Source organism: Leuciscus leuciscus (assembly GCF_965113295.1).
Source record: "Leuciscus leuciscus genome assembly, chromosome: 10".
NCBI lineage: Eukaryota > Metazoa > Chordata > Actinopteri > Cypriniformes > Leuciscidae > Leuciscus > Leuciscus leuciscus.
The window spans coordinates 26,820,745-26,936,691 of NC_138734.1; the positions used below are offsets into that span (position 1 = coordinate 26,820,745).

General features: G+C 37.7%; 8 protein-coding genes across 11 annotated transcripts; 4 read left to right on the forward strand and 4 right to left on the reverse strand.

Annotated features, from left to right (window-relative positions):
- The first annotated feature begins 23,717 nt into the window (after nt 1-23,717).
- On the forward strand, nt 23,718-37,246 carry zdhhc7 (zDHHC palmitoyltransferase 7). Its single transcript, XM_082182757.1, has 8 exons — nt 23,718-23,899; nt 25,819-25,895; nt 29,225-29,521; nt 29,609-29,733; nt 30,927-31,023; nt 32,458-32,539; nt 32,730-32,860; nt 33,820-37,246. Exons 3-8 carry the CDS (start codon nt 29,231-29,233, stop codon nt 33,997-33,999), a joined length of 906 nt encoding a protein of 301 aa, XP_082038883.1. The 5' UTR covers nt 23,718-23,899; nt 25,819-25,895; nt 29,225-29,230; the 3' UTR covers nt 34,000-37,246.
- Nucleotides 37,247-37,660: 414 nt separating this feature from the next.
- On the reverse strand, nt 37,661-41,041 carry nip7 (NIP7 nucleolar pre-rRNA processing protein). Its single transcript, XM_082182759.1, has 5 exons — nt 40,880-41,041; nt 40,364-40,450; nt 39,728-39,866; nt 38,278-38,418; nt 37,661-38,168 (listed from the first exon to the last, which is right to left on the reverse strand). The coding sequence occupies exons 1-5, from the start codon at nt 40,933-40,935 to the stop codon at nt 38,049-38,051; spliced, it is 543 nt and encodes a 180-aa protein (XP_082038885.1). The 5' UTR covers nt 40,936-41,041; the 3' UTR covers nt 37,661-38,048.
- Nucleotides 41,042-41,071: 30 nt separating this feature from the next.
- On the forward strand, nt 41,072-47,156 carry cog8 (component of oligomeric golgi complex 8). Its single transcript, XM_082182752.1, has 5 exons — nt 41,072-41,427; nt 42,121-42,328; nt 44,243-45,061; nt 45,671-45,839; nt 45,944-47,156. The coding sequence occupies exons 1-5, from the start codon at nt 41,099-41,101 to the stop codon at nt 46,342-46,344; spliced, it is 1,926 nt and encodes a 641-aa protein (XP_082038878.1). The 5' UTR covers nt 41,072-41,098; the 3' UTR covers nt 46,345-47,156.
- Nucleotides 47,157-47,270: 114 nt separating this feature from the next.
- Nucleotides 47,271-55,146, reverse strand: nob1 (NIN1 (RPN12) binding protein 1 homolog). Its single transcript, XM_082182753.1, has 9 exons — nt 55,014-55,146; nt 54,332-54,464; nt 54,078-54,211; nt 53,924-53,995; nt 52,424-52,564; nt 52,031-52,324; nt 49,382-49,479; nt 49,123-49,267; nt 47,271-48,963 (listed from the first exon to the last, which is right to left on the reverse strand). The coding sequence occupies exons 1-9, from the start codon at nt 55,080-55,082 to the stop codon at nt 48,697-48,699; spliced, it is 1,353 nt and encodes a 450-aa protein (XP_082038879.1). The 5' UTR covers nt 55,083-55,146; the 3' UTR covers nt 47,271-48,696.
- wdr59 (WD repeat domain 59) lies at nt 55,133-70,196 on the forward strand (the record flags this gene model as incomplete). 3 transcript variants are annotated; one of them, XM_082182747.1, is made up of 27 exons in its annotated part: nt 55,134-55,255; nt 55,900-55,949; nt 56,729-56,864; nt 57,000-57,085; nt 57,353-57,433; nt 57,512-57,549; nt 57,643-57,731; nt 58,335-58,451; nt 58,555-58,632; nt 60,261-60,417; nt 60,515-60,594; nt 60,673-60,793; nt 61,493-61,617; nt 61,734-61,898; nt 61,986-62,087; nt 62,201-62,345; nt 62,432-62,501; nt 62,634-62,787; nt 63,931-63,987; nt 65,019-65,152; nt 65,286-65,367; nt 66,333-66,445; nt 66,561-66,711; nt 66,946-67,024; nt 67,868-67,991; nt 68,090-68,232; nt 69,696-70,196. In XM_082182747.1, exons 1-27 carry the CDS (start codon nt 55,202-55,204, stop codon nt 69,929-69,931), a joined length of 2,967 nt encoding a protein of 988 aa, XP_082038873.1. In that variant the 5' UTR covers nt 55,134-55,201. The 3 variants fall into 3 exon arrangements, with proteins under 3 accessions (XP_082038875.1, XP_082038873.1, XP_082038874.1); XM_082182748.1 differs by lacking the exon at nt 63,931-63,987 and having other exon boundaries at nt 55,136-55,255; XM_082182749.1 differs by lacking the exons at nt 62,634-62,787; nt 63,931-63,987; nt 65,019-65,152; ... (5 more) ...; nt 68,090-68,232; nt 69,696-70,196 and having other exon boundaries at nt 55,133-55,255; nt 62,432-62,505.
- An 11,580-nt stretch (nt 70,197-81,776) lies between these two features.
- arf5 (ADP-ribosylation factor 5) lies at nt 81,777-86,702 on the reverse strand. The gene is made up of 6 exons (XM_082181527.1): nt 86,474-86,702; nt 86,116-86,196; nt 85,130-85,239; nt 84,819-84,890; nt 82,999-83,124; nt 81,777-82,912 (listed from the first exon to the last, which is right to left on the reverse strand). Exons 1-6 carry the CDS (start codon nt 86,538-86,540, stop codon nt 82,826-82,828), a joined length of 543 nt encoding a protein of 180 aa, XP_082037653.1. The 5' UTR covers nt 86,541-86,702; the 3' UTR covers nt 81,777-82,825.
- A 1,571-nt stretch (nt 86,703-88,273) lies between these two features.
- Nucleotides 88,274-99,272, forward strand: LOC309508238 (transmembrane protein 116). Of its 2 annotated transcripts, XM_082182755.1 has the most exons (12): nt 88,274-88,422; nt 88,673-88,716; nt 89,438-89,501; nt 90,172-90,309; nt 91,707-91,814; nt 92,780-92,826; nt 92,966-93,106; nt 93,191-93,236; nt 93,315-93,386; nt 93,639-93,777; nt 93,907-93,977; nt 98,803-99,272. In XM_082182755.1, exons 1-12 carry the CDS (start codon nt 88,384-88,386, stop codon nt 98,953-98,955), a joined length of 1,062 nt encoding a protein of 353 aa, XP_082038881.1. In that variant the 5' UTR covers nt 88,274-88,383; the 3' UTR covers nt 98,956-99,272. The 2 variants fall into 2 exon arrangements, with proteins under 2 accessions (XP_082038881.1, XP_082038882.1); XM_082182756.1 differs by lacking the exon at nt 88,673-88,716 and having other exon boundaries at nt 88,280-88,422.
- Nucleotides 99,273-101,746: 2,474 nt separating this feature from the next.
- On the reverse strand, nt 101,747-113,358 carry neto2b (neuropilin (NRP) and tolloid (TLL)-like 2b). The gene is made up of 10 exons (XM_082182048.1): nt 113,132-113,358; nt 111,700-111,756; nt 111,356-111,499; nt 110,527-110,775; nt 110,343-110,390; nt 109,624-109,751; nt 106,456-106,684; nt 105,593-105,706; nt 104,798-104,928; nt 101,747-103,439 (listed from the first exon to the last, which is right to left on the reverse strand). The coding sequence occupies exons 1-10, from the start codon at nt 113,139-113,141 to the stop codon at nt 102,924-102,926; spliced, it is 1,626 nt and encodes a 541-aa protein (XP_082038174.1). The 5' UTR covers nt 113,142-113,358; the 3' UTR covers nt 101,747-102,923.
- Nucleotides 113,359-115,947: the final 2,589 nt, after the last annotated feature.

Here is a 115,947-nt window from a genome sequence, read left to right on the forward strand (position 1 = left end):
CACTACTCAAACACTTGAGCAAAAAAGTGATATTAAATCATGTTACTTCTTATTCATGTGTCACATGGAAATGTAAAGGTGATTGCATTGTGAGAAATGGAAATGGAAAGTCAAGCTGCACAACTTCTCAAATGCTGTTCTTGTGGATATTTCATGCAGAAAATGTATATGCACAGTATACTAACTTATAGGAAAAATAGCATGATTCTAAACAGTAATGTTCGTTCCGTGTTTCTTTTTCCAGACATCAACAAAAGCTGCAGTGAATATTTAAAGATCTTTTTTTGGAGTTTTTCAACATGCATTAAAAAGAGATGAGAGTTTTATCAGCAGGATATGAAGAAAAAATAAAACAGCACACCAGCAAGATGAAAAGAGAGGTAAAAGGAGTGCTTGTCTTCTTTATTGAATTATTGATGCCCAAATCCACAGATTCACAGACTGTGTAGTTCCTGGCACAGTACACGCAATATCTGACCTGGCGTAACCGGAAATTCACATCTATCTATTGTCGTTTCTGGGTGTTATAATGACTAGTCTGATACAGTCTAATTTATTGTTAACCTTTCCAGTCTGTTTGCACAAAAAACACTTTATTACACATATGCTCTTTATCTTCATATATAATTCAGTCTACTCTAAACAATTTTTTTAACATAAATCTGCTGATAGCCTCTCACATGCAGATTACCTTGATGTCTGCAGTTGCATTATGAACCATGACTCTCCACTAAAAGGATCATCTGGATGAGAGACGAAGCATCTGCCAGTGCCAGTTTTAGCACTAATCCGATCTCATCTTCACCCGCAAATAGCCGAGAACTTGAGGTGAAAGTGAAAAGCCTCCTCCCTCATTCCATACCATCCATCGCTCCTCTTGCAACAAATGGATATGGTTTTATCCTGTGTCATTCCAAACACATGACAAAAGATTTTGAGAACAACCTATACTTAGAAAACACATCTGAATGATTTTTAAGCTAGAAAAAGTGCTCATCTTAATATTCATTAAATCAGCAAGAAATTAAAATGTACTATATAACATATTCCTGGTCTGATTGTGCATGATTCATCAGTACATGTTTTTCCAAAGGAAAAAGTGTCTGCGTCCGAAAACTTAGGCAGGCAATTACCTTGCAGGCAGCGTTTGTGCACAAACTGATTTTGGACAGACTTCTGAGGCAGAATAACGGTTTAATGATCTATAGTAAAATAGAGAGAGCTTTGGTGATAACTAAGCTAATATTAATGTTCCACTTTATTTTGATAGTCTACTTTAGACATTCTTTGCAACTTTGCAACTACATGTAAACTAACTCTCATTAGAGTATTAGTAGACTGTAGTATACTGTCAGTAGACTGTTAGGTTATGGTTAGGCGTTAGGGTTCGGCTTAGTAGAATAATTTGACTTGTAGTTGCCAAGTTACTTATAGTCAGTAGACTGTCTATTGGGGCAGCATCAAAATAAAGAGTTAGCAGATATTAAGCAGCCAGTCTACTAATACTCCAATGACAGTTGTTGACATGTAGCTGCAAAGTTACTTATAGTTAGTAGAATGTCTAAAGTGGACTACTGAAATAAAGTGTTACTAATATTAATAACTACAATACTTTCTCGCTAGAAATTGCATCAAAAGTGGAAAACGTTGGTCAAAAACATATATTTTTACATACAAACTGACCACCAACTGCAATTTTCAGACGCCATCTTAATTTTTTTAGCTCAACTGTCACAGAATGGAACACACAGTATTGTGGGATATCGAATGCAGCAAAAGCAATCAGATGAAGGTATCTCAGGAGACAGGAAGAGAAGCTAACATTGGATTCGGATGTGCCTTGATACCTTGGAATCCTCCGAAGGCAGCATTTTTAAGCTTTTGGATGCGGCCACTGTGAAATTACTTTTCAGTTGACAACATCAAGCCCTTCTATTTTCCCGCTTGTCATATAGAGAGAACAATGATTTACACATCTAAATGGAATCATTTAGTCATAAAAGATAGCTTACATTTATGCATTTGGCAGACGCTTTTATCCAAAAAGCTTAGACTTTGGAGTTGTTCTGTTCCATAAAATGAAGGTTTATCAAATATGAAATACATATAAGTTAAATACAAATTTCTATTGGTGCCATTTCATGTTGTGTTCGAAGTAAGTTCAAATTAAATTTAAAGGTGCTCTAAGTGATGTCACGCGTTTTTTAGGCCAAAACATTTTTTGTCACATACAGAAAACATCTCCTCACTATCCGCTAGCTGCCTGTCCCCTGAACACACTGTAAAAAAAACGCGGTCTCTCTAGACACCACAGGCTCCACAAACGGCAACAAAAACAAACTGGCCTCACCCGCACCACGAAACACAACAAACAGTGCTCCAGCCAATCACCGACAAGAAGTATTTGAGGGGTGTGGTTTGGGGGTTAGTGCGCGTGGACATGAAGGGGGTGTGGAGGAGAGACGAGAGAGAAGCATGAAGAGGGAAGTTTGAATTATGGCCGACACACGACTAAAGAGACGACGTTCCGATGAACAAATTGCAAAGAAGAGGGACAAGGATAAGGAACGCGCGAAGTCCCGAATTTACATCGGAAAAACCCTCGAAATGTGGCGAGAACTCCGCCGGCAGAAGGACTTCCAATCAGACATTCAGTTGCTCTGTTTTTGCTGAACAGGTAAATCCATTTTTCTTTCTAAATTGACGTTCATGTTCGCCAAACCAACACAAGGATGTAATTAGCTAGAACTATGCAGTCAGCGTTAGCTTTGGTGAATACAACCAGGGCCGGCGCGTCCATATAGGCGAACTAGGCAATTGCCTAGAGCGGCACTTTTGTAAGGGCGGCAAAATGTGTGCCAATCGGGAATCAACAATTCACAAAATAGGCTATATGATTTGCTGAGCTGCCGCTGCGCCGCCCCGCCCCGCCCCGCCCCGCCCCCTGCTCTCACGAGTCATGACTCATGACTGAGTGATGGGAAGTTCGGATAATTTTACTGACTCTCTTGTTCGATCTCGTTCATAAAAATGAACGAATCTTTATTTGAGTCATTTCGTTAATTTAAGTGGCTTTAAATGTTACACAGCCAAAATCCCCGATCACATCCACCTACGCATATAGTATATGTATATATATGCTTCCTCTTGGCCTACTAAAGTGTTCCTGCAACGGGAGTGTTCTCTGGCTAGAGCGCAGAACAGCGGAGTTTGTATGGACAGAAGTGCATGCCGGCGCTTGTGTTTTGGGTTAAGCTGCGTTGCTTTGACATTGTGGAAAATATAACAATAGAAACAAAATATAGGCTATTAGCCTTTTTACCCATTATTATCAATCTAAATTAATCTCGATTTTAATTTAACTTAATTTCGTTTTTCTTTATGTAAATTTCGTTTTTCTTTATTTAAATTTCGTTTGACTTTATTTAAATTTCGTTTGACTTTATTTAAATTTTAAATTTAGTTTTTTCTTTATTTAAATGTTTTGTTTTCTTTATTTAAATTTCGTTTTTTCTTTATTTAAATTTTACATTTAGTTTTTTTCTTTATTGAAATTTTGTTTTTCTTTATTGAAATTTTGTTTTTCTTAATTTAAATCTACCCTTTACTGTGTCAGTAATTTGTTAGTCAGAAAAATATAGACTACCTTAAAGTATTGCTTATTTAACAGACATGTGTGTGTGCATTTTATATTGCTAGTGCAGCGTGCGTCAAGTATATAAGCCCTGCCCGCTTGAGGTGTGCCGCTTCCCGCTCGCGGTGTTCTGTAGTTTACTAAAAGTTTATTAGCCTAATTCTGAACGTGTCGTGTCTCGCGTGTTATATTGCACCACCAAATGCTACACTGCACTCCCTTGTGAAGTCGATTGGATGAACGGTTCTCGAAATAATCAAAATGCAAATGGACATATAGACACATAGAGATTCCTGCCTTTATTAGAGAGAAGAATATGTTCAGCACCCTCTCGAAGTTTTGAATATTCGATGTTCATTACTACCGCAGCTTCGAAGCTCAAAAAATGGTATTCGGACCAGCCCTAGGGGCGGCACAAATGTTTTTCGCCTAGAGCGGCAGAAGTGCACGCGCCGGCCCTGAATACAACATATATGTTTCAGCTAGCGATCAATCTCTATTGTAAATGGTCAAGCAAATTCACAGTAGGGCGACAATTTGTGTGAATGATTGTTTTCACCCACGGTTTGTTATGGATTTGAATGTTCATTTATAGGCTATTGACAACTTTGACTAAATGCTGATCTAAACGCTGATCCAGTTCTACTCAGCCGTCATTGAGTCTGTTTTAAGCACTTCCATCACTGTCTGGTTTGGTTCAGCTACCAAATCGGACATCAGGAGACTACAACGGACAGTCCGGACAGCAGAGAGGATTATTGGTGCCCCCCTGCCAACCCTCCAGGACCTGTACTCTTCCAGAGTGAGGAAGAGAGCAGGTAAAATCATCACAGACTCCACTCACCCTGGACACCCCCTGTTTGAACTGTTACCGTCAGGACGGCGACACAGATCACTGGCCACAAGAACATCCAGGCACAGGAACAGTTTCTTTCCACAGGCCATTTCCCTTCTGAACACTTAACATGCCCCCCAAGGCATATGCCTGTAAGTGCAATACTCCCACTGTCTAGTGCAATATTCTCTTAACTCAGGTGATATTTATATTTATATTATTCATACTACTCAAAATACTGTAAATATGTTCATAATCTGTAACATGCACTAGACTCCCACTGTCTAGTGTAATATTCTTTAACTCAGGTGATATTTATATTTATATTATTCATACTTCTCAAAATACTGTAAATATGTTCATAATCTGTAAATGTTTATTCAGACTAAACCCAACTGTGACCCCTTTTTTTTTTTTTACTTTTTATACTATTTTTACTTTATTTTTTTAAAATATATTTTATTCTTAGAATTTGTATTACTATGTTTCTTGTTGTATTTGTATTTGTATATGTGCACTGGAAGCTTCAGTACCAAGAAAAATTCCTTGTGGGTGCAAGCACACTTGGCAATAAAGCTCTTTCTGATTCTGATTCTGATTCTAAATTTGTTTACAACGTTTATGCTCACTGGGAAACGCGAAGCTAACGTTATCTTGCTATTATTGCGTCCTTGTATGGGAGCTATAGTTATAGTTATAACCTCAGGTGGCGAAACGATTTTAAGACAATGTTTCTCTTTTTCTGCATTCTGTTCTGCAATATATAACATATGACATTACACATTGAATGAAGTATCAGTAAAACTTAACTTTGTTTTTAGTGACTACTTTGACTTTCCTTTATGCCGGAAGGGAGGGGAGGAGGGAGGAGACGGGATGAGGAGGAGGGAGGGTCTTGCTAGCCTCCGTTTTGTTTGACAACAATTCGAATGTCAACACTCCCGGCATCACTTTAGAGCACCTTTAAATTCAGAAATGTAATTCTCAGTTCTATTATAATCTACCACACAGTAAAATGGAATTATATATTTTTAAAGAGATTTATGTCTTTTATGTTAACCTATTGTTCACAGTCTGAGAAAATCAAACGGTAATCAATACTTGACTTGAATCTAAAATGGGTTTTGGTCAATAATCAGTTACATAATATAATATCTGTTAACCCAGCTATCAAAAATATGTTCTAAGAAAATTTTGCTGACTTTCCCATGAGTTATAATTAGTTACTTATTTTGGTTATACGAACATTGAGGGGACATTTGATCATTTTGCAAACATTATGAGAATGGTACTTTTGAATGTTCTCTGAACATTTTGAAACATTTGAAAAACATTAGATCTAATCCTAACCGTCCAACTAAAACCTTTCAGGAAAAAAATAAATAAAGTTCCCTTTCTGTCAGTCAAACTCTTGAGAGCCCCAATCACCTCTGACGTATTCAGAAAAGGCCAATGGAATTGCCAAGTGAAATTTTCGTGTCTGTCCACTTCCCAGACATCTAAAAAGGGCCCGTGTGCGTCACTTTTTCAGCTTTGTAATAATGCTTTATAAGAGCATTACACAGCAAATTGTGTGAATTTCCAATTTCTGGGTGCAGTCTATTCATATCTCCCTCGGACGGCCACGATCTTTGCCTTCAATGCAAAGATCATGCGTCATGCTTACGCGAGACATCGTTCATGGATGGTTAATGTCCTCAATGTGAGAACATGGTCATTAGCAAGCTGCGCTTAGGGCTCTCGTTCTTTTACAAAAGACCCAGAGTCACTCAGTTGCATCCCGCCCGGTCCTTCTACCTCCGGGTACGAAGTCTGTATTTATTCCCTCAAAATGCTACCACTCCCTTTCAGGGCATGTAAGTTCAGCTCGTAGCTCATGGCGAGGGCTTACAACATCGCTGTCCAGGCCATCTCCACCCTGACGGTATGGCAATCCATGCTCTGGGTCGAGCAATATGTCCACATTAGTGGTCCAGGAGCACCACTCGTGTTTTAACCTGACGGGGATGTGAGATACCGAGAAAGTCCCATCTCCCAAGGTGTGATGCTCCCAAGGTGTGAACCAGTGTGATGCTAACTGCCGGTTGGCCTACAAAGTGATATCATACCTGCACCACTCTATTGCTTTAAAATATAGCATTTTGTGTAGAATTCAAATGTGTTCGATACGTTTTGTGGTCTGGCCGACTTGTGCGTATGATCCGCTCTGTGCCATTGTAAAAATTGAGAAATTAGGAGATGCCGGACAGTCTGGTTGAAGAGCGACCAGACCCTGATACATATTATACATATTTAGTATCATTTGAAATGTCTCATTGTGACTGGTACAAATGTCTCATTTCCAAATAAGTAAAACAAAAGGTTTTTAAGAGTTTAGGGATAACTGACACACAAAGGAAGGTGGTTTCTAGACAAATGGTCTCCTACCCCCCAAAAGGTGTAACTTCTGAATGCAAATTTCCATTGTTAAAAGATGTTTGCAAGTGAAAGAGGTCCTGACTGTATCTCAGATTAGCCCGTGAGGCTGAGAGTGAGACCTCGCAGCCTCATGTATTTCTTTATGTTGGGTTGCATCTTTTCTCTTTATTCCAGAGTATTTGATGTTTTGTATCTATTATCTTTGAATTGATTATGAAATTGGCATGATACATTTACCTGACATAATAAATTGTTACATTTGATTATTCTAACTGACTTTAACATTATTTTCATTAAAGAGATAAAAGGAATAGTCGAACATTCGCTCATTTAATGATGCACAGATATCATTAAAACCTTTTCATTTATGGAGTCAGATGAAATAACGAGAGAATACATATTCAAATGTATTGCATTTAATCAAAAAATACTTTGCCTCGAGAAAAGGACAGTAACGCGTAAAGACCTTCCACACTGGTCGGATGCCGGTTTTGGGCCGATCGAGCGCGAGCTTACACCATCATATTTCTGGACCGGAGCAGACTGTGTGCAAACTGTGGTGGTTTACTAATGCAAACTCATTCGCCCCAATGGAAAGCATATTTACACTGTCTGAATCGTTCCCTATTCCCTATATGGGCCATTCATCATATAGAAAATAGTAATTCTGTAAACAAGTGACTGATTTCAGCTGCAGCTTTCGCGTCTATTTATAGTGTAGGAGACGGGACGCTTCAGATTCTAGAGAGCATTTGATTACAGAAAATCTAATAAGAAGCTGAAGTGCAGAATGATCAAAATCATTGATACATATTGACAGAAGTGAAAGACTGTAGGTTTTGAATGCTTATCTCTTCTAAATACGACTTGTGTCATGGTTTTGTTGCACACAAGCTTATAGATAACTTTAAGGCTAACATATTCATACTAAATGCCCAAAAACTTTAATTTAGATTTTCTGGGGACTTTAAGTCCACAAAACCGTAGGGTCTCATTTGTCATTTTAGGTTTTGTAAGGGTGATCATGGTCACCCCGTTTGCGGCTGATATGCGCCCTCGATGTGCACTTTTGCTGAGGTTGAACTGAAATGAACTCCACAGCAGACTTCTTCCTGACAGTCAAAGCGGCGTTAAGTCACTGAAGTGTGAACTCAGAGGAAAATCGCGAGGGCCTTTGAAGCACGCAATCTTTGCTGTTGATTTACAATAAGAAAACTAAACCACATCAGTGTACATAATTGCAGCTTGGCAGTTTGAGAGACCATAACAAAAACTGAAATATTAATTCAGAGGGAAACATGATGTAAGTGTCATATTACTCAAGTACTGCCACTCAAATTATTCGAATCAAAAATGGCAAGAATCTCATGGCATGAAAGAAAATGCAGGAGAAAAGGGCCTGAATCATAATCCTTGTGCACTTTAGTTGCTGCATGAAAGCTCAGTTATGTGCACAGAGAACTAGATTCGTCCACAGAGGCCATATTCGAGAGGTTTATAAAAGCTTTTAAAAAATAATTAGCTCTGAGTCGTTCTTCTAAAACTCTGGTTTTTCATGCGGAGGGGCTTGTGGCATTAGTGGGATGTTTAATAATTCAGGTTTAGTCAAAGATGTTTTGTGCAGACTGTTACTTACCACTGCCACCTGCCACGCCTGGTGTATCTGAGTCATTATGAGCCAAACACTCTGCCTGCTGACTGCTGGTTCAGTTTGGCCTGGTGACAAAATCATTATCACTTCAATGCACTTTGCATACTACAAGCAGCAGAAAACAATGCAGAGAATTATGACATGGTGTTAATTTCACACTTTGTAAGATTTTATCATAGTAAATTAAATCTTTTAAACCTGAATATTATCTTTGACCTATTATTTATTAAAGATATATATTATCTTTATATATTATTTATTTATTTAGTAAAATTGATTTAAAGGGTGTTTTAATTATTTGTATGTTTTTTTTTATTAGTTAGTTAAATTAGTTAGTTTAAAATTTGTTTGAAAGGTGGTACAACATACTACCATCATGTATAAACAGTTTTATTCTGTTTTGGTTTTGTTTGCTCTGTTTCAGTTTGCATGTGATCTGTTTCACCCTGATTACGTTCCTGTTATATAAGCCCTATAGGGGAATTATCACCCTACGTCACACGGCATCACGCAGGTTCTTCTGCGCATGTCGGGACCAAAAGTGGTAAAAAAAATACGCGGAGAACATTCCGAAAACTAAATATAAACTCAAATATATATAAAAAAATGTTTTAAATCGAGCTATTAGTATTATTCTTATCCGTATCTGTGTAATGATCAGCTGTTAAACGGGTCTTTCTGCAACCACGATGCGCGCGCATCCCGGATATTTACAAACCTATAATTGGTCTATATGTTTCCTCAGTTCCTTTGTCCGTTATTGTTGATATATTTGGTCATCTCCTGAGTGTTCTGTTTGACTTAAAGACTCTTTTGCTACTATTCCTTCGTCGTGTGCATAGCCGCAGGAACATATTTTATCAGGAGGGTGCTGGGGGCGGGGCTTAATGGGGCGGGGCTTGCTATTGCGGGGTGGTGCTGGTAGAGTATTTTAAATAAAATCCTAATATTAAACAGCCTAACCAAAAAGATGAACATACAAATTAATAAGGACAGTTATGTGAGAACGCTCAGAACTCATGATCAATTTTAAAAACACAGCACAAAAATCTGCATCTTACCTTATGATACACGCTCAGGAGTTAGTGCCAAATTCTGACCCCCACCAAATTAATACCCTAGTATTGGTAGGTTTAGAATTATTTGTGGGGGAGGGGTTAGGATTAGGGGAGGGGTTAGGATTAGGGGTGGGGTTAGGATTAGGATTAGGCAATCAGGTACTGACTTCAACGAGAGGGGTAATTATTTGGCAGGGAGTCGAAATTCGGCACGACACCTGTTCACACAGAATACATAATCTTACAAAGCGAAAACACAAGACGCCAAACGAGGGCAGTGGAACGGGGGAAAAACGAAAGGTCTCGAGGCGTGTTTTAGTTTAACTTATTTTAACTGGAGTGCTGTGTTTTGAAAACGCTGTGTCATGCGCGAGACTCGCGAGCGCAACAGTTAAACATGTTACACGGCTAGTGCGTTCACACTGAAAAACAATGGAAAAGTAGCAGAGTGGAATGAAAAAACACGTTCTGTATGAACAGCCCCTAATCCCAAAGAATGCTTTAATCAAGACATCTATATTTAATTATAAAACGGATAGTTCCGGTCCTTGATTCTGATAGGTTGAGCCGCGTTCAAAGCCGTTGTAAATTACTCAACAAACATGCACCTGTGACCGCATTACATTAGTTTTACTGCGCAACTGCCGTGATTCTTTGTTGCTGCATGTGTTGCTTGGCAACCTCTTTGGAACTACATTGCTTGGCGGGAAAAAAAACAATTTTGTTGTTGGTGTTTATTTTATGAATGAAATAAATATTAGAATGAATATTTTTATGTAGTAACCGTTTTATAAAAGGCGCTCCGCTCCGCGTCTGTAATGATGTGGAGGACGCAGTAAGATCCAATTGCAGCTTTATTAGAATAATCAACAGGCAGGGTAAATCAGGGGCAGACAGAACAATGGAGATAATCTCAGAGCAGAAACAGAAAACAGGCAAGGGTCGAGGCAGGCGGCAGGAATCACAGTCCAATGAACAATCCGGGTCAAGACAGGCAGCAGAAGAATCAGAAGTCGGTATAAACAATCCAAGGTCAGTAACAGTTCAGCAAACACAGGGAAACCGCTCAGAAATTGTACGCCAAGGCAATGCAATACTTCGCAGAGAAGTGGAGTGTGGAAGTGGCTTTTATGTGTGTGTGTGAATGAGGTGCAGGTGTGTGTAATCAGTGCAGGTGTATGAAGTAATCAGTCCAGGTGATGCAGGATGGGAAATGTAGTCTGTGAGTGAATATGATAGTCCGGTGTGGAGTGCCCTCTGGTGGCTCTCAAGGGCACTCCAGCTGGTGACCGTTACATAGCCCCTCCCCAAAGAGCGGCTTCCAGACGCTCCAAAACTGTCCAGGTGGGAGGTGGCCTGGAGGCGGATCCGGGGGCGGGATGGAGGGCCAGGTCCGTGGAGCGGAAGAGGACCTTGAGACTGCGGTAATACAGAAGGCCAGGGCGGAGCAGGCTGTGCAGGCGACCAGGGCGGGGCAGGCTGTGCAGGCGGCCAGGAAGGAAACGACCCTTCAGGCGGCCAGGGAGGTGACAACCCTTCGGGAGGCCAGGGAGGTGACAACCCTTCGGGAGGCCAGGGAGGTGACAACCCTTCGGGAGGCCAGGGAGGAGACGACCCTTCGGGAGGCCAGGGAGGAGACGACCCTTCGGGAGGCCAGGGAGGAGACCATGGCACAGGAACAGACACTGGCTCAGGAACAGGAACAGACACAGAGACAGAAACAGACACCGGCTCGGGAACAGGAACAGACACCGGCTCAGGAACAGACAGCGTGACAGCGGCCATCTCTGTTGAGGGCTCAGGTTCAGGCGTGTCGGCGACTATCTCTGCTGAGGGCTCAGTCGACGTGGCAGCGGCCATTTTGTCCAGAGACACTGGCTCGGTGGCGGTCATCTTGTCCGGAGACACTGGCTCGGCGGCGGTCATCTTGTCCGGAGACACTGGCTCGGCAGACGTGACTTGAACAGACACTGGGTCGTTGGAGGCCATCTTGTCCTGAGACACTGGCTCGGCAGTGGCCATCTTGTCCGAAGACACAGGCGTGGTTTCGGCCATCTTGTCCGAAGACACAGGCATGGAGTCGGCCATCTTGTCCGAAGACACAGGCATGGAGTCGGCCATCTTGTCCGAACACACAGGCGTGGAAAGAGGAAGAGATTCAGGCTCAGGATCAGTATCAGGAACAGATTCAGTCTCGGCGGGACGAGACTCTGGAAGGGCGGACGTGACGTGAAGCTCTGGCTCTGGCTCGGCAGGACTGACGTGAAGCTCTGGCTCTGGCTCGGCAGGACTGACGTGAAGCTCTGGCTCTGGCTCGGCAGGACTGACGTGAAGCTCTGGCTCTGGCTCGGCAGGACTGACGTGAAGCTCTGGCTCTGGCTCGGCAGGACTGACGTGAAGCTCTGGCTCTGGCTCGGCAGGACTGACGTGAAGCTCTGGCTCTGGCTCGGCAGGACTGACGTGAAGCTCTGGCTCTGGATCAGGATCAGCGCGCTCTGAGCTTGACGGGACCAGCGGCAGCGAGGGCTTTGAGCTGGGTAGGATCAGCGGCGAAGAGGACTCTGAGCTGGGCAGGACCAGCGGCGAAGAGGGCTCTGAGCTGGGCAGGACCAGCGGCGAAGAGGGCTCTGAGCTGGGCAGGACCAGCGGCGAAGAGGGCTCTGAGCTGGGCAGGACCAGCGGCGAAGAGGGCTCTGAGCTGGGCAGGACCAGCGGCGAAGAGGGCTCTGAGCTGGGCAGGACCAGCGGCGAAGAGGGCTCTGAGCTGGGCAGGACCAGCGGCGAAGAGGGCTCTGAGCTGGGCAGGACCAGCGGCGAAGGCGGCTTTGTGCTGGACGGGACCAGCGGTGAACACAGCTCTGGACTGGCGTGAAGTGCAGGCTCGACTGGACTGGCGTGAAGTGCAGGCTCGGCTGGACTGGCGTGAAGTGCAGGCTCGGCAGGAAGATACCCAGGCAGGAAGGTCTCGGTGAAACATGATTTATGCAGGATAGTCTCGGCGGGACGAGACTCCTGCACGATGGCCCCTATGGCAACACGTACTGACCTCAGCGGGGAATCGGCCACACTGGATACCAGTCCTGGACGATAATAGACCGATCCGGTGACTAGCTTGATGGCTGGCGTGACGGGAACAGTCTCTGGAAACGCCCCCTCAGCAGTAGAGGGCTCGAGGAATTCTGCTAAGACGTAACGAGGCTCTGGACGGTCTGCTGAGACGTGACAGGGCTCTGGACGATCTGCTGAGACGTGACGGGGCTCTGGAAGATCTGCTGAGAAGTGACAAGGCTCTGGAAGATCTGCTGAGAAGTGACCGGGCTCTGGAAATTCTGCTAAGATGTAACGAGAGTACGGGGAGGTATAGCAGAATTCTGGTTCAACGGGTGTGGTAAGTTCATGGGAACCCTCATCCACAGGGCCCGCAGAAAAGGATGATCTGCTTAACCTCAGAGCGAATTCAATATATTGACATAGAGTCCATTGAGGGGTGTTGTCAGGCATGAGATAATTTAACATGTCCTCAAGCCCATATCGGAAACTGTCCTTTAAGACTGCCTCGTCCAAGTCTACCCCATGGCAGAGCTCACAAAATTGTTCAACATATTCCTCTATAGATCGGTTACCTTGACTGAGGCGGAAGAGACGGATTAGTGGGTCCATGGTGGGTCTCGGTCTTCTCTCAGCTGCTGGATCTGAAGTGGCGAAGTATTCTGTAATGATGTGGAGGACGCAGTAAGATCCAATTGCAGCTTTATTAGAATAATCAACAGGCAGGGTAAATCAGGGGCAGACAGAACAATGGAGATAATCTCAGAGCAGAAACAGAAAACAGGCAAGGGTCGAGGCAGGCGGCAGGAATCACAGTCCAATGAACAATCCGGGTCAAGACAGGCAGCAGAAGAATCAGAAGTCGGTATAAACAATCCAAGGTCAGTAACAGTTCAGCAAACACAGGGAAACCGCTCAGAAATTGTACACCAAGGCAATGCAATACTTCGCAGAGAAGTGGAGTGTGGAAGTGGCTTTTATGTGTGTGTGTGAATGAGGTGCAGGTGTGTGTAATCAGTGCAGGTGTATGAAGTAATCAGTCCAGGTAGATGCAGGATGGGAAATGTAGTCTGTGAGTGAATATGATAGTCCGGTGTGGAGTGCCCTCTGGTGGCTCTCAAGGGCACTCCAGCTGGTGACCGTTACAGCGTCGTGCCTAACAACGCCCCTTAGCTTTTCTAAATTCACTGTAAATCACGGCTTCGCGGGGCTTATTGCTTTATTTTTTCACCAACCTCTGAGTGAACATGCATTAAATGAGTGTCAAATGAGTTCTGAGATGCTGGTCCTCAACCAGTGTCACGTCACTCACCCCATGTGAGATCGGCTTTTGCCTTTTGATATATTAATTTATTTTAGAGTCATAAAAACATATTCGACAACATAAAAAAAAATAATATTTAGAGTAATTTTATAAAGTTCTTAAAAAACATGTAAAAAAAAAAAAAGTCATGTCATCTTAAATGCCAATGTAGTGAAACAACTGTCGTCAGGGGGTGATGCAGCACCCTCAGCACCCCTAGTTCCCGCCAGGGCCGTAGCTAGAGGATTTGGGGCCCCCAGAAAAAATATTGATGTGTGCCACCACCACCCTCCACCAATATATACTGTAGATGAGCATGGAGGTCAGCATATAACAGAAGATGGTAATGCTGTTGTAAAACGTTCTCGGTTACTAACGTAACCTCGGTTCTCTCTAGAAGAGGGAACGAGTACTGCGTAAGATATCTTACGCTAGGGGAAAATCCTTTTTCCGCGAGATATTGAAGCCAAAAATTATCCTTAATTTTGTAATAATGCAAAACGCGTTGCGGCAGTGTGCAGACATAGGCAAGGCAGCTCGCGCGCCTATTGGCTGCTCTGCGGCAACTGCAGCAGCCTATCGAGCGAGGCCTGGCGTGACGCCAGACCCAATCAGGGCACTTCGCGCCCGCTGCGTCACGTCCCGCCGAAATGGGCGTGGTCTAGGCCTATAAATACCGCTCGCAGGCAGCTATTATCTGGTTTTTCATCATCGAAGCAACCAGAGCGTGTGCATGCACGGCAAGATACGCAGTACCTGTTCCCCCTTTTAGAGAGAACCGAGGTTACGTTAGTAACCGAGTACGTTCTCTTACGAGAGGTCTCTCGTACTGCGTAAGATATCTTACGCTAGGGGACCCAATGCAAAACGCCGTGCATGCTGAGATCTGACACCAAAGACCCAAGGGCGAAAACCCGGGGTACATATAGTGCACAATCACTCAGGGAACTCACAGGGAGTCCGGGAAGAGGGAGGGGCGGAGCCGCACTCTTCCACATATGGCAGCGTCGCTTAGACGCGAATTTCATCATACAGACAGGGCGGGGTACGGCCTGAACTGATGGGGAAATGTGGGTCTTACACAGTTTGCCCAGGCACATCTCGTGCTGCTGCTTTTCACTGTCGATCATCGAGCTGTGCTCAGTAGACGCAGCATTCTGAGCTGATAGCATCAGGTCAGATAATACTGGTTAACTTAGACCGACAGCAGCCTGGCCTGCAGGGCGGGAACCTCTAGGTTGTAGAACCATATAAATGTAGACGGGAAGGCCCAGCCTGCCGCCGTACAAATATCTTGCAAGGCAATCCCACTTGACCAGGCCCACGAAGAGGCCATGCCACTCGTGGAGTACGCTCTGACACCCAACGGGCACTGCATGCCCTTGGAAGCGTATGTCAGCGCTATAGCATCAACTATCCATCTGGATAGGCTCTGTTTCGACGCGGCTAGTCCCTTAGGACGCCCGCTAAACGAAACAAAGAGCTGCTCCGATTGTCTGAAAACAGACGAGCGAGACACATAAGCTCGTAATGCCCTGACTGGGCAAAGGAGGCCCGCGTCTCTTTCCTCATCAGGGACCGGTAGGGCTGACAGGGAGATAACCTGCGCCCTAAACGGTGTGTTGAGGGATTTTGGAACATAACCGTGCTTAGGTTTGAGTATAACTTTCGAGTCATTAGGCCCAAACTCCATGCACGTCGCGCTCACAGAAAGTCCCCTATGCGCTTCACTGAAGCGAGAGCCATCAGAAACACAGTCTTGAAAGACAGATGTTTCAAATCAATTGACTGTAAAGGCTCGAATGGCGCACCTTTCATGGCTTCCAGAACCGTAGAAAGGTCCCATACGGGGACTGCGGGAGGTCTGGGAGGATTCAGTCTCTTAGCCCCTCTAAGGAAGCGGATGACTAAATCGTTCCTTCCTATTGACTGGCCAAGCGTTGTTCCTGAGAACGCTGCTATAGCCGCCACATAAACTTTGAGCGTGGAGGGGGCCCTGCCCTTGTCCAACAGCTCTTGTAGGAAGGAAAACACCTCCGTCACTCCACAGTCTGTGGGTGACACGCCACGGGCTGTGCACCAGCCCGAAAACACTGACCATTTCGAGGAGTAGAGCCGTCTCGTAGACGGAGCTCTGGCCTGCGTGATCGTGTCTAATACTCCTTTAGGGAGTCCAACATGTACCCGTTGATGGCCCAGACATGAAGGGACCATAATTCCGGGTGAGGATGCCAGATCGAGCCGTGGGCCTGTGAGAGGAGGTCTCTCCTCACTGGTACTGGCCACGGGGCAGTACTTGCTAACTGCAACACGACTGGGAACCAAGGTTGGTTTTCCCAGAACGGTGCTACCAGCAATACTGAGCATCCGAACGGGAGGACTGTGTACTGATATGCCTGGCCCTCGAAGGCGAATCTCAAATATCGCCTGTGACGTGACGCTATCTGTATTTGAAAATACGCGTCTTTCAGATCTATTGACACAAACCAATCTCCTTGGCGAATCTGCACGAGGATTTGTCTGGTCGTGAGCATCCTGAACTGTCGCTTCACAAGCACTCTGTTCAGTTGCCTCAGATCTAGTATGGGTCTGAGACCCCCGTCATTTTTCGGTACCAGGAAGTATCTGCTTTATAGCCCTCCTTCGCTCTGAACTTGAGAGAGAGAGAGGCTCTATGGCCCCTTAGTTCAATAGTTTCGCCACCTCGGCTCGAAGTAAATGTGCTACTTCTGCTTTTACCGTGGTCTCGACGCGCGCCGCATAGCGGCGAGGGCGTCGGCGAAACTGTAGCGAATAGCCTCTTTTTATAATGTCCAGCACCCACTTCGAAAACCCCGGGCAGCTTTGCCCATGCGTCTGCATGAATAGCTAGGGGTTGAATACGAAGCGCGCTCCGCTCGCTCAGCGATGGAGAGGCTTCGGCGTGCTGTAACACAAGCGTCGCGCTCGTGACATTTGAGGCATGGGGCGCGCTGATAACAGCGGGCAGATTTCTCGCGCTCGACTCCTCTGCGGTGGTCAACCGCGAGGGGGAGGGCTGGGCGGTTCCCGTAGGAACTGTCATGTCTATGTGTGGATGTGGGCGCGGGACAGCGGGCACATTTATCACACTGAAAACATTGTTCGCTTGAGTGAAGCGAATGCACGTTGGTTTCGTTTTTACAGAAATCGTGAGACATGCATAATGTGGTGTTAGTGGGCACATTCACCATATTTGAAGCGCAATTGATCTGAGTCGATTCATGTGCGCGAGCCCTGTGTGACGGGCTGTGCTTGTGTGTAGAGAAGTGGGCATTCTTTCTACACATAAAGCACCATCGGCCGTGGCCGGGACACCAGAAAATTCACACTTATGGGATTTATCTGGGTAGCCGTAAAAACGGCGTTTGTGTGCAGGCAAGCGTGCTGCGTCGCCGACTTGTTTACTGCAGAATACACTGGAACAGTCACATTTACTGGAACTGAACGAGCGAGAAGTTGCCATAGAAACAGAGAGCGTCAACATGCTGGCGTTTATTGCAGGCCTGCGTGCATTACAACAGGCTCGTTCACTGCAATATTGACATTTCCAGTCGCCTGAATTCCAGAGGGGAATGGGAAATGTATAGGAAAAAGGAGGTTGGTCTGTCCGCAGCGGGACCAGAAAAACTCCCTTTTTTCCTTACGCCAGTGACGCACGGAACACCATAGAAACGGCGGAGGAGCAGTCTCGGAGAAGGATGCCAGGTGAGTCCTCAGAGTCACCATAGGCAGTAACTAGCTCGCAGTGAGGGCAGTCGCCGTCAGCGAGCGCGAGAGCTGCGTGATCAGGAAAAGGGGCGTCTTCAAAAAGACGCCCAGCTCTTTTAGTGCAATGGGAGTGTGTGTCGCGGCGGCGAGCACACACACATACATAAACACAGTAGCAGAGAAAGGATATAACGCCGGATAGCGCAGCAGGAAGGCAAGGAAGGCGGCGCGGCCAGCGACTTCAGTGACTCGTCCCGCTGAAGGTGCTCTCTTTCAGACGGCGCGGCTTCTTCTCCAGCTCCAGCGATGCGTGTGCTTCGCTTGAAGGATGAAAAATCAGATAATAGCTGCCTGCGAGCGGTATTTATAGGCCTAGACCACGCCCATTTCGGCGGGACGTGACGCAGCGGGCGCGAAGTGCCCTGATTGGGTCTGGCGTCACGCCAGGCCTCGCTCGATTTGGCTGCTGCAGTTGCCGCAGAGCAGCCAATAGGCGCGCGAGCTGCCTCGCATATGTCTGCATGCTGCCGCAACGCGTTTTGCATTATTACAAAATTAAGGATAATTTTTGGCTTCAATATCTCGCGGAAAAAGGATTTTCCCCTAGCGTAAGATATCTTACGCAGTACGAGAGACCTCTCGTAAGAGAACCTTTATTTTAAAAGTTAAATGTTTATATATTTATAAATCATAGTTATAATTCATAAATCAAAAAGTAAACATTTAGAAATATAAAACAATGCAGTCAAATAAAAAAAATAGAACATATATTGTCTTATTTTTTAATAAAGGTAATATGGAACTGGTAATATTATTAAATAAAGCTAATAAATGTATTCATCCAAGTGCAGTGTGTTGTATTCGTGTTTTCGTGTACATTTTTTTAACTCTATTTACAATAGTGTAAAAAGACAGTAATTTTGACCACGTAATCATTCGGTCGATTGTGGTGCGAACTGGTAATCAGAAGTGACAGTAGGCTACCCGGCTGGCTGTAGACGGTACTTTTCTTATTCCCAGCGAAATAACAATACAAATTGTCTTTAAGAACATCTTGATCGACTGGGATACAACAACTCTCCAGGCCTCCCTCTCCTTCTTTTCATGGCGTTTCCGGTACCCTGATTTATGTTTTCTTTTCCCCAACTTTTTTCAGTCAGTCAGTCTCCTGTTCTTCCACCAAGTTCATCGTTAACTTCAGGCACTGCCGCCTCAACTCTGATTGGTTCTGTTCATGAGCTGGGATGGGACTTACAATTTTATTGGGTCCATCTGATGTCTGTCACTGACTGAATAATTAATAAATACTTTAGATCGGACTAAACCATTTTTAGGGAGGTAAGAGAAGCAGATATTTGGAAAAAATATTTAACCGAATTGCATGTTTTTGTGTTTTTTTATTTAAATCTCAGGCATACAACTAATATATTAGAATTATTCATACAACAGGGGCCTATATAGTATAACTGCTGGATTTTGTGGGGCCCCCGCTGCCCTATAGGCTAATTGTCACCACCTTTCACCCCACTAGCGACGGCCCTGGTTCCCGCGGCCATGGCCGTGTGCGTTATCTCCAGCCACCTGCACGTTACAGAATAACGGACATTCAAACTAAGTATATTTATAAGAAAAAATTATGGACTCACCAGTGTTGCGTCTCCTACTCCTCGAGAGGAGCAATTTTAGCTGGATGCTCCGGAACGGTGGCCTCTCCATCATGGCCTGCAATCCCCAGGCAGCCACAGTGTTCGTCCCAGAACCAGAGCAGGCTACCATCAGATCCATGGAGTCTATGTGCGCTGCTCAGTCCATCCCAGAGCCAGGAGCGGACCTCTGCCTTATAGATCTGTGGTCCGCGAATCCAGTTTCCTCTCGAGTCTTCGCCTTCCACACCGGTTCCGTTCGGTGATCTGGATCCTCCAGTGTTCCAGCCCAACTGTCTGGTCCAATCCCGCCGCTGGTTATGTCCAGTCCCCTGGATCCGTTGGCACCGCTGGTGTTGTCCAGCTCCTCGGCTCTGTCCCCTCCGCTAGCTCCATGTGTCTCGTCAGCTCCACCTCAGGCTTCCCGGCTGTATCTCAAGCCCCCAGGCCCATGTCTCCACCTCGGCCTGTCAGCCCAACGGCTCCGTCCCGGCTCTGTGCTTCCTTGACTCCACGGTGGTCACTCCCTCCGCCGTCATCCCGGTCTGCCGAGCCCCACGTCTCCGCTTCAATCCCGCAAGCCAGCAGCTCCACCTTGAACTTCCGGGCCGTGGATGTCACCCTGGTCCGTCGGCCTCTCTGCTCCACCGGATAGTCCATGCACCCTGGTTCCGCCTCCGTCAGCTGGTCTCTGGGTTCTGCCTGAGCATTCTGCCAAAGCTCCACCCTGGCTCTTACCACCATGGTGTCTATCTCCACCAACTCCTTCTCTTCCCTGCCCATCACCAGATCCACACTTTCCTCCAGAGCTCCCTTCCTCCTCAGGTGGACTCGTTACGACCTGAGGACGCACCTTCCAGAAGGGAGGAGCCACTGTAACAGTTTCATTCTGTTTTGGTTTTGCTTGATCTGTTTTAGTTTACCTGTGTTCCTGATCATTAGATAATTAGTTCACACCAGTTCTGTTTCACCCTGATTACGTTCCTGTTATATAAGCCCTGTTTTCTCAGTTCCTTTGTCCGTTATTGTCGATGTAATCTCCTGAGTGTTCTGTTTGACTTAAAGGATTAGTTCACTTTCAAAACAAAATTTGCTGATAATTTACTCACCCCGATGTCATCCAAGATATCCATGTCTTTCTTTCTTCAGTCGAAAAGAAATTAAGGTTTTTGAGGAAAACATTCCAGGATTTTTCTACACAGAATGGACTTCAATGGCAACTAATGGTTTGAAGGTTCAAATGTCCGTCTCAATGCAGCTTCAAAGTCTCTACACAATCCCAGTCGAGAAATGAGGGTCTTATCTGGCGAAACGATCGGTCATTTAAAATAAAAATAAAATTATATATCACAAATTCCATCTCATTTTCTCCTCCAACTTCAAAATCGTCCGACATCTTTGTTTTAATTTATTATTATTATTATTTCAATTTTTTCGTGACCTTTCCAACGTGATGACGTAATACGTGGCGCTTCTCAGAGATGGTACAAGACGGGCATTTGTGGTTAAAAAGTATATATATATCGTTTCGCTAGATAAGACCCTTATTTCTCGACTGGAATCGTGTAGAGACTTTGAAGCTGCATTGAGACGGACATTTGAACCTTCTTTGAACATTGGAATAGTTGGTTGCCATTGCAGTCCATTCTGTGTAGAAAAATCCTGGAATGTTTTCCTCAAAAACCTTAATTTATTTTCGACTGAAGAAAGAAAGACATGGATATCTTGGATGACATCGGGGTGAGTAAATTATCAGCAAAATATTTGAAAGTGAACTAATCCTTTAAAGACTCTTTTTCTTTTATTCCTTCGTTGTGTGTGTTCTCTCCAGCCACCTGCTATTTTTTTTCTTATTTTTTATATTACAGTAATAATATATAATATAATATAATATAATAAGTATTAAATAATAATACTTATGTATTATGTAATTATGTATTATGACCTGAACATGTTCTGGTCAGGTTTCATAAGATTCATTTTATATCTATATAAATATGTGAGTGATATTGCTAATATATCATCATCATATCATGGTGTGTTTTAGTTGGAGCATGTCTGTTTACGCATGTCTGTTTACACATGTCTATGAGCTGGATGAGCTTTTCTCTGATTTGAAATGCACTGTGGATCATGTGTTAAGCTCAGCTGTTGCTCATACATACACTGCCCGGGCTGTCAAACACAGCTTGAGCAGAGATGCAGTCTGGGAAATGGAAAGAGCTCCTGTTTGCACGCTTCAGCCTTTAATCTGCTTTAGAGTTCTGCCAGTGCGTGGCCATTTATTTTTATTTATTTATTTAGTGTTCAGCAGACTGCCGGAATTGGTGCAACAGAGGACGACTGCTGGGCCACACAATTTAGGGGTGGAACAGGAAACCAGTAAAATGGTTTTAAATTAACTCTTCATAGAAGAACACTATGATTATTACCCAAATGAAGCTTCACTTAAAAGTCGCCTTTTTTAAATTGTGACATATTAACCAAAAAATTGTTCTCTTAAATGATTTAATTTGTTTCAATGATTTGTCAAAACTTACGTTTGTCTCGTCGATCATAATGCTGCTGTAGTCAGCCAACATCTGCTGCCTCTGTGCCTTGATATTGCTGACGACACTCACGGTGCACTCAAATTCGAACAAAATTTGAAGAATTTGAACAAAAAAATTGCTCAAATTCGGCAAATACATTTTAATAGTAGGTTGTTACTTCTTTAAAAAAAGGTTCTCGGGTCTGAAAAGCTGCTAAATCTAGCAACAAATTTGCTAGCTTGGCATGGGTTTATCATAATGAGATGGAGATCTGTGGCGCCACCAGGTGGTGAATCAAGGCAAATCACCCATAGGTCTTCTTGAGAATTGACATAAGTTTTAGAGTACTGAAAAATTAGGGGGGAAATTGTGAACACTGTGTCAAAAGTTTATTTTATTAAAAGTGTGTATCCCAAAATTTTAACATGATTACAATTTGTAAAAAGTAAAAAAAAGAAAAAAAAAAGTATCATTTTGTCACAGGACCCCACCAAATATATATTTTTTACTTTAAAGGGTTAGTTCACCCAAAAATGAAAATTCTGTCAGTAATTACTCACCCTCATGTTGTTCCAACCCCGTAAGACCTTCGTTCATCTTCGGAACACAAATTAAGATATTTTTGATTAAATCTGAGAGCTATCTCACTCCTCCATAGGCTTCTAAGGGACTGAGACTTGCTGGCTAGTTATTAAAGAGATCGTTAATATAGTCCAAGTGACTACAGTGGCTCAATCTTAAGTTTATAAAGCGACGAGAATACTTTTTGTGCGCAAAAAAAACAACTAAAATAACGACTTTATTCCACTATTCATTGCCTTCTCTCTGGGCCTTGAGTTATTTCACGTAGTGTAAACCATAGACTGTAAAAAATAGGTTTAAACGCAGCGCGTCTGTCACACGCATCACACATGACCAGCGTCGGCCAATAGTGGGCCTACGTGGTGACGTGCAACACAGACGCGCTGCGTTAAAACACTACGTGAAATAACTCGAGGCCCAGAGAGAAGGAAATGAATAGTGGAATAAAGTCGTTATTTTTGTGTTTTTTTGCGCACAAAAAGTATTCTCGTCGCTTTATAAACTTAAGATTGAGCCACTGTAGTCACTTGGACTATATTAGCGATCTCTTTAATAACTTTTCTGGGCCAGCAAGTTTCAGTCCCTTAGAAGCCTATGGAGGAGTGAGATAGCTCTCAGATTTAATCAAAAATATCTTAATTTGTGTTCCGAAGATGAACGAAGGTCTTATGACCCTTGTGAGGGTCTTACTCACATGAGGGTGAGTAATTACTGACAGAATGTTCCTTATGTTCCTATCTATCTATCTATCCATCCATCCATCTATCATCCATCCATCCGTCCGTCCGTCCGTCCGTCCGTGTGTGTGTGTGTGTGTGTGCGTGCGTGCGTGCGTGCGTGCGTGTGTGTGTGTGTGTGTGTGTGTTTCCAACATGTACTGGGCTTTAAAAATAATTCAAACAATAATATATTGCTGCTCCCAAACCAATATTTTGAACAATTTGCTCTGTATCAAATGATATGCAATTCTGAAATAATAATGAACCTTTTTATAAATTGTTAAGCACTGGTATACTATGATACAAAATATGGTTCATGTAGTCGAAAATGTCTCCTCCGTCTTCATTGAATCCACATTACAAAACATTTGGCTCTCTGCACGCTTGTCCCCTTTGAGGCCCTTCTCTTAAAAATGAATCCTTGAATTGCCACTGTGGCAGAAAGTGAGCAGAAAGTGAGCAGAGAGCACCTGAGACCTCCCTGGAGGATCTTCCCTGATCTCCGCAGCTCTTCGGGTCCGCCGGTAGGGGTCAGACGTGAGGCGGCGTGTGTTCGGGCCTGTCACTCATCAGACAGCAGAAGCAGTAGAAATGATCGCACTGAACCCCGGAAGTGTATTTGACCCTCATCCTCATTTCTCACCCATGAAACCCTTTAAACAATCTGATAAATGAAATGATCTATTTATATGTGCTCATCGCTCATCTGAGAATCACAGCTGGTGAATAAAATCTCATTTTGGAGGTGGTAAGTGAAAAAAAAACCGCTCTGTATTTCGTTAAAGAAAATAAATCATGATGATGTTTGTGTGGCTGCGATTTATTAGTCGGGTTTAAATGATTAAATGAGACTGTCCGAAAAATTAAAGACTTATAAAGCTAAGATATTAGTTATAATAAAAGCATGTGGAAAATATACAAATCAAACGACATATTAGATTAAGGGTGTGACGGGAGATTTGTTGTTAGGATTGTTGCTATACTGGTTTATAAATTAACAACACCAACCACAACTAAATTTACAGTATATGCACACTGAATTTGACTTTTTATTATTGTCAGCTGCCCGACACTAATATCTGAAATCAAAACACATTTCCTCATAACAGGCCAGTGACACTTTCAGTTGTTTCTGTGTGAATAAGAGAGAGTTTGTACGATTGTGTATGTATATGTATTAATAATTGAATGTGAAGTGCATAATAAGTGCATATTTATTGTTGCAGCTGACTAGGGGGAAATGGTGGGTTTTATCAATGTTGAAATCAGCCACAGCAGTAAATATCAAAGGCGATGAAAGTGAAACTTTGTTTTTTATATCAAATGATGGGCTCTTAAACTTTCATCTTTTCACATTAACTTGAAGGATTTAAAGGGATAGTATAGTGAAAATTATGTCATCATTTACTCACATATGACTTTTCCTACATGAAACACAAAAGCTAGTGAAAAAAGTATTTATTTTTTTGTGAATAGTTAAATTAAATGTTATTCTGTTTGAATCATTCATTGCCTATTTACTCAAGTACAGTTCTTTAAAATGTTTTCCCTCTGTGTCATTTGAGTTGTACATAACTAGATTATTTTGACACTGAAATTCAGGATTAGCACTAATTACATACATTTCATAACCCAGTGTTAAGAGCAGTGTTTTACAATTTACAAGAGTGAAACTTTTCTTAACCCTGTGTTAAGAGTCATTTTAAAAAAAACTAAATGTAGTTTAGTTATGTTTAACTTTACTATGGAGTTATTAAAATCAAAATTTTAATTGATTTATCTATAGTAAGAGATTTCCAAGAAATGGTAAAAATAAAAATGTGTATATTAATAGAAAATATCAGCAATAAACTGGTGAATATAGTTATGAGACACTTGAAATGGATGTCATTGGCTGTAAAATTCAGTCGGGCGTAATTTGTAACCGAACCTGCTTTTGTAATCAAGAACCAACATTTTTTATTTTTAAGTCTGCTTTGATTTTGTTTCTGGCCCATAGATCTTTGATTTCTCATTCTGACTTAATTGTAGAGATTTTGACTGTGTGTATATATATATATATATATATATATATATATATATATATATATATATATATATATATATATATATATATATATATATATATATATATATATATATATATATGATGAATCGCGATTAATCGCATCCAAAATAAAAGTTTGTCTACATGCATGTATATATTTAAGAAAAATGTGTTATTTATATATAAATATATATACAGTATATACATGCAAATATTTCTTAAATATATACATGCATGTGTGTGTATTTATATCTACAAAATAATTATACACAGTACACACACATATCGTGTAAACACACACTTTTATTTTGGATGTGATTAACTGCAGTTAAACATTTATTTTATTATATATATATATATATATATATATATATATATATATATATATATATATATATAGTTAAACCTGTGTGTTATATTAAGAATAGGGTTCAGATTAGGCTTTGTAAAATGTAGAGCTTTTGTTTAACAATGTATTTAAATGATTATTAGAGATGATGCGAATGAAGGCTAATTATGTGTGAAGTATTATGACCACACACACACACACACAGCTCTGTCTGCATGTGAGCATATTCACTTATAGCATGATTTTCTGTATGTGTGTGTGTCCTCTACAGGTTCCAGACTGTAGATGCCTTTGAGTTCAAGCCCAACAGGGTTCGAGAGGATGTCATTGTGAGGGACGCTCTGCGTGGTGAGTACTTGCTAAGAAATTTGTACTTGCTAAGAAAAGCATGACTTCAACAAACCCCTCGCCCTAATAAACTTTTGTAACTTATCCAGCTCTGTCAGAGAAACAAATACATGCAGGTGAGCATCTACTTTAAAGAATATCTTGATCAGTTCATGCAATTTGTTTTTCAGTCCCTTTTGTCCTTCTTTAGAATGAGAATACATTGTCCTTGTCAGTTTTTGGCGTTGACCATACACATCTCTCTTTTAGGCTGTTGGCCTTTTGTTTTGTAAGCAATTTGCATCTCAAAAGTATATGTAAATGAGATGCTAAGTTTCAGCCCATGTCCAAGGCTGAAACTCTTGCCATTTTTCTTTAACAAAAGACGTTAGATTGGCAGCAATATTCCAGTGATACTAGGGTTGAAAGTGGTTAACAGCCCCAGCTCTATAATGGCGCGTTTCCACCGAGCGGTACAGTACGGTACGGTACGGGTCGGTACCCTTTTATTTGCGTTTCCACTGCCAAAAGTTGAGAATGGTACCAAAAAGCCGAACCGTACCGTACCACTTTTTGGGTACCCTTCCGTTGGGGTACCTAGCACAGTGGTACGGTACTAAAAGGTGGAGCTAGACTCACTGCAGGACGTTGATTGGTTGACAGAGAATCGTCACTTGCGCGTGCTACGAGGGGAATGACAACATAAGAAGCGCCATTTTTCAATATACAGTTTAATATAATACTACTGTTACTGTGTCACGAAATGTAATTTTAAGAGTTTTTCAGGCGAGAATGTAGTTGTTTAAAGCTCAAATCTGTGGTTTATTTATAAAGATGATTTGTTTTTTCCCGGTTGTGAGATCCATGCGATCAGCGGGCGCTCGGCGCTCATGTTTCCCGGCTGGATGAGCCTTTCCTCGGCTAAGTTAGTTCTTCTGACGTTCGCCGATGACTCCGACGGTAGTGGTTAAACATGAGATATAATTCGTCTTGTGTAGACCTAACGGGCGATCTTTGGTCTCGTGAATATATAATTCGTTCCCTGTCAATCGTTTTGGCCGAGGGCTAAGTTTAGTTTCATATTATAGGCTATTTGTATTTAACTTTACTGTTGTAATGTTAGACTAGAGCGCAGCATTTGGACATTTGACTGAATTGTTTGCTTTATTTCTTATTGTATAGGCTAGCTTCTTGTACCTTTTACTTAAACTTTTATATTGGCTATTATTGATAAAACTGAAATTTTACAAAAAGAAATATGGTTTCTTGACATTTTCTTATTACAAGATTATCACTGATGTTTATTGCAACATTTGTACAAATGCATATATTGCCTGTAATATGTGTAATTTTTTTTTATTATTTAAACGAAAAGAGGTAACGTTAGGGTTGTGTTTTAAATTTCGTTTTGTTATAACGTTAAATAGAATAACGTATAACGTGCAGTCAATATGCGTTGTGCATGAACCACATTTGTGTCCCTATAATGTTTAATTTATTTAAATGAAAACGAAAAGAGGCAGAGTAGTGTTTTATAACATATTTCGTTTTATTGTTGCTTAAAATGTACATACAGAGTAACAGAGATAACCGGAGTAGCAGAGCGAGCTGAGTGACCTTTTAAGAACGCGCTGTACCATTTGCATGTAGGAGTCGCACATGGCAAGTACAAACTTTGCGTAGCCTACTTAATATTGAGAAAAGCCTAATGTCGGCGCTTGTCTTCTTGTGACAAACATGTCGAGGAGCAAGAACAAGATCTGCTGTATATGTCATCCATTGTAGTTTACTATGTTCTTCTTCGCGCGAAAATGACGTCGATCGAAACACCACGCCCATCAAGTAAGGGTACTGTTGGCAGTGGAAACGCTAGCCAGATCATGGTTAACAGACCCGAACCGTACCGTACTGTACCGTACCGTACTGTACTGCTCAGTGGAAACGAGCCATTAGAGAGCCTTTTTTTTTAAGCTTGCACACTCCCGAGCCTTTTACACACTGACATTTTTATTACAGAACACTACGAAAATGAGGTTTCTTAGGTTTTCACTTTCACTTAGTGTCTGATCTTGCTGTTGGATTTGGGGAATTTAAAATATTTAGTGGGTTATTATATTATTTAGATAGAAGCTCATGCTTGATTGGCATTGGTACGTTTTTCTGCTCACCAATGCTGTATTTATTTGATCAGAAATACAGTAAAAACATTAATATTGTGAAAAATTATTACAATTTAATTGTTTTCTTTTGTGATTTAAAAAAAAAAAATTATGTAATTTATTCCTGTGATGCAAAGCTGAATTTTCAGCATCATTACTCCAGAATTAAATCACAATTCGTTATTAAAATTTTGATATAACAGCAAAAATTACTAGCCTAATTAATGTAAATTTAATAAGTTATAAATTCAATAGAACAAAGATACACATGAAATAAATGTGCTTTTCAGGTTGTTTAGGTAGTTCTAACAGTAGATTTCAGGTACTGAATTTGAATAAAGTAATCAAATGTAAAATAACACTGTATAAATTAAATATAGATTAATCTTTAATACATTTACGAAAGTCATTCAGTCAAGAGCTGTGAGTGATTTCTTGGTCTTTTGTTGTTGTTTTATTAACATTAAAAACACAGCAGCAGGTTTATAAGCTTCTGTCCCTTTAAGACCAAATGCATGGATTAAATACTTTTTTTTTTTTTTTACATAACTTCGTATGTGTGCACACGGTAAACTTCTTGTCCAGTAATAATGTAGGGAATCACTTGTACATAATGTTTTTACTTGCATATACGATTTAGTTTTAATCCAAACGCATGTGTGCTGAGTGAACAATCAGCAATCAAAAGCATGCAACATCTCTCTCTCTTTCTCTCTCTCTCTTTTTTTTCTCTCTCTCTTTCTCTCTCTCTCTCTCTCTCTCTCTCTCTCTCTCTTGTGCCACTGCGCGCTTAATCCAAGTGTTTCGCTTATCAGCTCGTGCACACCAGCTGTATAGGCTTTAATATTTAATTTGTTTAACATTCTATTAATTCAATACCAACAACAGATACCACTCAACATGTACAGTACAGTACATGTTGAGTGGTATCTGTTGTTGGTATTGGAGCAATATAATGAGAACGAGTATGAGTACACGAGCACAGTTTTGGGCCCGTTACTAGTATCGGTATCGGTGCATCCCTAGTATTATATCAGGTCATGCATTCCCTGGGAATCAAACCCATTACCTTGGTGTTGCTTGTGCAATGCACATGTTGTATATGGTTCTATTTTATCCATACTGTACCACTATAGATAAGCATGTGAATCAGTGTTAATGCTGGCTCACCCTCTCTCTCTCTCTTTGCAGGAGAGAATGCAGTCTTCAGGACACCGGTTGAGGGATGTGGAGCAGCACCAGCCCCTGCTCAGCGGAGGGGAGGAGGAAGTGGTGGCGGCCGACCGCGTCTGGTTCATCCAGGACAGCTGCGGGATGGTGTGCGCCTTCATGACCTGGTTTCTGGTCATGTATGCCCAATTTGTGGTGAACTTTGTCATGTTGCTCCCCTCCAAAAGCTTCTGGTTCTCTCTCATCAATGGCGTGGCATTTAACTTTCTGGCTGTGTTAGCGCTGACATCGCACCTGCGAACCATGCTGTCAGATCCAGTAAGAAAGGAGCATCATTTTAATTAAATGTGGTAATGAACTTTTTGGGATGGATGTTATTGATGGGAAGTGTTTTGTGTTTATCAGGGAGCTGTTCCCAAAGGTAACGCCACTAAAGAATACATGGAGAGTCTGCAGCTGAAGCCAGGAGAGGTCATCTACAAGTGTCCAAAATGCTGCAGCATTAAACCAGAGAGAGCACACCACTGCAGGTAAGACCAACATCAGATAAATGAGAAAAAAAATATATATTTAGCTAACTGTATGTGGCCACATTTGTAGCATTTTCCCCCGTGGAAGTCCTCTTAAAACGTCAGACCAGGTTTCTTGCACTAAAAACAGTTAATTTGTGTCCATTTTACACCCTCTTTTTAACACTTTTTACACAAATTTTGCTATTGTACCTTTTTGTAGTTGCATGTAAATTAATTGTGTTGTGATTGGCTGATGCTTTTTGCATTTGGAACGATGCCGCTAAATACAGCATAGGCCCTGATATGTAAACGTGGGTTGTCATATCTTTACATGGTCACAGTTTTGATGTCATAACTTATACTAGGGCTGGTCATTGACACTGATTCTCCGTTCGATTCAGTATCGTTTAGTTGGGGCCTATCAGGTACAGTACAGGGGAAATTTTCTCAAGGAAAAAATCTCAACTAAAGCTGTAAACTATACAGGGAACCCCTGTTGGTACATCACTATAATATTATAGGTTTAAATTAACAGATTTATATGCAATTTACGTTTTAAATTACATATAATAGTTTTTATAATAATATTATACCGGTAATACATTTTCAATGACATAATTATGTTTCTACTCTACTGTTTTTTTGGGGTGGCTCTCATGCAAAACATAACAGATTTATTCAAAAATACATTAAATATTGAAGAACATGTGAAGTAAAAATACAATGAATATGCAATAGTGCAAATATTTAGCAAAATGCTCCTCTCTAGAGTTCAGTTTTCTAGCTGGATATTGAATGGCTTTTCTGAGGTAAATGTAACGTATTACATGACATTGTCTACTAGCTGTTTGATTCGGAGGTGGAAACACTGTTATAATTACATGAGACATGATGCGGATTTTGCGAAGTTGTACTGCCTCTTTTCAACATTCCTAATGACATTATTTTGTGCTGTAACTCACTACTGTAAAGCGGAAGAGATGATCTTTTCTACGCTACAAATTTTTGTGCGTTCATCAACTGAAAACCGTCTGAAAGATCAATTCATGTGATTTAAGAATCTTTTATTTTTATCTTTACATTTATGTATCTCTTTGTAATCAAGTCATTTTTATTTAGCGCCAAGTATAAGTATCAGTGACTGCTGTGCTGAATGTTTAGCATCTTCTTTTAAAACCGGTCTGTGCTCTTCACCTTGTTCTGTTTGTTAGTATCTGTAAGAGATGCATCAGGAAGATGGATCACCACTGTCCTTGGGTCAACAACTGTGTGGGCGAGAACAATCAGCGATTCTTTGTCCTCTTCACTGTAAGTGTGTCTAAGACTGCTGTGGTTTCTTTTATGTTTTTTTTATGGAAGAATTGCTGACAAAATCATCCAATTGAAAACATCTGATTGCGTGAGCTGTGACCACAAAATTGTCTTGAGTTCTATATCAATTCTAATGATTTGTTTATCAATTGATCTTTAACTACTTTAGTTACTTTGCTTGACAACTGAACAAAAATCCAATGGGGATAGGCTAAATAACTGTATTGGTGGAAAGAAATGTGATCATTACTACTAGTAAATTATTTAATTCGTTTTTTATTATTATTGTAAGGTATTTTTAAACGGTATATTGCGTTATTGCCCTTAACCAATTATCTTTTTTCTGGTTACAGGCATCAGTGTACATCAATATTTTGAGGTTTTCATCTTAAGAAACCAGCATTTTAAAGCATGGCAACATTTAAATGATCATGAAACCTGCTGCACGTCAATGAAAACAACAATTGCACTCGTTATGATTATTATTAAGGGAAAAGTGTTTTTTTTTCTGAGCTATTTCATTCTTAAAGTTTAAAAAGCAAAACTAAAAAGTTAAACCAACGTAACGAAAAGTGATAGATATATATATAATATATATATGTTCATTCAGAGTGGTGATTGGCTGCTGTGGCTGGAGAGTACATGTCTATATCATCAGTTTCTCCATATTATTCATGAGAATAGACTCATTTAATCCAGTCACTGCGCTGTATTACGCATGAGATATCATTACAGCAGAGAATCCAAATGTGACGAAACCGGTTCGTCGCTGTTCGTTCACCTCTGCCTGTTCAGCTTTGCTTGTGTATGTGTATGTGTAAGTGTATGTTTCCTCAGTACAGTACCACATAAGTGTTGTTTGCATTTTCCCTGCGATGAGGTCAGAACTAGAGTTTGACTACCAACACACGGGAAATATGACTGTTACAATATTACATTTTTTACAACATGTGGAGTGGAACACTGCGATGATTTTAACAACACTGGCAACGCGGATCACAGTTCATATTCGGACCGGAGCATTTCAAGTTTTTATAGACCTATTTCGCATACTCTCCTGCTCCAAACATGACCAGCACCGTGTATGCGCACATATTTCACCATGTTTTCAAATGAAATATATATAGAAGACAATAATGTAGACCAAAAATTCAAAGAAGAATGGGCAAAAAGTAACTGCCTTTATTTTTTATCCCCACAACTGCTCATATTTTTATATTTATTTCTCTAAATAATGAGTGTGTTGCAGGTCAGAGTTTTATTGGTTTTCTCCCCTATTCCCTCCCTCTACACTCCCACTTTTCCACAGCTTCACACACCCATTTACTTGAGTCTTTTTTAAAGCTGAGGTGTGAACATCCAGGCTGTGACACTTAAATGTATTCAATTTTGAATAATATTTGACTTTAATGTGTTTTTCTTTCTCCTCAGATGTACATAGCCTCCATTTCATTGCATGCACTGTGTCTCAGCGGTTTCCATTTCTTCACCTGTGTCAGAGTCCAGTGGAATGGTGGGTAATACACATTTTAGATTTGGACTCCATTACTGGAGGACTGATGATATTATGTTATATAAAGTCAAGTTTTTTGCAATCTGTCCTATTGTTCTTTTATTTCTCATACAAAGCATTTAAAACGGTGATTTCCAGCATTAGTTTTGACAGCATCATCTCATCTGTGTTTTTCTTCTCTGTTCTGTAGAGTGTAGTGATTTCTCCCCACCTGTGGCGGTCTTGCTGCTGATTTTCCTGTGTCTGGAAGCGGTGCTGTTTCTCACCTTCACTGCTGTCATGTTCGGCACTCAGATTCACTCCATCTGTAATGATGAGACGGTAAGTAGACTTACACAAACCTGCTGAAGTCCTCTCACCCAGTTACTACTATTACTTCTGATGGAACTGAACTTTTACAGACAAATTTTATCTATTATTTATTGCAGTTTATTGTAATTGGGAATAAAACAAAATAAACCTGCTTATTACACTGCTATTGCATATATTTAAATGCAACAAAAAAAATTTAATAAAAATATATATATACTCACACTCACACACTCATTCATTCACTCACGGTCAAAAGTAACATTAAGAAACATTAAGGTTTTTGAAAGTAGTCTCTTTCAAAAATCATTCTAATATAATTTCTTATTATCAATGTAAAAAACAGTTCTAGCGGCTTAAGTTTGGGGTAGGTTTTTTTTTTTTTTTTTTTTTGAAGAAAAAATGAAATTAACTTTTATTTAGCAAATGCACATTAAATTGATGAACAAAAAAAGACATTTATGAAATTAATAAAATTAATCAAGTTTCCGCAAAAATATTAGGCAACACAACTGTGTTTAACATTAATAATAAGAAGAAATGTTTCTTGAGCACCAAATCCGCATATTAGAATGATTTCTGAAGGATCATGTGACCCTGAAGACTGGAGTAATTATGCTGAAAATTCAGCGTTGCATCACAGCAATAAATTACATTTGAAAATATATTACAACAGAAATCAGTTCATTTAAATTGTAATAATATTTCACATAGTATTACTGTTTTTACTGTATTTTTAATCAAATAAATGCAGCATTGGTGAGATTAAGAGACTACTTTCAAACTTAATGTTTCCAAACTTTTGACCAGTACTGTATAAAAAAGTAAAAAATAGGTGAAAGTAAGATTTCTTCATGTAATGCAACATTATTTCTCAAATCACAATTCAAATTCACACTGTATTTATTTGAGTTTTGTAATGTGCTGACAGTATTAGCCTTAGCTTTACATTTCTCGTTTGACGCTCACAGGAAATCGAGCGGTTGAAGAACGAAAAGCCCACGTGGGAGCGGCGGGTGCGATGGGAGGGGATGAAGGCTGTTTTCGGCGGCCCGCCCTCTCTGCTCTGGTTCAACCCTTTCGCTGGACTCCGCCTCCAGCGCCTGCTGATGGTTCGTGCCCGGAAGGGCGGGGCCGAGTTCTCAGTTTGAGTGAAGAATGCTGTCTATGAAGGCATGTCCATCTGCCTTCATGCCTATTACCCCCCCTCACATAGGACATAGGAGTCCTTCTTTAATGCTGATGCTGGTTTGGAGGTACTACAGTGAAAACTGTCAAATAACTGATGTCGCCCCTGGAACAATGAGGCTACGTCTCGATACAGCCTGTCTGTGTCCACACATTATTACCTCGTTAGGCGGATCATACTTGTTATGCTCATATTTTCTTCATGAACATTCACACTCATGGGTTTTTGATTTGCTTTTTACGTGGACTATTTTTGTCGTTTGGAAATTTATGGAACAGTCGAAGGTTGTCAGTATCCGTAATCCAGCCTGAAGAAACTACATCTTGTGATTTTACGTAGAGCTACCGCTGTGACAAACATAATGGCTAACAATCAATGGTTAGATCGTAAACCAAACGAATTTCACAAAAACGTTCAAGAAATGTCCGTGTTCATATCACCCCAAAATCGAAAGGAAAAAAGAAGAAATAATAATGTACTATTTTTCATGAAGATAAAGAAGGCCGTTACAGTTTTTTACATCGAAAGAAAAGAAATCTCATTCGCATTATTGTAATTTGAAAAATAGATGATCTATTATTTAAAATGTAAAGTATTTATATATCATAATATTATTTGTTGTACTGAATTTAATTTATGCTGATATTAATGTTATTCATTAAATAATGACAATGAGATTTTCTTTCATACTACATTAATAATGTCAAAATGCACAAATAAATGGCAAATAAAATAGGCTTTAATTTCTTTACGTAAAGTATCATTTATAGATTTCTTTTTTTCTTTTGATGTTGGTGTGGAATATGAGCAGGACATTTCCATTTCCTGAGATTAACCGTCTTAGGTGTTAAGTGCTTGCGGCTGGTTTAGTCACCTTAAACACAATAACCTAAATGATGAAGTCATTTCAAAATCGTCTCGTCTCCATGTATTGTAGAGATAATAATAGCCTCTTTCCGTAGTCTTGAAATAATAAATGCCAATCCCACAAAGAACTTGAATGGTCGATGTGACAATATATAATTCTTACATTGACCTTAAGCTGCTCTGTGAGATAAATAAAGACAAATCACATTATGGCACACATAATTAAATGATGTCCTCCGTTGCGTATGAGCCAGGAACTCTAATTAACGTGTAGATTACAAATTGAAATGAGGTGAGGTGACATTGTAGTGAGACTTTGCGATCTCAAACAAATATGCTGCACAATTCACAGAGGCTGACTATCACTTTGTGTTTTATACTTGTTGCTTCGTGGTTTCATTGTCTTCTTCACTTTTATGCTTTTGACTTTAGCTTAGAGAATCGTTTCATGGTGACCACTAAGTTTTCCTTTTGGAAAATATTTTTATCATACAAAGCTGGAACTCGTTTGGCACGGTCGGCACAAGGCTTTGATTTTCAAGGGAATCTCGCAAAATCTGTCAAGATCATCTTCGTGTCATATTTGACTCTCAAATGAAAAGATAAAAACAAGAAATTATATTTTGCATTAAGACAGTCAAATCTACTTTAGGCCCTTCCCTATACATTCTTAATGTAATACAATTTTATTTTTATGTTTTATCATTTATCTCTTACTAAATAATTCATTATATTATTTACACTTTTAAGTGTTTACATCATACTAGTTTTTATTGTACTCCTGTTCATTTAAGCTGATTTTAGTTTTATTGCTTTGCTCTATAATGAGAATAATGTCACAATGCATTAATCCTTATGATCCTAAAAATAGACTTTTTCTCCGTGTAATATATAATTTCCTATTTTTTCTTTGGACCTTGAAGGGAAATATGTCCTGGATGTGTTCTTGACTGCCATTGTGAGATTTGCCCTACTGTATTATTAGAAAATGTATTGCTTTTATTTAAAAAAATATATTCAAAATATATAAAAATAACGGCAGTACATGAGAATTATATCACAGCACTAAAAGGCCAGTTTAGATGGGTCTAGATAGATTTTTAAGAGACTTTGAAATCCACTCCATATTTACCAAGCAGAAGAGATGCATATATGTGTTAACAGTCTTGGATATTATGTTTACAATACTGGCTCTTCTCAAGCATTGATTTGAATATGTGATGATGCTTTGGTTCTGTTTCGCAGCCATTCAACAAGTCCAGTTTAGAATATGAGGCCAACTGTATTTTATCACCAATGACTAAAGAAAGGGATATGGAAAATTAAGCCAGTCTGACAATTGATTCTTTCATATCCATGATTTCTAGATCAAATAATACAACAAAACTAACAAGACTTTGCCATTACAGTGTAATTCCAGCATTTTATTTGTTACAAAAAGTAATGAGTTTTGTGTGCCAATTTGATGCATCATTTATGGAATGAATTTAATATGAGAATGAAACCTTCTTTTACACATTCCCTTCTCATTATTATTAATATAACTGAACCATCAGACGGTTCATGCAGTGGAACTCAGATTGGACTGAATGGCTTGGTGTCATTTATTTTAAAGAAACAAAGTCTAATAGTTATTAATTTTCTGTAAAGGGAATATGTACTATATGCAAGCCCTGAAGATCATGTTTTGAAATTGATATGAGAAGACTTGCCTTTTATCAGCACATAACTAAGAATGTATCTCATGCTTTTTATACCTTGTTTTAATTGGGTAGAAAAGGGACAGTTATTTTCTTTGCATTAGAATAATTAGTTTTACATTCTGTACTATAATTATTACTGCAACAGTATTTGCCTGACCTCAACTCTATTTTTTAAACATGCTTAGACTTGTAATTCTAGATATTACTTGACTGTAAAAGCTGAGGGATGTTTGCTCTTAAATGACCTTCATTAACCTCAGATAGCATTAGGGATTAAACGATTGCATATGTTGTCGGACCTTTGGAAATTGGTTGGTCATTGAACATTGATATTGGTCATATCAACAAATTCTAGAAATTTTGTCTCCAATTTTCACCTTTTCCCCACATGAGATCTTTATAGTGCTGCGGATTTCCCTGAAACGGGTCATTATAGGCCAAAATGTCTCAAATAACTTGGAACGTTGGAAACCGGGTTTGCGGCCACAAAGCAAAGATTATGAAATTATGTCTGTAATAAATGGTGTAAACAAATATTGTTCTGATACTTTCAAGTGTCATGAAGTTATGTTCTTATGTAAAGTTCTTTTACATAATAAAGTCATTAGATTTAAAAGCTATTAAAGTCTAAAGTGCGAATCTCTGTGATTTTTTTTCCCCAATGTTTTTGCTCACCAAGGCTGCATTTATTTGATCAAAAATACAGTAAAATATTAACATTGTAAAATAATAGGCTATAATTTTAAATAACTTTTCTATGTGAATTTCAGCTGAATTTTCAGCATCATTCCTCCAGTTTTCAGTCACATGATCATTCAGAAAGCATTCTAATATGCTTGTTTGCTGCTAAAGAAACATTTCAAATTTTTTCAGTGTTGACAACAGTTATGCTAATTCATATTTTTGATGAAACAGTGATATATTCTTTTCATGATTCTTCGATGAATAGAACGTTCAAAAGCACAGCATTTTTTTTTCTTCTATTTTTGACAATGTTAATCTTTAACACCACTTTTGATCAATTTAATGCATTCTTGCAAAAAAAAATAAAAATTGAAATCGTTTTGCAGTAATAAAAACGTCTGAAAAAACATGTATTGCTCAAAATGGTAGCCAGTCTAATTTCACTGTCAATGTTGCTTTTAACTAAATTATTCTTGAAAATGTTTGTTGTAACTTGGTTTAGTTTTGTATCCCGTTTTAATAAATCAGAAGAAAATAATTCATAAATGCACAAACTTACAGTAACTAGGCAAAAACTTTTTTTGATACAGAAATGGTCAATGAAAATCACGTACAATTTGTTTACACGTTGAAAGCTGTGCAAAACACTGTCCAACATTGTTGATTTGATTGAAGTTGTGAAAGTTTGCCAAACTTGTGACATCCAATAGCCAGAATGTAATGAACTGTCCACGAGTACTGCTGTCATTATATGCTCTTATGTCAGCGTGTCTTCACTTCTGATGTACTCTCCAATATCAGCCTGATGGAAAACCACAATGGCCATGGGGTCGACCTTCCGACACTCCTGTGTGGTCTTCGCTGCGACCCCAAAGCCCTGAAATGAGACCAAGACAGTGAGTGCATACAAAGGTCACTGAATACTTTTCTTAACATGACAACAACAGTTGTTTCATCTTTAGGATTTTCAAACAAAAATGTCTCACCAGCGGTACATCAGACATTGAATACACCACCACTCCTTGGTACTGCGACGTGTTTTCTGTGATTCTCCCCAGACCGGATTTCATGATGTGATTTCCATACAGGAATGACTGCTCTGATCCAGGCTTCACCCACACCTTAAACTACAGAGGCATACATGAAGCAGATTACATTATGAACTGAGACATACTATGTATATGAACAAGGATTATTAGCGTTAACTAAAACTATTAAACATTACTGTTAATTTAAATAAAGCTGAAATAAAATAAAATATATAAATATCCGTTGAAAAACTTGGTAACGCTTTACAATAAAGTTGTTCCAAACCTGAATGAGTTTCTCTCTTAATGTTGGTAACCAGACAGTTGACGACACCCATTTACTTTCATAGTATTTTTTTTTTCCTACTATTAGAAGTCAATGGGTGCCGTCAACTGTCTGGTTACCAACATTCTTTAAAATATCTTCTTTTGTGTTCAACAGAAGAGAGAAACTCGTACTCATAACTTGAGTGTGAGTAAATGATGACAGAATTTTCCTTTTAGGGTGAACTATCGCTTTAATAAATGCTGTAGATTGTGGAAGTATTGTCTATTGTTAGTTCATGTTAACTAATGTAGTTGACTAATACTAACAAATTGAAACTTATTGTAAAGAGATACCAAAAACTTGAACGAAAATTTGAAATGTTGCCTTGGTAATAAACTTAAGGTTTGAGTTGAAGCACTAAAATTATTACCTGGAAATAAATCAAACTTAAAAACTAAGGAGCTGTTTACACAACACCACTTTCAACTAAACATGTAAAACTTTTTATGCGTTTTGGCTGTTCATTTACGCCAAGGACAAACAGGCTTCAAACGAAATGGGTTTCAAAGTGCACGTTTTTGAAAACAGTACCGTTATCGTCTCTGTGTAAACTACAAAAACGTAATGCGCATGTTTATTATGTGTTCAGTCTATAGACGCATAGTGTTACTTTACAAAGGGACATCGCCACATACTGGCCTGACATGCATAATACAGCGTATTAAGTTGTTTTCGGGAATCAGTTTGAACGGATCATCTTGACAACGTTGACGTCTGTTTGCGAAAAAACGCGAAGGACATTTTTTTCCATTTTTAGTACATAATTGTTATGTAAACGTACCGTAAAATAAACCAAAATAGCAGTTTCAAAAAAAATAACTGATAAAATGACAAAAGCACATAATGAAATTACTACAAATTAAACTAAAATTAACATGAGAACTAATCATATAAAAATAATAGCTAATTCAAAATATTAATACAACTAAAATAACATTAGTGCTTATATGCTTATATGAAGATTCAAACCAACTTCATAGTAATAACGAGGATAATAACAGTGTTATTAATAATGTAATGTTGTATTAAGTAATAATGTAATGTAATGTTACAAAATACATAATCAGAATGAATATTTACCTTAGCATATGGTGCTAGGAAATCGAGAGCTGTGATGTGCAGACGGAACTTCTGCGTCTTTGTGAACTTCCCAAAACACGTGCCAACTGATACCAGTTTATCTCGGGAGATATTTGTAGCCAACTTCAGGATTTTTTCACTAGAATGGAGATGATGTCAATAAAGATTACTACTCAATCACATTCATATTTACATTATTGCTACAATAAAGACCCCATGAGTGTAAAACTGGACTTCGGTGGGTTTTTTTTTATTCATTTTTAAGTTAAGTCACCTTTACTTATGTAGCGCTTCATACAATACAGATTGTTTCAAGGCAGCTTCACAGTAATAAATGGGAAAATAGCAAACTTCATCAAATGAGAAATTCAAATTCCGCTATAAAGCAGCTCTACAGAGACAAAGTGACACTATTCAGCTCAAGTAAGTTGTAACTGTACACTTGAAGGTTGATGACATAAACTTATTGCAGCCATATGCATTAAAAACACTTGTTTTGGCACCGAAATAATGATTACTGGTCTTGTCCAAAGCAAACTGTCTTTTTAAAAAGGAATTGGAAATTTCACTAGGACATTTTTATGGCGATCACATTTAAATTCACATTTAACAGATAATAGACATTGACAACCTTACCTCATATAATATACTCGATCATTGTGAAGTCTGAAACAGTAAGTCCCGTCAGGCCGATCAATTAGAAGTTTGATGTTCTCCCCAATGCTAGAAACACAAACAAATTGGGAATACTATATTTAATTTTTAAAACTTTAATTGAATATTTAATTTAAAAACTTCAAGTATAATTTAAAATAGTTTGTGGCTCTATGGTGCAGCATAGACAACATTTCAAAAATAATGATATTAATAAAATAAAAGCAGTAAATAATATTAAAATACCATGTAAATCATATCAATGTAAAACACTGCGAAACATAATACAAATAACAGTAAAAAACAACAACAACACATCATAAACAATAGACCCATCAAATAAAATCCTCACAACAACGATATTTCCTAATATATATATGATTAAGTAAATAAACGATACATCTTTTTTTTTTACACATGACATGATCACACAATCTGGCTACACTTTTGTTATTAGATCCCTGCTCTAAATGAATCTTAACGAAACATGTCACTTACTATTTAGAGAGTTTCTCAAACATTGTTTTTGTCTCTTCGTCTGTTAAAGGACGCATGATGAAGTGAATAATTCGTTTTTCTTAAAGAAGCTAAAGAAAACCCTGCAGCTCCTACAGACACTACGCAAAAGCCACGTGGGTTCTGTCCGTCGCACAGTTGTGACGTCGTGTCTTTTAAATAAAGTTTTTGTTGAGTTTTGAATCAACAACACTTCCCATCATGGCTACCGTAGACGTGGAGGATGAGAGTATCCTGGTCTCGGTCTTTAAAGACAGCTTTTCTGAGAACTGGAGAGAGAATCCGGACTTCGCGGCGTATCTGTCGCAGTTGTGCTCGTGCGGTGTGGATGAGTTAACCCGGGAGCCGGAGCGTCTGTCTGAAGAGCGGGCTCAGATCCTGCAGCAGACCCGTGAGCTGGCCTTCACCAACTACAAGACGTTCATCAGGACCGCGGACTGCACACAGCACATCTACACTGACTTCAGCACTGTGGAGAACTGTCTCTCCAAACTCTTGCACAAACTGCCCAGCTTTACTGAGAGATGCAGGTCTGTACTTTACTCTCACTGTCATGATTGACAGACTTGACAGATTTGTTAGACAGGCTGGCTCTCTCTCTCTCTCTCTCTCTCTCTCTCTCTCTCTCTCTCTCTCTCTCTCTCTCTCTCTCTCTCTATGAAATTCCATTGAATAGAAAGATCTGGTAACTGTGATCATTTTTATTTATTATTTAACAAACATATACATTTAAACCTAATATTTTAAATATAACAATGTACTACTACTTTCAAATAGTCACTAAACATGTCCATATTTGATCTATTTTCATATTAATGTACACTACTACCATTCAAAAGTTTGGGGCTAGTAAGATTTTAATATTTTTTTAAGAAGTCTCTTATGCTCACCAAGACAGCATCCCCCCAGGATTCAGTGATGAATTGAAAGTTCAAAAGAACAGTGCACTTTTGATAAATCACAATATGAATGCATCCTTGCTGTATAAGTTATTTTGAACGGTAGTTTACATGCATGTTAAGCTTTAAATAAGCTACAATGTGTACTAATGTGTACATTAATAACTCAACTAAAGTTATTATTTGATGTTTATATTATTTCTAGATTAGTCCCATGAGAAAAAAAAAATGCAATACAACAGCAGGAGGCAAACGCATTAGAGTACACTATAAAACAGAAATGCTTGTTGTAACTGGTTTCTGTTTTCTCTTATTTATTTGCAGAGGTTTTATTAAGGAGGCTGAGGAGATCAGCATCAGCAGGCGCATGAACAGCCTGACACTGAATCGACACACTGAGATCTTGGAGATTCTGGAGATCCCTCAGCTGATGGACACCTGCGTTCGTAACGGATACTACGAGGAGGCGCTGGAGCTGGCCGCTTATGTGAAGAGACTGGAGAAAAAGCATTCATCGCTTCCTGTCATTCAGGTACATGTGATACTGTACTGCACCATTAATTGAAGATGTTTCTTCGTTCGTCACTTTATTTTCTGGAAAATAAGTCGCACCTGACAATAAACAAACATTAGAAACACTATCATGTATAGTTCTGCTCGTTCCACAACAAATCCTTTTAATTGAATGGTGTTCAGAACAGTAATGTATTCTATTGGGCTCACTTCGTCTCTCATTCTGCACAAATCTAAATCTGTGTGCTTTACACATGTTTTGCATGCTTGTAGTTAAAGTCAGAATGAAACGGAAGTTGCTAAAGTCTTTTATCTCTCATTGTGATGTATATCTGAGTGAAACGGCTTAACAAGAAAAAAATGTAGGGCAGATTTAGTTTATTGGGAATTCATTAGCTCATTAGATGGATGTGGTTTGCTATTGGTCGATCTCATGTGAGTGACAGGTTGTCCCGCCTTTGTGCCAGTAAACACGTCATCAGAGAAGAGATGTCACTGCAAGAGGGAGGGGAGGTTATTTTGATTAAAGATTAAGATGCATATAAATAAAAAAACAATGATAATGATGTACACGGGTAAATTATTCATAATAACGCAATATTCCATTAAAAATAAGAATTGTCCATTTTGATTTAAAAAGGTGCATTGTGTAAAATTTAGGAGGATCTGTTGACAGAAATGCAATATCATATACATAACTATGTTTTCAGTGTTGTATAAAGACCTACTTAATGAACCGTTATGTTTTTATTACCTTAGAATGAGCCATTACTATCTACATACACCGCGGGTCTTTTACATTGATATGCGCCGACATGTTTCTACAGTAGTCCTAAACGGACAAATGCGTTTTGTCACTATGTTGTTCTTCGTGCAAAGAAGCTAGCTAAAGTCAGCGAATAAAACTGACACATTGATGAACAAGTAACAATAATATTCGCAATAACATATTGTTTTACTGAATAATTAAGTAAACTTATTTTCTTAATTTCTCTTCATTTATATTTGTAAAGAAACCTCATTGCTTAACTGGCTACTTTCTGCTGTCTCAGACGACGACATCTTTTCCTGACGGCCACCGTAACTTCTGTTGGTTGCAATTCGTCCCTCACCACTAGATGCTGCTCAAAATTACACAGTGCACCTTTAAAGGAACACACCGACTTTTTGGGACTCAAGCCTATTCACTGTATCCCCCAGAGTTAGATAAGTCCATACATACCCTTTTCATCTCCGTGCCGTGCCGTGACTCTGTCTGACGCACCCACCGATAGCCTAGCTTAGCACAAAGACTGGAGGTAAACGGCTCCAGCTAGCATACTGCTCCCAGTAAGTGACATAATCATTTTCCTATTTACATGTTGTGATTTATATAGTCACAGTGTGTACAAATAACAAGGTCACATGAGACACAGCCATCTTCTAACTGTATACATACTGGGAACTATATTCTCAGAAGATGAAGCACTGCTACTTGGGCAGAGTGATTTGCTCGCAGCGCCTGAGAAACCCCGTGGTGAGGAGCAGAGAGTTCGCTCAGAGTTGGAGTAAATCACTCAGCAGAAGTAGCAGTGCTTCGCCTTCTGAGAATATAGTTCCCAGTATGTATACGGTTAGAAGATGGCTGTGTCTCATGTGACCTTGTTATTTGTACACGCTGTGACTATACAAATCACAACATGTAAATAGGAAAATTATTGTCACTTACTGGGAGCAGTATGCTAGCTGGAGCCGTTTACCTCCAGTCTTTGTGCTAAGCTAGGCTAGCGGTGGGTGCGTCAGACAGTTACGGCACACACGGAGATGAAAAGGGTATGTATGGACTTATCTAACTCTGGGGGATACGGTGAATAAGATACGGTTTTCAGCTGGTGGACTGTAAAAACAAGATAAATATTTATATTAAATAATGCTCCTGTTTGTCTTCTTTTAGGGAATTGTGCACGAGGTTCGATTGTCAGCTCAACTCATGCTGAACCAACTTCTTCAACAGCTGCGGAGCAATTCACAGCTCCCGGTGTGTCTGCGCGTGATCGGCTACTTGCGCAGAATGGACGTTTTTACCGAAGCCGAGCTGCGCGTCAAATTCCTGCAAGCCCGTGGGAGTTGGCTGCGATCCATTCTCACCGCAATCCCAGATGAAGACCCGTACTTCCACATTACAAAGACCATCGAAACCTGCCGCGTGCATCTCTTCGATATTATCACCCAGTATCGTGCCATCTTCTCCGACGAGGATCCATTGCTGCCGCCCGGAGATCAAGCTTTGAATGAGAGCGCCATCTTTCACGGCTGGGTGGTGCAGCAGGCGGCCCAGTTTTTGGAGACTCTCGATCGGGACCTCCAGCGTGGGGTGGGAAGCCGCTTGGATTCTCTACTTGGCCAGTGCATGTACTTCGGCCTTTCATTTAGCCGGGTCGGGGCAGATTTCCGTGGCCAACTCGCTCCCATATTTCAGCAGGTTGCCATGGACACGTTCCGGAAAGCTATTCAGGAAGGGGCGGACAAGTTCCAAGAGGATATGAACTCGTACACGCTGATTTCTTACCCGTCGATACTTGGAAGCACCATTCCGCCAGCGGTCCCGAGCACCCAGCCGGGCACTCTTCAGCCCCCCATGGCCTTGCTTGATTTCCCACCTCTGGCCTGCTTCCTCAATAATGTCCTGACAGCCTTCAATGACTTAAGACTGTGCTGCCCTATTGGACTCGCACAGGAAGTTAGCAGATGCATTGAGGAAGCCCTTATCAAGGTACACAGGGACATGTGGGATGTTAATTATTATACCACAACAATAAGCTATTTAAATATAGAAGTCTCTTCTGTTCACCAAGGCTGAATTTATTTGATCAAAAATACGGTGTAGATGGTAATCTTGTGAAATATTATCACAATTTAAAATGGCTTCTTTCTATTTGAAATTGATTCATTTTTATTTTAAAATGTAATTTATTCCTGTGATGGCAAAGCTGAATTTTCAGCATCATTACTCCAGTCTTCAGTGTCACATGATCCTTCAGAAATTATTATAATATGCTGATTTGCTGCTTAAGAAATGTTTCTTATTATTATCAATGTTGAAAACAGTCAAACTGCTTAATTTGTTTTGATTATTTGAATATTTACTTGAAATATAAAAATCTTTTGTTACTTTATGGATGTCTTTACTGTCAATTTTGATCAATTTAATGCATCTTTGCTGAATAGTATTAATAAAAGTATTAATAAAAAAATGACAAAAATCTTACTGACAAACCCCAAAACAGTAGTGCAATTTTTAGACATATTTGCTTGGCTTCCTTGAACTATTCTCCTGTTTTGACGTAAATCCAATCTAACAGCGTTATTCGTTTCTTATCAGGTGACCAAGCTGATCCTGGTTTTCCATCGAGCCGAGGAATCTGCCTTCAGTAGCCGTGAACGGGAGTTATTCGTTCAGTTCTGCTGTGCGTTTGCTGAGGACATGGTGCCTTTCTTAAACCGATGTCTTCAAGTTCTCTTTCCTCCAGCCCAGCTTTCACTCATTCTAGGTAAATATCCTCTAGATAAAATCAAGCACCAGCCAAAATTTTTCTCACATTACAAAAATAAAACATGATGTTGACTTAAAATGTATTTTGTATTTGTATTGTAGGCGTCCCTCCAACCCAGGTTTATAAGTATGGCAGTCTAGGCTGCATCAGTGTGAACACGGTTCTGGAGCCGCTGGAGTTTGTTCTGCCCCAGAAGGAGCCTGTGACCGCTGTCATGGATCTCTGCACTGATCTGAGCAGCCTGACCACAGCCGAATCCGATCCCTCGACTGCAGTCAATCCCGGAACAACTCTAGAAGAAAAGCCTGTCTTTTCAGAACAAGAAAAGCCTGTGTCAGCATCTGATCCTTGTCTTTCTCAAAAAGAGAACATTTCTGCTGAAGCGGTCACTACAGAGCAAAACGACCCGACCCCAAAGCCCGAACTGACCTTTGATGTGCAAGACTTACCAGATGATTCATCCACAACAGTTAGTAATGTTGAGGAGATGCTGTCGGAATAAAAAGCAACAGTTGCTGTATAGTGTGTGATGAGTGTTAGGTGTCCTAAAAAATTAAGCTTGGTTTTGATAGCAAATAACCATCTGGACATACTTACACCAGGGTGTGGTTTGCAATTTTATTGGCAACTTTATTTTGGTGAAGGTAATGTAATATATTATGTAATTAAATATAATATTTAAATTGAGGAAATATGTCAATTGAATCACGTTTTTTGACTTAACAGTGGTCCCAAAAAGTATTTTGACACTTAAGTTGCACTTAAAATGTCTGAATGTCTTTGCATTGCAATAAATGCCTTTTGCTTTGATGGTTTTATTTGAAAAAAATTATAGCGCAAGCACTTTAAGCAAAACATTTGACATGAAATACCGTTCAAAATGAAGACAAAATTAATTGTGTAATTTTCTGTTTATTTGTGGTAAGTGGAACATTCTCTGCTTTCTGCCAAGACACATGTTTGAATTTGATAATTTGAGACTTCACACACCCACTAAAAACCATGTGGGATAAGTTGACTAACATCATTGCAAAAAAAACATATATATAGTGAATAACTATATATATATATATATATATATATATATATATATATATATATATATATATATATAAAACCTAGTTATCTGTGAAAAGCTTGTGCACTATTTGCCTACAGATGCAACATTAAGTTTAACTTAAGTGTTCAAAAACATTTTGGGTCTTATGTATGTGCTTGTAATTTACTCGGTTGACCTCTTTTGTATGTTTTTTGTTTACCAGGGTGTTTGGGGGGGGGAAGTTTATTAAAATAAAAAGATTCAGCTATTTCTGATATTTGGATATTCATTAGAACAAAGCGAAGGTGGGGTTTTTTTCCACCCCACCAAATCCCTATGAAACAGCAGTTTACATTGAATTGATGTTTTTCTTGGACTTTTAAAAAAAAATCTAGATAAGAAAAGCAAGTTATTAATGGCCGGTTTCACAGACAAGGCTTAAGCCTAGTCCCAGACTTAAATGTATGTTTGAGCTGTTTTAACTGAAAGCAACTTGCATTGACATGCCTTAAAATATATCAGTCTCATATTCATTCTATCACTAAAAATCAGCACAAAAATCTGATTTCCATATCACAATTTGGTAACACATTACAATAAGGTCTTGTTGTTAACATTGGTTAATCCATTAGCTAACACAAACTAACAACTATCAATATATTAATAAGATTCGATTTGTTCATGTGTTCACAGTGCATTAAGTAACATTAACAAGTACAACTGGATTTTAAAAATGTGTTCGTAAATGTTTAAATTACTATTGATGTTCATGTTAAGTAATATAGCTAACTAATGTTAACAAATGAAACTTTATTGTAAAGTGTTACCCACAATTTCAACTGGTTTGAAGGTAGAATCTGGAAAATATTCTGTAACAGTAAAACTTAAAGTCCCCCTGTGGTGAAAATCAAGTTTTTAATGTAGTTTATATGTCTATGTGGTGTTTTTAATATGATTTAAGACAAACCATGTGCAAATTCACGTTAAAACCATTTCTGAGTATTTTCTCCTTAAAACCGCAGTGAACCAAAGACAGTCTCAAAAACGTGGTTTGAAATCGCTAGTGTTTCTGATGTCACAAACTACCATGTAACCAATCCCGTCAACGTAGGGGCGTGCTTTAGCATATCATTAACTGCTGCGAAGCAAGCGAGTCTCAAGAGAAGCCAGGTTATCCCGGGTACATTTAGCAATATAGCAGGTGAATTATGTATATAATGTATATTATGATGAACTATATGCCTTTCTCCACTGACGTTCTAAGTTGTTCAAAGCATTTCTAAGGATGCAGATTTTTAGTCTGACTCTGAGATTGCGAACAGGAACAAAGGTTTTGTAACATTAGCAATAGCAACACATTACTAGCTGTTAGATAAAGTCAATGAAATTTCACTCTTCCACTTCTTTCTAATAAGTTTCTCGTTCAAATATATATGGGTGAATTAAGCCAGTATTTCTCTTACCATTGTGCAGCGTTTACTACAGTAAAGTTGACCGAGTGGATCAGGTATTCTGAGCTGGTGTGAGTGAGTGGAGGCAGAGAATAATTTGCGTATTCATGGATCCACTTATACTAAATGAAGCAAGGGTGTAGAGTTCCATTCAACCTATTAAAAGCAATGAAGATTTTTTTTTTTCATTTTGGTGATCAAAGATAAAAGGGATAAAAGTATTAACTACAGGGGGACTTTAACGTTGAGAGAAAGATGAAACTGAGGATTCAGATAAATCAATATAAAACATTTTAATTAATTTTTTCTGAATTCAACGTTTCAGGCTTTCAGTCCAGATTCTGCAGGTAGGGTGAGGACACAATCACTTCTTAACGAATTTTTTGCGTGCTGCATTTGGATTTGTCCGTCGTCTTCCTCCTCCGGTCTGGGTGTCCCGCAGGTGTAAGCTTGCTGACTTGCTGTAGACATCGTGCTCAGAGAACGGCGAGCTGCCGGCCAGGTAATCTGGGTCAAACGCATCAGTCTTCTGCCGAGCTTTTTTAGACAACCTCTGCTGGGGGAAACGCTGATCTTCCACCAGGTGCGGGTTGCTGGCGTGTTTTCCTCCTTGAGGCAAAGGTAAAGAGTGCTGCAGAGGACCGGAGAAGAGACAAACCATACGTACATGTCAATAACATTCATTTATATGATACTACTAATAATACAAAAACGATGAACCAAATTAACATGATTTCTAATGCATTTAGCTTATAAACAACACTGAATTTATTATCAAAACATTACTCACTCTCTTCCCCTTTGGATTCAGCACTTTGGGATTCCTGGAAAAATGCATCTGCATGCTGGTGTCCTCATTCACTGTGACAGCAACCTTCTTCAAGGTGTCATGCCCACAATTTGGACAGAAAGATTTGTTCATATTAGTTGTTGTCCTGAAAGAAAAAAAATGTAAATATGTAATATGTTACACACATCACATATTATTATAAATGTGTAATTAATGCTGCTACAAAATGGTTATTTTCCGAGGTGAATCCATCACTCACTTGAAGCAGGCATGACAGCGCAAAATGTAATTCCTGGTATTTTTAATGAGCATGCCATTAACAGACAGCACATGCAGTCCAATCTGAATCAGAACATTCTGTAAGGAAAACAAGATGATTTTGTTGTGAAAAAATAATAGACATAACTTGTATAAAATAGATTGAATACATTTATATCGTTACATATTCTTTTAAGTTGTCCGTATTACAGTGTAATGTAATTATACATTTAAGTAAGTAATATTAATTAACTATGGCCCGGTTTCACAGACAGAGCTTAGATTAATTCAGGATCAGGCCTTAGTTCAATTAAGACATTTGGTAGTGTGCATCTTGAGACAAAACAATAGCACTGACAGATATGTCAGTGCAAGTTTATTTCAGTTAAAGAAGCACAAACATGCATTTTAGTCTGGGACTAGGTTTAAGCCTTGTCTGGCAAAACCGGGGGTATACTTACTATAGGGTTAAGATTAAGGTTTGGTATAGGTTTAGCTGTATAACTTATATTTATTACTTTAGTAACTAAATGTAACATGAAACAGGGACAACGTAAAATAACATGTTACCTTTTCTACTATCAAATAATACATGTAGCTGTACAACAAATAACTTTTAAACCTTTTATAACATCTCCAAAATTTACCACATTGGCTTAAAGTATGTGCATGATTAGTCAGTACACATTGTTATGATGAAAAATAAGGATAACACTTTTACAATAAGGTCCCATAAGTTAATGCTTTAAATAACATTAACTAAGAGTAATGCATTTGTTACAGTATTTATTAATCTGTTAACATTAGTTAAATAACACAACTGTTGGATCATGTTTGCTCAGGTCAGGTTTGCTCATTAGGGATAGTTCACCCAAAAATGAAAATTAGCCCATGATTTACTCACCCTCAAGTCATTCTAGGTGTATATGACATTCTTCTTTCAGACGAATACAATCAGATATATTAAAGGGGTCATATGATGCGGTTTCTTGTTTTCCTTTTCCTTTTTTATGTAGCTGTTAGTGCAAGTATAAGATCTGCAGAGTTACAAAGCTCAAAGTGTCAAACCTAAAGAGATATTCTTTATAAAAGTTAAGGCTCAGCCACACCTTCCTAAAACACTTCGTTCAAACACGCCCCAACAAATCTACGTCAGTATGTGGGGGCAGAGTTTCATTACACCACCCAAATGTATACGCAAAGAAAGGCAGCGTAAATTTATTCTCGCTGTGTTATTGTTGCCGCCATGTCGTAGAGATGCTGTGTTTTTCGTTGCGAAAGCCAAACCACTTAGGCCTTCCAAAAAAGAAAACAGTAGGGCAATTCCATCTTTGCAGTTACAGTCTGGTGCTTCTGACTCACAGACACAGCCTGTAAGTATGTTTTCATATTTTAAGAATTTGCTCATTCAAACGCGAGTTTTGAGCAGTATAGAGTAACGCTTGTATTTCGTTTCTACAATCTCAAATGCAGACATGGTTTTATGTTTACACAGTGTTCTCTCCACCGCGTCTCAACGCGTGAAAAGACAATAAAGTCATTATAATCAGTAAGTATGTCCCCAATTAAATAAAACCTTATCAATCTGATAAGATCTGGCCCAGTTGCGCTGGCTAAGCTGATCAATCAGCTTGGTCACCTGCATTTTCCGGATCCGATTCGGGCTCAAATTGATAAGGTAGTGTTTCACCTGTCATTATTGCTTTGGGAGTTGATGTTCCAAATATGGTAAGGGGTGTCACATTTCCATCACACGCTTAAGGTTTTTGGGCCAATCACTATGTCCTGGATCGCTGGGCAATCAGAGCACATCGCGAGTCGCCAAGTCGACTTAAGCCAAAAGAGTGACACTTGGCGATGTATGATGTAAAATTCTCATTTTAGACTTCTAATTCGTGACTTTTTTTTTTTTTTTTTGCTCTATCCTCTGCGCTTCCGCGTTCGTCATTACGTTGTGTGTCAAGTTCAAGGGTTACTCTTTCGCTGTAAATCGATGTGTACGGCCGTCTGCCGGAAGCTAGTTATTTTAGTCGATAAAGTTTTAAATATGGATATTTTTCTTACACGAAAAATCAGACATCGCTTCACTTCAGAAGGCCTTTATTAACCCCAACAGGGCCGCGTGGAGCACTTTTATGATGGATAGATGCACTTTTATCATGGATGGATGCATTTTGATGGACTTCAAAAAATATTGAGCCATTCACTGCCATTATAAAGCTTGGCCCCAGACATTTTTTATATAACTCTGATTGTATTCGTCTGAAAGAAGAATGTCATATACACCTAGGATGACTTGAGGGTGAGTAAATCAGGGGCTAATTTTCATTTTTGGGTGAACTATCCCTTTAAATGATAAACAGATACAAATTTTACTTTTAATGGTGTTAAATGTTAAAATTAGCATTAACTAAGATTAATAAATGCTGCAGAAGTGTTTTCATAGTTAGATTATGTTCCAACTATAGTAGTTAATGTTAACAAATGGAACCTTATTGTAAAGAATGCTTGTTTTCATAATCTAGTAACTTTCTTAGCTTTTTATCTGCTGATGTAAACAAGGCCCATGGTTGGGAAAATATAATATTATAAAATTTGTGAAAAAGTTTTAAATGATTATTTCTAATGTCTAATGAATGACCACAAATACCTGCATGGCAAAGTCAGTGGTCATGCAGCCCACTTTGACGTCTGCTGAGGTTACCCAGTTACCAGCATCCATCTGGACTCGCTTTATGTTGCTGGGAGTAATCCAACCGCCACCATCCTCATCATCTTCTTCCTCCTCCTCCTCCGCATCATAATCATCATCATTGCTTTGTTCTCCTTCTTCCTCATGTTGGTCTCCTTTACTCCCATCGTGTTCTTCAGACTCAGCTGTGCGACAGTCAGCGGACAGATCAACAGACTCTAGTTTGTTTGTAACTGTGATTGCGTCAGCCGCCTATGGAGAAGGAAAGAAAGAAGGAAAATACTTAAGTTCAAAATATTTAATTGTCTAACGTAATTGTGGCAGTGGTTTAGATATTGTCTGTTTCCTCACCAGCATTTCCAGTATATCAGCCTCAATGCTGGGCAGAGGATTCCTCCAAAAATGAAAGCTGTTGAATTGTGAACTATCAGGGTCTCGTGGCTCATTAGCAGTAGCTGATCTTTGGACAACTGTTCCTGGTTTACCTGATGACTTTTTTTGGAAAAAAAAAGCTTAAATTAACAGGTGGATAGGCGCCCCCAATTTTAGGTAGATCTGCATTATTAATACACATTGTCAACCAGTGAGGCATTTCAGCGGTTTGCTTTTTTCCTTTAAGGGTTAGTTCAGGTTTCTGAACCAGCCATAAGCAGCAATGTCACTGCAACATTCAAGGCCCAGAAAAGGTAGTAAAGATGTCATTAAAATAGTCCATGTGACTACAGTGGTTCAACCTTAATGTTATGAAATGCAGCAGTGCAGCACTTCCGGGTTCTATGTCAGAACGCCGGCTCATTATTGGCTAGCTCCTGCGTCAGCATTACACGCACGTGAACAGTGAACAGCGTCGGCCAATAATGAGCCGGCTTTCTGACGTATACTAAACAACTATCAACTACAAATCACACATCAGATTAGAAAATAAAGAATAAAGGCAGTTACTTTTTCATCCATTCTTTTTTAAAATGTTGATTTACATCATTGTATTTTGTGTATCAGAATAATGAATCGTGTCATTGCGCTGATGCCACTGTATGAGTGTCCACATTTGTATATTTCATTAGAAGAAAACATAAGATGAAATGTGTGCGCAAACTCGATGCTGGTTCTTGTTTGGAGCACTACAGTATATGAAAAATGTCTATACAAACTTGAAACATGCCTGCTCCGGTCTGGATATGAACTGTAATCCGCATTGCTAAACTCATCGCACCATCGCACCACTCTCATGCGTGTTCTGTTGCATATTAAATGTTGTTACTGTCATATTTTCCATGTGTTGGTAGTCAAACTCCACCTCTGACAGCATAGCAGGGTAAATGCAAACAACACTTTTGTGTTACTGTACTGAGGAAACATACACTTACGACTCTGAAGTCTGAATGACAACAAAGCAAAGTTGAAAGTTGTGAACGAACAGCACTGAAACGATCTTTTGAATGACATTCATTTTAATTCTCTGGTGTAATGTGATCTCATTCATTACACAGCACAGTGATTGGATTAAAAGAGTTCATTCTCATGAATAATGCAGAGAAAAGCTCAGAAACTGATGACATAGACGTGTACTCTCCAGCAACGGCACACCCAACTTTATGGCATTGAATCAACTTTGCTTTTTAAAGAACAAAATAGCTCAGAAAAATGAAAAAATAACCAATTTTCCCATAATAATAAACACGAGTGCTATCGTTGTTTTCATTTATATGCAGTATACTGTATGTTAACATCTCAAAAAATAGAGTTTTAGGGTTTCATGACCCTGTATCTAAATCAAAATGGAATAAACCTGGGAAATTCATTTAAATGACATTATTCAAATATACATTGCATTTGCAAGTAATGGCTTACTTTTAATGGTAGATGGAAACCAGCAATGCCAACAGGAGTCTCTGGATGTCTTTGTGTACTGCAAATTTCAACCTGAAAAACGAATAAAACAGCTGTCTTAAATCAGAACAAATGTGAATGCATGTGAATTAAAATCTGAATTAAACATCAGTACCTTTTTCTCAGGTTCTTTCTTCAAATGGTCAGTTCCTACATTCTCAGTTTCCAGTTGATAAGTCAGAGCCAAGACCTTGATGTCTGTTGCTGAAAGACTGGGATAGTCTCCTGTCTTTTTAGCAAATTCTGTCACTGAGATACAAAGTAAATAAAATAATAATACGCATAAGTCACCAACCATAACACATCTCCAGCACCCAAATAAAGACTTTTAAAGTAAGATGCATCAACAATGGTAAAAATTGTTATTACCAAATCTTATGTACTCTGGAAATGGTTCTTTGAAATTGAGCTTGTATGGCAAAAAAGCCAAGCTCCTTTTAGTTGGTTTATCCCGAATTTCATCAACAACATCCTTCGAGGTATAAATGTTCTTTCCAATTTCCTAAAACAAAGTAAAACACAAACAAACATGTGACAACGGATAAAATGCATGCTTTCATTTTGGGTCTGGTATGCATTATACACGCAGGAGCACATACACACAAACAAACAAACAAACAAACAAAAAGTAAAATATAAATAAATTATGTGAATACATTATACATTGATTTTATCACTTATAAACTTAATGTATTAATTAGTTGCCTAACCGGGAGGATTCAGGCTGTCAGCATTCTCCATGGTGCTGAATGATTGAATTTATTGATGCGCCATGGCAAATTGTACTCCCAAAACATTTTAAAATACACTAATGTACTACTGTGGAACACTGTGGAAAAACGTCGCATTACCATGATATTTTCTGTTAGTGTGTCACAATCGTGCCTACATACAACACGTCAATTATTTATTCTAAATTATAGTAACTTACACATACTGCACCAGCACGCACATATTAGTTTCGTCATTTATCCGGTGTCAAACTGACATTTCTGGACAGCAGTATTAAAATCGTTAAAAAGAGAAGCCAACTTTATCAACAATAACTCACGTGCAGAGAAGCCCTTTTAATAAAAGCACCAGTATCTGCCACAACATGCTCCACCATGATCGCCTCCATCTTGACAGTGAGTATGGTATGGGGGAAGAAGCGTGCGCAGCTTCGGACGTGAACTCTCGCGAGAAGACACTATTGTCCCGTTAGTTTTACGTAATTTGTTGACGTTCTGGTGGGTGAAGATGGCGGCCCGCTGGAGTAGTGAGAATGTGGTGGTGGAGTTTCGAGATGCACAGGTACACAATCATTACACCTGCACGCATGCATTAGGTGCGTTAGAAGTGTAGCTTTCGTAAGCATTAGAGCAATAAACATGCACAGCTGTCATGTCAATCCCGAGCGACGTATTTAAAACTTTGAATTGAATGACAATCTTCGTTTATTAAGATGTGATGCTCTTACAAAACATGGTAAACATTGTACTTTCAGTTATTATTATTATTATTAATTACAATTATTACAATAAACGTGTTGTCAAAAAAGATTTTACTACTCAGTAGTAGTAGTAGTAATGAGTTCCCAGCAGGTGTTTAGTCATTTTATAGAGATCCAACATAAGTTACATACATTGAGAATTACAGAGTGCAGAGTATTTCGATATATAAGTTACACATAAATAATCATAACATGTCTGAATGTCATTAGAATTAACATTTGATATAAACTATAAAACTAAGTGTCATTATTTTTAAAGATAGTACGACCAGTTTACAATGTAAGCATGTTTTTTTCATTATGTTTACAAAAAACACTGCAATAGTGTTTGGACTAGACAATAACAAATACATTTAGAGGGGTAAAAAGACAAATGTATACAAAATCTATGCAGCCTTTTTTTGCAGTTTATGTGTTGTGTCATGACAGACTTTTCTGTTTTCAGGCTACTGCTATGTCGGTGGACTGTCTCGGCCAGCATGCTGTTCTCTCAGGGTGTGTAGCGTTGGCTATAATGTCACATCATCATGTGGAATTATGAACGCACCCTTATGCATCAGCAGTAGCATAGTTTTATATGCTGCATTTGCATCCCTTTTCTATTGAAGCCAGTTTCTGCCACATAAAAATATAAATCATAATTATAATATAAAAAATTATTATAATATCGAAATTATGACTTAAAAAATAGTAATTATGACAAAAAGTTGAAATTATGACATACTAAGTGATAATCATTACATAAAAAGTATATCACTATGTCATAATTATGAAGTGTACGTCTTAATTTTAACTTTTAATCTCATAATAATGACTATGTCATAATTATGACTTTTTATTTTATAATTATAATTTACACTAGCATTTCTTTCTTATGTGGCAGAAACGGGCTTCCACAATTTTCTATGAAAGCCCATTTCCACCACATAAGAAAAAAAATTATGACATAAAAAGTCAAGATTATGACTTAAAAAGTCATAATTATTATGACAAAAAGTCAAAATGATGACACAACTTTTTATCTCATAATTTTGACTTTTTAATCTCTTAATTATGACTTAGTATGTCACAATTTCTACTTTTTATCTAATTATTTTGTATTTTTATCTCATAATTATGACTTTTTATGGCATAATTATAATTTACACAAGCCTATTTTTATCTTATGTGGCAGAAATATGTTTCCATACTTCTCATATCTCTATTTTTAAGTTTGTAAATGCCTTTCTACATGCATTGTTATACCACACCGTATTTAATTGTTTTTTTAATAGGAGGCGATTCTTATATGTTGTAAATCTGGAGACGCCGTCTGAAGCTCCACGCAAAATCAGCCGCCAGAGCAAATGGGACGTTGGGACAGTTCAATGGAATCCGCACAAAACCGAGGCCCATTTATTTGCTGCATCTGTACGTGAAGTAGTTATTATATCTATTGCCGATTAATGACAGTGTCATAATGATCATCAGTCATATCTACTGAGTATTTATTTTATGATTTTTAAAAAAATATAGTAAATATAAATTTTCCTTATCTTCGCAAAGAGTAATCAGCGAGTTGACCTCTACGTTTGGCGTGATGGATCCGGTGAAGCACATACGTCTTTGCAAGGCCATACACGTGTTATAAGGTAATACAGATCACGTCATGCTGAAATGCTACTTATTCAAACAATGACGAGACAATGCATGATCAAAAAAAGTGTCTTATCTTTATATCCTTGCCAGATGTAAACTATACTATAGCTATAAACAGTTATCATCATGAATCTGTAAATCTGCTTTTAAACACTGTTTATTGAGAGTTGATCTCACTTGAGTGTAATACATTCTAATAACAAATAATACATGAATATACGTTTTTTTATGTGGTTTTATGTTTAAACCAAAACTTTCAGTGATTTAGACTGGTCGTGGTTTGATCCAGAGTTGCTTGTCACGAGTTCTGTGGACACATACATTTACATATGGGACACAAGGTGAGCGTGGAGAAAGAAAACATGATGAAGAGTTTGTGGAATATTCCATGTTTTACGCTTTTCTTTCTTGATTTCTAGGGACACGCGAAAACCAACCGTGGCCCTTTCTGCCGTGGGTGAGTGCAAAGACTCAATGTATAAATATATTAGTCAATACTTTTATTTATTCTTTTGACTTTTCATTTTTTTGCTCTTCCTCTATGTTTCAGCCGGAGCCTCTCAGGTGAAGTGGAACAGACGGAATCACTATTGTTTGGCATCAAGTCATGATGGTGATGTCAGAATCTGGGACAAGAGGGTGATTATGTCATTCTGTTACTTTTATCAATTCTGTGTCGTTTATCAATCAGATCTTTGTTTGACTGTCAATCTGTTTACTTACCATTTAAAAGTTTGGGGACAGGAATTTGTTACAAATGTTACCAAAAACTTCTATATAAAAAAAAGAAATGCTGTTCTTTTGAACTTTCTATTCATCAAAGAATCCTGAAAATAAAAAGTATCACAGTTTCCAAAAAATATTAATAAGCACAACTTTTTTCAACATTGATAATAATAAGAAATGTATCTTTAGCTGTAAATCAGTATATTAGAATGATTTCTGAAGCATCATGTGACTAAAGACTGGAGTAATGATGCTTAAAATTCGGCTTTGTCATCACAGGAATAAATTACATTTTAAAATATATTCAAATACTACTGTTTTTATTTTATTTTATTTTTTTATAAATGCAGATTTGGTGAGCATAAGGATCTTCTTTCAAAAATATATAAAAATTCCCTATCCCAAAGTTTTGGATGGTAAACTGAAATCTCATTGTTCCCAGATCCTGCACAAAATTAGTATTTAAAAGCTTATCTGTTCCAGATATTGTTTTTGACTGATTGTAGTGTGTTTCAGAAACCCAACACTGCAGTGGAATACGTAGCCGCCCACCTGTCAAAGATTCATGGTCTGGACTGGCACCCTGATAATGAGTATATCCTGGCTACTTCCAGTCAGGACAACTCTGTTCGGGTGATTATTATCACAATTATTGATCATATTGTTCACATTCTATTGTATTTGCTGCAGTTTAACTTATACCTGATTCTGTGTTTATACTGATTTACCCCTAAAGTTCTGGGATTACAGACAACCCCGGAAGTACCTTGATATCTTGTCATGTCAGGTGCCTGTGTGGAAGGCCAGATACACGGTACAATACAAATCATTATTTTAAACGTGAAGTTTAAGTAAAATAATGTTTTTATCTATTTAAATTGTCGAGTAAAAACATTTCTTGTCACAATTTTTAACCAAATTTGTTGATGTTGTGACAATTACACCACCGGTTAAAAGTTATAAATAATGAATAATTAAGATTTTGCAATGTTTTTGAAAAAAGTTTCTTATACTCACAAAGACTGCATTTATTTGATCAGATATGTGACCCTGGACCAAAAAAACAGTCTTATGGGTCAATTTGTTTAAACTGAGATTTATACAAGCTTTCCATTGATGTATGGTTTGTTAGGATAGGACAATATTTGGCCGAGATACAACAATTTGAAAATCTGGAATCTGAGGGTGCAAAAAAAATCTAAATATTGAGAAAATCGCCTTTAAAGTTGTCCATTTCTGTTGGCGATTTTGCTGCATCCATTCACAAAAATACATTTTTGATATATTTAAGGTAGGAAATTTACAAAATATCTTCATGGATCATGATCTTTACTTAATATCCTAATGATTTTTGGCATAAAAGAAAAATCGATAATTTTGACCCATACAATGTTTTGTTGGCTATTTCCACAAATATACCCGTGCGACTTATGACTGGTTTTGTGGTCCAGGGTCACATATATTGTAGAAACAGTAATATTGTGAAATATTATTCCAATTTAAAATAATTGTTTGCTTTTTATATATATATTTTCAAACGTAATTTATTCCTGTGATGCAAAGCTGAATTTTCAGCATCATTACTCCAGTCTTCAGTCACATGATCCTTCAGAAATCATTCTAATATGCTGATTTACTGCTCAAGAAACATTTCTTATTATTATCAGTTTTGAAAAAAGTTGTGCTGCTTATTTTTGTGGAAACTGTGATACACTACCATTCAAAAGTTTGAGTAAAAAAAGAAGAATTCTTTTTTTTTTTTTTTTATGCAGCAAGGATGCATTAAATTGATTAAAAGTGACAGTAAAGACATTTATTATGTTACTTAAGTTTTCTATTTCTAATGAATGCTGTTCTGTTGAGCTTTCTATTCATTCAAGAATCCTGAAAAAAAATACATAAACATTAATTGATAATAATAAGAACCATTGATTATTAATAAACTAGGGATGGGCATTTTTCAAAAATATTGTATTTGAATATTTGGGTTAAAAAAAATCACATATTTGAATATTCGTTTATTTAAATGTCATTTAACGAGAAAGACGTTATTTTTAAGTTTAAGTAATTTTTTATAGTTTTTGTCACCATTTCTGAACAAGCTTACATTAGGCAATATACACAACAAGGTTACTATATATCTTAAGGTTTTCTTTTAGTTAAAAACATTAAACAATATGTGTAAACAAAAAAATATAAAGAACAAGAATTGTTGTTATGTGTTGCTGTTGTATTGTTTGTTGAGCCTTTGTCTAAAGACAAGTTTCTACCCCTGTGGGGATAGACAATAAAGTTTTGAATTGAATTGAATTAATTATTCAAAAGTTTTGATTGATAGTGAACTTTTTTCCCTTATTCTCGCACCAATGAAATGTAATGTATAATTCCAGTAAAAATGAATTTTCATGTTGTAAAGTACTCACTACATCCTCTTCCATTCAGCCCTTCTCTAACGGACTGGTTACGGTGATGGTTCCTCAGCTACGGCGAGAGAACAGCCTCCTCCTGTGGAGCACGCTGGAACTGAATAGTCCCGTTCACGCGTTCGTGGGCCACGATGATGTCGTGCTTGAGTTTCAGTGGAGGCCGCAGAAAGAAGGTGAGAGGAGCAACCAGTAGATGGTGATAATTCTGCTAATGACTTTGACTTTAGGAACGGACTATCATTGTCTTGCACCATCCATTCTGTATTTTAGGTTCCAAAGACTGCCAGCTGGTCACATGGTCCAGAGATCAAACCCTGAGGATATGGAGAGTAGATCCTCAACTCCAGAAGGTGATGCTCATGAAGTCAATCCTTTCTCTATGGCTGGTGGCTTTATGTTTGAGACTGATGGTGTCATGCACTCTGTAGCTGTGCTGTGCCAACGACATCATGGACGAGTTGACTCTCACCACAGAGACGGAGAAAACTCTGAGGTCCCAAGACTCCGAACCTCCACTGAGTCCAGGATTCACAGCTGACAACTCACAAGGTGAAAAAGATGATTTGCTCTGAGTCTTACAGTGATTTGATGCATCATGGTTAATTTAATTTATTATCCCAGTTCAATTCATAATTATTTTCAAAAATATCAATTTTTGGAAATTACATGAATGTAATTATGAGCACTGTCTGTACGCCTGTCTGTGCGCCATTTTATATTTAACATACAGTATACATTGTATTCTGGTTATTTACATCAATTATATTCTATTTTGTTGTGTGGCTGAATAGAATAGAATAGAATAGAATAGAATTATAATAAAGAAATAAAATAGACAGAAATCTTCACAGAAAGTAGATTAGTAATTAATAATTAGTAAGTAATTAACAAACCGTTATTTAAATATTACTGTTTATACTGTATTTTTGTATCAAATAAATGCAGCCTTAGTAAGCATAAAAGTCTAAAGCATTCAAACATCGTATCAACACTGAACTTTTGAATGGTATTGTGTAGAATAAAACATAAAAGATGCACAAAAAGTAAATTGTGGATTAACTAATATTGAAAATGTATTTTTTTTTAAAGAAAGGATGCATTGAATATCTTTGTCATTTTAATTGATTACTAAATCTCTTTATTCATGTTTTGGAATTTTACCTTATCCAATTTATGGTGATGTGAAAAATGGTAGATGTCCCAGTCAGATCCTAGTTTTAATAAATGTAAATTGCTGTCTGTCCACAGATCAGTTTGACGGCCCTCAGTCCGGTCTGTCATCCAGTGGTAAGAATGATGTACCAGGTTTGCCTCAGACTCTGCAGCAGGAGTTTTCTCTAGTCAACTTACAGATTCGCAATGTCAATGTGGAGGTCAGTCTTTGTAACTCTGATATTTGGAATGTCATGTTGCAGAATTATGATAAATAGGATGCAATTCTAACAGTTATATATAAATAGATAAGAAATTAACATTATTGTTCTTGTAGATGGATGCCGTCAACCGCAGTTGCTTTGTGTCGGCCGACTGCGGAGCCAACCGAGTCCGTCTCGTTGTAAAGTTCCCTGCCCAATATCCCAACAATGCAGCTCCTTCTTTCCAATTTGTGTCTCCGACAAACATCTCGTCTTCCATGAAGACCAAGATACAGAAGGTTGAAACTGACACCCATCAAGCTTGTCTTAACTTTTAGTCAATGTTTTGAACAAAATGTCATGTTGAAGCAGCAACTCTTTTATAGATCCTGACTGATACGTCACTTCAGAAGGTGAAGAGAAACCAGAACTGCTTAGAGCCGTGTGTTAGACAGCTGGTATCCTGCTTAGAGTCAGATGGAGTCATGGTGAGTGAATTTCACTTCTATACTCATCATTTCCAAATTGTTCAAATCACCAGCAAAATCATGATAGATTTTTCAAATCCCTGTTTCTCCTTTGTCTCCAATCCGATGTCCAGGAGGATGGTACAAACCCCTACGTGCTCACAAACCCGGTGACTCCTGCTCTTCCTGCTTTCCCTCGAGTAAGCAACACTTACGGCTCATACCAGGACTCCAACATCCCTTTTCCCCGGACCTCGGGGGCTCGCTTCTGTGGGACAGGTGGGTTGCAAAAACAACAGACCTTTTCCTATTATTTATATATTTATATATATATAATTATTTTATTAACTTAATTTTCCCATTAGGTTCCTTGGTTTATTTCACACGGCCAACGACTATGCATCGTATGGCCCCTCAGACTGAACCTACTCCCAGGTGAATATTCAATCCTGTTTGCTTTTTTTATCTGAAACATGATGTTATATTATTATTTGATTGCAATGGAAGACAGGTTAGCATGTGTAAGATGACTATGATCATAAGATGAAGTCTTTTCTTTATGTGCAGGTCACTGTCGGCTCTCTCGGCGTATCACAGCGGGGTGCTGACGCCCATGAAAATGCGAACGGAGTCTCAGACCACCCTGAGGCTATACAGCGGGAGCCCAACACGCACAGACAAAGATCAAGTGTCCATATCGTCCTTCTACTACAAAGAACGGGTGAGACTCGTCACACAGTGACAACACATTGAAACACATTGTTTTAGCTCAACAAGTCTCACTTTTTCAGCAGCTTTGACCAGGTGGTTAAGGTTTGTATGGTTAGCAATAGCAGTTTATTTATTTTATATTTTATTTTATTTTATTTTATTTTATTTTCATTTCATGAAGTCTACTAAAAGTGAAATGGACGTATGTTTGCCTGTCTGAAGAAATTTTAAAATGTGTTTTGCTTTGGATATTTTCACTACCATAACCAGGGTTTGAAATTAACACCCGCCAACCCGCCAGATGCGGGTAAAGATCAGTAACGCTGTCAAATCACTAGCCAATTTGGCGTGTTACTATGTTTACTCACGTTGCTAGGGAAGTTCGTGTAGCCAAATCTGCACAGTTTTAGCGCAAATACTCAACTATATTATCAAATATATTAAATGGAGAATATTGCGCAGAATCTGCGCATATCTGGCTTATTTGAACATGCCCATCACTACGCAACAAATAACGGCGCGCTTGTTCATTTGCATTGAAGCAATAGCGAAGATTACAAATTATTTGGTGAACAGAAAAGACATTGTTATTTTCCAACATTCTACATTTTTTTGATTTTGCATTGTCCTGTATTGATCTGTCCACCTAAAACACATTTTTGGTGATGAGGATGAAAGAGGAAGGGAGGAGATGGCTGGATGACAGTATTTTGTTTTGAATAAGAAATTAATGTATGAAATCCAAATTTTATAATATTTTTTCACCTTGTTATATTAAATGCATAAGCTGTGACATAGATAATACGGTTCATTTCTTTTTTTTTCTTTTCTATTTTTGGCTAGTAGAAGTTCTGAATGGCCAGTAACTTAGAAATTTAGTTGCCAAATTGGCCGGTGAGTGAAAAAGTTCATTTCAAACCCTGACCGTAACCTGACTATTTAACTCCATAACTTGTTTTTCTTCTTCTTCTTTTTTAAAGTTCTGAGTATTCTTGCTTTTCATCCCCTCCTTCCACCCGCTTGATCCACCGGTTTAAAAGCACCATTTTCACAGTAAACTGTCACTGTTGTTTTCTGTGCTTTCTCTCTCCTGTTGAGTTTTGGTGGCATGTATCCCTCACTCATGTTGCTGTGGTCTGTTTTATCCAATCAGAAGCCCCCTCTGTCTACTCCCCGCCGCTGGTCTGTCCAGACTATTCATGACTGTCCGGTATTGACAACCGCCCCTCCCTACCACTTATTCTCTCTCTCATCTACTTCTTGCTCTAATGCAAAATGGTTTTTTTGCTGTCATGCATTTCATGTATGGCACTTCACAGCTTACCATTTTGCGCTATATTTTCTGCTTTTAAAAAAAAGTTCATAAAAAATGAAAGATCAAGCCCTTTTTTACTCTTTCTCTGTTTTGATGCTGCATGTGACACTCTAACCCATCAGTTTGTAACATAAAAAGCAGCAATTTTACAGCCAAAAAGGGAGAGAAAAAAAACATTTAATTGTCAGGGATGACTTTAGTTACTAACTAACTAAATAAACACATTTGCACCCGGTTTCACAGATAAGGCTTAAGCCTAGTCTCAGACTAAAATGTATTATTTAGCTGTTTTACCTGAAAGCAACATGTACTGATATATCTTAAAATACATCAGTGTCATTGTTCTCTCTCAATATGAACACCAAAAAAAACTTGTTTCATGTTATAAAAGCTACTTAAATTTCCTAATTGAACTAAGGCCTAATTCTGGCTTAATCTAAACCCTGTATGTGAAACCGGGCCTCAATGTTTTATTTTAATGCTTAAAAGTTTAATTGTATAATTTAATTTCATGACCGCTACCAATTATGTACGTCTGGTATATATTCTCAATTTATCCAGGGCAAATAACCCTAATGATATTTCAAATGTCAAATCTAACTGCTATGTTGATCTTTACAGTTTTTTAAAAAATGATTATAAAATATTTGTCTTTAGTATGTTTAACACATGAATAATTAAAAATATATATATTTAATTTATTATATTAATTCTAATTATAACATATCATACACAAATAATTATTTAATAAAAAAAAAAATATATATATATAATGATTTATAATGTTGTTTTCAATGGGATTTTCTCTTACCGTCCACCCTGCATATTTAAGACTCTTATTTTTGCATTTCTTCAGTTAATCTGAAGTATTTCATAATAATAAGCAGTGATTGATCGTGTTGTTTGTCATCAACATCGGTGTTCAGAAATCCCGCCGCTGGAAAGGCAAGCGAGAAGGAGGAGATTACAGCAGCAGACCCATCAAACTGTCTGGCAAAGTCATCATCCAGGAAATCTCATGTCTGCTTCCTGTGCACAAAGCCCTCGGGGAGACATACGTGTATGTTCTGTTTTCTTAGATAGCAAAGCATTCCAGGTCAATCATATTCAGATGATATCTCTCTTGTTAGGAACAGCCATAAATTACAGCATCAACTGGCAATTCCGTGGCATTTTTTCTTTTTTCCCTTTAGGCTAAATGTTAATGACATACAGGACACGTGCCAGAAGAATGGGACGGCAGCCTTAGCAGTGGGCCGCAGGGATTTAGCAAAGGTATATGATATACACTAACTAGGAATAATTATGCTTTTTTAATGTTTCTGAAAGTTCATAGCTCTTTTTTTTAAATACAATAAACATACACATTTTATAAAAAGATACAGTAATGTTATCAGATATTATTACAATTTAAAATAACTATTTTCTATTTAAACAGATTGTAAAATGTAATTTATTCCTGTGATTTGCTGCTCAAGAAACATTTCTTAATAGAACCAATGTTAAAAACTTAAGATTTTTGTGAAAACTGTAATACACTACCATTTAAAAGTTTTATATTTGTATTCAGCAATGACATATTAAATTAATCAAAAGTGACAGTAAAGACATTAATAATGTTACAAAAATCCAAATAAATGCTGTTCTTTTGTATTTTCTATTTATCAAAGAATCCTGAAATTAATATATCATGATTTTCACAAAAATATTAAGCAGCACAACAGTTAATAATGAATGTTTCTTGAGCAGCAAATCAGCATATTAGAATGATTTCAAAAGGATCATGTGACACTGGTGTAATGATGCTAAAAATTCAGCTTTGCATCACAGGAATAAATGACATTTATTATTCAAAATATATTCAAATAGAAAACAATTATTTTAAATAGTAATAGTATTTAAAAAAAAATTACTGTATTTTTGATCCACTAATGCAGCCTTGGTGAGCATAAGAGACTTCTTTCGATTTCTTTCTTGATTTCGGACAAAACATTTAAATTAAATTAAATATAAAAATACAATAAGTGTGTTGCAACATACCGAAGGAAGAAACAATATCTATAAAGTGTTATAAACAATAATTGCAAAATGTCTGAAAAGGAGCAGGATGAAGCAGAAGCTTAAAAACATGAAAACAAGCTTGAGGCTTTCAAAAAAGTTTTTGATGTATAGTGTGTGTTAACATGATTTCTGTACAGGCCATATTTACAGATTCATTTCCATGGTCCGTCTTCTTTAAGGTATGGGCACTTGCCTCAGCAGCCACAAATGTTGACCTTAGTCCTGATCCTGACCCTGATGCTGGAACTCCCTGGGCCAAACATCCATTTGGGCGACACCTGCTGGAGACATTGTGAGTTGCAGCTTGTAAACTGGTGACGCCAGCATTTATGCATTATATAGAGCTATAATTTATGAATGTGTCCTCGATTTCACATGAGCTTTGACTTTGTTTCTTTCCTCCACAGGCTTGAACACTACAGTCAGATGAGTGATGTTCAGAGTCTGGCCATGTTGTGTAGTGTGTTCAGAGGTCATGCCAGTCCTCAGGAATATTTCACTCTATACGGACATCAGCAACCACGACCGGCGATCTTCACGGCTTACCACTCCCGCTATGTACGTTTGTAAACCGAATTTATCAATGCAGGAATTCTGTGCTAATTTGACTTTTGGGAGAAAGTTACACAGTGTCTTTCAGTTAAAATTAGGATGAGTTGTGTATTTCTTTCTAAAATGTGTGAAATATTTAATTTAATATTCTTGTATACCAAAGAGGTTGTTTTCAGCGTGATGTATGTGTAGCGCATCTTTGATAATTCCTTTGAATTTGTAATATTAATGCTCCTTTAGCCCAGTATCACCTCCAGTTCTGTGACTTCCGGATCGTGTTCAAGTACCTCAGACTCTGCAGTCACTCCGTGGAACATGGGTGAGAGATCATGGGTTTATTCATAAAGGTTACATTTTTACATGTTCTGTGTTTATGGGAGAGGCAAAATATAGATCATGTGTAGTTCCATAACACTGATTTTTTATTATTGGTCAACATTTTTATGTTGGTCAACATTTATCAATATATATATATATATATATATATATACACACACATTAAAAATTAAAATAAATAAAATTATTTGGTGCACAATTAACGGAATTAATAATACATTTTAGATGACTATTATTAGTATTAATAAGGTGTAATAATTATTACTATAATAGTAATTATTACTAGGTGTGTCATAAAAAAACAATAAGAATTTGTCAGATTATTATTAGTAGTAGTAGTAGTAGTAGTGTTGTCGTTCTCTGATTTAAATAATAATGATAATTGTTATTATTATAATAATAACAATAATTATTATTTGCGGTATAAGTATTTTTAATATAACAATAATAATATGTAATCTATTAATACTATTTATTTACCGAGTTCCTATAAATAACTAAAATTGCATAAATAATTAATGGCCATAGTAATGCCCAGTCTGTACACATTCATATATTTATCATACAAAACTCAATTTCTGAACTATTTTCAATTGTATCAAAATCCAGATTAGTTGTTTATGTATGTTTTTCTTCTCCAGTTACATTTGTGCCTTCAGCTAATTTTTTTTATTTTTTATAATTCAAAGGAATTGTACCAAAATAATTTTTTGTTTTACAAGTTTTTTAAAGTTTTAGTTCTGAATTGTAATGGAATTATTTAGAGCAAACATGTACATACTTCTGATCGTTGTTGTGAATTTTTTTATTTTTTTATTTTTTTCAGTTGGACGTGAATCAGAACATGCTCCTCCCTGGGGAGAGTCGTCCCCAGATGACTATCGCTATTCAAACCAGATATACACGGACCCCCGAGAACGAGAAAAAGAGCAACACGACATGAACAAAAGGTAAACGTCCTGTTCGACCAATGACACTGTGACACGCATCACATTATTGGCTTCACACGTTCAAAACGTGACTTTAAAGAGTTTCTTCTGATCCACAGATTATTAGACCCCTCCAACTCCTGGCAGTTTGACGATTTCAAGAAGTGTTACGGTGAGATCCTGCACCGTTGGGGCATGAAGGACAAGAGGGCAGAGGTGCTCAAATTTGTTTCCTGCCCTCCAGAGCCACACAAAGGCATAGGTAAGCTACAGGAATGGTTTAAAACGGCTTCTGGGTCATACAGTACTATCAGACTAGCACAGGAAATTATTTCATCTCAACCGTCAGTTTTTTAAAACAAGCAAAAAGTGTGTTTACCCTAATGCATTTACAACGGAGGTCCACAGGTTTTAGAAGCAGAAATGTGCAGCTTAGTAAGGCGCTTATAATAATTTTTCTGATAAAAATGTTTGTTTTTTGAGCTGTAAAGTTGTTTAAATCATCCATTTGGTGGTGGTACTATTGTTCTAGACAGTTATATATAAACTTCTGGTTATTTGTTACCAACGTAATTCCTTGGAGTATGTATTTCCTTACTTAAACAGTCTCTTTTTTTATGGAAGCTTGTTTCTGCCGTGAAAAAAAAAATTTGAAAGTTAATTGGGTTTAAGTGCAACCAACTTCCGTATTATAGAGCTGTTTTACGCAAAGATGAGCATAACCAATGTCCATCGCATATGCAGATTAATATCTCAATATTTAGACATTTCAATCGATTAAAATGGTAACAATAAAATGAACTTGCTAGTTTAGCTGATTACCTTAAAAGTCCATAGATTTTACTGTCACTTTCTCCAACAAGCGGATGCAATGAGAATCGTTTTCCTGTTTGGACATGTAACTTTTGGCATAAAGCCTATTGCGACTTTTTATCTCACAAAAATTGATAAAAAAAATTGCAATTACCTTTTTTATTATTTAATCCATGCCCGAAACAAGCTTCCATACTTTCTGGTATTCAAGTTACCATGTTTACTAGTTTTGCACAGGCATGACAGTTCAAATATTGGTTATTAATTTGCACAGACAACATTCACTGTTCAAATGTTTGTGATCAGTAAGGTTTTTGTTTTTTGAAAGAAATTAATACTTTTATTCAGCAAGGATGCATTAAATTGATCAAAAGTGACAGTAAAGACATTTATAATGTTACAGAAGATTGCTGTACTTTTGCTTGCCACTTTCAATTATTCAAAGAATCAAAAAAAAAAAAAAAGATCAGTTTCGACAAAAACATTGAGCAGCACAACTGTTTTCAACTTTGATAATAATAAGAAATGTTTGAGTATATATGAATGATTTCTGAAGGATCATGTGACAATGAAAAATCTGCTTTTCCATAACATGAATAAATTACATTATAGAATAGAAAATAGTTACTTTAAATAATAATATTTCACAATATTATGGTGTTACTGTATTTTATCATATAAATGCAGCCTTGATGAGCATGACACTTCTTTAAAAAACATCAAAAAATCTTACTGACCAGAAACTAATTGATGAGTCCAAACTATTTTCTGATAATCAAACCCAGAGCATTCCTTTAGGGAGCAAAGCTTTTGTCTCAAATTTCTGGGATGTCAGCCAACGTTTAACTCTTTAACAAATGTTTTTAACTCTCACATTTCTGAGCCTCGTGGTTTCTTTGCTCTCATACGTAGAGTTCGGCGTTTACTGCTGCCACTGTCGTAGTCAGGCCCGCGGCACCCAGTGCGCCGTCTGCAAGCGCTTCACCTTCCAGTGCGCCATCTGTCACGTGGCCGTACGCGGATCCTCCAACTTCTGCCTGAGCTGTGGCCACGGAGGACACACCAGCCACATGATGGACTGGTTCCGCTCTCAAGAGGTCTGTCCCACCGGCTGCGGCTGCCACTGCCTCTTGCAAAGCACTTTTTGAACATTGAAAAGACTTCATCATGATGTGCCTCAAAAACTCTTGGTACTGAAGGAACTCCTTGGTGGAGAGATGTTGAATAAGAGAAAACTGATTATCCCTGCGACTGTTCAAGGGTAGAATTATGTTCTAATGAGGAGCCGCAAATATCAGCCTTATAGTAGGTCAAACCAGCCTAGTTAAATTGTTATACAGTGCTATTTGTTTGCACTTTTATACCTGTTGAATTGAGTAGTGCATATGATTGCTCTATAAGGTGCCAAGGAAACATTTGCTGAAAGGGAAAAGGGAAAAGTTGCTGATTTTTATAGTTATGAATCAAAAATATTTTTCGAATGTATGTTTTGATCGCTCTTTTCAGTTGAAACAAATGTTTTTCCTTTTAAAGGAGAATTGTTGTATGCTTTTGAAGGATTATCTAACATGTACAGTATGTGTGCCATAAATGAATAAATTTGACGATACAGTTATCATTGCTTCGTATGCCACTTGATTTGTTGCAGTAATGTTGCTGGAAACATTTCTTTAACTCTCTTTTGTGAAGCGTATTCATAAAAGTGTATTAAATGCTTTAACTGTCATCACTACCTCATAAATAAATACCTTTTAAATCAATTTTTAAAAACTGAAATAAAGCAAGATTGTGACAAACTTCTGAAGTTCTGTACTCAATGTCTGTATTAATTGTGGTCATCCATAACAGCAGTGTTGAAATAGCTTATTACCTGTGTGTGTGTGTGTGTGTGTGTGTGTGTGTGTGTGTGTGTGTGTGTGTGTGTGTGTGTGTGTGTGTGTGTGTGTGTGTGTGTGTGTGTGTGTGTGTGTGTGTGTGTGTGTGTGTGTGTGTGTGTGTGTGTGTGTGTGTGTGTGTTTATTTTTCACATCCACATTTCTGTATAAAGCAATAGACGCATGACTGTCTGTTGCAATCATAACAGCCTGGAGCTGAACAAGCTCAGTGGAACAGTGGAGATAATAGTGGACTTCAGGAGAAACTCCCCCGACTCACCATCATCAGTGTTTCCTGGACTCTACCATCTCTCAGGGCCTGAAGTGGGACAATCACATTGACTCCTCTATGAAAAAGCAGAGGTTGTGCTTCCTTCACCAGCTGAGGGAAGTTCAATTTGACCCAGGTGCAGGGACTGACTGACAATCCAGTCCAGTCCAGAACTATGGGATGAATATAGTATCAAAATGATTAACATGTGCAAGCACTATAATCCATGAACTTGATAAAGGTTGTAGATATGTTTTACTATCTACAACCAAATGCCTTTGAACTTGCGTGTGCAAAATTCTAAATTGAATGAATGTGTAGCAATTTGTACAAATAGAGACATTTTTGTGAATACAAATGTTTTCTTTTGTATAAGTGTGTGATAATTTGCGCATGCAACAAAGAAGATATGCGTTTGTGGATCAGGTGACACGCGTGCATTCATTGACGTCTTTTCTGAGTCAATCTCATTTGATTCATTTGGATTTTGAGACTTTTTCTTTTCTGTCAATTTTATTACGAACTTTAAACAATAAATACCTTTTTGGCGTTTGTAAATGTGACGTGACAGATCCCTAGCGGCACGTGAACCGACCATCTCTACTAGCTAATAGTAAAAAAAAAACACGAACACTGTTGAAAGATACAGTAGTAGGCTAGGCTACAACTTACCGAAATGTATATTCCTCATGCATAATATCGATCAATCAGTGTTTTTTATCAGCGTGAAGATGTCCATAACATAGCTGGAGAACAAGTATGTCACGTTTACCTCAGGAAAGCCATTTAATGAACATAATATAGGCTATAGCACGTTAGTTGGCAAGAAAAAAAGAGCTATAGAGAGTATTTTTCTAAATATGTGTTCTATATTACATATTTATTATATTTTTACTTATATCATTAAATAAAGTTGTTATTATAATAAAAAAAAACGCATTATATTTAATTTGAGTTATTTTTAACCTTAAATAATAATACCAGCTTATAGGGCTGTCTGTATGTTTACAGCATTAGGTGAGTTGTTTTTTTCTTGAGAAAAATGAACGCCTATCTTGAGTCAATATTAAATCAAATCACAATAACTGAATTGAATTGAAATAATAAAAAAGCGTAGCTTACCATAAATTGTACAATGAAATTTACATATAATTTTACACTTATGCTATACTAAAGCCTGAAATGGGCACTTTTTGTGACAGCAACCCTATCATTTTTTATCAAAGATGTGGCTTAACTTCAGAATTTGAACTAAAATCAGTATTCTTATGATTGCTCTGAAAATTTCTGACTAAGTTCAACAAACATTAAATTACTTATTCATAAACTTAAAAAAAAATTTTTATAAAAATTTAGGTGTGACTGGGTTGAGACTAGGGTAACAGGGTTGAAGATGGTAACGGGGTTGAAGAGACAAATTACAGCTAAACATATACATAGTTGTTTTTCACTCAAATTTACTGTAAGATTTTACAGTAAATAAAATTTACTGTAAATTTACTGTAAATTTTTTTACGGGGGGGGGGGGGGGATTTTACCCCCCCCCCCCCCCCCCCCGTCTTCCAATTCTAGTGACGTCCCTGATGGCATCTACGCTAATTTTAGTGTTTTTGTTTATCCCGAGATTTTCGCGCTGCCTGCCGGATCCAGGCTGTATCCAGATCTGATGAAGGACCTGCGCCTGGACCCGATGTCATAGCGGGGTGCTAAAGTGCCAACTAGTTTCTCCTTATGGAGGATCCCTTTAGCATATCCCTTTAGGCTAGCATGTAAATGTTTAGATCAGGGGGGTAATCGAGCTCTCGGATAGCGTACCACCCCCGGGGTTCTACTCAGCAGTCATTAAGTCTGTCCTCTGCACTTCAATAACTGTCTGTTTTGGCTCGGCTACAAAATCAGACATCAGAAGACTACAGGGGACAGTTCGGACTGCCGAGAGGATTATTGGTGCTCCCCTGCCCAACTTCCAAAAACTGTATACATCCAGTGGGAGAAAAAGGGCTCAGAAAATCACTCTGCACACCTGTACATACAAATTTATATATACCGTATATGTGTGTGTGTGTGTGTGTATATATATATATATATACACACAGGGTGCAATTTGCCTGGGGGATGCGTGGGATTTCCCCCTTTCTGGTCAATGTATCCCTGCTGTAAGGCCCGCTATATTGGTCCAATTGCCGGTTCGCCAATACACGGGGAAGGTATCACGTGTTCTGTCCTCACTCATGCAAAGTATTGGTTGGTTAAATTTGTAATACATTAATCATATGTATTTACTCGTTACTTCATCTGACTCCATAAATGAAAGGTTTTAATAACATCTGTGCCTCACTAAAGGTGAGCGAATGTATGACTATTCTTTTTAACCATTAAATGAACAATGTCAAAATCAGTTAGAATAATCACATGTAACAATTTAATATTTCAGATATCAGAGATCAATTCCACAATCATTTCAAATATCTAGAACATGGTTATACATTGGTTACACCAAATAATCTTACCCAGCTTGCACCTGAGATAGAGAGAGAAAGGGAAAGAAAGAGAAAGAGAGAGAGAGAGAGAGACCACCTATTCCATTCACGTCCAGCAAAGAAGAGGGCCAAGAGCCCGAGCACACCTTCCTTTATCCTCCTTTGACCAGGTGACATGGGGGATGGGGGAGACCACCCTCAAATGGCTTCTATCCCACAGAAGGGGGGTTGCCTTATCTCTAAACCAGTTTTCTCTAAACTTCTCTAAACCTTATTTCCTTTTATTTGATCTATCTGGATCTGAGATATCTGTACCACTCACTTTGAGACATTTCAAATGACACCAAAAAGCATAACAGTCAATGATAAACATTCACATTAAACCATGTTCTTGTGTGAGTTCTTTGTTGTTTCTGAGAGGAAGTGAGGTGTATGGGGGAGGTCGAATGTTAATTAGCCAACTAATTTTGTCCCATAGACCAGGCCTCAACCCGTATTTTCAGTCTTATACTGCCTCTGCTTAATTATATTTATCCCCGGTGGGGATACATTTATCCCCCCTTCAAAGTGATCAGTGCTTCTATACTAGTGGCGAGACGGATCACAAAATCACGGATCCGTGGTTTTATTAAAGTCAATTTTATTTTAAAATGTGCTACTTTGGCTGGCTCTGATATAGCTGCTGTAGCCTCTCTGTAATCACCACTTGGCAGACTTGCTCAATGTCCCGCCCATCTGATTGGTTACACCTCACAAGTAATAGCCAATCAACACTTGCGAGACGGTTGCAGGTCCGCTGGGCAGTTTCAAGCCCGAAAATTGAAGCCCGACCCTACCCGAGCCCGTGCACGTTGTCCGAGCCCGGCCCGGGCCGACACATTAACTGTAATTATGAGGTTTAAACCCGAACATTTTTTAATACGTAGGCCGTTATAACCAGGGGCAGCGCTAGATAATTTTTTAACGCAGGTGCTGAGGGCGTGCTAGATAGACTATATTATATATAAATACTAATAAATGAGCAAACATAGGCCACTTAATATTTAATATTCAGTTATTTTAATTATCACAATTAAAGTATTAATTTTATTAAATTGAACAAGCACAACATTCAGCATTCAATCAAATATTCTTAAAGATTTATTAGGCTATTATTAATAATGTTATTTCAACATAATATCTCGTTATTTCGTAATATGTACATAATGTGTGCGTGCAACAAGCAAGATGTGCATTTGTAAGGTGACAGGCGTGCATTGATTTTTATTAATAAACAGTGTCGGCTGCAACTGCAAAGATGAAGTTGACGATCGCCATTCTCCGTAGTGAACACGCAGAGAGAAATGCACATCATGGATTATATAATCAGAGAGTTGCCTATTTCTTTTCATTTTGAATTGTTTCGTTTAAAGACATTTCAAGCTTTCTTTATATTTCTCATGTCTGTGAGGCATACACTGAGTTTCGGTTAATTTATGATGAGGTGCGCTCCAGTTCACGTGCAATGCAAGTGACCGTGGCGCCGGCACCTCCATGATTATATTGTCTGCTATATTTGCTTCTTATTTATTAAATACAGACAATTCGTTGATGTCAAATTGATTAAAATTAACATACAATTTATACAAAACGAAATTAACTTTAAAGAAAGGTTTTCTACAAAACAAAACTGAATAAAGTGGTCAAAATCATGTCTGACCCGCTCCATGTCTCTCGATATATTGCGCATCCTATCTTACTCATGCTGTTCACTTTTCATAATCAACATAGATGGAAAAAAAAATACCATTATACTATTTTAACAAATATGAAACTAAATGAGCTTATTTAATGGCTACAACACATATAGTAGGCCTACAGACTTTTTATTTGTACAAATTGCTGCACATTCATTTACTTCTGAATTTTGCACACATAAGTTGAAAGGCATTTGTTTGTGCATAGTAAAACATATCTGCAACATTTATCAAGTTCACGGATAATTGTGCGTGCATTTATTAATCATTATCTTAGTGAAAAATGCAACAAGGACGAAGCATGTAAACTGCGTTGTTTGTTTATTCAGAATGGAATGGATTTCAATGTATATTTCAAATATATATTTCAATGTTAAGTCAATGTAAAGACGCGTTTACGCGCGTCTAGAGGTCCTGCGGTCTAGAGGTATACGCGAATTAGCCTCGTTGCGCGCGAATGAGGCGATTTGACTAACACAGATAATGCATCTGTCTTTTCTATCATTTCACTGTAGCTCAGCATCGCGAGTTTCTGAGACTGGTTTCTAGTGACTGGTTACATCAAAATTTTTCAATTAGTCTGACGTATTATTTCTCATTGAGCCAATGTTAACAGACTATTGCAACAAGAATTACACTTGGGCAAATTAAAAAATTTAGATGTGACCAGTCACTAGAAAATTTTGACTTGGAGAGGTTAGACATTTTTTACAGTGCGCCTGGTGTTAACGCGTGTATTCGCTCTGTGCACAATATGGCGACTTTTGACGTTGGTACTTGAGTGTGTGGGCCAGTACTTCCGGTGAAAACTTCCGGTGATCTGACAGCGAGAGCGGGAGAGAGCGAGAGACAACAGCGACCGAGTTCCATTACCAGAGAGAACATTTTTCACAATGAGTGTTTTTAAGATTCAAGAGAGGCGACTTGCCTTTCAGAGGGTGACAGCCTCAGCACTTCATTGTTGTGTGCCGTTATGTACCATTTCGTCACGTTACAACAAAGTCAGCTTTTATGCATTCCCCATTGACGCTGCGGTACAGGCTGAGTGGATGCAGAAGATCCGGAGGGATGACTTCAACCCGACCAAATTGCATACAAAATGCATATAATTTTCAGTGTATTTCACCTGTGCGTTTCTATGCTTTCTATTACTGCATTTATTTTGTGCAAGTGAGATGAGTAAAGACCATCTGTTTCATAAATCATTATCTGTCTGGTGTTTATAAGCAGCACATACAGTATTTTACTATGTGTAAAATATACACAAATGTAGCTATATTAAATTGTGGTACCTACAGTTAAAAATGTAAATGTAAAATATGTGATGATAATATTGATCGAGCAATTGATGTAAGTAAGTGAAAATATATGCGCAGAATTGAGAAAATAGTATTTATGGAGATAAATTGTAGCCTATCACCGGGCAAACGTGTGAATGTTCACGATGCATTTTATGCAAACAACTCTAATCGTAGTTGTAACTCTATATTTACAGTAGGCATAATTGTCATTACGTATGCGTATGCAGCATGAGTCAAATACAATATTCTGTTCGTGAACAGTTGTATTTCATTCATTAATCTGACTATGCATCCGTGCATTTCATTTCCATTGGCTTGTGTGATAGTAATATGGATCTTAGAAGTATTTTAAGTGATATAATTGATTCTATAGACAACTATAAGAGATCATTTTCGGCTTTCTCTGGCTCCCTGCACCGGGCGTAATGCGAAACCGGAAGTATCTATCCCCACACTCGCTGATCGGTAATCCAACATGGCGGCCACGTCCAACTAGCCTATTGCGTGTTAACGCGTAAATTATTGGACATTAGCACCACCTACTGCTTTGGAGCTCTTGCTAAATTGCGTGTTAACGCTTACGTGTTAACACGACAGTTTCACATGTTTTGGCCCTTTATGCCTTCCATACTGTAACATCCAGACAAGATTCACATTACCTTTGTGATTTATGAACTCAACAATACATTTACATGTTGAGGTTGTTGCTGATGTGTCACTTTTTATCCAACATAAATGTTCCTCAATTTATCAACAGTACAAATGGACAAATAAAATATAACTTATGTTTAGTTACTTTATAGATTTGTTTAGTTACCTTCCTTACAGCACATTTGTCTAATGTAAGCAGTGTTGACAACAGTGAATTATCCTACATAATAGCACACATCACTCAGATGTCTATTTCATGTTGTGATGTGCTCATCTGCAATACTTATAGAAGATTTTCCTGTCAGATGAAAATTTTAAATGACCGTCTTTAAGATGTAAAAAAAGGTATAGCACCTATGTCTGCAGCCAGCACTTCGCTCCGGATGATTACAGTGGTGGCTGCGTCGTTCGTCGCCTGAAGAGTGGTGTTGTCCCAAGCCTGTTCCCTTGGAACAACTTTACTGCTCCTTTGAGAAGGGAGTCAGTATATGACATAACCTTCAAACATCAGTCTATACAGCTATGCTGTGAAGATAGCGACATGGTGGCTAAGGCAGTAAGGATGGATCACGACTACGTGATACACCCACCTGCAGGTAAGATTGTTCATAATCTGTTTAGTTAAAGGGGTCATATAATGGTACATGCACTTTTACAAATTGATTGTACTGAAATGTGTGTTGGCAGTGCCTGTACACAACCATCATAAAATGATAAAAATCCATCCAGTGTTTTGTTTTTTTTATCTCTTTTTCTTTTCTTTCTTTTTCTTTTTTTTTATGTTTTCCCCTGTCTCAAATTGATCCGTTCGATTTTGTGACATCACAAGATCGGACGTCCCTCCCACGATTGTTGTTGACAGCAGCTTTCAACACAGACCCGCCCTCGCTCGTGAGGGAGCTGTCATCATAGTCTGCCGTTGTAACTTGATACACTGGAGCACTGTCTATGAGCAGAATGGCGTCTAAAGCCTGGAACACACCAAGCCGACGGTCGGCCGTCGGGCAGTTTCCGTGCGTCGGCCGACTAAATCTTCTCAGTGTGTTCCGCACCGTCGGCTGAAATTGGTCTTCGTCGGCTTTGTAACGGCCGATTCGACATGTTGAATCGGCGTCGGGCCGTCGGTGAAAGAGGGAACTCTGATTGGCTGTTCAGCTTAGTGACCGAGTCAGTGCACGAGAATAATAGCAAAATAGCGAGCAAAGTCAAAACGGTACAGATAGAAGGCTGTTCTAATGATATGTCATCTTATCTGAGTGTTCCTTGGCGAATATTTCAATATTAACACGAGAGGAGTGGAATAAAGACAGTGTTTAGCAGGATTGATATTCAAAACGGTAAGCACGCACTGCTTTGTTTACGGTTTGTGTAACTGCAGCCGGCAGCGCCGGTTTCCCTTTTTGAATGACGAATATAGACGAATATATCTGCAGAAATAGACAGCTGTCTCATTTACACGCAGGCGCAGAACGCGCATTCTAGATGACAGTCGGCTGTAGTTCTCTCGGTGTGTTCAAGTGCAGCTTTTTACCCCGACGTGAGGCGACAACACAGTCGGCTTTCATCAGCGCTAGTTCGTCTGCGTCGGCTTGGTGTGTTCCAGGCTTAAGCGATTGTGGTGTTCTGTTCTTGGGTGTAATAAGGAACACAGCAGTCATTTTGATGTTCCTAAATCTGAACCGCTGAAGACACAGTGGCTGAGTTTTGTTTTCGAAGGGAATATTCCCCACGATCAACGTCAATGCTTTCATGTTTGCGCGAATCATTTCACACACCAGACTGCTTTACAAACAAGGGTCAGTACCAACTATTCGTGTTCCTGCTGCACCTCCAGAATAACTGAAGTGAGTGTAACGTTTTATTCATCTTTATATTAATCTTTGCAAATCGCTACCACGCTTCACGATGAATGCGGGGCTAAGGTTTACACAAGGTTTAGGGTACATTACGGCATGTTTTCTATGTACGACTTTCTCAATATAATTCATAATCCTACGTTTATAATGAACAACGCATAATGGTTATAGTGTTATTAAAACTGTGTACACAGTATGTACGAACAGATCAGAGGGGCGGGGTGAGCAAAGCTCATTATCATTTAAAGACACATGCACTTAAACGGCGTGCTGAAAACAGAGCTGTTTTTGACCAGGTAAAATTAGTGTTTTCTTACAATACTAATGGGAATTTTTAATTAAAGTATATACAAACTTTTAATTTAGACCCTAAAGAATCATATTAGCTTGTACAAAAATGGCATTATATGACCCCTTTAACGCTAGTCAACTATGTGTACCGTTATTGGATAAATGCATTTCTAACTGAACAACTTAATGTTTATAATATAAGCTGTTCACGAAATTCAACTAACGTTAGCCTACAACTGTAACTCTGTAACATCAAGACCTCCTTGCTGACGTTGGCGTCATTCCACCTTTTAAGCGTTCAGCTCAATTCAGCAAGGAGGAAACGGAACAAACCCAAGCCATTGCCCACCTCAGAATTATAGTGGAGAGAGTGATCGGTAGGGTAAAGTCCTTTCACATCTGGGACTCTCCCGTGCCGCTCACACTGATAGGCAGTGTGAATCAGATCTGGCTTAACTGCTGTGTTTTGGCAAATTATCAAGGACCTTTTTGTTTTGAAGAGTGAATGAATTAATGTTTTGTGTGTAAATAATGTATAAATAGTATGTAAATAATTTAGTGTTCCCACATATTCTTAAACATCAAATTAAATATAATTGTTATATTCTTAATATTTTTCTGTTGAAATGTGACTTTGATTTCACTAAAACATTAGATGAACAATTAAAAAAAATTGGTCAAAATGATGCATCATTTAATTTTTTGGTATGTGTAACATCAACTGATTAATAACAACTTAATAAACAACATCGAACATTTACAATAAAAAATAACATTACAGATCATCAACAGTAAGAGAGAAGGCTAAACTGATTGGTAAAGACAAGATTAGTGGAATTCAAGGTATGCATTCATGTATGTGCCATAATAATATATATCTAATTTCTCTTTCATTTCCGCTATGAATGAGTCATCACGCCAAATTCTTTCCACAGTTAAAGTTGATAGGGTATCGGTAACAAAGTCACACCATGTCAGTCCTGTGATTGCCAGTTGGCCCTGAACCTGCCAGTAGTACTTATGTGAACGCCTCAGACTGGTGTGGCCTTCCTGCACCTTGAGGTGAGCAACCTGAGATGGATCAGTTTTTGTGCTGCTCTTCACCTCAACCAGGCCAAACCAGGCCAAAAGGAGGCGACTCTGAAGGGTCATACACCCGACCGTCTGGACTGGCCCCGAGATGTGGTGCGTCAGGGTGAATGATGAATCCTGCTGGTAGCACATTAACTTGCAGCATAGTTTGCCAGCACTTCAGGCTCCACTAGTAGACCACGCTTCATTGCAGCTGTTTGCTTTGTGGAGCCTCTGATCATCTGAATAGCTGCAGACTCCTGCTCTGCACAACACGCCCTACTACAACAAGCATCCCAAAAACGACTAGCAGTCAGCCTTGGTCGCCGTAGCTGTTCCACACAAGACATTTGGACTGCTGCTGAGTTTCTTTTGCTATCTCGCTGGACAGCTGCGGTGACACTTCAAGAGACTGGAGATGCATTAACCCATATGAACTGGTCGAAAGCTGATGACATAACATGCAGGTAGGCCCGCCCTCACGTGATACTGATTGGTCGATTGATAAGCTTAAATCTGATTGGCTAAAGAGTAGGACTGCTCTGTGTAGGAGGAGAGCGCTGCCAGGAAAGTCTCAAAAACACACACACACACACACACACATCCAAGGCGATTCACACGTGAATGACGATTTGCACATTCAAATTCAAGGATAAATTCGTACATTTTAAACTTTCAAAGGTTTTTGGGCACAGTTGTACATCTACGAATTGGTTTGCATTTGTGAAGTGTATTTTATGAATATATAATTTTATTTTGCTTTTTGTCATTTTTTTTGTGTGTACGTGAATTAGGTTTCATGCATGTGAAATTGTTTACGCATGTGTGAATCATGTTTTTTGCGTGAATTATATTTGAGACTAATCTGCTTCCATAGGTTGTGGTTTAAAAATAAACATTCTGACATAAACACTCTGTCAGCTAAACATTAAGTCAGCTACACTATTTACTTCTGAATATTATATTTTATTCACAGCCATCATTTGTAGTAGCCTATTCACAAACTGTTTGCTCAAGCGTAGCATTTTCTCAGTTCACTGTGTAGCCTGCACCCTCAATCGTGTAGCAATTTTCCATATTTATTGTGTCATTGTCAGTATCAGTATTTGCTTTCTACCATGCACAAATAAAAACGTCACTGAACTTTTGCTGTGCAATTGTAACAATGAACACTCAAACACACCGTACCAACAATTACTAAAAACACACAAAAACTGCTTTTGCACAGGCACTTTGCACTAGTTACATGAATTTGAAGAAAGTCAGGTAAGTAAACCATCTTCATATTACCAGATTTTTTACAGTGATTAAAAATTAGGTTAAATAACCAGCATAAAGCTGTGCAATAATGCAGGCTATAGCAATGGTCTTTAAGAATAGAAAATCCCTTTGAAAGGCTGAAAGGTCTGTAACCAGAGTATATCCAAAAAAAAAAAAAAATCACAAGCATACAATGTTTCCATTCAGTTTTTATCAGATCTTTATTTTCTCACAGGTGTGGACCTTGTGGCACAGTTCAAGCAAGAGTAGGGAATTTGCCGCAATAGGGAAGTGTATAAGATCAGAAAATCCTGCTCAGGAAAAGGGAACCTTATTGGTTTACTGGAGTGTCCCATACAAAATTCTCACCGAATGCACCTTGATCATTGATATTAAAGGTGCCAGCATACATACATCTGTTTGACACGAAAAGAAAAGAAACATGGAGCAGATTGAAGAAACGATTCATCCCTGTCCAATCCACCTCAGAAAAATCAAGCAAAGTACTATGATCTGTTCAAATGCTTTCAACTAAAACATTTACTTACATATTGTTCAGTGGAGGTATTTTACATCAAAGGCGGTTAGAGATCATTGGGCTAATCAATTATAGATGACTCCATATTGCTGTCAATACTTCATGTACCATTTTGCTCCAAACATCTCAAAAGCTTGATTTGGTGGCTAAGTCCCTGAAACTAGACTAAGGAGGCTTTTGCAACAAAAGTTAATGTGTAGCTTTACAAAACCACCTGGAATAAAATTAACTGCCATGAAATGGAATGTTCATGGAGCTGCGGGTCCTGCGACTCGCATGTCAGGTTAGGCAGCACTGCAACAGAGACTTTGGAGTGAGCGTCAATACACAAAGACTGGCATTTGCTCGCTCTTAAGCTACAACTACTCCAAACTTGCATGAAGGGAAGCCTCAACTTGGAATTCCACCTAAACTTCCTCTCTGTTGTGCCATAATGCTCTCACAGTTATCAAGTAAACGTGCAATTTAAGCATTATTTTACAGTCCTGAAAAACAATCAGATTTGTAAGGGGGAAAAAATTAAAAGAACATTAGTAGGAATACAGCATAGAAAAAGACAGATAAGATAGATTAGACATGATGCTGAACACTTGATAGCTCCTCCACACACACACACGCGCGCGCGCACACACACACACACACACACACACACACACAAGTTCTTCAGGACAGAGTCTATCAACTGACACCCTCTGTCTTTCTAAAATTCACTATCAGCGTTTGGAGAGCTCATTTGATAACCAGTCCAGTCCTTCATAGAGTCCGGTGCCTTGTGTAGCGCAGGTCGCTTGAACGTACCACTGTGGAAAACAGACAACGGACATTAAAAATGCGGTCACTGCTTAAACAAGTGGATGTTTGGAGTCAATCAAGTAAGTGTGCATACCGTTCTGCTGCGTAGACTCTGCAGCCCAAGTTTGTCTGTGAGTTCACTGACAGCCATGGCGTTGGGCAGATCCTGTTTGTTTGCAAAAACCAGCAGCACGGCATCCCTCAGTTCATCTTCCTGCAACTGTATAAATTAAGAAAGTGAGCATGATGAGGCTGATCTAACAATGTCAATAAATCAACACATTTATACATTACAGGGCTCAACAATAAGAATGGAGTCACGGGCCACCTGGCAAATTAGCGAATACTGCACATTAAAAACCTAGTAATTTTGAAAAGTCAATATGAAATATTGAATGATTTATTACGCACATTTTCTTTTAAATTCATGTGCCCTCCTAATCATTCCCCTGCCTCTAACAGCTACATCTCTTCTATGATGGCGTGTTTCCTGGCGTGACAACCGGTCACTCACATGAGATCACAGCAATAGCAAACTACAGTCATCCAGCGGTCCAATTAATTCACAATGGAAAAAAAACAAACAAGTCCCGCCCTTTCTTGTTAGAAAAGCCGTTTCACTTGGATACATCTCACAACTTAATGTTCAACAACAGCCGATGGGCCTCATTGACTTCCATACTATGGAAGTCAATGGGGTTCATAAAATGTTTGGTTACAAACATACTTCAAAATATCTTCTTTTGTGTTCAGCCGAAGAAAGAAAGGTTTGGAACAACTTGAGGGTGAGTAAATGACAATTTAAATTTTTGGGGTAAACTATCCCTTTAAGCTGGACAATGACACTATTTTCTTCTAGAGCTGCTCTACTGCCAAAACAAACCTTGTTGCATTATTTTCCTGTAATCACTGTAAAGCTGCTTTGAAACAATCCGTATTGTAAAAAGCGCTATATAAAGGTGACTTGATAATAGGGAAGAAAATGCAGTATTATTCCCACAAATTGAATGGCATTGTGTGCGTTAACAAATGGCAAAGTTCCTAACAAACATAACACATGGACTTTGTCATGACACTTTGGTAAGAAAGCTTCGGCCAAGAACATAAATGCACATGTAAATACAAATACATTGTGTAACGTGATCTCAGTTCAGGACACTAAAAAAGTGACAGGTTGAGTGTGATCCAAGACTTCAGATATAGAATGACGGTTCACTCCTATTATGAATGGGAGAAACTGCAACCTGCAATATCTTCTGAGTAAAAGAGCCAATCGCTGATTGGTAAAGTCACTGCGTCACGGCAGCTCCCGTTAGAAGCTCCGGTTCCCATTGAAGCTTGAGACTATTGAGACTAGACTTTAACGCTATTTGATCATAAGCAACAACATTTATGGGACAGTTTGTGTCAGATTTTGTTGCGGATGTGGGAAATGTGTTATTTAGTTGTGAACATAAAGGTCATACTCTCGAGTAGGTACTTATTTTGAATAAGTAATTACTTCACAACCACAAAATAAAAAGTGTTCTATATAGTATGAATGTAATCTGGAAGTATTACATTGATTCGCCATTCTGTCATTATCATATGACCTACTAGCGTCAGTTGCATCGCTTTAATGCCATTCACAAATCCTCTCCCGTGGGCTCATGGGATAGTAAAGTCTCTATCATATGCACTTCATAAACTCGCCGGAATGAGTACTGTGAATTCTGTCACATACTGTTTTTCACTTACAATATAGTAGGGAGTAGGGACGTGTGTGATTTCGGATGCAGCCCTGGTCTTGGATGCTCGAAATAACTGCCCAGAGGCATTGCAAATATGTCCGCCAAGTGAACAGACTTTCTTTGAAAGGGACTTTGGTGTGATGCAGATTTTATGTAATATCTGAAGGTTAAATGGAATGCTTACCATTTTAGAAAGCTCTTCTGCGGATTCTGCAACTCTTTCTCTGTCATTGCTGTCCACAACAAAGATCAGACCCTGAGGACAAAATAATTAACAGTTTGGGCTCAACAGCTAAAATAATGATCCTTAAAACGCTTCAAATGAATAACATTCACAAAAGCATCTCAACCACATAGAAAGAGACTTCAGATCAGGATGCTGCTGAAGGGGCACAGTGCCTGTAACTGATTTATTATATGTTGCTTTGGATAAACATATTGAGAAACAGATAAGTGGCACCTTCACAGCAAAGTGACCATATATAAAAATTATACCTGTGTGTTCTGAAAATAGTGTCTCCAGAGAGGACGAATCTTGTCCTGACCGCCGACATCCCACACAGTGAAGCAGATGTTCTTGTATTCAACAGTTTCTACATTAAAACCTGTCCATCAGCAGAAAACAAATACAGTTCAACAACAACTTACTCAAGGTGCATCATAATATCGAAAATATTTGATTTGTTTTGATTAGTGATAGGCAAATACATCAGCCATGGCGATTCACTAGCTGATATTTGGCTATTAAAAAGATTATTGCCAATGACAGCACCTAAATTTTGACCCTTCGTTCCTCGATTACTGTAGCTCGCTCAGAAACAGTGAGAGTGACTTTGCAACACAGTTCTACCATATTTTTAAAATAATTTCTGTAAAAGCTTGTGATAATGTGGCAGACAGCAACAGTTACTAGGTAGGATTGGTCAGTAATGTTTTTAAGGTGGGGCTTAGTGAAGAGTAAATTAACAGCAGTAGCCATTACACCTTTTGGCAGCTCAAAGACCAACTGAAAGCATTGCCAATGAATACAATATTTTATCATAATTGCTTATCATATTCAGTATTTTCAATTATTTGAATGAATTTGGGGAAAAAAGAAGAAGAAAAAACGTAATTTCAGTCATTCATATTAATTGTATATGCTGTCAATAAATTGGATTATGCATAAATGAGAAATATATAGGCAATTGGACCCATCTAGATATCTGCGCCAATAAAAACAATTATAAAAGCTTTTAATAATGTCAGTGTCAGACAAAACATTACTTTAAGTGCAAATTCTCCCTGAAAACACTTGGTTAAAACCCACACTAAAGGCATTGGCTGTGACATTACAGATATTGATCAACAAAATGAACAGAATCTTGAAAACTGATTCACATGTATAAGATTTAATCACGAGCTGCTTCTGTTTTAAATGAAAAATGTAACATTGTGAAAGAGTGATAGTCATGTCAGTGTAATGTCAAGTGTAATCTCACCTATAGTGGGGATGGTGGTGACAATTTCTCCCAGCTTTAACTTGTAAAGTATTGTGGTTTTACCTGCAGCGTCCAAACCCACTGAAATGTATGTTTTTTTTAAAAAAACGTTAGCTGTCAATTTCATTACAATGGTGTGATTTTATCTATTCATTCAAGCTCTATCTGAAGCTAGCAAGCTAACATTAGCCACTGCCCAAGAAATATGACAATGGTTCTTGAATTTCAATGAGGAAATGACTAAAATCATCTTTTATTTAATCTTACACCCACATACTATCTATATTGTCTTAGAATTGAATATTTACCACACAAATACATCAGAAACACAGAAGTGTAATGTACTTGAAACACTCACCCATCAGTATTCTCATCTGTTTCTTGCCGAAAAGTCTCCCAAACAGCGATGAGATGGTCAGACCCATGATGATTTAAAAGAAGAGCTTAAACCCTATCAACAAGCGAACCAATAAAGAAAATGTAATAACGTATTTTAATGAATATTCTGTCTCTTTGTGCTCAGTGTCTCGCGGTCGCTTGACGCGTTGCCACGTAAGAAAGGAGCCACCGTGGAAGTCTTGCCGTCACTTCCTGCTGCAATCGCATTCTGGGCAGTGATGTCATAATTATTCATAACTTCCGTATGTTCTGAAACGCCCACGTGCTTTTTATTATGTCTGATGATAGCGATAGCACACAAACTAGACTTGCATTATTCTCTCTTTAAAATAAAATAAAATCCCCATAATTAGGGGCACGGCGAATTTGAAAGCACTGGACAACCTTATTTTTTATCTTTTTTATCTTATTGTTTTGTTTGTTATTTATTAATTAAACCAAAAACCAAGACTAAATGAAGAACAACAATCCCCGTATATATATATATATATTATTATTAACCCTTTCATGCATGAATTATGATAACTTCAGTCAGGATTTTTGGGGATTGCAACATTGCGCATTACAATAACGTGCATTACGAAATCAGATTACTTTTTGATCTAACAAGTAAAGTAATGCATTACAAGTCACATACATTATGTAATCACATAACTTTTTTATGTTTTTATTATTCAGGTTTTTCTCCCAATCTAAAATCAAAACTTGGAAAATTTAACTGTGATAGGATTCATTCGGTATTGCTTGATGCTGCAATATATATATTTTTTTACCTACAAGGGTCTTCTAGGATAGAAGTAATGGGTGGATATTTCGGAGCAACTTGGCATTTCTGACTGACTATTGGCCATCTTGGTTTGGAGGGGGGGAAAATCGAAACACAACGGCTTGTCACTTGGTTGCAATGTATAGGATGATGCACCAGGGTCCACTGAAGAGGATGATGTGCAACTATGCCATCAAAACCCGTGCAAATTCAAGACAATGCTTTTTAAGCTGTCCAGTGTCCACTGTAGTGATCACTATGCATGAAAGGGTCAATATTATTTTTATTAAATCAATTGAAAAACAGGCATATTTTCCATTTGTATTGTTATTTCTATGATTCATTATGGTTAAGTTGGTTGTTGTTTTTAAATTGATTCATTAAATATTATATTAACCCCCCATCACCCAGTATTTTTATATTATTTCGAAATTAAGTAATCTTTCTAGCCAACTATGCTATGCCATAGCCAAAACACTTTTAATTTTTAATTTTTTTAATTTTTTTTAATTTTTATTGAATAACTAATTTTGTTGCACGTGACATTTTGACCAGTAGAGGTCCCTGCTTGCTAATTTTAGTGGTGAGGGTCCGAGTAAGATATCAGTACAGCACACAAACACAACACCAGAAACACAGTTTACAGATAGCAGTTCAACACACATATAGCCTATGCATTATTAATGTTTAGGCCTATATTAGCCATTTGAAAGTGTTTCCAAAGATGTTAATAGTTGTAGGCCTATTATGTAGCCTACTATTAGGCTGTTTGATAGATATCTAATCATTTAAGGAGCTTGACCTTTATGTTTTATCACCATGATAACACAGATCACACAACACCTGTGGCACACGCTCTGTAATGTAAAACACATGAGGTTTTATCCGCAAAAACATAGGCATGAAAGCAATGAGAGGAGTGCAGCCGCACAGGTGAGACTGTAGATGTCACATGATCAGAGGTTCAACGTCCAGGTGAGACGGCGGGAGTCAGTCAGTCAGACAGACAGACAGACAGACAGACAGACAATACTGTTACTGTACATGTACATGACAGGATACACAGAACAACAACGAGCTGGCATGGAATTAATCTCTTTATCATGAAGTCAAGAGTTGGATTATCAGATGATGAAGAAAAGGTAATTAATCACACTTGAAGTCTACAAGAATACAACTTAATGTGGACAAAACATCATACTGTATGTCATTATTTGCCGCTATACAATTTGCTTTAAAATATTTAAACCAAAAACAGACAGTTGGCTACATTGATCTACTATGATGACTGTTAAACTTTCGATTTGATTACGTAGGCTTATTTATTATAAAAAAATATATTACAGGCTACATATTCTTATTCTTTGTGTTTCGTCTTAATTGAACGCACAGATTACTGCTTTGTCTTGGATCTACGTCTCGACCTTGAGTTTAAGGTGAGAAATAAAAAGTTGATTCGACTGACATGTGATTCCAAGGAAATGAAAAATGTTATATAAGCGCTTACGATCTATTGCTTTTAATTAATAATACATCTATAATGCATTAAAAGGACTTTATTTTTCAATCAAAGAGAAACCATTAGGCTACTTGAATCTGGAGTTATGCATTTCTTTTATAGAGGTAGTAACATTTAATATAGGCTACACATAAACATGTTTTTTAGAAATAAAAATGTATAAATTGCTTTTATAATTTACTGAGACAAACTGAGGCAACGTATGAAACACTCATATTTACTGTATTATACAGTAAAAATCACTTTTTGTTTAGATTTTACTTTAAAAGTTAGTTTTGCCTTATTGTTATTAATTATGCAAATTGTAGTTTTATACTTAATTTGATGTTGTTTATGGCAATATGTCATATGTCATGTGTTTACTGTACCTCAATACAGCTTTGTGACCAACCACAGCAACCATGTTTTTAAAAATTAAATTAACAAATAATAATACATTTAACTAACAAAATGTTAGTTAATGTGGTAACATCTTAAGTAATTTATTTTATTATTATCTAAATACATTAGTTTACATGGACTAACTAATTCTAAGGGTTAAATCAGGTAGAAATATGGAGACGACAGGGACAGAAGTTGCTTTTTTTTTTAATCCCAAAGTAGAATTCTTAACTTGAATGACCTTTTTTCTGTTGCAGTCTGATAGGTAGTTGTTCTGTGGTGGTGGTGTCCATTATAAAGAGAAGGCATCTCAATGAACAGGTTAGTCAATATGCGAATGTAAAATTTAATTTCATCTTGTGGGAACAGATCTGATTAAACCACCAGCTTCTAAACGGGCAGGTTTTAAATTCATAATCTGAATTTTTTAATTGACAAATGGAATGAAATGATGGATTTGATGGATCTGCATTCCCCGGCTGAATCACAAAAGTCTTGCTGCAAAAGTCTACAGTGAGGGTCAATATTGGCTAAAAGTGCGCCAGTGTGCGCAGTGAAAACTAAGCCCTCTGATTACATCATTGCATACATCTCTCACGCATAACACGCTTTAGATAACTCTTTTGCAAAGTTCACCAAAATATTTGTAAAAATATTTCTTCAGCAGTCTCCTTAAATTGGGCCTCCCCGTTTGCAAATATACAGCAATATATATATATACAGTTCTTATAAATAAAGGTTCCAAACAGCGATGCATTGAAGAACCATTTTGGTTCCCCAAAGAACCTTTCAGAGAACAGTTTTTAAAAGAACCATTTTTTCTTAGTGAAGAACATTTAAAAAATCTAAAGAACCATTTTCCACTTTAAAGAACCGTTTGTGGAATGGAAATGTTCCATGGTTGTTAAAGTTTCTTCATGGATCCATCAATGCCAATAAAGAATCTTTGTGTTAGAGTGTATGTTTCTTTATCATTGTTCTTGTATTACAGGCTAAGCCTCTTCTTCAGCTGGCCCTGGCAGATTTCCTGGCGTCGCTTGTTTTGATGTGCACTGCCATAATTAATTTGCCTTATGAAATTTGGCCACTCAGTGAAAAGCTCTGCAACAACGGATTGCCTTTGTCTCTGGTGAGAAACTTATACAGAAACATGTAATCATGTGTAGCTGTTAAAATAATTTAAATCTAATAAAAGTCTGAAAGTATTTGTTTACATCTCCAACCGGGATACGAATACTATGTGCACATTTAATGCAGAAAAATAACAATTTGTAGTGTTTGTGTGTGTGTGTGTGTGTGTGTGTGTGTGTGTGTGTGTGTGTGTGTGTGTGTGTGTGTGTGTGTGTGTGTGTGCACGACACAGTGCATTTACTGAATAATGTCCTTGTTATGCAACAACTTCCTTGAACAGCTGAAAAAATGAACATCTTGGTAACAATGACTATTGGTGTTGAGTTACAGAGAAGAGGTTCATTCAGTGCTTTGTATATTTCCAGCATTATTGTGTGTTGCCATAAAGCACTGAATTGAAGAGTCTCATCTTTCTCATTTGACACCGAGTTGACACAGTGGATGAGTAAAAACTTGAGTTTATTTTATATATATGCATTAGTGTTGGGCAAAGATTAATCGCGATTAATCGCATCCAAAATAAAAGTTTGTGTTTGCATAATATATGTGTGTGTACTCTGTATAATTATATTGGATATATAAATACACACATATGCATGTATTTATTTAAGAAATATTTGCATGTATATACTGTATATACATTTATACATAATTTATATTATATATAAATATAAATAATTTATATATAAATTTAAAAAAATCTTAAATATATACATGCATATGTGTGTATTTATATATACAAAATAATTATACACTGTACACACACATATATTATGCAAACACAAACTTTTATTTTAGATGCGATTAATCACGATTAATCTTTGCCCAGCACTAATATGTATATATATATGTATATATATATATATATATATATATATATATATATATATATATATGAAGAGTTCAGATGCAAAAGCCTCTAAATGCCATCTGAAATTTTCTCATAGAATGATCATTTTTATCAAGCTTGTATATTTAAGTTCAGTAATTTCACTTAAATGACAATTCATAGGTAATCTTCATTGCCATTTAAGTGAAATTATTGAATTTAAATATACGAGCTTGATAAAAATGATCATTCTATGAGAAAATTTCAGATGGCATTTAGAGGCTTTTGCATCTGAACTCTTCATATATATATATATATATATATATACACACATACAGGTGGACATTTATATATGAGGCCACAACAGTAGGAAGGAAACATTTCTTAATACTGCTTAAAATACATTTGATTTTTTTCCCCAAAATAATTAGAAGTATTGCAGCACACACCTTTAAATTGAAATATCAAACATAAATTTAGTCAGGTGTGCAAAGCTTTCACTGTGGATCTGTGCAGCAGCTGTGATGAACTTCAGTTGTTTAAGCATTATCTCTGTCTCTTCCCAGGCCTTCTACTGCGTCTCGTTTCTGCTTGTCATTGTTTATGCCTGTGAGTCAGCACTTGCGTTTCAAGGATGGAGAGAAAAAGCAGAGCAAGAAGCATTTGAAAACCAGGTGAGCAGGGTTGCTGCTCACACACACACACACACACACACACACACACACACACACACAGACTCTCTGTCGCTGTCACTGTCACTGTTATGTAGATTCAATCAATGTCACTGGTATTAACATGACGGCTATGAATGTTTGTTGACGCAGCATTTTGGCAGAGTCTGAGACCGGTCAGGCTGTGCCACATTCCTCCCATATTTTCTTTATATAGTCACGTAAATTATCTCTGTGCAGTACATTTCTTAAAAGTACCCAACGCTGAAATAATATTTGTTGTTGTAACCTAGGGTAGTTCAGTCATAATAAATAACTCAAATCCTGTTCATTTAGATCAGTGTTACTGTCGTTAACTAAAACTAAAACCATATTAAAAATGTGTAACTTAATATAAAATAAACATTAACTGAAATAAATTCTAAAAAAGTTAACTTATTTTATTTCAGCTAGTTGCAAAGGCACAATTCTCATTTTAGTTTAGTTTAACTTGAAGTAATAACCCAAACTAAATAAACTAAAACTAATAAATACAAATATTAAAACTATATAGGTGTATAATAAAAATGGCAAAAACACTCAACAAAAATGATCAAAATAAAACAAAATAGTATCACTGAGATACTATTATAGTTTTTATTAATATTTTTAATTCGCTTTATTTAAAAATGTTTAATTTTCAAGTTTCAGTAATTTTGTTGTGTTCTTGTCATTTTTAATAGTTGTTTAATATGTCTATTTAGTTTTTATTCATTTTTTATTTTTATTTTTAGTTATTTAATTTGAGCTAAATGAACATGATAAATTTTGCCTTGGTAACATAGCTGAAATAAAATAAGTGTTAGGCTATATGAAAACAGATATTTAGACATTTTTAAGTGATCCACTTTTTTGATTATTGTCTATGAATCAAAATTGTAGTTATTGATTCATTATATATATATATTTTTATGTATTCATTGTCACAGTTATCACGTAGGAGGAGGTGGTTTTGTCTTGTCTATGTAATTGCATGGTGAGTAGTTCCATTTAGTTTTCTTAAATGCATTTAAATATGATTTATGTTAAACTGTAAATATGATAAAGTAATATGATAAATATGCTTGCAATGTGTATGTAATGATCTATATGCTTACTACATGTCATTTCTATAGGCTTGTACCAATAATTGGATACCTCATCTATATTAATACCTTCAGAGTTATGGAAGCTACTCTCGTGCCAGCAAACGAACCAGCCCGCATGCCTGATATGACACACGTCAGCAGAGGGCCCTCCGCCAGGTTCTGTGGCAGGTGTGGATGAGTTTCTCTGTGAGCTTGTGTAACGTACGCATATGTGAATCATTTAACTCAATTCATGTCTGTTTCTTCTTGCAGCTGCATTCTCTTCCTGCATCTCACAAATGACTCCTGCACTACAGTGGTAAGAAATGTATAGACAACAAGTTTAAATCTAAATCATCTCTGGAGCTGTTCCATCACGCTGTCTTTTGTCCAACAGGATCCGGCTCATGCCGAGTTCATTCGTGTTTTCACTCTCAGCAGTGTGTTGATCGTCATCATCAGCTGCACAGTGGGTACACACGTTTATGAATAATATCACAAATCACATCATTTGACATTTTTCGTCAATTTCGTCACTTACCCAGAAAATTAATAGTGGACTCAATATGTCATGCTTTGCTTGAAAAGTGTCTTTAAAATAAATGACACTTTGTTTGATATTTTATTATCTAATGCAACGACAAGTGTCCAGATACTTTTGGGGTCACTGTAGATATTTTACATAAATAATCTCCTGTAATATGTGTCTGTTGTCCTGTAGGTGGTGTACTGTAGGTTACAAAGCTTTTATAGGCATTATGAGAACACAAGCATGTTCACAATGTCACAGAGACATCCAGGTGGGATTTGGTCCTCGGCTCGATACATGATCCTTGTTATCATTTTCTGCTGGGCACCAGGTCAGTACAATAACACACACGTGTTCTCAAATGCTACACATATGCAATAATGTCTATATGTATTTCTCTGAATAGGAATGGTTGTATTTGTCATTTTCAACAAAGTTATATTTTGATTCATTTTTTCAGCTCTGGTTCTCATCTGTCTGTCCTTTGCAAAACCTCAGATAAAACCTCTCTTCCCCCTCTATGTCATACAGGTAAAACACATTTTCTAAACTAAAACATGTTCTGTTAAATATATATATACAGTGGGTACGGAAAGTATTCAGACCCCCTTAAATTTTTTCACTCTTTTTTATATTGCAGCCATTTGCTAAAATCATTCAAGTTCATTTTTTTCCTCATTATTGTACACACAGCACCCCATATTGACAGAAAAACACAGAATTGTTGACATTTTTGCACATTTATTAAAAAAGAAAAACTGAAATATCACATGGTCCTAAGTATTCAGACTCTTTGCTCAGTATTTAGTAGAAGCACCCTTTTGATCTAATACAGCCATGAATCTTTTTGGGAAAGATGCAACAAGTTTTTCACACCTGGATTTGGGTATCCTCTGCCATTCCTCCTTGCAGATCCTCTCCAGTTCTGTCAGGTTGGATGGTAAACGTTGGTGGACAGTCATTTTCAGGTCTCTCCAGAGATGCTCTATTGGGTTTAAGTCAGGGCTCTGGCTGGGCCATTCAAGAACAGTCACGGAGTTGTTGTGAAGCCACTCCTTCGTTATTTTAGCTGTGTGCTTAGGGTCATTGTCTTGTTGGAAGGTGAACCTTCGGCCCAGTCTGAGGTCCAGAGCACTCTAAAGAAGGTTTTCGTCCAGGATATCCCTGTACTTGGCCGCGTTCATCTTTTTCCCTCGATTGCAACCAGTCGTCCTGTCCCTGCAGCTGAAAAACACCCCCACAGCATGATGCTGCCACCACCATGCTTCACTGTTGAGACTGTATTGGACAGGTGATGAGCAGTGCCTGGTTTTCTCCACACATACCGCTTAGAATTAAGGCCAAAAAGTTCTATCTTGGTCTCATCAGACCAGAGAATCTTATTTATCACCATCTTGGAGTCCTTCAGGTGTGCTTTCATGTGTCTTGCACTGAGGAGAGGCTTCCGTCGGGCCCCTCTGCCATAAAGCTCCGACTGGTGGATGGCTGCAGTGATGGTTGACTTACTACAACTTTCTCCCATCTCCCGACTGCATCTCTGGAGCTCAGCCACAGTGATCTTTGGGTTCTTCTTTACCTCTCTCACCAAGGCTCTTCTCCCCGATAGCTCAGTTTGGCCGGACGGCCAGCTCTAGGAAGGGTTCTGGTCGTCCCAAACGTCTTCCATTTAAGGATTATGGAGGCCACTGTGCTCTTAGGAACCTTAAGTGCAGCAGAATTTTTTTTTGTAACCTTGGCCAGATCTGTGCCTTGCCACAATCCTTTGACCTCATGATTCTCATTTGCTCTGATATGTGTGGCTTTCCTAATCAAGTCCAATCAATATAATCAAACACAGCTGGACTCAAATGAAGGTGTAGAACCATCTCAAGGATGATCAGAAGAAATGGACAGCACCTGAGTTAAATATGAGTGTTACAGCAAAGAATACTTAGGACCATGTGATATTTCAGTTTTTCTTTTTTAATAAATGTGCAAAAATGTCAACAATTCTGTGTTTTTCTGTCAATATGGGGTGCTGTGTGTACAATAATGAGGAAAAAAATGAACTTAAATGATTTTAGCAAATGGCTGCAATATAACAAAGAGTGAAAAATTTAAGGGGGTCTGAATACTTTCCGTACCCACTGTGTATATATAATGCATTAGTAAAAAGTAAGGAACGGAACAAGTGACTGAATGAATGAGTGAGTCATTGAACTCAACCATAAAAAAACAAATGTTAAAACAGGGTTGGGAAGCACTGAGATAAAAATTGCTACTTCATTCAGGAACAAAAGTGACTTGATGAATTTGGAACCACATACTTGCATACTACTCTACTATTTCTGACATATAAAGATATGGTAAAAATACTAAGTAGTATGCAATTCATTCATTCCATGCAGTTCCGAATTCAAATATGGTCGGCATGAGTGAGTGATTAAATCGTCCACTTAACTGATTCATTCAAAAATGCTGATTAAAGGTCCATTCACAGCAAGAACGATAACTATATTAGCGTCTACACTAACGAACGATAACCCTGTTTATTCTAAGCCCGTGCAGCAGGTTTGTCGTCTGCTGCTTTAAATGTTCAAGCTCTTTAAAACAGAATATATTATGATTGGCTGTCAATGTTTTTATCATTCAACAGCTGGGAAAAAATCGTTCTGAAGGTGATTCCAACAATATTGTTTCTCTGTGCCGTTATCGTAGACTCTGCTACGCATTTATATTTAGTAGGATTTTTAGAACTATATGTTTATCGTTATCATTATAGTTATCATCCTTGGTGTTAACTGGCCTTAATTCTTGAATGAAACAAGTGACTGATTGTATGAGTGACTCATTGAATCATTCACTTAACCAATTCATTCAAAACATTATAATTCATATAGGAACGAAACAAGAGAATTACTGTATGAGTGACTCATTGAATCATTTACCTAACCGATTCATTTTCAAACGATGATTCATTCAGGAATGCATGTTGCTCGGACACGCACAACATTCGCATTTGCGAAGCAAAAACAGTCAAATTAAATAGCAATATTGTGTCTTAAATGTACAGTAGGCCTAAGTTACTCAATATTAACTTCTTGTTTACTAAACTGTTGTTTTAAAATCTATCACAATCATGCTTACTTATTTACATACACAAAATATATTGTGGATCAGTAAGTAAAGAGTACCTGAAAATACATTAAAGCTACACTGTGTGATATTTTCCCCCCATCTAGTGGTGAAATTGTATATGACTACCCAGTGAATATTAGTTTCTGTTCCTTTCAATTTCGAGGGCGTTTTAACTCCTACGGTGGCCGTATTATTCCAAGATTAACATGGCTTCCAGTTCGACTTCGTCCAATTGCGCCTTTAAAACTATAACCTGTGATCCGTCGCAGCACAGATTTATGTTACAAGGTAAACAATACTTTTTCACCATTGACGTGAGGAAAAGTAACGCAAGTTATACTAGAGGTCGTTCTGGCATTATGCACAACCATGCTATGGTTAGACAAGCAACTATAAAACTTTACACAAATAGGCTGAATTACCTGTCGAGAAGAAAGCAGGCAACTTCGGCGTCCGTTTTAAAATCTTTGCTCCTCATGAGCTCTTTCCATCTGGGAAAAGGTACTCCAGTATTGACTTTGGTCTTGCTGATTTGCCTGTCGCGTTAACGTTTTAATTCTCTCTTTCGCTTCCTTGGCGACTCTGCTACATGTCCTCGTAAATAGGTGTGATCCTCCATCAGCAATCTTTCAAATCTGCCGGCATTCGTCTCTGTGTCACTGAGTGTAAAGCGCGAAAGGCGAAGCTTGAATTTACAGATATGTCCCTCTTTGGCTAATGTAGTTTCAAGATGGAGGGGCAACATGGCGACCGGCATTCGAACCCCTCACCCGTATGTACTTTCAATGGCAGATTATAAACTTACGAGAATACTTTATTTTTTGAAAGAAGTAAATATACATTAATGAGCACATATATTTTTGAAAGAACTAAGTGTTTTTTGCTAAGAATCAACAAAAAAAATGACACAGTGTAGCTTTAAGTAAAAGTACAGATACCTTGAAGCAAAAATTTCTCCATTACAATTTGCAAGTCATCAATTTCAAAGTCGTAGAGTCTTTGTTTTTAACAATACTTAAAGGGATAGTTCACTTTGAAATTAAATTTTGGTATGTTTTAGCTTACCTCAAGGGTATCCAAGATGTAGGTGTCTTTTTTTCCGCAGTAGTTTCAATTTTGATATTTTTAGGTCAAACCGTTCTTGTCTGTCAGTCATATAATGCAGGTCTATGGTCACTGTCTCAAAGAGCATGCACAGAGTCCAAATTAAAACAATTCCCCATCGTCCAAATTAAACAATTCCCCATCGTAAGTACACATTGATGGCCTAAGACACGAAACGAGCGGTTTGTGTGAGAAAACGAACAGTATTTATATCGTTTTTACCTCTTGTACACAGCCATGTCCAAGTGATCTGATCTGACGTGTGCGCAGACTGGTGCATAGATATATACACACTAGATGTCGCCTTGTCTACGGCAGTTCATTGGAACGAATGTCTTTAAGTCAAGTCAAGTCAAGTTTATTTGTATAGCGCTTTTCACAATACAGATTGTATCAAAGCAGCTTCACAGTATTTAAGGCGACATCTAGTGTGTATATATCTATGCACCAGTCTGCGTACACGTCAGATCAGATCACTCGGACATGGCTGCGTATAAGAGGTAAAAACGATATAAATACTGTTCGTTTTCTCACACAAACCGCTCGTTTCGTGTCTTAGGCCATCAATGTGTACTTACGATGGGGAATTGTTTAATTTGGACGATGGGGAATTGTTTAATTTGGACGATGGGGAATTGTTTTAATTTGGACTATGTGCATGCTCTTTGAGACAGTGACCATAGACCTGCATTATATGACTGACAGACAAGAACGGTTTGACCTAAAAATATCAAAATTTAAACTACTGCGGAAAAAAAGACACCTACATCTTGGATGCCCTTGAGGTAAGCTAAAACATACCAAAAATTTATTTCAAAGTGAACTATCCCTTTAAGTATTTTACTGTTACTGAATGGAGGCTCAAAGATGCACAAGTCCTCAACACTTACATGCCAGTGAAAAACAAGAAAATACATTTTTATTCTGTGAAGTCGAAATAACACTGAACACCTCAATATTGCACTCGACACGGTTGAAAACTAGAAACATCACCGCCTTTCGCCCCGCTAGCGACGGCCCTGGTTAGAAGTAGATGATTTCTAGGTTTTGTTGTTGTTTGAGAGGTATAAAAATGAATGCTATTCACAGACCTTTTAATCGTGTGGTATATTTTCTCCCATGTGTTGTTGTACAGGCGCTGTCAGTGTCACTCCAGGGTTTTCTGAACAGTATTGTGTATGCGTGGAGACGACGCAATTTCAGAGATGCTGTGCTGGGGGAACGTCTGCCTCTCATGGCCTATTCAAACAGAGCCTTCTTTGAACAATCATTAAATGAGCCATCATGAAATCGCAGTATGAAATCATGTATATATTAGTGTGTAGTACAAATATTTGTTTAAATGTTTTCTATTTATTTTTATACATATATTTGTGATACCTGTTGATAGGCAATTGTACTGCTGTCTGCATAACAGTATAAACCATACTTGAAATGTATAAAACAATTGCTGAGCTTGAAAAAGACTTAATTATTAGTTGATTATTTTCAAACCAAATGTACCTTATTTACAAAAGCGATATTATATGGAAAGTGTATTTCTGATATATCAGTAGTTGAACTGCAGTTTTATTCAATAAATGTCTGCTTAGCCATGTGCTGATACTTCTAGTTCTTGACTGAACATTTTTTCTAGTTTATCCATTACCTAACAATGACAAAGCATTTTGTCACGGTTTTAAAAGTCACGGTTGTAAAAATAAATTCTGTCTCATAAAGTGTGATCCCATAAAGTTTTTCAGTACAGAACAGTCAAATATGTACTGAACAGAAGGGTCATGATTATGTCACATGTCACATATGTCACATGGTGAGTTTACAGCATGCACTTTTCTTTGTGTGCAACCTGAAACCACCGACAATCCAAAACTAAAAGAATAATCAATGAAATCAAAATTCCAGTTAGCCTTTGTGTTTATTGCAGTCTCACAAGGGCCATAAAATGTGATGTCTGATCACTTACATTACATAATTAAGGCTGAATTTATAAAAATGCCCTCTTGCTATCTAGGTAACTGCAAAAAGTGTATGGTTGTAGACACAGAGCACAGCAATTGAGTTCTGGAAGTAAAAATGTTATTTATCTTTGCCACATGAAAATTATTTTCATTAGATTTTTTCACAATAAAAATGTATTTAAGCATAGTTTCACACCATTGTCTTTTTTCTGGTTTTCTTTATTTTGATTTGTTTGATGAATAAATTAATTAATGGAAAGATACTTTAAGAACCAAAGCCCATCTATTTACATTTATATAACCCATATATTTACACAACAAATTAATCAAATTTAAAGAATCTATTTAAAAGATTTGGCAGCTTTCCTTAGTAATAAATGTGTATAACCTCAAAGTTTATTGAAGTCAAAATCCAGTTTTAACACTACATGCCTTTTGAGCGAGGCTTTTAGCTTTGATTTCTTTCAGGTCCTCGATCTAGAATCTTGAAAACAATTGCATCTAAATGGCAAATTATAGGGTGAACATTTGATCACAAAAAAACTACTATGCACATAAAGTAAATTATATGGGATTAACACAGGTATGGTATTTTTCTGCAGCCTCAAACTCAAAATAAATATTAAAACTTAATTTTACAGCATTTTCCTGCGTTATCAATAGACCTGATTTATAGATGTGATTAAAGGATCTGCAGTACTGGTAACTTGTCTACAGTGCAGTCAGCATGTGCACACAATATTGCATTATGCTCAGTTGAGGAAAGCATAGCATTTTCACTGTACCCTCTCATCTAATCAATAAACATGAACTATTGCCATTGTGCCTTTTGATCCTGGCGGTGGCCTGGCACTTAACCACTTTATGTGACAGTCCCTATAATTAATGTTATGGATAAAAGCAGCTGTTAATGATATTCTTATCAGAAACACTGCTGATTTTATAGACATTTAAAAGACAATAAATCCATGCATTAAGTGTCTCATATGTTTATGTTCAGTTTTCCTGCTTGTTCTGTCATTCTGACCTCTCTCTCTCTCTCTCTCTCTCTCTCTCTCTCTCTATATATATATATATATATATATATATATATATATATATATATATATATATATATATATATATATACATATACATATACATATACATACATACATACATACACACATACATACATACATACATACATACATACATACATACATACATACATGGTGGACCATCACTGACTAGCAGTTGTGCAACTTATGTGAGACACAGGCCAAAAATGTGCTGTAAAAAATGTGCGTTTAATACAGGGATGAAGAAAACAAAAGTAGATTTACTGTATTTAAAATAACAAAACTCCACATGACAATCTAAGAAGTGTGACATGACTATTATATTGACAAACCATGAAGGCCAACCACACATAAAAAAAATATGAAGAACACATAAAAAAAAATATTTTAAAAAATCGGAAATATGTTACAGTATGAGAAAGGGCGAATTAGTGGAGGGGAAAAAGGGCATGACATTTCTGTACAGTTTGAACCGTTTGATATCTAGGCCAGGTTATTATGTCTACAGTCAGTCATAATATGGCCATAAAAGTCATTCGGCTGCACAGTGAGTCAGACAAACTCATATATGTGGGAGTTTCCACCTGCACTTGGGAAAAAAGAAAGAAAAAAGTATTCGCAAAAAAAGGAAATTTGCAACTTAGTCATCTGGTTACATATTTACTATGTTTCTTTTATTATAAAAAAGGCTTTATTATAATATGGATGTCTGCCTAAGGACTGTTGTATATGTGGAACACCTCATACTAAAAAGAAAACAAAAAAACCCGGAGAAATAATGTTGAACTTTTGCATGCTCGCATGAATAAAAAACAATTAAGCATAAAATTAAGTATTAAGCAATATAGTACCCGAGCATATGCTCTATTGTGAATATATTCAATACAAACATTAAAATATAGATCACAATATATCTCAAGTGCTTTACTGTTTTTAATAAAATAAAATAAAACATTATTTTTAAAGTGTACACCTCAAAATCTATGAACTTCCGTTCAAGGCAGTTTTATAGTATCACTGAGATACTATATTATATTATATATTATATTATATATTATAATTCATTTTAGTTAGTTTCAGTAAATTTTCCGACCTGGTTGAGATTAGTTTGAATGAAAAAAAAGGGGAAAAGAAAGCAGAATATTCAAATAGAAAACTGGCTCATGTGTGACGCAGGTGACACAAAGACATGAGCTGTTTGTCAAAATTATATGCAAAATGGGGATAAATAATGAATGAATCATTAAACAATTGTTCAGCAAGCAAAAACTAATGCAAAGGTGCAGTAAGAAATATTTAAACGTGGTAGAAACCTGCCCTTCCTACAATTTAGAATTGAGGAATGAGAATAACAACAATAAAAATTACTCATCTTGGCTTGAAATCAATTATAGGAACGGCAAAGAGGTCACACATAAAACTACGACCAAAAAATAAAACTAAAATAATAAAAGAAGGTGTGGACAAATGTGAACATTTACAGCTATGTATTCAGTGGCGGAGCCAAGATATTTTCAATGGTGTGGCCAGGCAGGGGCCATCGACCAGTCTGGGGTGGCATAAAAAATGAGTTTGACTATAACTTACTGGGCTACGTCTCCCAAAAGCATTGTAGGCCTAAGCAGATCGTTAAACCATTGCCACCAATTGTCTCTGTGATCAACTTAGGTCACAATACATTTGAGAAACGCAGCCCTGGATAGTTTTAGTGCCTACAATTCACGAGTTCACACTTACAAATAATCAGAAAGAGTAAGAGATTGTGTGTATTTAGCGTTCTGTCAGGGGGAAGGGCTCCGATCTTGGAATATGGCCCGAGCCCAGAATACTAATTTTTCTAGGTTTTGACGCTGCTTTAATCATTTCCACATTTAACCAAGTTGTATTTACCCAGCTGTTCAGTGATTTTGTATATCTACTGTTCACCGGAGGCGCTGAGTTTCCCCAGCACCCGTGGGTTTTTGTAAAGCTTTTGTATGATTTGCGCCTGGCACTGATGCAAACTTTGCGTGCGCACCTGAAAAGTCTCCCGTGTGTTGGGGTCGTAAAGAGACGGTTCTACATCTAAATAAACTCAATTCTGGTCAAGATAAAAAAGACAGAAATGGTAATTGTGAGCAGGGTGGCCAAGCTTCGGTAAATGGTGGCCACGGGCCCCTAGCTCCGCCCCTGAATGAATTATATAACTGTATTTTTAAACAGGAAGTAAAAAGTGTCAGCTGATTCTGACCTTCCACTCAGAAGTCCATAGAGAGAGAACGCTGCTGGACAGGGTTACGTACCATCACGACATTGCGTCCACGGGCGAAAACATCATTGTAGCCGATTTCTTCCATCACACGTCTCTCCAGCCCCAGATCTTCATCTTCAAGTGCCTCGTGCAGACTCTGTGCGCTGTAAGCGTGTGAGCGCGGATCTTGCGTTAAAGGGTGCGAGCGCGAGCTGCTCCTGCGTCCATGGAAACTGCCCCAGCCTCTGGCCCCGACAACCGTACTCAGCTCCTCAGAGCCCTGCGAGAGATGATGCGCTCTGGTTGCCATAACAAAGGAGGCAGCGTTGCTCTGAGCTCCACAGTGATGCTCGTGGACGCAGCGGGACATGCTGGAGGACCGGCGGAGTTTCTGCAGACCCTCCAGCTCCTCCGACAGCTCGTCCGGCAGCTCAGCTTCCCGCATGGAGAACAGCTCATACTGAGGCGGCTCCAGCACCTCCTGCATCTCTGCAGTGCTGAATAAACCTTTACGGCTCAAAACCTGCAGGAGATAAATACATATTAGCAACGTCACATGTTGTTGCAAGTTAAACGTCCATGCACCAATAAATAAATAAATACTAGGGTTTTAATGCTTAACATCAGTGTAAAATGCCGTTTCGCGAACTATTCTACTTTAGTAATTTGATGTATTTCTGAGTGAAAAGGAAACTCTCGCCAAAATGCAACCTAGGGTCTTTTTGTTAATCTACCCGAGGCAAACTTTCGTTTAAAAGCATAATTAGAATGGAAACTTGCCTTTTGAATGGGAGTGCTTGGGGCACGACTATGATAGCATCAAAATCGCTATTTTTAAAACACTAAGAAGGCTCAACACAACATGAAACTTTGCTCGAAGTATCACCAGGGGCTCTTCACATGAACTCGAGCATTGAGTAAACTCTGAGCATTTTAGTAAACTCTGTGTACACAAACAATGTTCTCAGTGCTCGAGTTCATGTGTAGAGTATATCTACCAGGAATATCTACCACAATTATTTATTGACTTCATCATGGATTTATTAAATGAAAAACTTGTTAAACTGAAAAACTCAAATTATAAAGGTGATAAGTAATTTAAAAGTAAATATATATATATATGTGTGTGTGTGTGTGTGTGTGTGTGTGTGTGTGTGTGTGTGTGTGTGTGTGTGTGTGTGTGTGTGTGTGTGTGTGTGTGTGAGAATATATATATACTTCAGATGCAAAAGCCTCTAAGTGCCATCTGAAATTTCCTTCTATAATGATCATTTTTATCAAGCTTGTATGTTTATGTTCAGTTATTTCACTTTAATGGCAATGAAAATTACCTATTAATTGTCATTAAAGTGAAATTACTGAACTTAAACATACGAGCTTGAAAAAAATTCTAATTTTAGAAGAAAATTTCAGATGGCACTTAGAGGCTTTTGCACCTGAAGTCTTCATATATATATATAAAAAATTTGAAGATCATTGCAAAATGGAATTTGGCACAATGATCGTTTTACCTCCATTATCTTGTATTTTTTTAATAATGGAAGCCACAACCGTACGGATGATGTTTTCCATAAATCAACCCTTGCTATTGGTCAAACAAACAGAGCCAAAGTCACACCATTGGCTGAGTCAATATTGCAGTTGTTGCTAATGCTGAAATAAACAAAAGCACGAGTAATGTTTTGATAGCGCCACAGTGTTTACTTTTTTTCAGGGAAATCAACCTACAAATGGCTTATGTATATAAGAGGCTGATGAATAAAACATTTTTAAGAACATTTTTCACGTTGAAAATGTATATAACTTTAATGTGAATTTCTGACACCTAGGAGGCTGGTAATTTGTCATTCTAAATGGTGATTTCTCAATATGAATAGTCACCTTCTTTCTCGGCTGCTTCATCTGTATAAATACAGATATGATGAGAAGAAGAAAAACAACACCAGTGGCCAGTCCAATCACAGTGCAATGAGTTTTACTCATATGTTGGAAAAAACCTTTAGACTTCTTTTCTGAGAGAGATGGGACAATAAAGACAAAATAAAGCAGAAGAGGACAGGGTCATGAATGAGGAAAAATCATATTTTCCATCTAAATCAGAACAATGACAATAAAACTGAATTTATGAATCCTTATTACTGCTTTACATAACCAGGGCTCATGGCATTTTCTGCACTCCATAATAACCCTTAAACATATGACGTCCAATCCTTCATAGACTAATAATTCAGAATGCATAAATATCATGTGCTTTATATACTCAACATTCATTTAGTGGACATCAGTTCATTGAGGTCAAACCCCTGAAGGAGGGAATCTAGTTCTGTGAAATATCGACAAAAACATTGATTTGCTTGCAAAATTCTTAAGAAAGCTTTTGCATCTCATTAGCGACACTAGGCAAGGCAAGTTTATTTATATAGCACATTTCATGCACAATGGCAATTCAAAGTGCTTTACATAGAAGAAATTAAAATAATTAAAAGAAATAAGAATAATTAAAACAGTTTAGAAAAATAAAATAAAATACTGTACAGTACAAACAGTCGGACGAACAGCGGCTCAGTGCTCATTCAGTAAATGCATAGTTAAACAGATGTGTTTTGAGTCTGGATTTGAATGTGACTACTGTAGGAGCACAGGTTGGAAAACGGTCATGTGAAAGCACATTTTTACCTTTGCAATTGTTCTCATCCCAGGGAAACACACAGTTCTGAACACCATTACAGACCAGAGTATTGTTGATGCACATGTTGCTGTGACAGAAAAATGCGTTGGCCGAACACGGAGCTGCAAAACAGAGTTTTTAAAGGATTAGATCACCTCAAAATGAAGATTTCCTGATAATTTACTTAAAATTTTTTTTTATAGAGAATGACCGATCGTTTCGCTTGATAAGACCCTATTGCTCAGCTGGGATCGTGCAGAGCCCTTTGAAGCACTTCAGAGCCCTCTGAAACTGCATTGATTTGGACTTAAACAATTTGGTTACCGTTGATGTCCATTGTGTGGAGAAAAATCCTGAATGTTTTCCTCAAAAAACGTAATTTCTTTCCACTGAAGAAAGAAAGACATGAACATCTTGGATGGCATTGGGGTGAGTAAATTATCAGGAAATCTTCATTTTGAGGTGAACTAATCCTAAACTAGACAAACATGCAATGCCCATAATATCCACACGGTGGACCTCTTACACCACATGTTTGAAATCTAGTACCAATGGTTAGTTATTGTGTCCTGCAAAACTACTGAAGCACAATATTCTGCCAGATTTTTGGTTAAAAATGGTTTTTGTGTGCTTTTTATAGTTATAATGTATTCCTAGACAAAGGATTGAAGATAAAGGACAATTTTACCCAAAAAGTTATTAAAATCTATAAAAATTAGATTAAAAAAAATCTCCTTTTGCATTCAATGGAAAAATAACAGTATATGTGTATAGAACGACATGAGGGTAAGTAATAACAGAATTTTCCTTTTTTTGGTGAACTATAAATTTTATAAAATTGCAGAAAGTAAAAAGGTTCGTGAATGCTTACGTTCAGCAAAGACCGTAAAGAGCATACGGAACCGACTCAGTTTGCTGTTCTCGTCGGCCCACATTCGAACAACACCCACAGGATTATCAAGTGTGACGTCATTGGCAACAGTGCTGCAGAACTTGGCCTTTAGGTCTTCAATGGCATTACTGCCTTCATAGATCGCAACAAAGTTTTTCTTACACTCATTTGAGTTCTCCAGCTGATACTCCAGAAAGCGGAGATAGATCTGTGTGTGAAATAGAGACACAAACAGAGACAGGTAATGCTACTGTAAGTATAATGGTACACACAGGGCTCTACAGTGCGAACAAAATTACAGCATGCAACAGTGAAAATATATTTGGTTGCACCGGTGCGAATGACCCGATCAAAGCTAATGTACAACAAGTGTATAATCAAATACAAATTAAAACTACAACTGCCAAAATGCATCCAGACTGCACAACAGTTCAGTTTCACACTGTGATTGACTGCTTTAAATGCCTTAAAGTGCGAGATAGTTTTGTGCGAGGAACTACACAGAGGTGCAGCAGGTTAACATGCATGATTTCAGCACGGTTGCAAATGTGATATTGATTTATCTAATTGTGATTTGTAATATTGATTTGTGATATTGATGAATAACCAAGAAGGTAATATTAAGTGACTTACATTTTAGGCACCATATTATGAAGGTAAAAGAGTAGCAAAACTCGAGAGCACGTAGATGTGAATTTGAGAACTTGTACGTTCATACTTGTACGTGAACATTTACACTTACAGCTCCAATGTGAAAACCTGTAAAAAAAAAAATCTGAAGTTGAATGTTAAAATTTGCACTCGCTGACAATAGTCACAAACCTGTATTCTGAATTTGAAGCTGCAGACAAGTAGTCACAAATGTGTAAAATGACATTCTCAGAAATACAATGACAGACACAAACTTGTAATATACATTTAATATTACATTCACATTCGCAGTACAACCTCAATTATGCACTTGCAACTTCTCAAATCTGTCACTTCAATTTCATATTTCGCGCCTTGACTTTTTCTACTCTTTTTGCGATATATTAGGTGCAAAACTAACTTGTGCAATTGAAACTCAGTGGCGGCGAGAGAGAAAGGGGGGCGGGAGCGGGGGTGTTCAAATGAGCCGTTTTATTGGTTGACGCCTAGCCAATGAAATAGGACTTCTATTGTACACGATGATGTCACGAAACCCACGTCCTCTGGGACGATCTGAAACGCTAACATGGCTTAATGCATTAGACTGATATTAAAAGAAATAACTGATATTATCAAATTCAGTAAACACCATACTAATAATGCATACTACAGAAAAGCAGATGCCATTTTTATTTTAAAGGTTTTCACATTGGAGCTGTGAGTGCAAATGTTTGTGTACAAGTATGAATATTTATTGTACAGGTTCTCAAATTCACATCTACGTGCTCTCGAGTTTTTGTTACTCTTTTACCTTCATACAATATTGTCTGGTTTTGCTCTATTTCATCAACAAAAATAGTTCCAAACAAAGTCGCAGCTGAGCCGCTGCGCATATTCGAGAAAAGACACAGCGAGGTTTTGTTGAGGAATGAATCTCTTTGATTTGGGTGAATGAAAGATTCAGTGACCCATTCACAAATGCTGTGTCTCAATTCAGAGGCTGCATCCTCCGAAGGCTGCATTCGAACCACGTCACCACAGTGCGATGAAGGCTGTCCCAATTCGAAGGCTCCTTCAAATGCGTCCTTCGTTTCCTATGAAATTAAGGATAAAACAGATGGACCATTCGCGGCCTCACGTAAACTGCTCTAGAGCAGTGGAGACGTGTTCTCTGGAGTGATGAATCACGCTTCTGTCTGGCAATCCAATGAACGAGTCTGGGTTTGCCGGTTGGCAGGAGAATGGTACTTGCCTGACTGCATTGTGCCAAGTGTAAAGTTTGATGGAGGGGGGATTATGGTGTAGGGTTGTTTTTCAGGGGTTGGACTTGGCTCCTTGAAAGGAACTCTTAATGCTTCAGCATACAAAGACATTTTGGACAATTTTATGCTCCCAACTGTGTGGGAACAGTTTAGGGATGGCCCCTTCCTGTTCCAACATGACTGCGCACCAGTGCTCAAAGCAAGGTCCATAAAGACATGGATGAGCGAGTCTGGTGTGGAGGAACTTGACTGGCCTGCACAGAGTCCTGACCTCAACCCGATAGAACACCTTTGGGATGAATTAGAGCGGAGACTGTAAGGTTACTTTCACTCATCAACAGCAGCTGTCACAGTTGCTAGGCGACAATAACAGTCCTCCGTAGGCTAGCTAGACCGTCTCATTTAACAACGTTCAGTCCGACCTTCGTGCCCTCGAAGGCTTGGCCTTTGAAGTCCAAGTCCTTTGAAGGATGCAGAATTTGAATTGGGACACAGCCAAAGTTCCTGAAAGAATCAGCTGTTTCGAATGAATCTATTGAATGAATGATTCAGTAACAAAGACAGTGACTTGTTGCCACCTACTGGTGGGTTTAGTACCATTTTTAAATTATCATTTCAATTATTTTAATCATTAAATATTTCTATATTCAAAACTTTACATTTTAGATTGAAATAAATATAAATTGAAGAATTTGACATAAAATAAGGTTAGAAGAAAATGCCTCCTACAAAGGTTAAAAAAACATCCCTGGAAATAAATTTAAGGAGGCAAATATTCCCCTGTAAAAGTTGATCAGAAAGTGCACCTTAATTTTTGACTGTGCTCCTAATATTTTTTTTTTAATTAGGGAGCTCAAGTACTCCTAAAAATAAAAGTAAGTGTAGAGCCCTGGCATATACAGTTTTATTATAATGCTCTATGACATTCTTTTTTATGCTAATTCTGTGGAAAATATTTTATATAAAGACTTTGAACTACATAATTGCTCATTCTTCCAGGCAACCTATTTCCTAGCTGTACTAGTTTCATGGTCACTATCCTCTCACATAATAAAATAATTTCAGTATTTAATGTCCATTTATTTATTTATTTGGTATAAAGTTGTGTAAGAAGCAGGATGGCATACATTTTCATAAAATTAACCCCATCCATGGTGATGCAAAACCATCTACTTGATCTCAGTGACTGTACATGATTCCCTTACTATAATCCATGTGAGAGGAACAGATGTTTACCCATGGCTCCATTACTAACCTTAGACATCGGTGGAGCTCGTATGGTCCAAATACAATCCAATGCTTCTCCTGATTTCACCTTGTTTTCCTCGTCAACTTGACTAGATTTGATTATACCATCTGATCCAGACATTTCAAACTGACAGTCTGAGGGGAAGAGACAACAGTAAAGATAAAGACAATTAAATGAACATTATAGCATTCAAATATTATAACATTATAGCTTGAGAAAGAAACCCGAGAGTCTGCAGACAGCAGCTGGGAAAAGTAATACTAATAAATTCTGGGGCACTGAAATATTTAGGAGTTTACATAACTGATGCACCAAAGATGGAATTTACATTTATATTTGTTGGGCTCGGTAACCATCGCAACTGAAAAAGAGAACACATAAAGTGGTATTCTGATGGATAGCAAAACCTTCAAAAAAAAATCTAGCACTAAGAAAAAGTCTGTTTCTGCAGAACATGCCAGGTCAGGTTTAGTTGTTTATTTAAAATATTTAAATTATTGGTGCACAAAAAAAAAAATATATATATATATATATATATATATATATATATATATAACTGCACAATTTCCAACCATAAACTTTCATGATAAATGTAAAGATTCTTAAACAGATTTGACATATGAAGTCGGTTTGCAGAAGCTTTTATCCAAATCAATAAATGGGACAAACCCCCTGGAATAACCACCTACCAACCCATGCTCCATATATAAGTGTTATCCGTTTACCTGGAATGGGATTCAAGAGTCCTCCAACATGGAGATGGAAATCAGGATCTGGATGCAAGTGGGGTTTTTGGATAAAAAAAAAAATCAAGTGCAACAAAATGAATACAAAAGGAGCAGAGCAAAACGGCATTAGAGTAAATGATTCTAAGATCTAATTGCATGAAGAATTGCAAGATGCATTTACCTGCAGCATATGAATACTCCACCCTGAAACCCATGCCTTCCAGCTCCTCGTCACTTATAAATCTGATCCACATGAAGCGTCCAGAGGAGGTGACAATCCCTGGACTCTTCGCCCCGCAGAACCGATTAATCAACGGAGAGAAAACAAACGGCCCATCACGGATTTCAATGTTATCAAAGCGGCACTCGAAGGACGGCTCGATGTAGTAGATGTCATCGAAGGCGAGCTGGATTCTCTTCCGTGGATGGGCTGATGTAGACGAGAAAGAGGTTATGACTAACATGGGTAACTGTTGTGACTGAGAAACATACACTACTGTTCAAAAGTTTGGGGCCCGGTAAGATTTTTTTAATGTTTTTAAAAGAAGTCTCTTCTGCTCACCAATACTACATTTATTTGATCAAAAATACAGAACATTTTTTTAATATTGTAAAATATCAGCATCATTGCTTGAGTGTTCAGTGTCACATGATCCTCCAGTAATCATTCGAATATGCTGATTTGTTGCTCAAGAAGATTTTATTATTATCCATTTTAAAATCAGCAATGTAATTCCTTTTTTTAATTTTAATTTTTATTGTTTGATAATTAGATTTATAATTTATTTATATTTATTTGAAATAGAACTCTTTGGAAACATTATAAATGTCTTTACTGTAACTTTTGATCAATTTAATGCGTCTTTGCTGAATAAAATTCTATCAAATTAAAGAATTAATTTCTTTATAAAAAAAACTGGTGCATTATTATTACAAATTAGGTGCATGTTTTACCAAAACAACGAATAGGAAAGAATAAGTATGTCTGCTAGTGGAAGTGAGACTCATACCCTCCAGTATGTACACACACTCCTTGTTTGGTGGGTAGGTGTTGGGGTAGTTTGGGGAACTGAATGATCCTCCATTTGCGGTCTGGATCAAAGTTCCACAGTGGGCAGGTTTCTTATCCTCAACAGCCACATTCTGAGGCAAAGCTAACAGCACACACACACACACACACACACACACACACACACACACACATTCAGACAAGATGATCTACATTAAAGGTAATGGTTATTAAAGCAAAACAGATATAATTTTTATTTATTTATTATTAATTAATTTAAATCTCTCTCACACTGGAAATATAATAACATGTGGCTTAGCAGGCAAGTTCGTAATTCAAACTTACCTTGAGTTTTCTGTGCCAATGCAAAGCCCTCCTCTATCAGGATAAGCAGAACCAGGGCTGCAAGAAAACATTTTAATTTTTTTATTATTACAATTTAAAATAGCTGTTTTCTATTTGAGGATATTTTCAAATGTCATTTATTCCTGTGACGTAAAGCTGAATTTTCAGCATCATTACTCCAGTCTTCAGTGTCACATGATCCTTCAGAAATAATTCTAATATGCTGATTTGCTGCTCAAGAAACAGTTATGTTTGAAACAGTTGTGCTGATTAATATTTTTTTTCCAGGACTCTTGTCTAGAAAGATCTAAAGAACAGCATTTATTTACATTTTTAAAAAGCCTTTTATCTTTTGAAACATTATAAATGTCTTTACTGAGCAATACTGTGTAAAAGGTGGATGTTATATTGTGTCATGTTAATTAAGTTTAAAATAAAAAATCTAAATGCTCCCTAACTCATGATATACATCCACAGGTTCAGAGTTTCCAATTTACATGGTGTATTAAAAAGAAAATGACACCTGCCCAGGATTTGAACCCAGACGTTTTACGATCATAGCTCTATAGCTTGATGTCATTGATTATGCTGAACAACAAAGGTTTTTAAATATAGGCTACTGTAGCACGTGTTAGGCAGGGTTGTGTTTAGGTCATTGCATGTGATTTTCATGACATGAGAGGTTGAGAGTTAGAATTCAAATTCTAATATTATCAAACCGATTTCTGCAATTTCATAAGACGTGATGGGAAGTTTTACAATGAGATAAACCAATTGCTAATATTTGCTCATGTTTCGACCAAAATAATGGAGTACTATGTAGATTTCTAAACTATAACTTGTAGCAGACAACTGCCATTTACAGTATAAATGACTAATTATGTCATACTGTTCATGCATTTGTAAAGTGTGGTTTCACTGAGGGTTTGTAGAAGCTGTAAATGATGTTATGACCTGGATGAATGAAAACCATCTCAAATTCCATTAACAAAAATACTATGGTACTACTATGGTTCCATTGGAATGCTATGGTATTCTTTTAAGTATTTTGGAGTACCAAGCGTTGTAAAAATTTCAACCCCTTACAACTGAAATTTGAAGTTTAAATGCTGCATTGAGTTTTAAATGGCACAGTATAATTGACGATTTTGGCTAGTTAAATGAAGAGAGACAAAGATGCTATTAAGTCAGTTATGAAAACATTTTACAGTGAGGCAAATTAATATGGTGAATATCATTCAGCACAACGGTATAGCCAGTGATTATATCAGATGGCTTCTGATATAATCACTTTACTATGGTAATACCACAATAGGCTATTGCAAATTTAGCCTACATTATATTTACAATTCTCAAAACACGTTTGACACTTACAAAAACACGTTAACAGATTTAGACAGGCAAAAATAGCATTCAACTACAACAAACTCACCTTCATGCATTTCCACTTTCACTGAACACTTTTGCTCTCGTGAGATTTGCTGTCTACATTTTCAACGACATGAAGTTAAGACTGTCGCAATACAGTTCAGCAACAGATTTCATGAATAAAGAAGCATCATCGTCCTAGAATAAATTCGAAAAAATCCATTGAAAGCACTCAAATGAAACGGTATACGGCTAGGCGTTTGCAGAAACTCTTGAGCGCTGTGCTTCTGAGCAGCGAGATTTCACATTGTGACACTGACAGAGAGAGAGAGAGAGAGAGAGAGAGAGAGAGAGAGAGAGAGAGATGGGGGGGGCTTGGCTCATGAATATTAATTAATTTCATCATGAACTACACAGTTTGTATTAACTACGTGTTGATATATCATTTTATGTTATGTATAATACGACATTAATATAGCCTACTATTATTTTTATTATATTTATATTGTAGATATTTATATATGTAAATATGATTATAATATTTAAATATTAGAAACATATATAATGCGAAATAAACAATGAGATATTAAATCATATGAATATGAGACTATAAATTATGAATAATTATACTCTGTCATGACCATGCCAGCAGCATCCGAACTGCAGGCACTCAATCAGGACTGAGGTCAGAACTACCATATTTTAGTACGGTAGGCCTACTAATATTTTGTGCAACATTGCGTCCTTGCACAAAATTTGGAGGCGGCACAGAGCCACAGAGCAGTCTTAACACAGCTGTGTAAAGGTGAAATCCTGGTCCAGGGGACCCAACAACACCTCACATTATGGGGGTCTCCCTGGACACACATTTCAGGTCTTGTCAATCAGTTGTGTTAGATTAGAAGGCATCTAAAATGTACAGTATTCCAGGACCAGGATTGAGAACCACAGCTCTAGGAAGATTACAAAGAAGCATCCACATGACCTAAGTAATATTCACAAGCTAAGTCTTGATAGTAGGATTCGTAATATTGCAGATGGGGTCCACACAGCTGTTAAAGACAAGGGATTTGAGACTTAACACTGGTCTCTCAGAAGGGTCTGTCCCACCCATGCACGCCTGGTAAGCAGTATGGGGACTGTACTGATGATGCATGTTGCAGAAGCTGATTACATGGTTGCTGTAAGGAAGGATATTCTAATAACATCGGCCTTTCTATGTGTGATCACATAATGCATTGACTGTCAAGGCTTGTTGCACACTATAGCTTTAATCACCTTTAATCTTGGCAAGCATCACTAGTATTATTGCTCATAGAGCCTTGACCCTCAGTATTAAACTTTGTATGTTGTCCCACACTGTTTGTGGTGCAAATATGAATTATGCGACTCTAAGCGATCAGATTTATGATTCAGAATATTATAGACTTGGAGGGAGCTGGAGATAATCTTGCAGCCAACAAACCTGGCAAATTATTTCTCATAATTGTATATTGAAATATGCATAATTATTTTCATCCTGTGCATGTTAAACCCATATTCAATTAACAGCCCAGATTTTTAACGTCTATGCTACAGGTTTCAAAAGTAATCAAGTGGTTATCAAGGCCTCTTGAATGAAGCTCTAGACCGGTTAAATTATCATTTTCACTGCTTAAATGATCACAGAACAGTTATTTTCTATTCATGGCCCAACAAGACCATGCCTGCTGACAACTAACATAAAAAGGGCTTTCATAAATAACTTAAGCTGCAGTGATGTATGATGGCACTCATTTGCAATTCAAATGAAGTTCAAACTCCCTTTCATCTCTTACTGAGGAGATGAGATTCTCACCTGAGAATAGAGATTCTGCCACATTCATTTGCAATGGCCTAGATAATGCAATGAAGCCACTCTTACTGTGGAGAAGTCAGCATGCAACCAATGGGTGTCCACATTCATGTGATGCACATCTAGGCCACGTGTTACTTAAGAGAACAATGCACTGATGGATGCCTGAATGGTTGCAGGATGTTTTTCTTAACAGGTAAAAAGATGAATGCAAAATGATTTATTTTAGCTGCTACAATCACAGCAGGTTTGTTTCTGTAGGCAGAAAACTGAAACACAAAGACAACATTGTGCCATAAGGAGAAAACAAATGTTTATTTAATCCTGTTTTCATGTTTTATTTATGAATGTAGAATATTATTCCAAAAATGTGTCTTCCGAACTTTTATCTATGGAAGAGCCACTTTGAAATAAAGCGTTTTGGAAATGTATCAGGTAAAATGATTTGTGAAAATCACATTGATTAACATATCTTATTTATATATCATATTTAGCTTTTTTAAAAGAACCAAAACAAAACAATCGCACAATGTTTTCTAGTTACTGTTTGAGCAAAATGTAACAAAAAAGTCTTTAACAGTGTGCAATGTGATCATTCCTGTGATGCTGTTAAAAAAAAACTTAATCCGAGGATGCAATGAAATAATTTTTATATTGGATTCAAAATAAAACTCAAAAAGTTCAAAAAGAGCATCAGTGATGGCATTATTTTTGCAGCTTCTAAGTTCATGACTTGTATCTGTCAGATCTAAGTCAATCTTGCTGTCGCGTCTGGTTGAGTGTTGAAGGATTAGGAAAAGAGTCAAATCTTTTTGTTAATCTGGTGCTTTGTGGAGAGAGAGGGGGAGAAATTGCTAGTCGGTTTCCTGTCAGCTAACTTAATTTCAAGGAAATAAAAAACAAAATGAAGGAATGTACTATCTATGCAAACCAGTGAACCCAGACATGTAAACCATTTTACTTATTTTATTTTATTTTATTTTATTTTATTTTATTTTATTTTATTTTATTTTATTTTATTTTATTTTATTTTATTTTATTTTATT

Coding starts and splice junctions, on each gene's coding strand:
- LOC309508238 (XM_082182755.1), top strand. CDS start 88,384: ATGAAGTCAAGAGTTGGATTATCAGATGATGAAGAAAAG. Junction 89,502..90,171: donor GAAGGCATCTCAATGAACAG/GTTAGTCAATAT, acceptor CTTGTATTACAG/GCTAAGCCTCTTCTTCAGCT. Junction 92,827..92,965: donor CTTGTCTATGTAATTGCATG/GTGAGTAGTTCC, acceptor TCATTTCTATAG/GCTTGTACCAATAATTGGAT.
- neto2b (XM_082182048.1), bottom strand. Junction 110,776..111,355: donor GTGTGTGTACATACTGGAGG/GTATGAGTCTCA, acceptor CGTCTACATCAG/CCCATCCACGGAAGAGAATC. Junction 109,752..110,342: donor ACTCTTGAATCCCATTCCAG/GTAAACGGATAA, acceptor TCTTCCCCTCAG/ACTGTCAGTTTGAAATGTCT.
- cog8 (XM_082182752.1), top strand. CDS start 41,099: ATGGCTACCGTAGACGTGGAGGATGAGAGTATCCTGGTCTCGGTCTTT. Junction 42,329..44,242: donor CATCGCTTCCTGTCATTCAG/GTACATGTGATA, acceptor GTCTTCTTTTAG/GGAATTGTGCACGAGGTTCG. Junction 45,840..45,943: donor CCAGCTTTCACTCATTCTAG/GTAAATATCCTC, acceptor TTTGTATTGTAG/GCGTCCCTCCAACCCAGGTT.
- nip7 (XM_082182759.1), bottom strand. CDS start 40,935: ATGCGTCCTTTAACAGACGAAGAGACAAAAACAATGTTTGAGAAACTC. Junction 40,451..40,879: donor TTTGAGAAACTCTCTAAATA/GTAAGTGACATG, acceptor TTGTGTTTCTAG/CATTGGGGAGAACATCAAAC. Junction 38,419..39,727: donor TCCTAGCACCATATGCTAAG/GTAAATATTCAT, acceptor ATGCCTCTGTAG/TTTAAGGTGTGGGTGAAGCC.
- nob1 (XM_082182753.1), bottom strand. CDS start 55,082: ATGGAGGCGATCATGGTGGAGCATGTTGTGGCAGATACTGGTGCTTTT. Junction 54,212..54,331: donor TCCAGAGTACATAAGATTTG/GTAATAACAATT, acceptor TTTGTATCTCAG/TGACAGAATTTGCTAAAAAG. Junction 49,268..49,381: donor CGCTGTCATGCCTGCTTCAA/GTGAGTGATGGA, acceptor TTTTTCTTTCAG/GACAACAACTAATATGAACA.
- zdhhc7 (XM_082182757.1), top strand. CDS start 29,231: ATGCAGTCTTCAGGACACCGGTTGAGGGATGTGGAGCAGCACCAGCCC. Junction 29,734..30,926: donor GAGAGAGCACACCACTGCAG/GTAAGACCAACA, acceptor TCTGTTTGTTAG/TATCTGTAAGAGATGCATCA. Junction 32,540..32,729: donor TGTCAGAGTCCAGTGGAATG/GTGGGTAATACA, acceptor TCTGTTCTGTAG/AGTGTAGTGATTTCTCCCCA.
- arf5 (XM_082181527.1), bottom strand. CDS start 86,540: ATGGGTCTGACCATCTCATCGCTGTTTGGGAGACTTTTCGGCAAGAAA. Junction 86,197..86,473: donor ACAGATGAGAATACTGATGG/GTGAGTGTTTCA, acceptor CATACATTTCAG/TGGGTTTGGACGCTGCAGGT. Junction 82,913..82,998: donor AGAGTCTACGCAGCAGAACG/GTATGCACACTT, acceptor TGTTTTCCACAG/TGGTACGTTCAAGCGACCTG.